At 42.7% G+C, this 144,179-nt stretch overlaps 6 protein-coding genes across 6 annotated transcripts; 4 read left to right on the top strand and 2 right to left on the bottom strand.

Moving 5' to 3' along the window:
* The first annotated feature begins 2,267 nt into the window (after positions 1-2,267).
* irx1b (iroquois homeobox 1b) lies at positions 2,268-8,093 on the top strand. Its single transcript, XM_062989593.1, has 4 exons — positions 2,268-2,495; positions 5,650-6,505; positions 7,533-7,605; positions 7,729-8,093. Exons 1-4 carry the CDS (start codon positions 2,289-2,291, stop codon positions 7,772-7,774), a joined length of 1,182 nt encoding a protein of 393 aa, XP_062845663.1. The 5' UTR covers positions 2,268-2,288; the 3' UTR covers positions 7,775-8,093.
* A 47,686-nt stretch (positions 8,094-55,779) lies between these two features.
* On the bottom strand, positions 55,780-58,722 carry med10 (mediator complex subunit 10). Its single transcript, XM_062989580.1, has 4 exons — positions 58,488-58,722; positions 56,480-56,563; positions 56,239-56,341; positions 55,780-56,143 (listed from the first exon to the last, which is right to left on the bottom strand). Exons 1-4 carry the CDS (start codon positions 58,607-58,609, stop codon positions 56,048-56,050), a joined length of 405 nt encoding a protein of 134 aa, XP_062845650.1. The 5' UTR covers positions 58,610-58,722; the 3' UTR covers positions 55,780-56,047.
* Positions 58,723-64,106: 5,384 nt separating this feature from the next.
* On the top strand, positions 64,107-80,466 carry ube2ql1 (ubiquitin-conjugating enzyme E2Q family-like 1). Its single transcript, XM_062989569.1, has 3 exons — positions 64,107-64,376; positions 66,708-67,509; positions 79,951-80,466. The coding sequence occupies exons 2-3, from the start codon at positions 66,835-66,837 to the stop codon at positions 80,080-80,082; spliced, it is 807 nt and encodes a 268-aa protein (XP_062845639.1). The 5' UTR covers positions 64,107-64,376; positions 66,708-66,834; the 3' UTR covers positions 80,083-80,466.
* A 14,673-nt stretch (positions 80,467-95,139) lies between these two features.
* On the bottom strand, positions 95,140-114,454 carry nsun2 (NOP2/Sun RNA methyltransferase 2). Its single transcript, XM_062989555.1, has 19 exons — positions 114,281-114,454; positions 112,893-113,050; positions 111,655-111,759; positions 111,472-111,577; positions 111,239-111,310; positions 111,053-111,137; positions 109,821-110,013; positions 108,868-108,942; positions 108,643-108,773; positions 107,918-107,991; positions 107,701-107,831; positions 107,024-107,120; positions 104,047-104,285; positions 103,508-103,600; positions 100,815-100,950; positions 98,602-98,682; positions 97,372-97,510; positions 96,673-96,712; positions 95,140-95,923 (listed from the first exon to the last, which is right to left on the bottom strand). The coding sequence occupies exons 1-19, from the start codon at positions 114,350-114,352 to the stop codon at positions 95,638-95,640; spliced, it is 2,313 nt and encodes a 770-aa protein (XP_062845625.1). The 5' UTR covers positions 114,353-114,454; the 3' UTR covers positions 95,140-95,637.
* A 2,519-nt stretch (positions 114,455-116,973) lies between these two features.
* On the top strand, positions 116,974-119,922 carry srd5a1 (steroid-5-alpha-reductase, alpha polypeptide 1 (3-oxo-5 alpha-steroid delta 4-dehydrogenase alpha 1)). The gene is made up of 5 exons (XM_062989544.1): positions 116,974-117,284; positions 118,106-118,272; positions 118,419-118,520; positions 119,037-119,187; positions 119,509-119,922. The coding sequence occupies exons 1-5, from the start codon at positions 116,974-116,976 to the stop codon at positions 119,573-119,575; spliced, it is 798 nt and encodes a 265-aa protein (XP_062845614.1). The 3' UTR covers positions 119,576-119,922.
* Positions 119,923-121,710: 1,788 nt separating this feature from the next.
* Positions 121,711-137,260, top strand: tent4a (terminal nucleotidyltransferase 4A). The gene is made up of 13 exons (XM_063009984.1): positions 121,711-122,561; positions 125,446-125,569; positions 126,039-126,085; positions 126,922-127,042; positions 127,156-127,263; positions 127,751-127,879; positions 129,456-129,669; positions 130,673-130,799; positions 130,898-130,995; positions 133,052-133,212; positions 133,300-133,452; positions 134,014-134,067; positions 134,858-137,260. Exons 1-13 carry the CDS (start codon positions 121,921-121,923, stop codon positions 134,981-134,983), a joined length of 2,103 nt encoding a protein of 700 aa, XP_062866054.1. The 5' UTR covers positions 121,711-121,920; the 3' UTR covers positions 134,984-137,260.
* The last annotated feature ends 6,919 nt before the right edge of the window (positions 137,261-144,179 follow it).

The raw sequence follows: 144,179 nt of genomic DNA, 5'->3' as shown, positions 1-144,179 counted from the left end.
CATAAAACTATGATCTCTCATCAAGGTTGGAAAAAAAAAAAAAACTCTCAGCTTACGCTTAGAGGAAACAGGACAAAGAAGCGTCACGTTCAATAATCGATAATTATAAATGAGAAGTGAGCAAAATTAAAGTGAAAAATCATTTAAAGTTTAATAGAAAATAATGCAGCATTAGAATTAATGTCATAGAGGAAAATACAAGCCAAATGAATTCATGGTTCTTTTAGTTCTATAAAGAATCTGTCATGTTTGGTGTTTCCCCCCCAAGAACCTGTTTTTATTCTTGATGATATTGGTGTGTTATGGGACAGTAGGTATTCCATGACATTCTACAGTTAGTAATAATTAGTTGCATAAAATACTGGTCATGAAGAGTAAATAATAATGTAGCCGAGTTGGAATCTCCCTCACACAGTGTGACACGGGGTCTCGGTAACCTCCAGCTCGGACCCTGCCTATGGTAATTGGTGCATTAGCATCACACAGGTTGGCCCTGTGATAAGGTGACAGGTTAATGAAATGCTCCATTCAGTTCGGCCATTTGATCCCTCTGAGAGGTTGCGATAAGAAGGAGCTGCAATTAAAAGCCCACAGGCTCAATCTCTCCCGGCCGGGGTGGGTTTTTTTTTCCTTCCTGCTCTCATAGAGCCGTAATGAGGGCTGAACACACCTCCATGCTGCACTGATCCTCCTCCGGTCTGATCCCGGATATCACATGTTAGCTTTGGAATTAATCATCCGCAACAGGAATTTAAGACACTTGTACTTGTCTGAATGAGTTAGGATGGATGGGAACTGTAGTCAGGTGCTAATGTTTTACTTCAGTTCTCATTACAGTGGGTCTATAATCAGATATTTGGTCTGAATGGAATAATTAGGGTTCTGAAGATGATCTCTATGTACAGGATTTGAGGAACTCATTTAGAATATAAAACCACAGTATAAAATATTATATATGATTTTCTATTGAATGTCTTACACTAACAAACTGATGAATATTAAGAAGTGGGTTCGATTTTCACCTCTGGTCACAGAATGGTTCCTAAAATTTCCAAGGCAGCTTGTTGATACATAAACTCATGTAATTCTTAACCAAAAATAGTTCTTCTTGTGTTATATAAATAATTAACCTCTATAAATAGAACTATTCATACCTGAGGAGCCTTTTCTTGTGTACAAAACGTATTTGCTGGTCCAGTGTTTTTCCACCCATCATAAAATATTAGCATCCCATGTCATTTCAATCAAGGGGCTCCATTTTTAAAGAAGTAGTTCTAGTATGTTAGAAAATCCAACAAAAAGCTTTAAGGGTTCTCCAGGGGGAAAAATAAAATCCCTCTAGGGTGTGACCTCGGACCTTTTCTCTTAACGTATACAATTAAGAATGTCTACACTCCTGAAATGGTTCCACTGGGGATCTGATGGATGGTTAATTGTTCTACTTCCATCTGAGATTAAATCTGAAAGGTTTAAACTGGTTCTGAAATGGTTCTCACAATGGTATGTCTATGCTGTGGGGTTCTCTATAAAAGCTTTAAGGAATCACCCAACTGCTAGCTAGAACTTTTTATGTGATTTATATGATTGTAGATGATTATGATTAAGAATTGACCTCTGATTGTGGTTCCTTTAGGATGTTTCGGATGGGTAGATTCTATATATATATCAGAGTTGTCTGCATAATGATTTTCTAAAAAGGTTTTACTTAGAACCATTTTGTTGTACTGTATGGTCCTATATACTGTTTTACGGGTTCTGCTGAAGGGACAAACTAGAGCACCACATTCTGTGCAATCTAGAATGATTTGTAGTTTCTTTGTAATTATATTTAGAAGAAAATAATCAGACGTTCTGATAATATATCGAAATATTTATGTGCTCAAGTTTTCTACCCAAAAGGGGCAAATAAAAAAACTTTCGAGGGTTCCCCAGACAGACAAGCTGAAGAACCTAAACGGTGTTTAATGGAACTTTTATTCCACAAGTGCTCGGCTTGGATGTTTGATCCGTATAATGTTTGTAGATAATTATATTTTGTACACGTGTTTGAGCAAGCAAACACACACACACGCACACTCGAACACACACACACACACACACACACACACACGTGAAGGAGGGGCCTCGCGCTTTAAGTATCGTGCCAATCAAACCCATCAACTTCAACCAGTAGAGACGCGTTTGCGCGCAGTATAGCGGTACTGAACCGGACACGCTCCCGGATTGTTTTGTTGGATTCGGACTTTTTCTCCCTGTTTGCTCCGCTTGTTTTATACCGGGGACCGGACATGTCTTTCCCTCAGCTGGGTTTCCCGCAGGTGTACGGGATGGAGAGAGCTTCTCCGCCGCGGGACGGAGGCTCGGAAAGCGGCGGCGCTGTCACGGCCGCTGCCCTCGCTCCGCTGCTCGGTGTGTACGCGCATCCGTGGAGCGCGCATCGCTACGGAGCGTTTCTGCCCTACAGCAGCGCGGAGGCGGCACTGCTGAACCACATGGTAAATCATCATTATTACTCTTATAATAATATAGAAATCATAACACTCATGAGGATATATCAGTCAAGGTTTAATAACTAAACTAAAAACTAAAAACAACCATTTTACTTTTGAATGTACAACTAAACCAATGAAACAGGCCTAGAAATTATAAATACAAGATTTATTTAAGTATTATAACAAATATCTATTTGTATTTATTTATATGCTATATAGTTTTACTGAAATAATAATAAAAGAAAGAACATATTTAGTTTTTTTTAATTAAAATAGAAGTTGCTCGTTTTCTTTCCTGCAGTACATTCAGAGCTCACTGCTGCGATCTGATTCACATTTTTATTTGCAGCATGTTCGCCACCAGCATAAACTAAAATTAACAAGAACTTTAAACTTGAAATATACAATTTTATGTTAAATAATGTATGTTTAATGTAAAAAAATTTAAATTAAATAGAACAGGCCTAATTTTAGTAAATAAAATAAAGTAAATAAAATTATCAATGATGATGACTAACTTTTTTATTGTACAATGTTAAACAGACGAGAATGTGCTCTGATATTCACTGCACAACAAAACAACAATTTATAATAAATATTCTGCATGTTGATTTAATTAACTGTTATTATTACATTTAGATCAATGTAGTTTTTCCCTTTTACACCTACTTCAAATTTCCGCCCTGTGCATTTCTATTTGACGCATTCTAAAGTTGCGCATTGGAATGAAATCTAAAATTTTATCTGAGACACTTGGGTTAGAACTATTTATATAATCATGAAAAATCTTTTATAAAAGACATTTTAGTAAAGTCAGTCAAGTTTAGGCCATTTAAGGCCTACAGTTAAATCAAACAGTTTCACACAACAGTTTATGTAATAATATTCTGTTTTAGGGTTTTAGCTATGAGGTTTTTATTGAGATTACCTTTACTTATTTTATTTAATAATTTATTATCTTTATTTAAAAAATAAAAGTACAAAATAAAACCTATTTAATTTATTCATCCTTGCCGGTTTATTATAAATGCGCTTTAAAGTTTACAATCTACATGCCATTTACTATTTATTTAACACACTATATCATTATTTATATATACTTACATGTATTTAAATAAATTATGAACAATTACAATAATCATATATTATTGATTTTTTATTCTATCCATCTATTGCACACTGATGTTGATCTGTTTTCTGTATCATCTCATGCACCGGCATTTGTGGGAACCAATCAAACCGCGACCTAGAAATAAAACTAGTAAAACCTACTTAATAACTAATGAACTCTAATTATTTACTACTACTTTACTAAATTATCTCGGATTACCTCAAATGATTAGACTCTATAGTGGTTTTAGCATTGTTCATTATTTACACTAGTTACTCTATAATGATGATAATTAACTTTGTAAGTGTTAAATATAAGCTTTACGCTCCACAGGCCAGACCTAAAACCAGTGTCGGTTTCCCCTGACATTGAAACCAGTACAGAAAGTCTCTTTAGTCTAGCATTAGGACTAATCTCAGCCCAGGAAACAGTCTTACTAAGTTAATAATTAACTCTGAAAGCATAAATAAGCCCAGCAAACAAAATACCATCACAAATGTCCCACCACCATCAGGCTCATGAGGGGAGCAGGCCTGTCCAAAACTGCAAAGCCTCTCTCCTCCTGTAGTCCCATGAGACCTCATTTTGCTCCTTTGGGAACTGTGGGAACGTTACTCGTTTTCGTTTCCAAACATAATCAGGTAATCAGGCAAGTTTATATTAAAGTTTCTAATATATTTATTTGAAAAAGTTTTCGTATGAGGAAAGTGGTGTTTTGTGATAAGAATGTAACTGGGAAATGCGACATTTGATTTACGCATCATGATCTGGTAAATTTGATGCCTTGAGAAAAGCAGAAAGTAACAAGGGTGCATTAAGTAAACACAAATACATTTAAAAAACAAAATGACATCTTTATATGAGGAGCATCAAAAGAAAATAAACATGATATGATATTATTACTGAATTAATTTGATTTTCAAAACTACCTGTATTTTTAAAAGTATCAGTGGTCCTTAATTTTTTTTTGTATTTTCAGCTAAGCCACATCAGTGTCATATGCATGCAGCACTGTGGCCCTATATGTCCTATAGGCCGAGAATACAATTCAATGCATTTTTATACCAGCAGATCCTAATAATGCAGAATTAATTCATATGCATGAATCCTGGTTCATGGATTGTGGTGATGCATGGTCCATTAGGGGTACTCGGTCTTTGGCGCATTATTTGGACGACACCTGTTGCAGTGCATTGTGGGATTTTATGGATGATACGAAAGAGCAGGGTTCTAAATTTAACATGCATACAACATATTAGGAAAAATAAGTTGCGCACAGCACAAGTTAAAATACCTCATCCCTGTGTTTTAATCTAAATTATCATAAATAACAATGAGGTGGAGATCGAAATTCCTCCCAATTCATTGATTGTTAACAAAAAGTTACGCATTGCAGCTTTAACGAAATACCCGTTCTTGTTTTTATTCAGATGTAGATTTTAAATAAGCTAAGAACCACAGCTGTATGATATAAACTAATATTACTATTCTATAGGTAAGTATAGTATAACATACAATTCAATGCCTTCTACTAATAGATTGAAAAAGTTATCTAATAATGCAGAATTGATTCATATGCATGCACCCGAATCCATGAACCAGGCTTATTAGGGTACTCGGTCTTTGGTGCATTATTTGGACCACACCTGTTGCAGTGCATTGTGGGATTTTATGGATGATACGAAATAGTGCATAACTTGAGAAAAAAAAAACAATGTTTGAGTTGCACAATGCAAAAGAAGTCACAAAATGGTGTTGAAAATGACACCAATTCAGTAAAGCTGCTGTGTGTGACTTCTGGGGATTTGGAGACCGCTTTAAAGGGCCTACAAATATTCTAATTCAATAAATGCTAATTAATTTTGTGACACCCCACGCCTGTATTTTAATCTAAATTACCCTAGACAATAGAGGTGGAGATCGAGGTTCCACTTCATTGATTATTAACAAAATAAAAGTTACGTATTGCAGCTTTAACGAAATACCCGCACTTGTTTTCATTTAGATTTTAAAATGTATTAAAACCTTATTATGTTCCCCCCTCAGGGTTCCCAGTACGAGTTGAAGGATAACCCAGGTGCCCACCCGGCCGGATTGGCGGTGCATGCAGCGCCCGGTTTCTATCCATACGGCCAGTACCAGTACGCTGACCCGTCTAGAGCCAAAAGCGCCACACGGGAGACCACGAGCACCCTGAAAGCCTGGCTTAACGAGCACAAGAAGAACCCGTACCCCACCAAGGGGGAGAAGATCATGCTCGCCATCGTCACCAAAATGACCCTCACCCAGGTGAGCACTTGGTTCGCCAATGCGCGCCGCCGGCTCAAGAAGGAGAACAAAGTGACGTGGGGACGCAGCGCCGAGGACGAAGACAGCGAGCACGACGAGGACGACGAGGGCGCGCACAAGCACGAGCGGGAGGAGGAAATCGATCTGGAGACCGTGGACACCGACGAGGAGCGGGGCGACCCGGTGCCAAAACCGGAGGATTCCAGGGCGCGCGTGCACGAGCAGAGTGACTCGGACAGCGAGAGCGCGCACGCACACGCACAAGTCGGCTCGGTGAGCAAGGACCCGAGCGCGGCGGACGTTTCTCCGGGCGCACCGGGATGCCAGAGACCCGTGAACTCCAAACCCAAAATCTGGTCGCTGGCAGAAACAGCGACGAGTCCCGATACCTGCCAGAGAGCGAGCAGCGCGCACCCGGCCTTCCTGTCCACCAGCGGGATTTACACCTGTCAGATCGGGAAGCTGAACGGATGGACGAGCGGCGCTTTCCTCGGTACCGGTTCGCTCATCGGGGTCCGGTCACTCCTGGGTGTGAATCCCAGCGGTCATTACATTACAGGAACCGGGCAGTGCGAGAGTCCCACCGGCAGCATCAGTCCACAACATAACAACGGTAAATTAAACAACAACAACAACAACAATAATATTAATAGTGATTCTTCTTCACTATTCACTTCATTCTAGTCAGGATCACTTAAGGTCCAGCGTTACCCCTGTATACCCAAGGTTTACCCAGGCCACAATCAGGTTCTATCCTATGTGCCCACATTTTTTTCTGGGTAGTCAGGATTCCTTCAAACACGCCAATCTGATGTTTGACTATACCCAAAACTGTACTGAGCATGACACCTTGCAAGACTGACATCATAATTTGTGCCCACTGATTCTAGGATAGACTCACCCTCTTTCCCCTAAAACAGAAACGTCAGTTTAGGGGTCCGGTTAATTTACATGACATTGAGGACACATTTCCTACTGGGGTCCCTGCATGTGTATGGGAAAGTAGTATTGACAAATAAATTGTAATTACAATTAAACCATATTATTATTATTATTATTCTCTATTACTATTTTATATTATTATTTATTATTATACTGTATGAAAGTTTTGTGAGAATTAAAAAGGTTACTTGTTGCATCCACTTTTTATTTTCTGTAATAAAATCTTTATTATTATTTTTTTTTTATTATTATTATTATTATTATTATTATTATTATTATCAATATTATTATTCTTTTTTATAATTTTTATTATTATTATCATTATAATAATTATTATTATCAATATCATTTTTATTATTATCATCAATATTATTATTATCATCATCATCATCATCATCATCATCATTATTATTATTATTATTAATGAAACATATAGGCTACAACCCAAAAAATGTATAAAACCAGAACGAAAAAACTGAAGAAATAATGTTCACATAAAAACCCAAACTTAATAATGTACATTTTGTGCTTACTGATCTTCCATTTGTTCCTTTTTCAGTTGTTAAAACACTGCATATTAATTTCTGAAACCTAATAATCCTGCTATTGCTGTTTAATAAGCATAAGAACGTTATAATGTGGCAAAAACTTAAATAAAAATTAAATTAAATGCATTAATTTTTCCTTATTTCTAACAGATGGAGAAACTGTACAGAGCCCCGATTCTCCAGCACTTCCACTGAGGCCACAATTCCCAGTCATCCACGACAGGTACGTCCACACTTTTAAATGTAAATTAAAGGTAAACCGTAATGAATCCTCATTAATCTGACTGACGTAAACACCTCGTATTAATTAATGCTCATCATTTTGTCTTGGGTTGATCTGTTTCAGGTCTCACCATGAAACGGCACAGCGAGCTCTGAAAACGGTTTCCTGAGGACGCACAAGAACCTCCAGATTTTACCTAAATTATTACATGTACATGAACTCTACACATGTATCAGAGATGAAATATCCCACGTCATCAGATGCACCAAAAAGTATTTTATAGGTTGATGTTTTATGAAGCTGTCGACATTTTTATTTGACATTGAGCCTGAATGCAGCATGTGTGTGTGTGTGTGTGTGTGTGTGTGTGTGTGTGTTTACCATGTAGCTCATTGCCATCACTTTTTACAATCCAGAAGATTTATTTGTTCAAAGGCCAATGTGTGTAAATGATATATTTTTGTGTAATAAACTAAATATAATGAAAAGCCTTGAATCTTATTCTTACTCATTAAAAAGTAATCTTTGTTATTTAAACATTTATCTTGAAATAATAAAAGTGGGTAGCGCTGTCACTTCACAGCAAGAAGGGCCTGGGTTTAATGGCTTGACTGTGTGGAGTTTGCATGTTCTCCCTGCCTTTGTGTGGGTTTTCTCCGGGTGCTCCTGTTTCATCCCATAGTCATGCAGTTAAGCCAAACTGAGCTAGAAGAATTGCAAGTGTAAATGTGTGTGTGTGTGTGTGTGTGTGTGTTGTGACCTGTCCAGTGTGTGTCCTGCCCTTCATCCAATGACTAAGACCCACCACAACTTTGACCAGGATAAATCAGTGGTAAAACAGACAGTAATTGAATAAATAAATAAATGATAAGATTAAGGTCAGTTGGGAATTTTACAGTTTCTAATCACTTGCTGGGCGGGACACGGTGGCTCGGTAGGTAGCACTGTCACCTCACAGCAAGAAGGTCCTGGGTTCGATCCCCAGGCTGGGTGGTTTGCATGTTCTCCCCGTGTCTGTGTGGGTTTCCTCCGGGAGCTCCGGTTTCCTCCCACAGTCCAAAAACATGCAGTCAGGTTAATTGGAGACACTAAATTGCCCTATAGGTGAATGGGTATGTGTGTGTGTGTGTGTGTGTGTGTGTGTGTGTGTGTGTGTGTGTGTGTGTGTGTGTGTGTGTGTGTGTGTGTCTGCTCTGCGATGGACTAGCGCCCCGTCCAGGGTGTTACTGTGTGCCTTGCACCCATTGAAAAGCTGGGATAGGCTCCAGCACCCTCTCGCAACCCTGACTGGATAAGCGCTTAAGAAAGTGAGTGAGTGAGTAATCACCTGCTCAGTTTTTCAAGAGAAATTGGTAAAATTAGATTATTAAATGTAATCTAATTATTGAAACTGTAATATTTTACATGTTTTACCCAAAATTACCCCTAAAATGGGTTAAAATGATTATTTTCTTTACTATGAATTCCTCATCATTCTCTTTGATAATATACATGAGGCTGATTTGACTGAACCAGTTAGAAAATACATGGAACAGTGGTTCCATACCAAGGTGCTCACTTCATGGAGAACATGGTGCCACATGTCACATAGCTAACATGACCCACCAGGCCCAAAACACAAATCCTCGTCATATTTAACAATAGAAATAAGGAATCCTGCTTTTTTCGATCTGGCCTTGGGAGGGGTACTGAGAGTGCACTGACAAGTAAAATAGCACAGCTGAGATTCGAACCCTTGATCCCCAGATGTCAGTGCAGCCACTCGAGTGCCTAATGAATAAATGTATATAGTGTTTTGATATATCATATTATATTGAATTAATAAAATGACTGGTGGTGCATCAGTGGCTGTATTTCACAGCCCCAGGCTCTAGGTTTGATCTCCTAGTCACTGTGTGTGGGGAGATTCTGTGTGTCCATCTGCTCCAGGTACTTTACCTTTCTCCTACACAAGCAGAAGGAGAATGTTTGTTTATTAGGATTTTTAACATCATGTTTCACATTTTGGCCACATTCATGACAGGAACGGTAGCCACTCACTACACAAGGTTCATCAGTCCACAAGTTTATATCGATATAGTGTCTCCAATTCACCTCACTTGCATGTCTTTGGACTGTGGAAGGAAACCGGAGCGCCCGGAGGAAACCCACGCGGACACAGGGAGAACATGCAAACTCCACACAGAAAGGACCCGGACCGCCCCACCTGGGGATCAAACCCAGGACCTTCTTGCTGTGAGGCGACAGTGCTACCCACTGAGCCACCGTGCCGCCCCAGAAAGAGAATGTTAGTTTGTACTGAACTGGAACCATGTGTCTGGAGTTCCATCACCGTCTGTAAGGAGCATGATCCTTCTGAATCTGATTGTGTATCATCCAGGTCTAAAATCTTGCAGAAGATGGATTTTTGGTTTGAAACTGTCTGTAGTCATGAGGGAGGGAGGAAACAAGTAAAGAGAAAAGTGAATAGTGATTTAGGTGGTGCTGGAGAACAAGGAGCTGTACAGTAAATGAATCATTAAATTAATTTACATGACACCGAGCAGCTTGATAAAATAGCTCAGAGAGTGGGTGCTATAAGGTTGCATGGGTGCTGCATGGGGACCTGGGTTCAAATCTCATCTCGGGTCACCTCCAACCTCCCAAAAACAAGCAGAATGTGGGTTGTCTGCGTTAAATCGTCCCCAGGTAAGATATTAGTGCACAAGTGAGTGTGTGACGTGCTGTGAAACCCCGACCAGGTCGAAGCAGAAAATGAATAAAACAATCAATACGTTCTCTATCAAACATTTGGGTTCCGTTGCTCAGAACAGACCAGAACATCTGCTGGAAACGTCCCAGTTCATGTCACATATTAGAAATGAGTCAGTCACGTGACCTGAAGCAGCCGCATAAACACTGAGCCGCGGCCTCGCGCAGAACTGAGCCGATGACCTTCCGCAACCCTACAAAGCAAATAAACCGCGGCGCAGCCAAAGAGGTGATCTGAAAACAAAAGCCGAAAGGTTTACACGAACATAATCTAAACAGCAGTTAATTAATTTTCATTGTTTGGAAGTGTGTTTATACTGGATTTTTCTCCTGTGGCAGATGCCGCTGCAGTCGGACGAGCTTCAGGCCGGGGGAACGTTCGGGAGCGACGCTCAGATCCGCACATCTGGATCGCACAACGGTGCACGTTCTTACGACCACACAGAGCCGCTGATTAATGACCGACTTAACCAAACGCATGAGCCTAAAATCATTAACCAGACGATTTTTGAAAGCCGTTTAGGATGAAAAGCATCAGCAAAACCAGATTCAGACATGAAAAGTGGCACTAAATGAAGGGCGCTGTAGATCTGATGTCATGCTTGACCACAACGCAAACCCGAAAGGTCAGACCCGGGACAAGTCAATGCAGCGATGCTATAGAGCTAACTTAACGTGTGCTTCAAACATCTGTAGGGGACGGGTGTGTCATATCAGTCTGCATTAGTTTATTGTGGGTTTTCTGAAATACTGAGGGTCCAAAATATACATACAGTTTTAAAACAGGACTTTGACTCCGGTTCTATATTGTTAATAAACTTTGCAGCATCCTGACGGCTCGTTTGATTAACTACAGCAACAAACTTGCTGCCGCCCCCATAACACCAAATTCCCAAACACAGCCAATAATATCTGTGAGTAGATGCCCAACCAGTTGATAACACTGCTGGGGATTCAAACCCTAGATCCTAGCAGTAGTAGGCTATCATGATTAGTATAATTTACTACTGCACCACCAAAGCAACAATTAATTTTAAACACGTCAGCAGTAGGTGAGGCTAAAACATTCAAACTCAATAATCAAAAGGGGTGTCCACATACTTAAGGCAATATAGTGTAGCTAAATAGACGATTATGACTAAAATGTTAGGGTTAAAAACACAAAATGAATGTTTGGCAGGTTTTATCTATTTCATTTCCTAAAAATAATTGAATCAAAATCACCTCCAAATTCCTCATTTCCTCCCGGACGTGATGCAGACGTTGGATGTCTGTAGCTTTGTTATCAGAAGGTGCACCTGCTCAGGTGAGGTGTCAATCAAAGCAGCGGTTCCAGACACGGTGTCGGTCACGTTAAGGCATATCTGGGCCCCGCTAATGCTAATAGTGGTAGCCCGGGCGCTGCCTTTGTGGCCTGGCTGTGATAAGACATAAAACCGGCTCGCTGTTTGAAGGACCAGGTTCAGGTCCGGTGAAAAGAATATTATTAAACCCGGAAAGTTTGATGGCCGGTGAAACGGAGGACAGAAAAATATATCTGGAATGAAACTGAATAAAAAAAAATGAACTGAACTGAGCAGAAACGAGTGTCAGATCTTAAAACAGAAATGATTCCTTCTCATGGGTTTAAACCTGCTACTGAAGGTAAAAATTCATTTCCAGCCTGAAACATCTTGGCTTAAAGTTCAAGGTCACACTCGGTATCAGAACTGAAGGCCTAACCCGGGGCGAACGTGCCCACGGGGCGGCTGGTTGGGGAAAGAGTCTCCCCGCGGCAAAACAGGGATTCATATCCAAGTGAAGGAGGAGTTAGTGTGGTAACATCATGTCTGCTCATCGAGGAAAACTTGCGGTTCAGAGAATAAAGATCTCAACCGTGACAACACTAAGTTGTAGCCTAGTGGTTAAGGTACTGGACTAATAACCAAAAGGTCACTGGTTCAAGCCCCACTTCTGCCAGGTTGCCACTGTTGGGTCCTTAAGCAAGGCCCTTAACCCTCAATTGCTTAAACAATATACTGTCACTGTATTGTAAGTACCTTTGGATAAAAATGTCTGCTAAATGCTGAAAATGTAAATTTCATCTCTTTTTATTCATTCATTTTTTTATTAACCTCACCTCATCTGGGTCCAGCATTTTCTGTCAGTGTATTCATTTAAAAGTGTTTTTCAAACACAACCTTTATAATAGTGTTACAAAACCGAGACGTCCTCAGACATGCAAGAAAGAAGAATAAAGAAATCCTAAAGATAATATACGAAGTATGAAAATTAATAAAAGTTTTTTTTAATGCCACTTTTATGGGTTTTGGATTCACAAAGCACACGTTAGTCAGTTCATGAGCCTTGTTACCTTTTTTATTGAAGACCAGGGTCTGTTCTCACCCAATAGACTTTGGAGTTGTTTTCTTTTACCAAAAATTAACAACAACAAGTCTTTACCTTAGTGGTAATTTGCTGTTACACACAACCGTAGTGCGACCCAAACTTTCTATAGGCCTTTTAGTTCTATACAGTAAAGCATGTTTGGCCCTTGTTGAGCACCACTGATCAAAAGATGGGACCTGATAGAAGATGCAGCAGTAATCTCAAAACCAGTGCTGTGCTGCCCTCTGCTGTGTCCTACACAGTCACAACAAGATTTCTAAGTCTAAAGGTCTAAAACCATTCGAGAACGTTTTACTAAATTAATTTTAGGGCACTTCGAAGTGTGATCCTGAGGCGCTCAGTTGGCGCACTGATAAATTACACTAGCCCGCTATTGCTGAGGTCAGGGGTTCAAACAGCCCAGCTTGGAAGGTGCACTTGTCAGTGCGCTCTCAGCGCCGGTCCCAACCCCAGATATAGAATGCCTTTGTTTGTCATATATATACATACAGGTGTACAGTACAATGAAACTCTTTATTTTTCGCATATCCCTGCTTGTTTTGGAAGCTGGGGTCAGAGCACAGGGTCAACCATTGTACGGCGCCCCTGGAGCCAAGAGGGTTAAGGGCCGTGCTCAAGGGCCCAACAGTGGCAGCATGGCAGAGCTGGGATTCGAACTCTCAACCTTTCGACTGATAGGCTAAGGAAAAAGAAAAAGCATACAGCATAAAAACTGCAATTTTTTGTACACCTGTTGTAGAAAGGACTGTGAAGGACTCACTCTAAGGGAAAAATATCCATTCAGGAGAAGCTCTAAACCCTAAAAATATAATATTATTAATGTAATATTTTTAACTAGACATTTACCCACCACAAGTAGCAAAAATGTGATATATATATATATATATATATATATATATATAGCAGCCATTGTTGACTTCAAACACCCAAGATTCTTTGCAGTAATTTACTCTGAATGAAAAACAGTTGAAGCAACCACAGTGTTGTAAGCAACCACCAGTTGTACAAGTAATTCAAGTACCAAACGTTGCATTTGTAAGATTTAAGCATTATTAGACTACCAGCAACCAGCAACCAGCAACCAGCAACCAGCAAATCTAGCACACGACTGCCACATGACCCCACTGCTTCTAGTTCGTGGACCAAAACCCAACCAACCCTGAAGTGCGTATCAAAACCTTGTTCTGTACCTCGTACCCTTCAAACGAGCAGTCTGGATCATCTTGATCAACCCTCAGGACTCAATACAGTGGTCCCAAAACAGGCTGATTCGATTACACAGCGCCCCCTGTTGGCCAACCTGTTACAGCACTCAAGACTTTGTGAGAATTTATTTTATTTAAATAGTTAACTGGTGTGACCAATAAATTCGTACCACTGTGACATTCTATGCAAAAACTTTACTTTATAAAAGTTATAGTTGCTTTTTATACACAATTCATATTATCAATAGAAACAAACAACAAATATAAATCCATATGACCACAGGGCTCCAGGATGGAAGATAAAGAATCAGATGGAGGCAGATGATCCTCAAATGTGAAGATATTTCAGTGGGCAAAACACTTTCTTTAGGTGGCATATCTATGAAAGTACAAGCAAACATGATACTTACTGTATGAGTAGCACAACTAGTAGAGTTGTCAACGTCTTGGGTTCGATTCTTGCGTCCTCATGAGTTCCCTCCTGGTGCTCACGTTTCCTACATCTAACAACATCTACATCATGCAGAAGGTGGACTGGCTACCACACATTATCTCTAAGTATGTAAATGTTTGAGTATGAGTTAGCCTGTGATGGATGAACACAGGGTGTGTTCCTGCCCTGCACCAAGTCAATTAACGAGTGTATGCTGTGATACTTTGCACATTGACTTCATAACACGTTGTATGAAGTATAGCTCTACATACACACTGATTGTGAGTGTTTTGTTTCTGCATGGTATTATAATTCTGAACCTGTGTTTTGATAGACATTTTAAATAAACTCTTATTTTGGAATATTTCGGGCTTTGGTGTTCTCGGAGCTTGTAAGGTTCACCACTGGTTTGCTTAACCTTGTGCTGAACAGTGGGCTTCATGTAGCTCTCACATGCACTAGAGGGAGACAAGAGCATTTGGAATAAAGAAGTCATCACAATAAACGACCCTACACGATCAAACCGTGTGTTTTTCTTCTTCATATATGAAACAAATCCTATCTCAGCAGTTTCAACCACCAGCAGCATCTTTTATCTGCTAAATCTGCACCTTTATAGCTTATTTGACATCATTTTACTGTAATAAGCATAAAGCACCAGTGTTTATCTGAAAGAGACTGTTCAGAGAGTCCAGTTTACTATGTAGGTCCACTGCAGGTTCCTAATCAACATTTTTATCAGCTAAAACCCTTTAACCTTTTAAAATATCTGCCTTAAGTACCACTTGAGATGATAAAAAGGTCAAACGTTTGCAACAAATAGGATATATTATTAACATTTCTGTCATTGTAATTGTAAAGAGGGTAGCACGGTGGCTCAGTGGGTAGCACTGTCGCCTCACCGCAAGAAGGTCCTGGGTTCGATCCCCAGACGGGGCGGTCTGAGTCCTTTCTGTGCGGAGTTTGCATGTTCTCCCCGTGTCTGCGTGGGTTTCCTCCCACAGTCCAAAAACATGCAGTCAGGTTAATTGGAGACACTGAATTGCCCTATAGGTGAATGGGTGTGTGTGTATGTGTGTCTGCCCTGCGATGGACTGGCACCCTGTCCAGGGTGTTATTGTGTGCCCTGCGCCCATTGAAAAGCTGGGATAGGCTCCAGCGGTTAAGAAAGTGAGTGAGTGTAACTGTAAGGTGTTCTCATAATGGATATGTGGTCAAATCTTGTTTATTTGGGTTAGCTGTCTCTAACTTGCCCAGTGATGGACTGGCAACCTGTCCAGGGTGTTTCCTACCTTTCACCCAGTGAATTGTACCCACCGCAACCCTGAGTAGGATAAAGTGGTGGTCAACAGTTGTAGCCTAGTGGTTAAGGTACTGGTACCAGTAATCAAAAGGTCGCTGGTTCAAGCCCAACCACTGCCAGGTTGCCACTGTTGGGCCCTTAAGCAAGGCCTTCAATTGCATAGACTGGATACAAGCATCTGCTAAATGCCGAAAATGTAAATGTCTCATGACCAATTAATTACTCCAAATATTAAGCTGTGGACATTTAAAAATCATACAACATATTTTGTCTTGAGTGGTCATGGTACAGTGGCACAACTGGGAGTGCGGGTGCCAGACTGCCCCATGGTTCCTTTTTGTTCTTTGTTTACACCTGTTTGCTTGCTTTACATTTAGTAAAGCTTCTACTGCCAACCTGGTTCCTTCCTGATTGCACATTTTACATTACTGTAAAGGAACTTTAAGCATAGTGTTCCTGTTAAAACTTTAGGGTGACTGCTTGACTTTAATGGTAAGGTAAAATATGAATGAGCAAAGGAGCAGTTTATTTTTTCCAAGAATATTGTGTTCACTCAGTTCCCTCATATTATTGTGCCTCATGGTATTGTGTTTACACACATTGTCAGTTTTTGGGTGCCCTGGTGTAGTTTCCAGTCCCAAAACCCATCGTATTCCAGCCCTGCTGCTGTGGTGTGGAGAACATAATGCTCGCGGGGATCGGTAGAATGGACAACATTAAACAGACGTGTTTTAGTGCTTTGAACTTCACAGGTTGAGTAGACAGGCGATAAATTATTCAGCTGGTGAGGAAAGATCTATGGCTGCAGTGATGGATGGCTGGTAAACCGTGGCGCTTGCTCGACATGGCCCTGAGAGGATTGTGGTGGTGGTGGACATTGAGACTTTCAGATCTCTTGTTACATGAGCTATAAACAATTGGAAACCTGGTTGCACAATAGCTTCACTGGCTGAGGAGTAAAACAAGCTACTGTGCACCTCTGACATGCTGGAAAGCTGTGAACTGGTGAACTTTTCAGCATGAGAGATTTTGTAAATATTGTTTTGTTTTATTGATCATGCCAGCAGCTAGACCAGACAGTAGATGTCGCTGTTGCAGGGACAATCGCATCTGACCAATTTTAACATTTCAGCACATCTTAAATGATCTAAAATATGCTTTTCCTTTCAGTTTAGATCATCACACAAAGCCAAAAAAGCAGAACTGCTTAGCACATCTTTAATCTGTAGGCAGGGAATCGATAGGCATTGTCTCACTGCCAGTGAACTGACATCTTCCCACTGTTGGTGTTGACCGAGAATGCGGCATGACCTTGATAGACGTCATCAGCGCCTGTCAAGAGGGTTTATTCTACGTGGATGTCATCCTGTTTTTGTGTCCAGCTGTGCTCCCTGCTTCTGACCTTTATCTGAAGTGGTCTGAGCAGACAAAGACCTTGTGTGGTGATGAGGTGTGTGAAGCAGAGTACAACACACTGAAATGAATATGTCCCCACGTCTTACTGCCATCGAACACATCGTTGAGAGGTACGTTTTGTCTCAGAGGTTCTGTTCATAAGGACTGAAAAAAACAACAACAAATTAGATCGCAGAGACTGAGGTGACTCAGCCTCGTGACGACAAACTGATAAAATAAGGTGAATCAACATCTCCTGGTGACAAAAACATGACCGAACTGCCTCCACGACTAGCCTACGCATCAGATCGTACCTACGGTACCTACAGTCCTTTCTTTTTCACCTCTCTTTTCAAAAACGACACCATCAGCAGGACGTCTTGACATTGACGGCATCGAGACCGAGATGACGTCTTTGAGTGCACTCGGAGAAGGATGTGGAAGTTAATGTGCTGAATACACATCAATTTTTTTCTCTACACCAGGTTTTAAGACAGCAGGGACAAAGAGAGGTAAACAATACGACAGAAAGACAAAAAGGAGGAAGGCCCAGACAGACAAATAGATAAAAAGCTTAGCACAGAGATAAGCAGAGTGAAGGGGAGAGTAATAGGTGAGAGATAACGTCCAACAACGTGTCCCAGTATAAAACAATAACAGACAAGGCAGCAGCATGAAGCTAAGTGTGTTGTTTTCTGGAATGGAAACACTTTGTTAGATGTTATCTCACACCATGCATAAGGAGGCTTTGGACAGTCATGCAGGGAAAGCTTTCCACAAGATTGTGGAGTGTGTCTGTAGTACCATGTGATGACAACTAATGTTGGATTGAAGGCCTGGCTCATAATCAATGTTCAAAATCGCATTAAAGTGTTTAATAAGGTTTTAGTCAGGGCTTTGAGCAGGCAACTGGAGTTCTTCCTTAGCAAAAATTGCTGCTGTTTTATTTTTAATACTATTAATCATATAAATGTTCTTTATGTTTTTGTAAACACAATTCCTTAACTTTGTGGCTGAAACTACTGGAACAGCTTGTTTGTTTGGAATTGTGGTCTGGTACTGTCTTAGTCTGTGTTGGCATGGGTCTTGGTCTTGACTTGTTCGTGCCCTATCTTGGTCATTGTGGGAATGGGTCTTGATTTTGTCTTGTCTTGCTCTTGGTTAGAATGTGTCTTGATCTTGTCCTGGTTAGTGCTGGTATGGGTCTTGCTTGTGTCTCAGTCTGTGCTGGTATGGATCTTGATCTTGTCCTGATCTTGCTTAATATTTGTCTTGATCTTGTCCTGGTCTGTGTTGGTATAGATCTTGCTCTTGTCTTGGTTGGTATGGATCTTGATCTTGTCCTGGTCTTTGCTGGTATGGGCCTTGATTTTGTCTTGGTCTTGGTTAATATGTGTCTGGCTCTTGTCCTGGTCTGTGTTGGTATTGGTCTTGATGTTGTCCTGGTCTGTGCTGGTATGGGTCTTGATTTTGTCCTGGTCTGTGCTGGTATGGGTCTTGCTTGTGTCTCAGTCTTGGTTGGTATGGATCTTGATCTTGTCTTGGTCTGTACTGGTATGGATATTGTTCTTGTCCTGATCTTGCTTAATATTTGTCTTGATCTTGTTCTGGTCTGTGCTGGTATGGATCTTTATTTTGTCCTGGTCTGTGCTGGTATGGATCTTGGTCTTTACTTGTTTATATTCTGTCTTGGCCGATGTTGGTATGGGTCTTGATCTTGTCCTAGTGTGTGCTGGTATGGATCTTTTCCTGGTCTGTGTTGGAATGGGTCTTGATCTCGTCCTGGTCTGTGCTGGTATGGGTCTTTATCTTTCCTGGTCTGTGCTGGTATGGGTCTTGCCTGTGTCTCAGTCTTGGTTGGTATAGATATTGATCTTGTCCTGGTCTTGGATAATATGTGCCTTGATCTTCTCCTGGTCTGTGCTGGCATGGGTCTTTATCTTGTACTGGTCTGTGCTGGTATGGATCTTCTCCTGGTCTGTGTTGGTATGGGTCTTGACCTTATCCTGGTCTGTGCTGGTATGGGTCTTGATCTTGTCCTGGTCTGTGCTGGTATGGGTCTTGATCTTGTCCTGGTCTGTGCTGGTATGGATCTTGAACTTGTCCTGGTCTGTGCTGGTATGGATCTTGATCTTGTCCTGGTCTGTGCTGGTATGGGTCTTGATCTTGTCCTGGTCTGTGCTGGTATGGGTCTTGATCTTGTCCTGGTCTGTGCTGGTATGGATCTTGCTGTTGTCCTGGTCAGTGCTGGTATGGATCTTACTTGTGTCTCAGTTTTGGTTGGTATGGATCTTGATCTTGTCCTGGTCTACAAAAATATTAGGACCAGGATCTGTGCTGTAAATATTTGGATGCACTTCTTATGATGGACTGGATTGTAAAACATCTTCTCATTTTAATACTAAATGTTCTTATTTTCTGCAGTAATGAAGCACTTCATTAGTCTGGAATATCTTGTTTCTTTTGAACATTCTGAGCACTTTTTTACGGCTCCCTCGTGCGTTACTAAACTACTCTGTGCTTCATCTGTGGATTCTTATATAAAGCAAAATCAAATGGAACAGAAGATCAGACACCAGTCGAGCAGGACATACGGGATAAATATAGAGCGTTATTTAACCCAACATCAGACAAAGTGATTTTTTTGTAATTTTCTACCACGATTTTACATCAATTTTACTGCTCCTTCACCATTGTCATGGCAACGGCAGCTCTGTCCCTTGCAGAAATCATTAAAAGCCGTTTTTGAAGATATGGCTCGGTTAATGGATTAAATGTGCAGAGTGCAGGCGTATGAATGTTAGATGAGCTCGGATTATCTGCTCATTAAATAAAATGCAATTATGCTCTTGATAAATGGTTGATTCATCTTTAAAGCTGGGTTTGGTCCTGGTCTTGCTATGGTTCTGAATCATGGTCCTGGTTTCTGCTGGTTTGGCATTTGGCCTCGTCTTGACCTCTGGTATTGATCTCGGCATGTTTTGATTAAGAACATTTAGGGATCTGGGGCGGCACGGTGGCTCGGTGGGTAGCACTGTCACCTCACAGCAATAGGATCCTGATTTACATTAAGTGTTATTTACATTATGTGTTATTTACATTAAGTGTTATTTACATAGTATCAGATCGGATTACATGTTTTTTTTCCTTCCAATATACGATCCTAGTTTTTATGGCTCTTGTATTTATTACTAGCGTACACTGCAGTTCATCTCTGGATTCAACGTAACAAAAGCGAAGATACCAACGTTTTCTGTACATTTTCCACCATTATTTTCCTCACCATTATTTACTGCTCCTTCGCCATCGTCATGGCAACAGCAGCGCTAGCCGTGGCGTTAACCATTTTAAATCATTTTAAATATGTGGCATAGACGTCGAACCTACAGAGTGCAGGCGTCTGAATGTTACATGAGCTCAGATTATCTGCTTGCAACATAAAATGCAATTACATTCTGATTGAGGCTCCGTTTATTCCCTTGAAATTTCCTGGAATCTGACGGGTCCTGATTAATCTCTGTGACAGGAATCAGGTAATTAATGGATGGGTGGAGTAATAGGTGAGTAAAATAGATTAAAGCAGGGAATCATGTTTGTTCCTAAACGCTGCACTGAATACAACATCAGAGCATCAGATTTGAGAGATTAGGTGTTTAGGCGTAACCCCAATCAATCATTAATGCTCTAACGTCTCGTGTCAAATCAGATCTCTGGGGTGGAACAGTTTTGGGAAGGGGGGCGGATGTCGCTCAACAGATCGTCTGTCATCATGTCTTCATCTTTCTATATACAGTAGATCATTTAATCACTTTGTTCTGATCAGAAGGTGTGAAGCGTTTTAAGCCGTGCACTGTTTTACCGCTGCTTTATTAGTCCATCCCAGCACTCACACCCATTTACTCACATATAGACACACCTAGAAGTAGTTTGGAGCAGCCAGTCCACCCACTGGCATGTTTCCCACACAGACATTGACAGAACCAAGGTCTATTAATGTTTGAACCCAGATCCCTAGGACCTACGTGCTGAGCAGCACGCACACACAATAAAACCTGCTGGACGGTTTCTGTATGACGTATGACTTTTTAGGCCGTGCACTTCTAATATCAAACTGGTTGTTTGACCACTGCTTTATCCTGGTCAGGATCACAGTGGGTCTGATTCACTGGGCGAAAGGTAGGACACACCCTGGACAGGTCACCAGTCCATCACAGTTCACACACACACAGTTTTTAGCAGCTCCAGTTAGCCTGACTGCATGACTTTTGACTTGTTGGAGGAAACCGGAGCACCCGGAGGAAACCCATGCAAACACAGGGAGAACATGCAAACTCCACCCAGAAAGGACCCTGGTCTCTCAGCCAGAGAACGGAACTCAGGTCACCAAACCAAACTCCTTCAAAGCAATGGCTGAAAAGGAGAATCGAATCCAGGTCTCGAATCCGGGACTGATGTTGTTGTGCAGCACCCACCTTGTCAGCTGTGCCAGCCTGCCTTAACATTATTATTTGGGTTCAACATGCAAAACTCATCACAGACTGTAACCTAAACTTAGGATCGAAACCAGGTCCCTGGGACCCTCAGTGCTGTGAGTTAAACAGTCTTCGATTGAAATGCAGCACCGAGCAAAGGGAACTTTGTGCCCAAAGCTTTAAATGAGTTTGTAAAGGTCATTGTAAGACATGATGACCCATCGGTGTAATTATTTACGGAGCTCCAGGCAGTTTGAAACATTGAGAGGAACCAAATAACCCCTCGTTTAGACTTAAACACCGCGGACGAACGATCGGCAATCAAGAGAAGTGTGTTTTTATTACAGCGCACAACAGGAGGATGGAATGATGAATTCTGAACCGAGCGAAAGCTAATAAATAACAAGCAGCACAAACATAAAAAATTAATTCATCATAATTATTCATCTTTACTACCTGCTTCATCTGGATCAGGGCTGTGATAGGTCTATCCCAGCACTCACCCGTTTACTCACATTTAGACACACATAGAAGTAGTTCGGAGCAGCCAGTCCACCCACTGGCATGTTTCACTGTCCTTCACATACGATCACTCAGGGTTGACAGGGTAGTTGCCCTCATGGCAGTAGTACCGTCTGGCTCTTCCTTTTAGTTATGTTGTAATAATTCTGTACCCTGCATGGGCGGCACGGTGGCTCGGTGGGTAGCACTGTCGCCTCACAGCAAAAAAAGTCCTGGGTACGATCCCCAGGTGGGCGGTCCGGGTCCTTTCTGTGTGGAGTTTGCATGTTCTCCCCGTGTCTGCGTGGGTTTCCTCCGGGTGCTCTGGTTTCCTCCCACAGTCCAAAAACATGCAGACAGGTTAATTGGAGACACTTACATCTTGTAAACCACAGTGGGACCGGCTTGCCACTATTCTTTTTAGTTTACATTTACATTTTCAGCATTTAGCGGACGCTTTTTTATCCAAAGCGACTTACAGTACTGTGATAGTATACTGTCTAAGCAATTGAGGGTTAAGGGCCTTGCTCAAGGGCCCAACAGTGGTAACCTAGCAGTGGTGGGGCTTGAACCAGTGACCTTTTGATTACTAACTGCCCCAAAATTTTCAGCAGTGAGCAGACGCTTTTATTTAAAGTGACTTACAGTCGCCAGTCTAAGCAATTCATGGTTAAGGGCCTTGCTCAAGGGCCCAACAGTGGCCATCCACCTTCAGCATGGGGGTTGAACCAGCAACCTTCTGCTTACTAGTGCAGTACCTTAACCTTAACTGCTTTAATTGAGGCTGATCTTTGGCTGCTGAACTTTACAAAACCCTGAAATATTCTCATTAAAATAGGAGTGGTGCGGTGTGGTGTTTTGAGTTGAGGAATATTTGAGGTGAAGTTGTGCCACCCTGTTCTAATATACTACTGTTTTTATTTGCCACCACTGCAGCCCAGTCTTGATTTAAAGTGTACTTATAAAGCTCAGTGGTTTAAATGCGTTTGTAAAGGTCAGCGTGGGACACAGTGATCCATCGGTCTCATTATTACTGAGGCCCGGAGTAAAGTGTGGCAAAAATGAGAGACACTGCGGGCATTTATTTAACCCTAACACCACGGAAGGATCAACCACCGATCAAGGAAACTAATCATTCTTAGTAGGGCATCACAGCAGCGTAGGGTGATAAATCATCAGTCGAGTGGAGCTTTGGAAACTGTTTACCGTGTACAGTGATGATTGCCATGGCAACACCATCACGCAGTCTGCAAAAACGCACCGTTTCGCACCGTCAGAAATGATGCCATTTGGGCTTCAGGCCTGTTCATGAACATTAGAGAGGAAAACGTGTGAAAGGAAAACGTGTGGAGGTAAAGATCATTTAAGCAACACGTGCAGCGTAAAATACGCTATTGTGAGTTCATCTACATCTTAATAAAACCTGCTGAACCTTGATAGTGGAAGAGATCACATCAAACAGCTCTGAGAGAAAAATAAATAAATACAATTCTTTATTGTGAGTTTTCTGGTTCATCTACATGTTAATAAAACCTGCTGGATGATTTTCTATGCTGAGTTTTGACCATTTATGACCCGGAACCCTGTGCCTTTGTCTACCCCTTCATTAGACAAAGGCACAGAGCTTGATGCTTCATGGTTATAGAACTTCATGGTGAGTATGGTGTCGTTTTGTCTTTCACATTCGATCACTCAGGATTGTTGATGGTGGAAGAGATCACATCAGACAGCTTTAAGATAAATAAATAAGCAGAATTGTTTATTGTTTATGAATCTGGCTTAAATAAGTCGCCAAACAACAACTTTCTATGAGTATTAAAATATTATAATGTTTTCATCAACCGCTTCATTCTCGTCAGAGCCGCAGGAATGACCTCTGGACAGAACCCTAATCCATTGCAGGGAAAGACTTACTTGCAAGTTCCTAGGGGTTTTTTTTGGGGTGCTGAATTTTAGGAACCTGAATTTGGCTTCTTAAAATAATATAGCAAGCACACACTGTAAAAAAAAAAAACCTGTTTATATTTGCATTTCTTTTGAAGCATTATGTTGTAATGTGACTGCGATCGATGCAACAGACCAATCTCGTTATCTGACAGCGCTGACCTACCACAAAGTCAATTCCAGGGCTAATCTTTTTATATCTTTAGCTACATAACCTGTAGCGCTCTTCCAAATCTAAGAAAAACTGTTTCTGAGTCTCTACTCACGCCTGCAACCTGCCACCCTGCTCAAGACGAGAATATATCAGCATGCTTTCTAGTCTTCTACTGTCAGTGGTGGATTTTTATGGAGAGCCGCAACACGTATAGAGGACACAATACGCTCTCTTCATTCCTCAAAGCCTCGACCAAACAGTAGGTGCCGCTTTTGCACCAGTACAGGGGTGTCAGACCAGGTAACTCCACTAGATATATAGTTTCCAGGGTTGGTGTGCTTTCGCATTAGACCGATGCTAAACCCAAATGCCCAGCTAGGCCTTTTTTGCTATGTTATTTAAGCATTTTCTCCCTTTTCTTCCAATTTAGCATAGCCAGTTTGTCCAAAGAGGTTACACGCTCCCTCTGAAGCGTCCGTGGTCCACCAACCCCCTTTTTATTTCACTCATACTTTGGTGGATTTGTGTTTGAGGTCAGTCTGGCGCATGGAGAGTCACACGCCGATCTCCACTTTGGTGTTCCTCAGAATACTAATCAGTGTCCTTAGACAGCATAAAGACGCCGGCCTTTTTTTAGTCCGGTCTTTTCCCACCCAGCAGACTTTAGTAGCCAATTTTGCCTGCTGCAGGCATGTCGATTGTGCCCGCTAGGGGGCGCCCAGTCGACCGGTAGCAGAGCTGAGATTCGAACTTGTGCCAGCTGGGCCGTTTTTATCTTGTAGAAACAAAATAGGGCAGGTTTACATCATCAGTCATGATTTCTGATACTGTACATGCTTCAGTCAGACAAACAACTTCCAACTGAGGCAGGATACGAGCTAAGCTAAGCTATGAGCTAAGCGATTGATTGTTGAGATGAGGGCTTTGCTTGGAAGCCAAACAGTGGCACCTTGGTGAGTTTGCATGAGCATCGACCTATCACAACATCTCGAGAACATCTCGAGAAGCTCACCCGAAACAAGCCCAGACTCAGCAGGTTATAAAATCCGGTGTAATTAATTCACCATCTTGACTGCTCGAGTGCTTCCCGCTGTTTTGAGTTTAAGTCGCCTCTTGAGACGTTAGGAAGCGCTTTTACTACGCCGTTAAGCTCCAGCGTCTGTGCTAATCCTTTTGTTTGCTGTTAGAGCACCGTCATCCTGCAGAACAAGCATGCGTCAATAACCGGATATTTACGCATAATCGGGTTAGACGTGTGATTCTAATATTGTACGGACACAATCAGTTACGAGGCATTAATATTAGCTAGATAGTAAACATCACATGTCTAATGTTTTTACAATCAGCATCATCACGGTAATAAGGCTGATTGTGGGTAATGGTAGCACAGTACTGGACGAACTATTAATCCAAGGGTCACTGGTTCAAGCCGAGTTGCCACTGTTGGACCCCTGAGCAAGACCCTTAACTTAATTGCTTGCTTTGTATCTGACCACCAGTAGCTCTGGTTAAAAGCTTCTGCTAAATGTTTTACATGTAATTTCACCCAAAACAAAACAACAATGTACACTATATGGCTATAAGTAAGTGGATGCCGGACCATGAGCTTGTCGGACACCCAGACTTTCCAGATTGTCTAATGGGTGCAGCCAAACTAGCACCCAAACAGTCCAACACCATTGGCAATAAAAAGATTTTATGGCTTGCAATCAACGTCCAGTTCTTTCCAGAAGTGCTCAGTAAAGTTGTGGTCAGAGCTCTGTCCTGACCCCTGGAGTCCCTCCACACCCAACCATGTTTAATGGTTCCTTGCTTTGAGCACAGTCATGCTGGAACAGAAAATTTGGGAGCATCTCATCGATTTATCGACCCCTTTTAGTTCTCTGAGTTAACAATGGATGTCATTAAACTTCTGAACTCAACAATTAGGAGAGACGTCCACATACTTTTGGCCAGGGGCTTTTTAACAAGCCGGTTTGTCCGATTTCTGACCTGCTATTATGGTATCATGGTAAGGTGAGCTGCTTGTATAAATGATTTGCTTGGTTTGGTGTTAAAGCACTTTACAAGCCATCTTGACCTTATCCATCATCTTTGGGATAAATTGGAATGCTGACTGTTGTAGCCAAAGCTGTTGCTGAATGGAAGTAAATTCCCATAGTAATGTTTCAAAATCCTAATACTAAAAAGCCTCCCTAAAAGAGTGGATCTGTTATAATGAAGATGTGTGTGTGTGTGTGTGTGTGTGTGTGTATCCATCCTTCCATCAGTCTGTCTCACACCGGCATGGCTTGATGTGGCATGGTGAATGATGACTGGCACCAGGACACGGTTCAGGTCCTTGGTACGACTCCAGTTTGGATTTGGCACAGAGCTCACAGTGTGTGTGCGGGACCAGAAGAAGGTTGAAAGGTGAGACGTCCTGAGAGACCCGGCCGGTCTCCGGCTCATAAGGCGTGGCTGATAATGAGCCTGACAGAATCAGCGCAGACAGATGGTCCTTCTGCCAGCTTCACTAACGTCAAGATGCCAGTCAACCGTGGCACCCAGAGATGCCAGTAACAAAGCAATAATCTAAATAAGCAATAATCTTCTACTCAAAGTGAGTAGCGATGTTGCCTCACAGCAAGAAGGGCCTGGGTTTGATTCCCCTGTTGGACGGCCAGGGTCCTCTCTGTGTGGAGTTTGCATGTTCTCCCTGTGTCTGAACATTCCCAGGTCCTCAGTGTCGTACTGCAACTTACTCAAGTATTTTTCTACTTTATCCTGGTTCGGGTCGCAGTGGCCAGTTTAGAGCAGCTAATCCACTGTCTGCATGATTTGGACCTTATTGTCTAGGTAGCACAAGCCAGGAGCTGGTAGCCTGGGTGCCTCACAGCAACACGGGTCTTAAGGACGTACGCTCAGGTAGCTCAGCCCACCAATGGGATCTCAAGCACTTTTCATCCAACAGGCACAACTGGCTGTGTCTGAGAGAAGGAGGTCGAATGGGATCCTAATTGCTTCTGGTTGAGGCACGTTTGTGAGTCTCTGGCAGGTGAAAAAAAGCGGTCAATGACCTGGTGTGTTGGAGATGGTGTGTGATAGTCTGCGACCCTCCTCGGTCAAAGCGAGGTTGTCCAACTGGACGTGATTAGATAGTCCCTAAATGGACGTCGCTTAGATTGTATACTGTCACAGCTGAAAGTCACTTTGGATAAGAGCATCTGATAAATGCTGAAAATATATAAATTTATAAGAATAATATTTAATAATATAATCATTATTTTGTCAATTAGATCCAAAATTATCCCTGTAAAACCTTTTAAGTCTTGAGGACGCACCACTGAGGTCTCGAACACAGAGTACAACTGACTGTGCCTGAGGGATGGAGGTCAAACACACGTCCGTGTGTGTTTCCATGTCGAACCCAGTGTTTCCGTGAGGCGCTGGACCCAGTATGACTGACCAGCTGACCAGCACGACGAGTTTAATAAAAAGGAATAAATTAATGCACACAGCTCAGCGTAGCTGTTTGAGGCTAATGCAAAACAATAAAGCAACCTGTGCGTCAGTTCAATCTGTCCTTATTAAAATGGCACTTTTACTAAACGCTCCAGTTTTACGACGTATCAGACTTTATTATATTCGTGTGCAATAATCTCGCAGTTCCAGTCCGTCTGATTACGTGCAGGTTAAGGTTCGGTTCGTGTGAACCGTAGAAGCGTGACAGCACGCCAAGTCAGCGAGGCTGAAGAGCTATTAATCAGCGCCGCGGCTTTTAAGGACCCGCTCGCCGCCGAGTACTCCGCGCTGCTTCTAAAAGGTCAAATAATCACGGCGGCTTAATGAAAACACTCACCTGAAAGTCCTTGATGCACCTCTAACCGCGTGCCGTCATCATCGGGATTCGGCGCTGTGGATCGTGGAAACTGAAATGTCTTCAATGTGTAAGAAGCAGTGACTTTTACCGCTGCTTTATCATGGTCAGGGTCACAGTGGGTCATCCTGGTTTGAGTCTAGTTTAGAAGAGCTAACCCACCATCTGCATGATCAGGACATTATTGTCCAGGTAGCACAAGCCAGGAGCTGGTAGATTGGATGCCACACAGCAACACGGGTCTTATGGGCTCCTCACTGCTTCTGCAACTGCGGCCTCTGCTGTTTACCACTGCTTTATCCTGGTCAGGGTCACAGTGGGTCATCCTGGTTCGGGTCACAGTGGCCAGTTTAGAGGAGCTAATCCACCATCTGCATGATCAGGACATTATTGTCCAGGTAGCACAAGCCAGGAGCTGGTAGATTGGATGCCACACAGCAACACGGGTCTTAAGGTGGGTAACTCTGTCCACCAATGGGATCTGGCTGTGCCTGAGGGATGGAGGTCGAATGGGCTCCTCATTGCTTTTGCGACCGCGGCCTCTGCTGTTTACCACTGCTTTATACTGGTCAGGGTCACAGTGGGTCCAGTTCACTGGGCAAAAGGTAGGAAACACCCCAGGATAGGTTGCCAGATTGTTACAGCGCCCACACACACACATTTTCACACACTGAGCAGTTTTTATCAGCTCTAGTTGGCCTGTCTGCAGGTCTTTGGACTTGTGGAAGGAAACTGGAGCACCCGGAGGAAACATACAGACTGGTTCAAGGCGGTAATACGTCCTGGACAGGGCAGCAGTCCATCACTCATTCATTCACATCAATCATCAGTGAATACCTCAATAACGGTGAGATTTGAACCCAGGTCCTTAGAGCACTGCTCTGTGTTGCACCCACATTGAAATATACGTAAAACACGGCTGAATATTTTATCTTCTGCTGATGAGAGGACAGATGGTCTGATCATCCTAGCAGCACACACACACACACACCACACACACACATGAACGCTCCCCAGTGTGTGATGCTCAGCATGGGTGTAGTGTGCAGGTGGAGTCACACCACAGTCCAGGGTTAACCTCGACTTCCGCAGTGCCACCCCCAGACTGACCGGGCTTTCCTCTGTACGCCCCAAGCTGTCATCAGAATAAAGATAAGTGTGTGTGTGTGTGTGTGTGTCTGTGTGTGTGTCCACTATTTTATGTATGTTGAACCACATTGTGCACCAGGCTACACGATGTGTGGTCATTAAACTGTGAGCTTGCTGGACGTCATAATTCACAACCACAAACGTTCCTCTTTGCAGCCTTAACAGCCTTCACTCATCTAGAAGGGCATTCTTGGTAAATTAAAGGGTTCCTATGTGCCAAGCCTTGTCTTAATGGCTCAGTGGGTAGCACTATCGTCTCACAGCAAGAAGGTCCTGGATTCGATTCTCAGGTGGATCGGTCAGAGTTCTGTCTGTGTGAAGTTTGCATGTTCTTCCTCTGTCTGTGTGGGTTTCCTCCAGGTGTTCCGGTTTCCATCCACAGTACAAAAACGTGCAAGTGAGGTGAATTGGAGATACCAAATGGCCAATGGAGTGTGTGTTTGCCCTGTGATGGACTGGTGACCTGTACTTTCGCCCAGTGAATCGTACCCATCATGATTTTGAATACCTGTTGGCAATTAGATCAAAGCAACATCAAAGCAAAGGCCGGCTTGCTTACATTTCTCCTACCAGCCATAATAAAGACAGTCCCTTAAAAGCCTTTTTGTTAAATGCTTTCGTTGCAGCTCACAAATGCAAACATGGCAGACTCCCATGTAAAAGCTATAAATGTGGACAAAAATGTCCTGCTATGCTTCAAGCCTTATATAAAGACATATATAAGGCATTTTAGTCAAATGCTATTATTACAACTCACAAATGCAAACATGGCAAACTCCCATGCTCGATGGCTAGCATTTATAGAGACTCTTAATGTATATTATCTCGTCTTCTTGTTGTTCCTCAGCCTTTGTCCCCTTTTTTCGGTTACGGGGTCGGCATTTCCGGCTTCTTCCCGTTAGGGGTCGCCGGCAGGATTTGGCACAGTTTTTTTACGCCGGATGCCCTTCCTGACACGACCCTCCCTATTTATCCGGGCTTGGGACCGGCACTACAATGCACTGGTCTGTGCATCCCGGCGGCTAGGTATCTGTGGGACAATTCAGTGTCTCCAATTAGCCTAGCGGCATGTCTTTGGACTGTGGGAGAAAACCGGAGCACCTGGAGGAAACCCACGCAGACACGGGGAGAACATGCAAACTCCGCACAGAAAGGACCCAGGACCTTCTCGCTGTGAGGCGACAGTGCTACCCACTTAGCCACCGTGCTGCCCTCTTAATGTATATTAACTCTTAATATATATACTGTATATATATATATATATATACAGGTCCTTCTCAAAAAATTAGCATATTGTGATAAAGTTCATTATTTTCCATAATGTAATGATAAAAATTAAACTTTCATATATTTTAGATTCATTGCACACCAACTGAAATATTTCAGGTCTTTTATTGTTTTAATACTGATGATTTTGGCATACAGCTCATGAAAACCCAAAATTCCTATCTCAAAAAATTAGCATATCATGAAAAGGTTCTCTAAACGAGCTATTAACCTAATCATCTGAATCAACGAATTAACTCTAAACACCTGCAAAAGATTCCTGAGGCTTTTAAAAACTCCCAGCCTGGTTCATTACTCAAATCTGCAATCATGGGTAAGACTGCCGACCTGACTGCTGTCCAGAAGGCCATCATTGACACCCTCAAGCAAGAGGGTAAGACACAGAAAGAAATTTCTGAACGAATAGGCTGTTCCCAGAGTGCTGTATCAAGGCACCTCAGTGGGAAGTCTGTGGGAAGGAAAAAGTGTGGCAGAAAACGCTGCACAACGAGAAGAGGTGACCGGACCCTGAGGAAGATTGTGGAGAAGGGCCGATTCCAGACCTTGGGGGACCTGCGGAAGCAGTGGACTGAGTCTGGAGTAGAAACCTCCAGAGCCACCGTGCACAGGCGTGTGCAGGAAATGGGCTACAGGTGCCGCATTCCCCAGGTCAAGCCACTTTTGAACCAGAAACAGCGGCAGAAGCGCCTGACCTGGGCTACAGAGAAGCAGCACTGGACTGTTGCTCAGTGATCCAAAGTACTGTTTTCGGAAATCAAGGTGCCAGAGTCTGGAGGAAGACTGGGGAGAAGGAAATGCCAAAATGCCTGAAGTCCAGTGTCAAGTACCCACAGTCAGTGATGGTCTGGGGTGCCATGTCAGCTGCTGGTGTTGGTCCACTGTGTTTTATCAAGGGCAGGGTCAATGCAGCTAGCTATCAGGAGATTTTGGAGCACTTCATGCTTCCATCTGCTGAAAAGCTTTATGGAGATGAAGATTTCATTTTTCAGCACGACCTGGCACCTGCTCACAGTGCCAAAACCACTGGTGAATGGTTTACTGACCATGGTATTACTGTGCTCAATTGGCCTGCCAACTCTCCTGACCTGAACCCCATAGAGAATCTGTGGGATATTGTGAAGAGAAAGTTGAGAGACACAAGACCCAACACTCTGGATGAGCTTAAGGCCGCTATCGAAGCATCCTGGGCCTCCATAACACCTCAGCAGTGCCACAGGCTGATTGCCTCCATGCCACGCCGCATTGAAGCAGTCATTTCTGCAAAAGGATTCCCGACCAAGTATTGAGTGCATAACTGAACATAATTATTTGAAGGTTGACTTTTTTTGTATTAAAAACACTTTTCTTTTATTGGTCGGATGAAATATGCTAATTTTTTGAGATAGGAATTTTGGGTTTTCATGAGCTGTATGCCAAAATCATCAGTATTAAAACAATAAAAGACCTGAAATATTTCAGTTGGTGTGCAATGAATCTAAAATATATGAAAGTTTAATTTTTATCATTACATTATGGAAAATAATGAACTTTATCACAATATGCTAATTTTTTGAGAAGGACCTGTATAGGTACACTATAAGGACAAAAGTACTGGGACGCTCCTTCTAATTATTGACTTCATGTGTTTCAGCCACAACAGTTGCTAACAGGTGTGATTAATCAATTATATAAAGGAGATTATATGCTTTCAACTTTGCAGCAGCAGTTTAGGGAAGGTCCTTTCCTGTTCCAGCATGACTGTGCTCTATAAAGACATGGCGAAAAGCTCGGTTTAAAGAAACTCCAGCATGTTGACCTCAGCCATAATAAAGACATTCCCTCAAAGGCCTTTTCGTCAAATGCTTTCGTTGCAGCTCACAAACGCAAACATGGCTCCCATGTAAAAGCTACAGTATAAATGTGGACAAAAGTGTCCTGCTATGCAGCAATCAAAGTCTAACGACAGCAAATGAAATACAGCAAGGGTAAACCTGCTACTCCAGGCTACTTTTCCAAGATTAAAAACATTAAGGCTGCTTTTATATGATACGTGGCCGACATGAGGATTGCTGTTGCAGCAGCCATGAGGACAAAACCTTTTCAACCTTCCCTCCCTAAAATACGACCAATTATGTCTGTAGAGAACACGGCTAGGCAGGAACCACCGCCGAGACTCAAACTCAAGAGCTGAATGCTTAATCATAGACGTATGTGACACCCAAGCGCCCGAATTCATCCTGTTTTTAACAGAGCGCTGCCTGATCAGGAATCACGTAGCGTAGCGGATATACTCTTGTATTGAGTCATGTGACCTTGTAACGACTCGGCTAACATTTCCATCGACCTTTTTTAATATTACAGTCTCTCACGATTCACCGTTTCATAGATCACACGCGCAGTCCATATTAGAGCTGATAGATGTGTGGACGGAAGGATAACGACAGGCTTCCTGGGTGACACCGAAGGCCCGAAGCGCCATCCTTTATTAAAGCTCGAACCCATTTCCCTTAATGAGAGGCCAAACACTGCAGAATTTCCAGCCCTCTGGGTGCACTAACCCATCATCTCCACTCGTCAATAGCGGCGGAGGGAGAAGATCGGCGCACATCGAGGCTGAAAAATGCATGATGGATCGGCCGTGGAAGGAAAATTGAGAATTGATTTTCGGCCGGAGGAAAGAGTGCGAGCGGCCGCGGCGTCTCTCGGTACAGCTTAGTCAGAGCCGATCTCAGTAATGGTGTTATCTAACGCACACCAAGGACGAGCCACTGCAGATGATTCCAGCTCCTCGTTTCCTCCGATATCACCCTGTCAGGCTGGGTTCGTACCTGCCGCCGAGTCCTTCTGTTTCAGACACGTCAGCTTTTCTTAGCACAATGTCACACGTTTCCACAGCAGCTGGAGTCAGAATAAAAATGACCGGGGTTTCAGATCCACTGTTACACAAACTGTATAAACATGATGCTACACTGTCGGCCCAAAAGTATTTTCTTCATCCTGATCAGGGTCGCCCACATTACATTTTATAACATACATCACCTCCTTGTTTCAACACTCACTGTCCATTTTATTAGCTCTACTTACCATATAGAAGCACGTTGTAGTTCTACAATTACTGATTGTAGTCCATCTGTTTCTCTACATGCTTTGTTAGCCCCCTTTCACCTTGTTCTTTAATGGTCAGGACCCCCACAGGACCACCACAGAGCAGGTATTATTTGGGTGTTGGATCATTCTCAGCACTGCAGTGACACTGACATGGTGGTGGTGTGTTAGTGTCTGTTGTGCTGGTATGAGTGGATCAGACACAGCAGCGCTGCTGGAGTTTTTAAACACCTCACTGTCACTGCTGGACTGAGAATAGTCCACCAACCAAATATATCCAGCCAACAGCGCCCCGTGGGCAGCGTCCTGTGACCACTGATGAAGGTCTAGAAGATGACCAACTCAAACAGCAGCAATAGATGAGCGATCGTCTCTGACTTTACATCTACAAGGTGGACCGACTAGGTAGGAGAGTCTAATAGAGTGGACAGTGAGTGGACACGGTATTTGGAAACTCCAGCAGCGTTGCTGTGTCTGATCCACTCATACCAGCACAACACACACTAACACACCACCATCATGTCAGTGTCACTGCAGTGCTGAGAATGATCCACCACCTAAATAATACCTGCTCTGTGGTGGTCCTGTGGGGGTCCTGACCATTGAAGAACAGCATGAAAGGGGGCTAACAAAGCATGTAGAGAAACAGATGGACTACAGTCAGTAATTGTAGAACTACAAAGTGCTTCTATATGGTAAGTGGAGCTGATAAAATGGACAGTGACACATGCGCATATTACATATATATATATATACTGTATATAGGTACACTTTATGGACAAGAGTATTGGGACACCCCTTCTAATTATTGACTTCATGTGTTTCAGCCACAACAGTTGCTAACAGGTGTATTGAATCAATAATATAAAGGAGATTATATGCTTTCAACTTTGCAGCAACAGTTTAGGGAAGGCCATGAAGAAAAGCTCGGTTTGAGTCCTGACCCCAGCCCCACTGAACTGCTCTGGAATGAACTGGAACATCAACTGTGGCTTTCTTGACCATCATCAGTGCCCAGCCATACAAATACTGTCATCTTTTGTTGACAAGAAAAGTGTCTGTTGTCATAGCTGTTCACGTAGAGGTCAGTCTATTTTAATAGTATTTGTTTTTGAATTGGGATGTTCAACAAGCTCATGGTCAGGCGTCCAAATACTTTTGGCCATATCGTGTCTATATATGTAGTTTTCAGCACAGCTCTGTGTAATGAATCTGGATAGAGACTGAGCTCCATGGTGTGTCGTTCTGATGCTTCACGTGCTGAAGGAACTGATGATGACGAATGAGGCCGATGACTTGTGTTTGATTAATATCCTGTCAGGTTCCTCTCAGCAGATCTCAGCCCATTAATCTTTATAGCCTCATAAAACTCGTCCAGCGCTCGCTCACGTTCTGCAGGCATCTCGTTCTTCTCTATTATCTAATATTCTACTGTTTATTAGTATTTTACTTTATTCGTTGTCTGATTAAAAAGCCTCAACGTTTGTTCATACAGTTTAAAATATAAACGATTAAAATGCAGGATAAACAAAGATTATACATGCACCGCTTTGCTTTCCTTCCTCGCTTCTTTTCTTGCTGCGATTTCTGTTCCGTTTGGCTTTTCTTCCACTTTCCTGGTTGCCCAGCATAATAATCGTCCCTCCATCTATTGTCGCTTCTGAATAATTGACTTAAACTGTCGCTCGGCTCTGGGCTTTTCTCCTCCTCCTCCCACTCGCCGTCACGTCTGTCTTCCTTTCTTCCTTTTTTTTCCATCTGTTGGACTCTTTATCTGTCAGGCGGCTCTTTTTGTTCTGCTCTAGCCGCTGATGGGACGCGTTTGCTTTTCTCTCTTGCTTTTTGTTAACAGGATCTAAAAGCAGTAGGCTGAAGAAAAACTCCCACAATCCCCTGGGCTCCCACTTCTATTCAGCCACTTCACTAGTGTGTGTGTGTATGTACATGTGGTGGACAAAATAGTAGAAACACGTGAAAATAAGCTTTACTTTGAAGTGACATAATCAAAAGAAAATTTTACATGGAGATTTTGAAGCAACACGAGGCAACTAACAGAGTAACAGGTTAGAAGTGACTGAATTGCAGGTGCAAGTGCAAATAAATGGCAGCAAAACCTTTTTTTTTTTTCATTACACAAACAGAAACTGAGTAAAAAGCAAACCCTTGTTTTGGAATAAGGCACAAAGTTATCCAACACCTACTGTATATCACCATCAACAATAATTGTAACTGGACACAATCAGGTTTGCTTTTAATGTATGATACAAATCTAACCATATATATATATATATATATATACACACACTGACCCTACATAACATTATGACCACTGACAGGTGAAGTGAATGCTTTTACATCACGTGGATGGCTGGATGCATGTGTTCATCGCTTACCTGGGGAACACATGGCACCAGGATGCATTATGGGAAAAAGGCAAGCCAGCAGAGGCAGTGTGATGCTTTGGGCAACATTCTGCTGGGAAACCTTGTGTCCTGCAATCCATGTTGATGTTACTTTGACACGTACCACCTACCTAAGCAATGTTACAGACCATGTTCACCCTTACATGGAAACAGTATTCCCTGATGGCTGTGGCCTCTTTCAGCAGGATGATGTGCCCTGCCACAAAGCTAAAATGCTTCAGGAACGGTTTGAGGAGCACAACAACCAGTTTGAGGTGTTGATTTGGCCTCCAAATTCCCCAGATCTCAATCCAATCGAGCATCTGTGGGATGTGCTGGACAAACAAATCCGATCCATGGAGGCCCCACCTCACAACTTACAGGAGTTAAAGAATCTGCTGCTAACATCTTGGTGCCAGACACCACAGCACACCTTCAGGGGTGTAGTGGAGTCCATGCATCGACGGGTCAGGGCTGTTTTGGCAGCCAAAGGGGGACCAACACAATATTAGGTAGGTGGTTATAATGTTATGCCTAATCGGTATATAGATTCTAAAATGAATGACCCCCAAACTTTTTGGGATACAGTTTAATAAACAGACTAGTCAAAGTACAGCTTTGATACTGTGAGACGTTGCATAACCCGGTTGCCAAAAATGCCTTTTTCCTTTTTTAAACTCAGTCGTAACTTGTGTTTGTCTCTGGACGGGAGTAGAACGACGTGACGTACATGACAGGTGAGAGAAATGTTGAGAAACACTTCTTTACAGCATCTCTAGTAGATTCAGTCTCTGATACAGTCGTGTTCCATCACACATTCTCAGCTTTCACGCCGTGTGACACGAGTGTCTGAAACTCAGCGACGTGCTGTCACATCCTGCCGACGCTCTGCTAGAAGTTTGAGAGTGTAGAAGCTCACGCAGAACGTTATCATTCACGTCCGACTCTCTCTCCGTCAAACGTGACATTTATTTTCACTTTGTACTGAATGTACAGGACCAGCATGAGCTCATCCTTCTCATTCATATTTAGGTGCTTCAGAGAGGATCCAGGTTTTTAAGCACTAGGGGATTTGGGGATCCAGGGTTTGAATCTCAGGGGTGCTATCAGTCATTTGGGCATCTACAGGGACATGATTGGCTAATGTCAGAGGGGAAGGGGTGGTGGCCGGGACAGCCTAGTTATTGGGAGGTGGACTGGTCAGTGCGCTCTCAGTGCTGGTCCCAAGCCCGGATGGAATGGTATGGGGTAAGTATTGATACGCCCCATCTAATTATTGACTTAATGTATTTCAGCCACAACATTTATTAATAAGTGTAATAAATCAATTATAAAAAGGAAATTACATGCTTCCAGTTTGGCAGCAACAGTTTAGGGAAGGTCCTTTCCTGTTTCAACATGACTGTGCCTCTATAAAGACATGAAGAGAAGTTCAGTTTAAAGAAACTCCACTGTACAGCTTTGGAATGAACCGGAACGTTGACTGAGGCTTTCTTGAGCAACATCAGTTCGTACACTCGTAGTACATTACTCTGTTTACTTTACTGTAATGGAACACATTACTGAGAAGTACTTTTTATTTTGTTTATGCATTTTCTCCCTTTTTCTCCTGACTTTAGCGCGTCATGCTTCCTCTCCACGAATGCCGATCCCCGCTCTGATTGAGGAGAACGAAGCTAACCCACGCCCCCTCCGACACGTGGGCAGCAGCCATATGCATCTTGTCACCTACACTTGACGAGTGCAATGCGGATCAGCACTGTGTACGGAGAGACACACTCTTTTCCTGTCTCTGTGCAGGCCCTATCCAGCTTAATATCCCACCCCTATATAAACAACAGGACAATCGTTGTTCATGTGGTAGCTCAGCCCAGCCGGCAGGCCGAGCCGAGACTCGATATAATGTATTAGAGATCCACCCACATAGTCTGGTCATCCCGCCCTATCAGAAACGTGTCTGCTGCAGGCGCTGCCAATTATGCCCGCTAGATGGCGGCCAGCCGACCGGTGGCAACACCGAGGAGTTCAGAATCTCGGCGCTGGTGTGCTAGTGGAATATCCCGCTGTGCCACCTGGGCGGCAGGTGTCCGAATACTTTCGACCACATGATTGATTTTGAAATGTTTGTCTGGAAAGAAGAAGCTACACTCATATTAGTCGAGGTAATTTTTACTTCAGTGTTCACGTTTATTCAGAAATAAATCTGTTTTATTGAGCGCGAGATCATCCATCACCTTCTGAGATCGATAAGCCGGTGTGATGTGAGTGACGTTTATCATTAATCGTTTTATTTTATCTTCATCACTCAGTTTGATCTGAATTGTTGTCCATAAAATCGTCTGCTTGATCGATACTGTATTAATTCAGTGCTTAACACTCTAGTTTTTAATGATGCTGTAAAAAAGGCTTTCCTCAGATTGCAAAGCAGCAGCATTTTATCAAAACTGGATTTAAGGTTGGTGTAATAAAAAAAGCGAAATAAATCTCAGTGCTGCGTCCCACCTACAATATTCTGTAGTGGGTTGGCGTAATTTAACATTTTCTCCCTTTTAGCACATCCAGTTGCCCGATTGCGTCATACTTCATCTCCATTAATGCCGATCCCCCCCTCCGACACGTGGGCAGCAGCCGTATGCATCTTGTCATCTACACTTGACGAGTGCAGTGCGGATCAGCACTGTGTACGGAGAGACACACCCTGACAGCACTCGTTTCCCATCTCGGTGCAGGCGCCATCAATCAGCCAGCAGAGGTCGTAACTGCATCAGGTATGAGAGAGAGACCCTATCCGGCTTAATCCCGCCCATATCTGAACAACAGGCCAATCGTTGCTCATGTGGCTGCTCAGCCCATCCGGCAGGCAGAGCTGAGACTCGATACGATGTATTTAACACCCCAGCTCTGGTGTTCAGCGTGTGTTTTTACCGCGGTGCCACCTGAGCGGCCCTTCATCTTTACTGATGAAATGATTTTATGAGTTTACAAACTCCAGAACAAGGTAACGTTTTACCCTCTGAGGACGTAAAGGATTCAGACCAGACGTCATTAATAATACATCGTCCGTGACTCATCCTGGTTATTGTTTTATTTTCTCCCCAGAGCACGGAGAAGCGAGGACGCGGATATTTCGGTTAATGATCACCTTCTGCTCTCTCCATCAGTCTGGGGGGGAAAAAATAAGTGTGATGTGTGTGTGTGTGTGTGTGTGTGTGTGTGTGTGTGTGTGTTTTACGGCACTTTTATGGCAAGTACAAAACCAATCAGGCTTGATTCGAAGCTTTTATAGACACACTCCTACTGAGAAAATGAGACGTGATAAATGATATAAAAAATGATATTTCAGCAGCACACTGTGCTAACTTCCTCAAGGGAGGCGGACACGTCTTCATTCAATACACTGTTCTCTCTGTATTCCTCCACCGGACGATTGGAGTCACTGCACCCATCCAGCCAAGACATAGCCAACTTTGTCTGAGAAGTTCGGACTCAGTTACTGGGGTCCTGGGCCATTTTTAGATTCTTCGTAAGGTTTATATACACATGGTGGACAGAGTAATGGAAACATTAAGATGCTCAAGTGATTCCAAACACAGTCAGATGAAACGCTTCATGGTTCTATAAACGCCACATATCTTTTATAAAAGAAAAACATTGGCACTGTAATATACTGTATGTAATATTAAAGCAGCATGAGACAACTAACAGAGTTCAGCAAGAAGATCAAACACAAAACTTCGGTAACGGCCCCGTCCAGGGTGTTACTGTGTGCCTTGCGCCCATTGAAAAGCTGGGATAGGCTCCAGCACATCCCCCGTGACCCTGATTGGATAAGCGGGTTAAGCAAGTGAGTGAGTAAGAAAGTGTGTGTGTGTCCTGTGATGGACTTGCAACCTGTCTGTGGTGCTTTCTGTGTTCAACCCTATTAATCAAACTCACTGAGACCCTGACCAGGAGATCATACAGTGAAGTATGGCTTCAACTGCACAAAACAACACAAAACAATCACGATTTAAATGGCAAAATTCAGAGAAGACAAATCTGTTGAAGCTGCTCTGTAGGCAAAGAGCAAAACTGGGTTTCTGAGGAAAAAAAGCTCTCAGGGACTCACAGCTGTGGTTGAATATGAAGCATCCTGAACCACCTCGCCAGGCGGAGGTATTAATCTTCAGAGCTCTGAATTGTGCATGTAAGCATTTACTGAGGTGCTTTTATTAGATCAGTCGTGGTGCTGTGCTGTGCATTAGAGAGCAGGTGGCAACAAAAAGTCTCCAGAAACTGAAACCACGACAGAAAAGCTGATGAAGCTCTCAGACCTAAGAAGTCCTAAGATTTGTCCCAGATCTTGTGATTCTTTCTGCTTTAAATCACAGCTGGAAGAACCTGGGTTCAATTCCCCGGCTAGACAGCCAGGGTCCTTGCCGTGTGGAGTTTGCATGTTCTCCCTGTGCCCTTGTGGGTTTCCTCCGGGTGCTCTGGTTTCCTCCCACAGTCTGAAGACTGTCAGTCAGGTCAATTGGAGCTACTAAAAATTGTTGTGTGTGTGTGAAGTGGCAACCCACCGTGACCCTGACCAGGATACAGCAGAAGATTGGTGATAAAAAGACACGCTGTTTCTAGGACGGCGCAGTGGGTAGCACTGGGTTTGATTCCCAGGTAGAGCGGTCCGGGTTCTTTCTGTGTAAAGTTTGCATGTTCTCCCCTTGTCTGTATGGGTTTCCTCTGGGAGCTCCGGTCCAAAGACAGTCCAAAGTCTGCAAGTGAGGTGCCCTGTCATGAATGGAATCAAAATCCTAATAAATAAATAAATAGCTGTTTTTAACTTCAAGTTTGAGACGTCCCCACACACACACACATACACACACACACACACACACACACGTTTGCTATAACAGTCAAAAAAGCATTTGTGAGGTCAATTCCAAACACAGATGCACTGGTCAGATGAAAAGCTTCATGGTTATCTAAACGCCACGAATCATTTCTAAAAGAAAAACACTGGCACTCTAATATGTGAAAAGCAACATGAGACAACTAACAGAGTTCCACACGAAGACCAAACACAAAACTTGGATTCAGGTTAATTAAAGCTACTAGAAAATGTGTGTGTGTGTGTGTGTGTGCCCTGTGATGGACTTGCAACCTGTCTGTGGTGCTTCCTGTCTTTAACCCAATTAATCAAACCAATCAGTCAATGAAGCATTTGTGAGGTCAGGCACGAAGCTGGACGAGAAGGTCTGAATCACAATCACTGCTCCAAATTCTTTCCAAAGGTGCTCGACCTGGACTTTAGATAAACACAGTGGACACTTACTGAAAACAGTAGATGGAACATCTGATTCTAAACCCTGTTTTTAATGATTAATTTCAGGGGTTTCAGCCACACCCGTTGCTTGCAGGTATACAGATTTGAATGCTGTCACATCTTATATTCAGAGAGTTTTCCTTGCCACCCTCGGCTTGTTCAGCAGGAGGTTTTCCGGCCTGGAATCAGTAAAGTTGCTTTGTTACAGCGTCTGTAGTAAAAAGCAAAATACAAACAAATTGGACTTGACCTGACGACAGGCATCATTATGAAAATCACTTTATGCTCAGAGCAACAACAGATCTGGATCAGTATAAACAAAGAGGAAACAGAATATTAAATACGGCTCAGGTACACACAGGGACGCCTGATTGTCGACTGATTGTCTCATCATGGGTGGCGCGGTGACTCGGTGGGTAGCACTGTCGCCTCACAGCAAGAAGATCCTGGGTTCGATCCCCAGGCGGGCGGTCCGGGTCCTTTCTGTGCGGAGTTTGCATGTTCTCCATATGTCTGCGTGGGTTTCCCCTGGGAGCTCAGGTTTGCTCCCACAGTCCAAAAACATGCAGTCAAGTTAGGGGTTAAGACACGTCAAGTCAAGACACTGAATTGCCCTATAGGTGAATGTGTGTGTGTGTGTGTGTGTGTGTATGTCTGCCCTGCGATGGACTGGTGCCAGGGTGTTACTGTGTGCCTTGCGCCCATTGAAAAGCTGGGATAGGCTCCAGCACCCCCTCGCGATCCTGATTGGATAAGCGGTTAAGAAAGTGAGTGAGTGAGTGAGTGAGAGTGATTGTCTCAGCGTCTGAAACACAGCTGGATTCCACTGACGAGTTTGAATTAAAAATAATGATGTGAAAATGAAGCAAACTGGGTTAAACTGGAGCGTCTGGCTCAGAGTGAAAACTCTCTGGGTTTGATCATGTTGATTTCTTCACAGTTTAATTCTTTGGTTTTTTTTTTTCTTATTTCTTCTGACCGAGTGACACTGGAGGCCAATCAGCCGATTCGGGCAGCAGCAGGGAGCTTTAATGTGATCTGTGTTACGTACACTTTATCATAATCATGATCCAAGTGGCTCCAGGAGCTACACGTAATCATGACCGATTCACTCTTTTAGAAAACGATACTGGTAGTGGATGCCTGAAGCTATCGGTAGCTTCACGATAGATTGATAGATCAATGCGAGAACTATTTTAACATCTAGGTCAGGCTGTAGCTTCTCGGCTCACTGTGTCTTTTCTCTGAGCGGTTCTCGTGATGGTTTTATGACTTTTTAAGATACCGCAGAGCATCCACACGCAGCATTATGATTACGGCCTGACTAAATTCACGGGAAAACGACAGTCATTAAATTACACTCATAACTTCAATGATAGAATAAATAGAATCTACGACACACAGCACAGCTACCTCTCAAAAACAAAAATGCTCGTCCGTGTTTTGACCCCTCTCCGTCCACAGAACTGGTTGTTAGTTTTACCCGAGTCGTGTTTTAGCTGCTTTACACCTCGTCAGTACAGGTTGTTTCTGAAGACTTCCTGCCTTTTTGGTCAGTTGAATGTGTCCCTACGGTCCTTGAATTGCACTGAATCCTTCCTTATACTGTAGTTTTGCTAAGGTTTGTTAATAATTAAAACGTATTCTAGCTAAACATGGAAAAGCGAGCGATAGAGAGACGGTGTGGTGCTTTATTCTGGTTTCCCAGCGGCCAAGCTGGCAGGAGGAGTTAGGATCTAGACACAAATGCATCCATCATGAAATAAGTATGCGTATGCTAATTACCCAGAATACACTGTGTGGCCAGAAGTATGTAGACACACGACCTTGGGCTTCTTTGACATGATATTCCAAAATCATGGACACAGAAAACATGTCAACTCAACACAGACTGTCACTGGAGTTGAGGATTGAACCCACGTCCTCCGGTCCCTGCCTACCGTGCCACTGTGCTACCCGCTGTAATGTTAATGCAGGGCAGAAAGCATCCTAACTGGTCCTCACAGAAATATCTGGATATAAAGCAGTCCCGAGTACTGAACCGATTTCCTCCTCCTGTGAACTGCTCGAGCGGGGCTGGATCTCATAAAGCCGCCGGGTAAAGACTGAACTCGCTGGCAGGAATTGATAGGTGAGGTGTATTGATTTTACCTCCTACCCGCTCCATCTCCCCCGCCGCTTGGTTCTTCACATGGTGTCCAGATTGAGCTAAAACCACCCGCTGATTCACACCGTCTTCACCAGCCTCTGCCAATCTGTGTCCCTTCTGCTCTACACACTCCACAAACAATGGATCAGTTTCTATTCATGGAAATGTTTCTTTGTTTTTAGGTAAAACTTGGCAAAGGAAAGTAGCTGCTGGTACTGGAGCCACAGAACCCTTAATGCACTGATCATTAAAACCGCCTCCTTGTTTCTACACTCGCTGTAAATTTCATCTGCACTTATAGAAGCTCTTTGTAGTTCTACAATTACTGACTGTAGTCCATCTGTTTCTCTACATGCTTTTGTTAGCCCCCTTTCATGCTGTTCTTCAATGGTCAGGACCCCCACAGGACCACCACATTATTTAGGTGGTGGATCATTCTCAGCACTGCAGTGACACTGACATGGTGGTGGTGTGTTAGTGTGTGTTGTGCTGGTATGAGTGGATCAGACACAGCAGCGCTGCTGGAGTTTTTAAACGCCGTGTCCACTCACTGTCCACTCTATTAGACACTCCTACCTAGTTGGTCCACCTTGTAGATAAAGTCAGAGACGATTGCTCATCTATTGCTGCTGTTTGAGTCGGTCATCTTCTAGACCTTCATCAGTGGTCACAGGACGCTGCCCACGGGGCGCTGTTGGCTGGATATTTTTGGTTGGTGGACGATTCTCAGTCCAGCAGGGACAGTGAGGTGTTTAAAAACTCCAGCAGCGCTGCTGTGTCTGACCCACTCATACCAGCACAACACACGCTAACACACCACCACCATGTCAGTGTCACTGCAGTGCTGAGAATGATCCACCACCCAAATAATACCTGCTCTGTGGTGGTCCTGTGGGGGTCCTGACCATTGAAGAACAGCGTGAAAGGGGGCTAACAAAGCATGTAGAAACAGATGGACTACAGTCAGTAATTGTAGAATTACAAAGTGCTCCTATATGGTAAGTGGAGCTGATAAAATGGACAGTGAGTGTAGAAACAAGGAGGTGGTCTTAATGTTTTGCCACTGCCACCACCACCACAACCAACTCTACATGCACCCCAGTACAACCAGCAGTCTAGAGACACCCTGAGTAAAGGTGAGATGGTTCATCTGTGTATGTAAATGTCAGATTTGCCATCTGATAAGGTCAACTCGTCCCAGTTCAGAGCCGTCTCAGAGGGCACATTTAGAAAGGAACACTTCACCGACTTGCCCGCGGTCATTCCTGTTCCCGTCTGGCTACCTGTCGAGGAGTAAGAAAGGTCATTGCTTTAGTCTATAATTTAATATCCCGCATGAGGCGCGGCTATTTTTAGCTCACGTTTAATCGTATGCGCTTTACCTTGGTCCGCGTGTCAAGGGGACGTGAGTGTCTCGCCTGCTAATGAGTCGATTTGTTGTCACAATGCTGCCGGCAGCACGTACATGTAACTGATTAACTGTAAACCCCCCCCCCCCCCCCCCACCCCCCAACCAGCCTGATCTTTCCACCTATTAAACATTCACGGAGCTGGAACACACACACTCGCGAGTGCTGACGGGATTATCTGCACTGCACATATCAGTAAAAGCAGTACTAATAGTCAGTGATGTCTGTAATACATCCGGAAAAGTTGGGACAGAGAGAAGTTACCAAGAAAGGATGGATAAAAAATGCAAAAAACTGAGTGAGCCAAACAGTTTAAAACATTATTTGCAAGGAATTCATGGATTTTACCATCTACAGTTCATAATATTATTAAAAGATTCAAAGAATCTATAGAAATCTCTGTGCATTAAGTCTGAAAACCAATCCTGAATGCTTTTGACCTTCAAACCCTCAGATGGCACTGCAAAACCCATGTCAGTAAACCCAGTCTGTCGCTGCATCTAGATAGATAGATTCTTTATTGATCCTTTGCAGGAGATTTCTTTGTTACAGCAGCTCACATCAGACAACAACAACTTCTTGTATACATACAACATTCACTTACAGTATAAAAACAAGCTATGAGAATAAAAATGTACAGTATGGTACTATATACATGTAAACACTTTTTATGGTGTATGCATAGCATACAAAAATTTTTATTTATTGAGGTATGAAAACATTGGTTTAATGATGCATGCATAGCATACAAAAGTAGGTATTTATTATAAATGATTAGGAATTATTTGGATTATTAGTCTGATAGCAGTTATAAGAAAAGATTTTCTGTAGCGTTCAGTCCTGCATTTAGGAGGAATCAGTCTGTGACTGAAGGTGCTCTGTCGAAACACCTCCAGGGTATGAAGTGGGTGTGAATGGTAATCTACAAATGCTGACGAGATTATTTGCACTGCACGTATTATTAAAAGCAAGAGTAATAGTGATGTATGTGATCCCTTCCAAAATGTTGGGACAGATAGAAGTTAAGACCAGGTAAAAAATGCTGTAAAAAATTTGTATACAAAAAAACCGTTCATAAAATTATTAAAAGATTCAGGGAATCTACAGAAATATGTGCATAAAGTCCATGTGCATAAACCAATCCTGAGATGGCACTGCATTAAAAAATCCACACACTTCAAAAAAAACCCAGTCAGTCGCTGCATCTGTTGTAACATTACAACATCATCTGAGATAAACAGACACAAAATGGAAACGTGTGCTGTGGTGTGACCAGTCCACCTTCTAAACAGTTTTTGGAAGTAATGGACGTTGTGTTATCTGGACCAAAGAGGAAATGGGGGTGCCACATGTGTTTACATGTGTAGCATGTGTTTACGTGGACTAGTAATCAAACTGTTGCCAGGTTGCCGCTGTTGGGCCCTTGAGCAAGGCCCTTAACCCTCAATTGCTCAGACTAGATATTGTCACACTGGATTAAGGCTTCTGCAAAATGCCGAAAATGTGTTACAAGAGCATAGCTTCATAGTAAGAGAGCGCAGGTACTAGAAAGGCTGGCCTGCAGTCCAAATCCGTCTCTTATTAAAAATATGTGGGGGTTTTCAGATTTTTCCTGCTGTCCTAATTTTTTTATTGTTCTGTGTGTATGTTTGCAGGTCCGTATGAACTCTCCCGCTCTTTCCTGGCCTTTATCAGCCCATCAGTGCAAAGTGGATGAGAAGAGGCTTCCTGCGGCATCGTTAACTCTCTCATTTTGTACGCTCTGTTCTGTAAAATACAATCTGCTGAGTTGGGATTTGCGCGGGCGCTAAATTTGGCCGGTCGCACTAAGCCAGCGTTACGCTCTCCTGAGACGATCGGGGAGAGAGAGGACGAGGTTTATTAATTCTGCGTATTGTTCGGTCGAACAAGGTAATAAAACGGCCTTAATGATATACAGTGCGTGCGAACGCTTTTTAATGTTTACAACTTGCTTTAAATGATTATGCTAATGTTTTTAAAGCAGAATGCTAATTTAGGAAACGTATTATCCACACTGACGTGGAGTGCATCGCTGAGGAAGTGCTGCACACCTCGTTACCTTCGACAGGTGTAGTTTTATTCTTGTTTACTCCATAATTCATAGTCATAGGTTCTTGCGATGCTCCTGGATGATTCTCTTTATCCTGGTCAGGAATGCACTCTGGAAAGGGGAGCCGATCACAGTGCATCATAGTCACACTTTCACACACACACACACACACACACACACCTAGAGACGAATCAGGAAAGAAAATGCATCCGGGCACAGGCCGGACAAGTGCTATCGACCTGGCCTGATGTCCGGCAGGCGCAGTTGGCTGTGTCTGAGGAAAGAAGGTCGACCGAGTTCTTCGTGACTGCTGCACATGCGACCTCTGCTGGCCGGTCGAGGCGTGTGCATGAGGTGAGAGCAGAAATAACAAAGCAGCTTACCATGTTGACTGCACTGCTGGCAGGTGAAAAGAAGTGGCTGTGACTTCATGCGTGTCGGAGAAGGTGCGAGATTGGTCGAGCAGATGCGTGCAGGCCTAAGGTCAACTCACTCAATGCCAAGTTTCAGCTGTAGAGCTGGAGAGTCCACCATTGGACCCCTGAGCAGTAAACATCCACACTTATTAACTCTATTTATTAAGAATTTCCAAAACAAATCATATCTACATAGTCACCTTCCGATGCATTTTTTTTGCTGTCAGCAAAACATGAGCACGTTTTTGAACATGAAAATCTTCTTCCCCTGAAAGCTTCTTTGAGTGTCCAAAAGGGTGTAAATCAGATCCAGACTATAAGCGTCTCTCAGTCTCTCAGTCTCTCAGACATGACCGATTACTCCTCCTACTGCACCCTCACCGCTTATAACCAAGCTTTTTGAAGATCCGTGGTACATGCTGAGCAAAAATGCACCACAAGCTGCACTTTTACACACAAAAAGATGATTAGGAAGACGTGATTCATTATCAACACCTCCGATAAGACGTGTGGGCTGGACGTGTGGATGAAAGACCTTGAGGTGAAGATCTGAATCATGGATGTGGGTGTAGGTGGGTGTTCTCGCTGTAGAACTGTGATGTTGTAGGTTACGCTCTGTGTTCTGTGCACAGATCTTTCTGTGCAACGTTTTCCTTTATAATAATAATAATAATAATCAGATGGTTGGAAACACAGCACACACAGCAGATGGCTTCTTAAGTACCGAACGATACCCTCCTCTTTTCAACCAGACAAAGAGCAGATGACTTAATGCCCCCTTAAATGTGTTCGGGATGACTGTTTATACACCCTACGTTTTTACCCCCGGCGTCCGGGACACGTGCTGTAATAGTCCGTAACTCAGCATCTGCTACCATGGAGAATCCTAAAGTCAGAAACAATGTCTTCCTTTACTCATTATTAAGTAGGGGGTGTGTTTTCCTTCCCCCAGGCTTTATTCAGATCTAAATCCTCCACCATTTAAACCCCCAAACCCACGGGATGTTCCTACACTTATGTCCATTCGGATCCTTATATAGAAAAAGAGCATCTTACCAAGAGGTAAGAATGTAGAAGGTAGAAGAATGTAAGGTCATCTGTCCGTAAGTGGAAGCTGAGGTGTACTTGGGTAACTGGTGTTTTTTAAAGGATTAATGTGGGTAACGTGTTGTTTATTTTTTACCAACAATTTCTGTGTGAATGCTTATACCAATTTTTTTTTTAAGGGCTGATGAGCGGAGATGGGGACTCGAGCCCGAGTCGCACGTAAGTCGCACACTCAGCAACTTCAGACTCGACTTGGACTCGTTTCAAATGACTTGTGGACAACAAACGTCAGCAACATTAGTTACGTGTGACAATGATATATACAGCGGGGAAAATAAGTATTGAACGCATCAACATTTTTCTCAGTAAATATATTTCTGATGGGACTATTGACATGAAATTTTCACCAGATGTTGGTAACAACCCAAGTAATCCACACATATAAAGCAGTCAAAACAAATAAGTCCAAAAATTAAGTTATGTGTAATAAAGTCACAGGGAAAAAGTATTGAACACGCTTACCGAAATGTATTTAATATTTAGTAGAAAAGCCTTTGTTGGTAATGACAGCTTCAAGACGCCTTCTGTATGGAGAGACTAGTCGCATGCATTGTTCAGGTATGATTTTGGCCCATTCTTCCACACAAACTGTCTTCAGATCATGAAGGTTCCGGGGGCCTCTTCTATGAACTCTGATTTTCAGTTCTTTTCATAGATTTTCAATTGGATTCAAGTTGGGTGATTGACTGGGCCATTCTAGCAGCTTTATTTTTTTTCTCTGAAACCACTTGAGAGTTTCCTTGGCTGTGTGTTTGGGATCATTGTCTTGCTGAAATGTCCACCCTCGTTTCATCTTTAGCATCCTGGTAGATGGCAGCAGATTCTTATCAAGAATGTCTCGGTACATTTCTCCATTCATCCTTTCTTCAATTACATGAAGTCTACCAGCACCATATGCTGAGAAACAGCCCCACACCATGATGTTCCCACCTCCAAACTTCACTGTTGGTATGGTGTTTTTGGGGTGATGTGCAGTGCCTTTTCTCCTCCAAACATGGTGTGTGCTATGACATCCAAAGAGTTCAATTTTGGTCTCATCTGACCAGACTATATTCTCCCAGTATTTTATAGGCTTGTCCAAATGTTGTGCAGAAAACTTTAAACAAGCTTTAACATGCTTTTTCTTGAGAAATGGAGTCTTGCACGGTGAGTGTGCATAAAGGCCATGGCGGTTGAGTGCATTACTTATACTTTTCTTTGAAACACCTGTACCTGCTAATTCCAGGTCTTTCTGAAGCTCTCCGCGAGTGGTCCTTGGCTCTTGGACAACTCTTCTGATTATTCTTTTGACTCCTCTGTCAGAAATCTTGCGAGGAGCACCTGGCCGTGGCCGGTTTATGGTGAAATGATGTTCTTTCCACTTCTAAATAATGGCCTTTTTGTAGGCCATCAATTAGGACTAAACCAGCTGATATTAATTTGCACTGATAGGGGCAGGATTGCTTTCTAAATACTGACAGATTTCAGCTGGTGTTTTGGCTTTCCATGCCTTTTTGCACCTCCTTTTCTTCATGTGTTCAATACTTTTTCCCTGTGTCATTTCACTTTATTACACATAACTTAATTTTTGGACTTATTTGTTTTGACTGCTTTATATGTGTGGATTACTTGGGTTGTTACCAACATCTGGTGAAAATTTCACGTCAATAGTCCCATTAGAAATACATTTACTGAGAAAAATGTTGATGTGTTCAATACTTATTTCCCCCGCTGTACATATATATGATCCAACATCATTCTGATCATGTCATTTCTGCTCTCTAATAATAATAACGCTCCGGCCATCCTAACCAGCAATGCACGCAAATATAATAAATAACAGATAATGGGAATGGAACGCTCCTACAGAATTGGCGCTAATCATGGAAAAAACACTTTCTGAACCAATTAGAGCTTCTGATTGTAATTGTTAGTAAGAAATGCTGTTATTTGCATTTATTCAGTTTGCGTCACACAGATGACGTGGTGATGAAACGCTCGATCGGCTTTCTAACGAGTTCGTGTTTTACTTCACGACCGGGAAAAGTTTGGAGGTTTTTAATTATAAGCACATTTACAAAATAACGGATTCTATTCCTAATGGGACGCACGCTTATAAATGTAATAGCATCTGGAAGAACAGAAGCTCAGGTAAGCAGCGGTTATAGATATTTTGCTGTGTTTGGGATTTTGGCTGCTGTGCTGTAATTTGCAATGAAAACAAAACGTCAGTTTAAGATTTTAACTGGTACCTAGGAAAGTAAAGACACGAAGTAAAACGGCTAAATACACTCGCTAATCTGTTGTTGTTGTTGTTTATCTGAATTTACAGATTATTTGTTTATTTCTACGCTACATTTCCAATATATGTTTTGTGTTTATTATATTGACTCGTGACTCGACTCGGACTCTAGCCTAAAGACTCGGACTCGTTTGTTGTGACTTGTGAACATCTCTGCTGATGGGTGGAGCAGAGCCCCTCATCGAGCTGAAGCCCCAGACGTCCGTCCACACCTCCACAAAAAAGAACAGACGCTCCAAGCAAATGGGAACACAAAGCCCGGCCTTTTTATGGCGATTGACGTATGCCATGTATTGTTCTCCAAGGTTCAAGAGGGCACCTTGATCACAAAAGAGCGCCCGTCTCCCGTATGACAGTGTGGATCACGGTCGGCGCTTATTACCATTTTAATCGCTCGGGTTGATTGGGATGGTGATGTTAAACCGTAGATAAAAATTGTTTCTGACGTTCGGGAGAGATGAGAGCGAACAAAATGCTTGATTCGTGACTCTCAGATGTTTAGTTTCTTACTGTTTCATATGAGGTCTGTCTGAAAACCTCGTGAGCTGTAGTTCTACAATTACTGACTGTAGTCCATTTGTTTCTCTACATGCTTTGTTAGCTCTATTAGACACTCCTACCTAGTCGGTCCACCTTGTAGATGTAAAGTCAGAGACGATCGCTCATCTATTGCTGCTGTTTGAGTCGGTCATCTTCTAGACCTTCCTCAGTGGTCACAGGACGCTGCCCACGGGGCGCTGTTGGCTGGATATATTTGGTTGGTGGACTATTGTCAGTCCAGCAGTGATAGTGAGTGCACACACTAACACACCACCACCATGTCACTGCAGTGCTAAGAATCATCCACCACCTAAATAATACCTGCTCTGTGGTGGTCCTGTGGGGGTCCTGACCATTGAAGAACAGCATGAAAGGGGGATAACAAAGCATGCAGAGAAACAGATGGACTACAGTCAGTAATTGTAGAACTACAAAGTGCTTCTATATGGTAAATGGAGCTGAGTGAACTACCTGTTCCACATGCTCAGTTAATAATTTGATTAAACATGAGGGCAGACCACAAACGTGGTCCGTCGGTCGTCAGTATGACAATGTCCGTTTTTTGTGGCAACCCGAATATTTGATAGTGTCCTGTACTTGTTAGCATAATTAGCCACGTAGCTCCTGGACGCCCTCTACTACTTCTGCTGATGGACTACATTTCCTTCCTGAAAGAAGAAACGTGCATTAGCATAATCTTCAACAACAACAACGATGCTAAGTGTCTAATAAAGCAACAGGCTACTCTAAAAAACAGCAGCTCTGGACTTTATTAGATCATTAGAGCCAAAATATACCGCCAATATTCTAGCGGTGTGTCAGCAAATTATCCAGAAAATAATCACCCCCCAGGCAAGGGCAGATAAACAGAGAGATAAAGAATAGGGTCATATTTTATTGTTCTTACTGTTTTTATCCATTATTACTGTTTTTATCACCAGCCCGTAATAACGCCCTACTGTTCTGAAGAGAGACTTTTAAGGAAGCATGTATACATTCCACCTTAAGACTTCATACGATGCTTATGAGACGTCACAGGCAACAAAAGCAAAACCAGTCAACCAGTCAACCTTTCAGTGGTGTGAGGTTCGTCTCCCAGTATCACCAGTCTCACCCACCTTCAGAGAGAACGCTGGGTACCCAGTTATCAGTCATAATGAAGAAAGGATGGAGGAGGAGAGTCATCCGTCTCTATGGAGACCAGTAAGATCCCTTCAGCAGCATAATTCATAATCTCAGAGCGTTACGTTTGTTCGGTTCTGCACGATGCTACGCTACGATACACCCACACACCCGACCTGACTAAAACACACACACACACACATACACACACACAACCTGAAACACACCCACAAAATCTTACACAGAGCCTGAAACACACACAAAACCTGACTAACACACACACAACCTTACACACACCCACAAAACCTTACACACCCAACTTTACAAACACACAAAACCTGAAACACATTCATAAGACCTTACACACCCAACCTGACTAAACACACACACACACATAAGACACACACAACCTAAAACACACTCACACCTACACACAATCGTGAAGAAACACACAACCTAAACTACACACACCCCTCCCCCTCAGCTAATCTGTGGGACACCCGGTTGGCCGGTAGCACCACCAAAATTCAAACCCACTCACACCCACACACATCCTTGAGGAAACACACATCCTAAAATACACAAACACACACACACACACACACACACAGAACCTAAACGACACACAAAACCTAAAATACACAAACACACACACACACACACAGAACCTAAAATACACAAACATAGGCCTAAAAAAACACACACACAGAACCTAAAACACACACACACAATCACACCAACACACAACCCTGGAGAAACACACAACACACACAATACACAAAACACACAATACACACTTGCCTGAAAACACACACACACAACCTGAAATACACACACAAACACTGGCCTGAAAAAAGAACGTACACAGAGAACCTAAAACACACACTCACACCCAAGGACGGATTAAGGATAGTCTGGGCCCCTGGGCAACTCTTTGAAACCAAAAACATAAATAAATTAATGCATTAAACAACCTGTCAATAACTAACCCTAACACAAGAATCTATTTTATATAAGTTTCTTTCTACTCTTCTTTCTTGCAGTCATCCACTAATTCATCAAAATTAAGCTGTCTGACCAAATCTGATTCAATGGCCAGAAGTGACAGTGAGTTCAGGCGGTTTTGGCGCATCCTAATCCTGAATGAAATATGAAATATGGTAGCTTGCCTGGCAATTTGTAGGTCCCTAGAAAGTCAAGGAGCCATGGTAAACGACTTCTATGGAAGTCAAGGGCCCCATAGCAGGGGCCCTCGTGATCAAGGGCCCTCTAATGGTATGCCCTGCTCTTCTCTAGGGCCCCCTGGTAGGGGCTCTCATAACCAGGGCCCTCTAAAAATATGCCCCCCTCTTTCCTAGGACCCCTAATAGCCAGAAGTCGAAGTCAGAGCAGTGCCACAACGCCTCATCCATTTTCATAAGGGGCCCAAAAGCATGGCTAGGGCCCAAAAGCATGGCTAGGGCCCCCAAAAGCATGGCTAGGAGCCCCAAAAGCATGGCTAGGGGCCCCAAGAGGCCCTGGGGTCAAAGTCCCGAAGTCAGAGGATCCTTAAAATGGAGGGCCCTCGGAAATAAAAATATATTGTATCATAAATGTTGATAGGCATCGCAAAATGTTTTGGGCCAGGGCCAGGGCCAGGGCCAGGGCCAGGGCCAGGGCCAGGGCCAGGGCCCCCCCCCCCCCCCCCCGGGGCCCCCTGACCACAAGGGCCCCTGGGCGCTGGCCCCACTGGCCCGGTCAGTAATCCAGCCATGCTCACACCCACACACAACCTCTCACACACAACGTGAACTGATCACATGAACAATAGGATGAAGCATCAACTGAGGAAAAATCTTCTAGAGAGATGAAGCTTCATTCTTCTAGTACAGTTCAGTGGTTTCATCTTTACCTGTAACTTCAAACTGGTTCATTTAATCATTCATTTATTTTTACTATCCACTTTGTTTTGGTCAGGGTTGTGGTGGAGCCGGTGCCACCCAGCAGGAATACACCCTGGATATGTGCCAGTCAATCACATGGCATCATTCATAAAAGCAGTCTCAAAGCTGGGATGAGATCCTGGTACCTATAGGAACACCACACAGACGTGGGAAAACATGCAAAACTCCTCACAGACAGTGACTGGAGGTACCAGTTTCTGTGCAGCACCCAGCCTGTGCCTTAAAGTCTACCAGCCTTAAATTCGTTATCCGTTATTTAAACCTCATTTCTCAGACTCAGTGCTGGCCAGACTGCACGTGTGTAGACATGCCAGTGTGTGCGTTGTAAATTTGCATCTCACACTCACACACACACACACACCCTCCCCCCTCGACACAAAGCTCTGTCCCTCTCAGGGGAGGTGGTGTCGCTGTAGCAGTACATGGCTGTAGGGTTTCGCCGCCTCGTGACCTTCACACAGACGACCACGATGGCCTGACCCACACAGACCGTCCCGAGTGTTAAATTACCAACAATCACAAATATAAATGCCTCCTGTATTGTGTGTGTGTGCCCAAGCATGGTCAGCTTCAAACAGCCACATTAGCATTACAATTCCATTATGCAAATGAGAGCGTTATGCAGTCGAGCTCACACGTCACTGGAAACCCAGAGAAACCTGCCGTGTCTCACCAACAATAAAAAATAACAACAAAACGTAGGACAAGCCAGTCATCGTCTGGGCTTTTTTTTTTCCCCAATCAGGCATATTGATCATGAAACACATAGACGTCTGTCATGTAAACTGACCGCTCTATCCATCCATCCATCCATCTATCTATCCATCCATCTATCTATCTATCCATCCAACCGTCCATCTATCTATCCATCCATCCATCCATCCAACCGTCTATCTATCTATCTATCCATCCATCTATCCATCCATCCAACCATCCATACATCTATCCATCCAACCATCCATCCATCTATCTATCTATCTATCCATCCAACCATCCATCTATCCATCCAACCATCCATCTATCCATCCAACCATCCATCTATCTATCCAACCATCCATCCATCTAACCATCCATCCATCTATCTATCCATCCATCCATCCATCCATTCATCTATCTATCCATCTATCTATCCATCCATCTATCCATCCAATTAACAGTCTCTCAGACATGACCAATTACTACTCCTCCCACCCCACTGTTTCCAACCAAAATATAAGTGTGGAAACTTTTTGAAGATCCCTCGTATCTGTCTGTCTAACTATCCATTCATCCATCCATCCATCTATCTATAGGGGGCTACGGTATTAGTATTTATATAAATAATAAAAAATAGAAGCACTAGGATGGATTGGCCCCGGCATACCATACGCCCAGTGTTTCTTGGTGAAGTCCGACCCGCAAAATGAATATATGTGCACCATTTATTAACAAAACATTCAGGACTTTCTTTATATTTGCACACGTGCTGGTTGTGATTTCCTTGCTTTAATGCTACACCACAATAAGGTCACGTTTTACAGATTTATTTATTCAATAAAACACAGACAAAAAGAAATACTAATAAATTACACACAAATCAATCCCATTTTGTAACTGATAGAAAACCTGGACCTTTAGAAGCGCCGCAAATATTCATAAGATATAAAAATGCAAAAAAACAAACAAACAGAAAGAGTGAAAATCTGTAGAAAGCTGAAAATCTTGAATCTTGAGTTTTATAAAAGACGTGAATATTGAATATGGACATATGTACAGTCTGTTAACGGCACGCGTCACTACAAGGGAGGATCGTCTCCGTGGATGGCTTTATATTTGGCCATTTCTTCAGGAAAGACTTTCCCCAGCTCAGTGATGAGGAGACTTTTAAACTTCTGCAAAAAAAGAGAAACAAAAGCAATAGAATTCAGTCCCACTGGGTTTAACTCACTGCACGTGTTCTAAAGATCATGTTCTAATGTTAACTTACCGTCATGGTGTCAATCTTGCCCTTCACCTGTTCATTTTTAGCCAAAGCTCGCTCCAGGCATTCTTTTGTGTAAAGCTGAGGGTTGTGACCCTGATCGATGTATCTGTAATGTGATAATAATAATAATAATAATGCGAATCATCGATGCTATTGTACCACTAGAACCTTCATGTGTTCCTCATGCAAGCATGAATATCATAAATATTAGTAAAACATATTTAGCTCGTGTCAGACCACTCACTCAAACGCGTCCAAAGGAACGTGGATGTCATTGAGCTGCTGCCGACATTTTTCTATATCCTGCAGTCCTGTGATCATCAGATTCCTGTAAAAAAAAAAAAGCACCAGGTTATTTTTAGACAGTGAACCTTCAATGCAGCCCATCACACTGACGAGAACTGATTTGTGAATGTTTAATGCTCATGACCTTATGGTATATTAGATCACTGGGTCTTAAGCTGAGTCATGGGTCAGTAGCAGTAGTCTTGGTACTAAAAGTAGCAACTGGTATAAGTAAGACTAATAGTAATAGAAGTACAGTATAATTAGTGGTACCATTGGCGGAGGTAGAGGTATTAGTAAAAGAACTTGCTATTTTTGTAGCAGTAATCATAGTAAATGAAGCACTAATAGTAGCAGAACTAGAACTGTAATTAGTATTACTAGCACCAGCATTAATTTCAGTATTAGGGGTAGCAATATTAGCCGAAGCCAGTACTAGTAGCAGTACTAGTAATGATAGCAGCAGTATTAGTAGTAATAGAAGAAGCATCATTATTATAAATAGTGATGATATTAGTGGAAATATCAGAGGTAGCAGTAGGTACAGCTGTGTTAGTAGCCGTACATGAAGTAACAGTACTGGTAGGAACATTATTAACAGATCTAAATGACTCCATGCTTGTTAATTAATGTAATAATGATTTAGAATATTAATGCACAAAACTGAATATAATCAGTTTTTACAGTTTATAATCGTTTCATTCGGAATGTAATCAGTATTGACGCACAATATTAATGTTTTATATAAAATGTATTCAGTAATGATGCAGATTAATAATGTTTTATACTAAATGTAATCAGTAATGATGCAAATTAAAGTTTTATACTAACTGCAATCAATAATTACACATTATTAATGTTTTATACTGAATGTTTTCAGTATTGACGCAGATCAATAATGTTTTATACTGAATGTAATCAGTAATTATGTCGATTAATAATGTTTTATCCTAAATGTAATCAGTAATTACATATTATTAATGTTTTATACTGACTGGAATCAGTATTGATGCACTTTATTAATGTTTTATATTAAGTTTAGTCAGTACTGATGTAGATTAATGATGTTTTATACTGAATGAAATCAGTAATGATGCACATTATAGTTTTATATTAAATGCAATCAGTAATTACAGATTATTCTTTTATACTGAACGTTATCCATAATAATGCAGATTATTCATGCTTAATACTGCATATCAGTAATCAGTATTTACACATTATTTATTATTTACACAAGTTTCAAACAGAATGTAATCACAATTGATGCACATTATTAATGTTTTGTACTGATTGTAGTCAGTAATGATGTAAATTAATGTTTTATACTGAATGTACTCAGCAACAATGCAAATTATAGTTTTATACTAAATGTATTCAGTAATGTTGCAGATTATTAAAGCTTAATACTGAATATAATCAATTTTTACAGATTATAATCGTTTCATTCTGAATGTAATCAGTATTGATGTACTTTATTAATGTTCTATAGAAAATGTAGTCTGTAATGATGTAGATTAATAATGTTTTATACTGAATGTAATCCGTAATGACGCAAATTATAGTTTTACATTAAAAATATATCATTACTAATTGCATTCAATGTTTTATACTGAAAGTGATCAGTAATAATGTAAATTAATAATGTTTTATACTACAGCCTGTCAATAATGATGCAAATGATTGTTTTATACTGAATATTATCAGTAATTATGCACGAAAGTATTATATTAAAAGTAACCAGTAATTACAGATTAATATTGCTTTACACTTTATAATGTAATTAGTTATGATGTAGATTAATAATGTTTTATACTACAGGCTATCAGTAATGATGCAAATTATTGTTTTCTATCGCATGCAATCAGTAATTATGCATATTAATAATGTTTTATATTGATTATAACAGGTAATTGCAGATTAATGTTTTATATTTAATGTAATTTAGCTTTATGATTGATTCTTACAGTTTCTGGTTGAGTCCAGTCTGGCTGCTCGGTTGGAAATCGCTGACGATGATTCCCAGCTGGCGAATATTTTCGACAAATTTCTCCAGATGTTCTTCCAGATTATCAAACTTCTCAGCCATGATGATAAAACACAGAACTACATCTGAACCATAAACTCAATTTAATCTTAATACGACCCAACTTCATACACACAGCCTGGCTTGAGGTAGCATTCGGCTAACCAGAACACGCATACACACTTTCCGGCAGTGCCTCATGCTCACTAAATAGTGCACTAGTTAGGGGTACTTAGGACTTACAAGCAAATATTGGAATATATAGGATAACCAGTAAACTTTTAAAACCTGTGAGTGTTTCACAGTAGGGCTGTATCCGAATAGCAGAACGTAGGCTGTATTTATAGCCGATAACAATCAATAAAATGTTTAGTGTATAGGGAGCTAGATAGCATTTCGGACACAGCCTTTATGTGTTGCCCTGGCGACAGTGGATAATTACCGTAAAGTGTTTTTAAGTGCTGCAAAATGTGTCTTTTTGCTTTCTCACACACAACACTGGACTCATTGCACTGAAGTAAATTTCTTATTGTAATTTATTTTATTTATTTACCTTTAATTATTATTAGCTATTTTTAATTACCAAAATGTGCTTTTACAATTTATATTTCACCTAGAGCTCAATAAAAAATAAATAAAATGGCAAAGTAAAAACAAACAAGAACAATAGGGCAGTTGTAGCCTAGCTGGTAAGGTACTGGACTAGTAATCAAAAGGTTGCTGCTGTTGGGCCCTTGAGCAAGGCCCTTAACCCTCAACTGCTCAGACTGGATACTGTCATAGCACAATAAGTTGCTTTGGATAAAGGGTCACTATTGCAAAACACCAATGTGACGATCCACAACACAAACGTGCACATTTCCAATTTCGTGGCAACAATTCGGTGAAGTCATGGTGTGTACCAGTATGGCTGTGTCCATGCGCACAAAGCCAAGTCCATAAAGACATAGTGTGACCGTTTTGGTTGTTCTTATTGTTGTGGAACTCCAGCATTTTCTGCACAAAGTCCTCAACCCTAGTGAACACCTCTGAGAGTGATTTGAACTTTGATAGTGTAGCATTAGTGTCCACTCTTACAAATAGTCTTTCGATTAAATGAGCACATTTTCCCACAGGCACGCTCTAAAACCTTGTGGAAAGACAGACAGATAGATACTTTATTTATCCCGAGGGAAAGTAGTAGTAGCAGTAGTGTATTAATTCTTATAAACATTCATTCATTTTCTTATCTGCCTATCCCAGCTTTTCAATGGGCGCAAGGCACACAGTAACACCCTGGACAGGACACCAGTCCATCATAGCACAGACACACATACACACACACACACACATAGGGCAATTCAGTGTCTCCAATTAACTTGACTGCATGTTTTTGGACTGTGGGAAAAAAACGGAGCTCCCTGAGAAAACCCACGCAGACACGGGGAGAACATGCCCCCCCTGGGGATCGAACCCAGGACCTTCTTGCTGTAAGGCGACAGTGCTACCCACTTAGCCACTGTGCCGCCCTTCTTATAAACAATATACAGATATATAAGTCCAAATATAGAAATCAAGATATTGTTGCAGTTAGAAATATATATATACAGTATTTCTAACTGCAACAATATCTTGATTGAATGGGTATATTTATAGACAATATGACCAACAATATACATTGTATAATGTACATTGTTATATATATATATATATACAGTGTATCACAAAAGTGAGTACACCCCTCACATTTCTGCAAATATTTTATTATATCTTTTCATGGGACAACACTATAGAAATAAAACTTGGATATAACTTAGAGTAGTCAGTGTACAGCTTGTATAGCAGTGTAGATTTACTGTCTTCTGAAAATAACTCAACACACAGCCATTAATGTCTAAATGGCTGGCAACATAAGTGAGTACACCCCACAGTGAACATGTCCAAATTGTGCCCAAAGTGTCATTATTTTGTGTGACCACCATTATTATCCAGCACTGCCTTAACCCTCCTGGGCATGGAATTCACCAGAGCTGCACAGGTTGCTACTGGAATCCTCTTCCACTCCTCCATGATGACATCACGGAGCTGGTGGATGTTAGACACCTTGAACTCCTCCACCTTCCACTTGAGGATGCGCCACAGGTGCTCAATTGGGTTTAGTCCATCACCTTTACCTTCAGCTTCCTCAGCAAGGCAGTTGTCATCTTGGAGGTTGTGTTTGGGGTCGTTATCCTGTTGGAAAACTGCCATGAGGCCCAGTTTTCGAAGGGAGGGGATCATGCTCTGTTTCAGAATGTCACAGTACATGTTGGAATTCATGTTTCCCTCAATGAACTGCAGCTCCCCAGTGCCAGCAACACTCATGCAGCCCAAGACCATGATGCTACCACCACCATGCTTGACTGTAGGCAAGATACAGTTGTCTTGGTACTTCTCACCAGGGCGCCGCCACACATGCTGGACACCATCTGAGCCAAACAAGTTTATCTTGGTCTCGTCAGACCACAGGGCATTCCAGTAATCCATGTTCTTGGACTGCTTGTCTTCAGCAAACTGTTTGCGGGCTTTCTTGTGCGTCAGCTTCCTTCTGGGATGACGACCATGCAGACCGAGTTGATGCAGTGTGCGGCGTATGGTCTGAGCACTGACAGGCTGACCTCCCACGTCTTCAACCTCTGCAGCAATGCTTGCAGCACTCATGTGTCTATTTTTTAAAGCCAACCTCTGGATATGACGCCGAACACGTGGACTCAACTTCTTTGGTCGACCCTGGCGAAGCCTGTTCCGAGTGGAACCTGTCCTGGAAAACCGCTGTATGACCTTGGCCACCATGCTGTAGCTCAGTTTCAGGGTGTTAGCAATCTTCTTATAGCCCAGGCCATCTTTGTGGAGAGCAACAATTCTATTTCTCACATCCTCAGAGAGTTCTTTGCCATGAGGTGCCATGGTGAATATCCAGTGGCCAGTATGAGAGAATTGTACCCAAAACACCAAATTTAACAGCCCTGCTCCCCATTTACACCTGGGACCTTGACACATGACACCAGGGAGGGACAACGACACATTTGGGCACAATTTGGACATGTTCACTGTGGGGTGTACTTACTTATGTTGCCAGCTATTTAGACATTAATGGCTGTGTGTTGAGTTATTTTCAGAAGACAGTAAATCTACACTGCAATACAAGCTGTACACTGACTACTCTAAGTTATATTCAAGTTTCATGTCTATAGTGTTGTCCCATGAAAAGATATAATGAAATATTTGCAGAAATGTGAGGGGTGTACTCACTTTTGTGATACACTGTATATACATATATATATATATATATATATATATATATATATATACATATATATATATATATATATATATATATATATATATATACAGTTGTGTTCAAAATAATAGCAGTCCAACATCACTAACCAGATCAATCACTGTTTTTGGTAGAAATTATATTTATACATGGCAAAAAACTTACTAGTAGGTGTAGTAGAGTAATAAAAAACCAACAGACCCAACCATCATGACATGCATGCTGCTGATTCTGTGTAATTGAATAAGTAACTAAAAGGGGCGTGTTCAAAATAATAGCAGTGTAAAGTTCAATTAGTGAGGTCATTCATTCTGTGAAAAAATGGGTGTCAAACAGGTGGCCCTTATTAAAGTATAAAAGCAGCAGATGTTGTACATGCTGGTTATGGTGCATTTCTCTCTAAAAAACAGAGTGAAATGGGTCGTTCCAGACATTGTTCAGAAGAACAGCGTACTTTGATTAAAAAGTCGATTGGAGAGGGAAAAACATAAAAAAGTGCAGAAAATTATAGGCTGCTCAGCTAAAATGATTTTAAATGCTTTAAAATGGCAACCAAAACCAGAAAGATGTGGAAGAAAATGGAAAACTACCATTCAGATGGATTGAAGAATAGCCAAAATGGCAAAGACTCAGCCAATGATCAGCTCCAGGGAGATCAAAGAAGGTCTAAAGTTACCTAAGAGTACTGTGACGGTTAGAAGATGCCTGTGTGAAGCCAAGCTATCGGCAAGAAGCCCCCGCAAAGTCCCATTGTTGCAAAAATGACATGTGCTGAAGAGGTTACAATTTGCCAAAGAACACATTCACTGGCCTAAAGAGAAATGGCGCAACATTTTGTGGACTGATGAAAGCAAGATTGTTCTTTTTGGGTCTAGTGGCCGCAGACAGTTTGTCAGACGACCCCCGAACACTGAATTCAAGCCACAGTACACTGTGAAGACAGTGAAGCATGGTGGCTCAAGCATCGTGATATGGGGATGTTTCTCATACTATGGTGTCAGGCCTATTTATCGCATACCAGGGATCATGGATCAGTTTGAATACATCCAAATACTAGAAGAGGTCATGTTGCCTCATGCCAAAGAGGAAATGCCCTTGAAATGGATGTTTCAACAAGACAATGACCCCAAACACACCAGTAAGCGTGCCACATCTTGGTTTCAGACCAACAAGATTAATGTTATGGACTGGCCAGCCCAATCTCCGGACCTTAAACCAATAGAAAACTTGTGGGGTGACAACAAAAATGCTGTGTCTGAGGCAAAACCAAGAAATGCAGAGGAATTGTGGAATGTGGTCCAATCGTCCTGGGCTGGAATACCTGTTCACAGGTGCCAGAAGTTGGTTGACTCCATGAAACAGATGTGAAGCAATTCTCAGAAACAGTGGTTATACAACTGATTATTAGTTTAGTGGTTTACAGGAAAGCTAAATATTGAAGCATTTTTCAGTTTAAACAGTAAATGTTTGAGTTTGTAAAGAAAAATGCAGACACTGCTATTCTTTTGAACAGCCTAATATTCCCTTTTCTTCACTTTCTGTAAAGTAATAACACATTTGATCAATTTTAATTCATGTTTTGATTTGGAAAAGAATTTGCAGTGTTGTCAATGCATTTGTGTGTATGAAAATAAAAGCTATTATAAGAATTCTGAGCTTTATTCACTTTTTTAAACACACTGCTATTATTTTGAACACAACTGTATATATATAATATCAGATATAGGTATGAATGAGAATAATGAGTGATAATATACAGAAAGTGATAAGTTATAACTGATATATACATGTAGGTAATACAAGAACTAAAATATCAAGGGGGAATATGTAGGTTTGGAAATGGTGGCACAAATGACATTTAAATGACATGACAGCTCTGCTCGGAAGAGTGGAGCCTGTTATAGCCTTATAGAGGAGGCCAACATCTTTTGGAAAGGGGCGTTTGAACAAGCTTATAATCATGCGTCCACATACTTTTGGCTATATAGTCGACTCGATATAGAATAGGGGGCTGAGTGAACAGGGTTGAATCCTAGATGTCACAATGAGACTTACATAATGGCACTACATGAAAGCCTTGTGCACCCTATGTAGTGGACTATAGTAGTGCACTAGGGAGTGGATTTAGATGCAGCCAGATCCAGCTGATGCATCGAAAGGAAGGTCAGTCCTCCTCCTCCTCCTCCTCCTCCTCCTTCTCCTCCTCCCCATCCTCGTCCTCCTCTGTATTCCAGTGTTTTGTGCTGCACACTTGATTATTCATTCCGTCCAGGTAGAAGAAACCGCTCGGGCACTGCTCGTGTGCGCGCGCGCGTGTGTGTATGTGTGTGTGTGTGTGTGTGTGTGCGCGCGCGCGTGTGTGCAGCTGGCATCGGATCGTCGGACTGGTTCACTGCGCGAGACCTGCAGTCCATGCACGAGGAATTGCTGCATTGAAGCTTTTGCAACGGACCGGATAATTCGGACCGGGATTAATCACGATATATCGGGTTCGGTTTTACCGGGAGAGGGAATCGAGCTAGTGTTAAAGAGGTGAGTGATCGAAGGCGTGCAGACATCAGACGTGGAACACAATAGACTATAAAATGTCAAGTGCCTTATTGCGTGCCTGAATAGGGGGGACGAATTGACGCACTGGATGGCTGGTGTATATTTCCAGATCTGCATCAATTCTGATCTCATGAGAATAATCGGTATCGTCGTGTATTCACAGCTTCTTTTTCTTTATATCAAATCGAAGTGAATAGTTCTGAAGCAAAGCAGAAGATGTTAATTGATCTTAATTGTCGCATTGGATGTAAATCTCCAGATCTGTGTCGGATTACAAAATAATAACATGATCAGGGGCCTATTAATGTGTTTTAGGTTCGAATAAATAAATAAACGCGTGATTAATATAGTTATTAGATCAGGAAGAACAATAGACTTGCATTGACGTTTTGGATATAGGCTGCATGATCATGCTGTTAGTATTGAAGGTTTAAATAATACTAAATAAATAATACTTAGCAATGAGGAATGGGCTTGTGCATCTATAAAATCATTTCCCCTACATATATAAGATATTGGATGTACTAAATCATTTCTTCTTTCTCTATATAATAAAGGTTTGTATTAGTATGATGTATATTGAGTAATGTGTAGCTTTGAATAGACTGGTGCATCCATAAAACGATTCACCATAGACATTTTCTATACACCAGATCCATCCATTTCAAAATAATGATTATTACTATCGCCATGGACTGAAGGTTTGTGTTTATAATTTATGTACGGTATTTTGAATAATATAAAGGAATTGTTTGCTAGACACTCTGCTCTATCTGTACCTGATCTAGATCATGTTATTTATATCTCTATGTAATGAAGGTGCTTGTGCATCCATAAAATTATTTCTATAGATATATTGGATGTACTGAATCATTTTTTCTTCTCTTTTTCACTATATAATAAAGGTTCGTATTATTATGATGTATATTGAGTAATGTGTAGCTTTGAAAAGACTGGTGCATCCATAAAGACCATTCGCACATCAAATAGACATTTTCTATACACCAGATCCATCTATTCTAAAATGATGATATTATTACTGTCACCATGGACTGAGGGTTTGTGTTTATAATCTATGTACGGTATTTTTAATATTACATAGGAATTACGTCCTAGACACTCTGCTCTATCTGTACCTGATCTAGTTTGTGTTATTTATATCTCTATGTATTGAAGGTTTGTACTAAACAAATGTACAATAAATAATACCTAGCAGTTAGATGGTAGGCACGAATTTTATAGATGGTGCATCCATAAAATCATTTTCTATAGATATATTAGATATATTGGACACACTGAATCATTTCTTCTTTCCTTTTTCACTATATAATAAAGGTTTGTGTTAGTATAATGTATACTGAGTAGCCATGAATATACTGGTGCATCCATAAAATCATTTGCCATAGACATTTCCAATACAACAGATCCATCCATTCCAAAATGATGATTATTACTATCGCCATGGACTGTATTTTGAATAATATAATATAAAGGAATTACGTGTCTGTAGCCTAGAATGGACAGGAACATCATAATAACATTTGCTAAACACTGCTGTATCTGTACCAGATCTATCATCCTGAAATCATAGCGTTACAGTTGCTATAATAAACACTTTATATGCTGTGGATGGATCTCCAGGTCTGAAGAACAGGCTGCAGCATTCAGTATATTAGACCAGGATCCATCTACAGACCAAATTCACTGATTATCATTGCTATCATGATTAAGTAGATCTGGTGATGACAAAATAATGGGCCGATGTGATGTGTGTTCACTCTGGTAGCCAAAAATGAGCCTGTCCAGCTATAATAATGTTCTGTGTGTAGAAACTCTGGCTCTATCTGGTCTGACGTAATAATATTTGAATAATTGCTTTGGAAATTTCACGTTGGAAACTTTATTTCAGTATTTTTGGTATTTCCCTTTCAGCTATTGTGTAATGATCAGTTCTAAACTAAATATCTATTTCAACATGATACAGACTCCATGTTTTATAGCCTATTTAATGCTGTAGCCAAGAATTGAACGTAGGGAGGGGGGAACCAAATCTACCGGGAAGGAGTGGTGGGGGTTCCTGACATCCTGCCATTCTTGTTATCAACAACTGATGGGAACACTGACCGATCCTGAGTGGAATATGTTTATTAATTGTTTTTATATCCATAAATTAGGGGGGCATATCTGATTATGCTTGTTAGTGAAGGTCTGCAATATCATGTGACTAAGGGGGAAATTACTTTTTCACATGACAGTAAATATCCACCAAATCTTTATCATTTTATATAAATCATTCTGTGTTTTTATCTTCAGCTCTGTAGGATGAGGCATTGAACGTGGGCTGCTCACAGGCGCCCATCATCACCCTCTTCAGTGCCTGCAGTGAGAAAATCCTGCTGCCTTCTGGTCAGCGGCACAAAAGCATCAGATTTTCCTCGTGATGGCCACCCTGCTGCGAAAGATCGGCCTGATCCGCCTGCACGACCGAGACACGGAGGACCCCAAGCACCATCCGAAAGGCACCAAGCAGGGCAACCAGAAGAACAGCACCAAGCACTGTAACCAAAACGAGACGAACATCCTGAGCACGCCCGAAATCAAGGCCAAGCGCTCGGACGTCTCGGCCAAAGACAAAACCCCCGCCAAGGACAAGCCGAGCAAGGACGCCAAGGAGAAGCAGCAACAGACCGGCACCTCCAAATCCATGCCGCCCCTGGCGCCCAACAGGCAGCACTGCGCTCAGGTGAGGACGCGGCGCCTCATGAAGGAGCTGCAGGAGATTCGACGCCTGGGGGACGACTTCATCACGGTGGAGCTGGCCGACGACAACCTGTACGACTGGAACGTCAAGCTGCACCAAGTGGATAAGGACTCGGCGCTTTGGCAGGACATGAAGGAAACCAACACCGAGTACATCCTGCTCAACGTGTCCTTCCCGGACAACTTCCCGTTCTCGCCGCCGTTCGTCCGCGTGCTCACCCCCAGGCTGGAGAACGGCTACGTGCTGGACGGAGGAGCTATCTGCATGGAGCTCCTCACGCCGAGAGGCTGGTCTAGCGCCTACACCGTGGAGGCAGTGATGAGGCAGTTTGCAGCCAGTCTTGTTAAAGGACAGGTAAGACGTTCATGATGTATCTGGGTTGGTTGTGTTGTGATCGGTGCCCTGCAGTGAGAACGCTGAGGATGATTGCTAGGATATGAAGTGGATAGACACCCAATGGAGCCAAAAATGGCCAAAAGAATGAAAATAGTCCAGGACAGGGGTCCAAAATGGGTTCTGGTGTCCCTGATTGTGTCTAAATAAGATGATGCTGGCATTCATAGATATACAGAATCGTAGGGTTTAATTCAACTCATTTCATGGCATCTGTGTTATTCTGTTAATGACGAGTGATATTAATGCCCGTGATGTTGCAGTGGCTTGTCCAGCAACTTTATGGTCAGTAAGAAACTAATGGCGCCAGTGGGAATGGACTTTTGATTCAAGAATAAAGACGAGGTATTGTTCCACCATCTGGCTTCTTTTTATGTCCAGCTGAGCCTGTGGTTCATGTTTGAGTCTCTAGGGTGTACAATGGAGTCAACGTACATGCCAAAAGTATGTGGACACCCCTAGCTCCTAGTAATTTCCTAGTAATTTTCCTTTTCCGGCATGACTGGACCCAAGTGTTTTTAAAAAGGTCTATATCTATAAAGTCATAGTTTGATGAGGTGTAGAGTAACTCCAGTGGCCTGCACAAAGTCCTGACCTCAACCCAATTGAAAATCTTTAGATGGGCATGAAAGTAAGACTTTGTTAAGTGGTAAAAGCCCATAAATGCCCCATGTGACATAGTAAGTGCTTATTTTTGCTTTGAATTGTACCAGAAAACCAAAAAATTAACTTGCAGGTTGAATGTTTTAGGTATAATAGTATATTTCTGGTATCTATGGTATTTATAGTAGTTTATTGATTGGTGTTTATTGGTATTTATGGTGTATGCAAGTCATACAATTTTGGATATTCATATTGGCAGATGGATGGATGAATGGATGAATGGATGGATGGATGGATGGATGGATGGATGGATGGATGGATGGATGGATAGATAGATAGATAGATAGATAGATAGATAGATAGATAGATAGATAGATAGATGGATAGATAGATGAATAGATATGGATGGATAGATAGATAGACAGATAGATAGATAGATAGATAGATAGATAGATAGATAGATAGATAGATAGATAGATAGATAGATAGATAGATAGATAGACAGATAGACAGACGGATGGATAGACAGATAGACAGATAGACAGATGGATAGATGGATGGATGGATAGATAGATAGATAGATAGATAGATAGATAGATAGATAGATAGATAGATAGATAGATAGATAGATAGATAGATGGATAGATAGATGAATAGATATGGATGGATAGATAGATAGACAGATAGATAGATAGATAGATAGATAGATAGATAGATAGATAGACAGATAGACAGACGGATGGATAGACAGATAGACAGATAGACAGATGGATAGATGGATGGATGGATAGATAGATAGATAGATAGATAGATAGATAGATAGATAGATAGATAGATAGATAGATAGATAGATAGATAGACAGATGGATAGATGGATAGATAGATGAATAGATATGGATGGATGGATAGATAGACAGATAGATAGATAGATAGATAGATAGATAGATAGATAGATAGATAGATAGATAGATAGATAGATAGATAGATAGATAGATAGATAGACAGATAGACGGACGGATGGATAGATAGATAGATAGATAGATAGATAGATAGATAGATAGATAGATAGATAGATAGATAGATAGATAGATAGATAGATAGATAGATTTTCCAAAGGGAAATTAAAGAAGGTATTAACAGATGACCATGAGAAATACACAATATTTGCGTCAGCCTAGAATTCCCATATTGCTGCATCATGTCCTGTGTATAGAGTATAATTGTTTAAATCAGATCAAGTTGACTTTTGACTTTGGACCCTACAATGCTCTTTTGTGGACAAGTACGATTGGGGGTCGTATTTAAGGTCTGTTGTTTAAACACAAGGGCACAGGTGAGCATTGGCTTTGAATACGAGTTGCATTGTTTATGCCATCTGTCTGTTTAATCCCATCAGTGTGCTTCAACTTCGTGGATTGAATTGAATAGGTGTAACGTCTAGGCTTGGTGGGCTCATGAGTCAGGACCAGAGCTTCTCATCCCAAATCCTGTAGGACCAAGTTCTCCCTGCTCTATGGTCCTAAAGTAATCATGGCACCATCTGTAGCTTGAATGCGCTGTATTCCGGAGGGTTCTATACACACTGCGGTTTATTTTGAGGGATTAAGGAGGACCGGTTGATCTTGACGTCGCATTGTTTAGTCATAGACAGGTGAGAGTACGGTTTTTAGTTGCTCTGGAGTAATCGTGTATTGAGTCTATTGTTTGTAGCAGAACAAATAGGCTTTGGATTCACCTGTGGGGACCACATGAACAGGTGAAAACGTCCTTCAGGTCTGTGCACGCAGAATCTACAGGTGTAATGTAAACATACAAGGATTGGGGTTTGGGTTTGGCAATGTCTATGACTTTTGTTCTTTTGTTGACAGGTAAGAGCTTATTTATATGATATTTAATGCTTATTGTGCCAGATTCTGAGAACACATCCTTTCATCTATACATATTTAATCTGTTTTTATTGTCTGCAGCATTTAAAGACCGTTTCTGATCTACACACTGCTGACGCAACAGATTCACAAGCCTTTATTTTAGTGCTACTACCCTACCATCACTGCCCAATTACAGTTAAACAATTGATCTTATAAAATATCATGTGAGCCTACTTCAGAAAGGTCTCCATGTCTCTTTAGACATGTCCTATACCCCCTGTATTGCACTGTCAACCTTACGAGGCTAATTTTTCCACCTCTCTGTGATTTATTCTTACAAAGAACCATAAGTCACCCAGAGGAACACACTGTACCCCAAATATTCTTCCACCATGTCTGCGCGTCAACCAGACATTAAGGTGATACATTTTTGACAAACTTAAAGCTGGAACAGTACTCAAACGCTTCACGAATTTAAAACTGAGGACACAGACAACATGACACAGACACGGACAAATAAAATACTGTATTTGTGCTTATCTTTTATTTTTCTAAATAATGAATTTCTTTTTATTTCTGAGGTAGGTACAAACTATGCCAAATAATGCTTATTGTGTAAAAAAACTGATATGAAATTTTAAAACAAATCCAACATTATATATATACGTATATATATATATATATAAACAAATAATACAAATAAAGAAAGTATCCTGACATAATTAAATTTGGCTGGAAAATTCAGAACCTGGCAACCCTGTAGTGACGTCAACCAGATGAGGTGAATAGCGCCAGCGCCCTCTGCTGTTTAAAGTGAATATCGATTCATCTTAAATGAATAACCGATTCGAATCGTGGCACATGTGCACCGATTTATAACTGTTTTGTGGTGCATCGTTACATCCCTATAAATATGAGAAACGTTTATCTTATCTTTAAATAAAATGCTTTAGTCGTTCAGATGTATAGAACACAACCTCCTTTTTATCATGCAGAGAATTCAAGGTCGACAGAACAGACTCCCCATGGTGCTAAAACAGAGATTCGGTGCTGCATTTAATCATGAAGGTTGTAAGATGATTTCTAAAATATTAATAATCATTTAATCATTTTACACACGACTCTTATTAAACTATTAAGCTCTAATTCTCTTAAAATCACCAATGGTTGGATCTAAATGCAGCTTTAAAATGATAACATGGTGCGTTTTGGTGCTTTGCATTGTACTGACAGATAGAAAATATGTCACTAATGGTCTTATTTAATATGATAATAATAATAACAATGCAAATAGAGTTTTGGTGTCGTAGTTTAAGAAAATAGAGCAAGAACGAGGAGCTGACGACCCCGGTTAATTTACGATTCTAATTCTGTACGCTGTAGTGTGCCAGATTCATTGCCTATGTGTTTTTTCCCTTCTTTTCACTGCCTGCAGCATTAAAGGCCGATTACTGATCTACACACTGCTGACACGACACACTCACAGTGATTCTAGATGAGCTTTTTTTCTAGTGATACTTCTTTCACAGAAGTTATTCAATTACATTTACACATTTGATGTCAGAACGTTCCGCGAGTCTCCCGCAGTACCGGCGTTCTACCAGAGAGGTCGCCAAATCCCCCAATGAATGAATAAATTAATAAATAAATGCCTTTATTGTCATTGTTTATAAAAATACCACGAAATACACCGATCAGCCATAACATTAAAACCACCTCCTTGTTTCTACACACATCCGTTTTATCGGCTTCACTTTGTACTTCTACAGTTACTGACTGTAGTCCATCTGTTTCTCTGCATGCTTTGTTAGCCCTCTTTCACCCTGTTCTTCAATGGTCAGGACCCTCACAGGACCACCACAGAGCAGGTATTATTTAGGTGGTGGATCATTCTCAGCACTGCAGTGACACTGACATGGTGGTGGTGTGTTAGTGTGTGTTGTGCTGGTATGAGCGGATCAGACACAGCAGTGCTGCTGGAGTTTATAAACACCTCACTGTCGCTGCTGGACTGAGAATAGTCCACCAACCAAAAATATCCAGCCAACAGCGCCCCGTGGGCAGCGTCCTGTGACCACTGATGAAGGTCTAGAAGATGACCGACTCAAACAGCAGCAGTAGATGAGCGATCGTCTCTGACTTTATCTATCTATCTACAAGGTGGACCAACTAGGTAGGAGTGTCTAATAGAGTGGACAGTGAGTGGACACGGTGTTTAAACTCATACTCATACCAGCACAACACACACTAACACACCACCACCATGTCAGTGTCACTGCAGTGCTGAGAATGATCCACCACATAAATAATACCTGCTCTGTGGGGGTCCTGTGGGGGTCCTGACCATTGAAAAACAGCATGAAAGGAGCTAACAAAGCATGTAGAGAAACAGATGGGCTACAGTCAGTAATTGTATAACTACAAAGTGCTTCTATATGGAAAGTGGAGCTGATAAAATGGACAGTGAGTGTAGAAACAAGGAGGTGGTTTTAATGTTATGGTGCCTTTGTGTTTCTTATTTCACCAACATCAGTACAAGTTGAAAATTGAAATTATCCAAATAAGGCAAAATCTAGTCGGGCCGCTACTATGGCACTGTTGCTAAGATTGTAAACATAAAATATATTGTCATATCTTTGTAGAAATGCCTTCGAGTGCCAGATTCAAAGAACACAGTCTCGTTTTCATTGGCTGTACGATTTAAGGACAATTACTGATCTGTACTTTGATAAAACAGCCTTTCAGAGGAGCTAGAACTGGCATATGGAGCTGCATTCTGTCATGAAGGTCTTGAGATTAAGAAGTGATATTAATCTTTAGGAATTATTTAATGATCTTTACTGGTGGTATGAATCACTTTACAGTCTGTTGCAGTACTGTAGTGCTACCAGAGTTGCTTGTTTTGAAACTGGGGTGGGAGTGCAGGGTCAGAAATTGTATGGTGCCCCTGAGATGGCAGAGATGGGATTCAAACCCACAACTTTTTAATTGATAGCGCAAAGCTGGGCCTGCTAGGCTACCACTGTCCCACAGTAATATAGTGATTTTAGTGATTTGGATTGCACTGACATTGGTTTAAATAAAAATTTGAAGGAAGGGTACTGAGGGAATGGAAATTATACAGTTGCAACTTATATTCCTACCAGTGGGGTCTTTAAATCTCAACATAAGGCATGTTTTTAAAAAAAATGCATTTTCTCCCCATTATTCTCCCAATTTCGCGACTCAATTTTGTCTTCCGCTGCTGAGAGATACCAGATCGCATTCGAGGAGAGCACGTCGCTGTACACGCTTCTTCCGACACGTGTACAGCCCTCCTCTTCTCGCCCCTGCATTCTGCACAAGCGTCTCTTCCGCCAATCAGGGTCCTTACACAGCATATAAAGACCCACCCACACATAGATATGGTGGCCAATTAGTGTGGGGTGCCAATGGGTGTGTATGAGTGTGTGTGGGCTGGGATAGGCTCCAGCACCCTTCCCCCTGCGACCCTGATTAGATAAGCGGTTAAGAAAGTGAGTGACTGACGCTTACTGTTCTTTAAATTCTGATTCTGTAATGTGCCTCCTTTCCTAAAATGCTACAGTGCGTCAGATTCACCGGTCGTGTCCTTTTCACTGCCCGCCACATTCAAGGGCGATTAGTGATCTGGACAGTGCTGACACGACTCTCAGAGGTGCTTAAACAAAGAAACGATGCTGTTTTCTATCAGGAAGCTCCTGAGATAATAAAAAAGCCTTTAGTAATATTATTTAAGTGGATTTATAAATGATTCCTACAGCAGTGTAATTTTGTTTGATTTCTGGCCGTATTCTTGTTGAATCGTTAAACGCAGCGACGGCCGACCTCTCGAGCGTGTGGATGTGATTTTTTATAGCTGCTGTGCACTGTAGCTCGGAGGCGTTGTGTAGTTTTAATTATTCTGATGGGCTGTGGTAGCTAGTCAGCTCGACGGCGCGTCTCGTAACGCGGTGCATCTCGGTGGCGCACGAATGATTTCCTTTCATGTCGGGAGAAAGAAGTGGAGATAATAGCATGCCGGAACAGAAAAGTCATTATGCGAAGCCTTGATCTTTTGTTCGCTGGGAACACAGAGATGCTGCTTTTATTGCCTTTGTTTAGATACCGTGTAATGATGGAGCCGGGTGAAAAATTGCCAAGATTTCAGTTATTCAACAACGATTCAAACGGGAGTGCAAACAGATCCCGAATCCTGAATCACTGTGTTCAGTCTGTGTCTCTGTGTTCAGTGTGTGTGTCTCTGTGTTCAGTCTGTGTGTCGCTGTGTTCAGTCTGTGTCTGTGTTCAGTGTGTGTGTTGCTGTGTTTAGTGTGTCGCTGTGTTCAGTCTGTGTGTCTCTGTGTTCAGTCTGTGTGTCTCTGTGTTCAGTGTGTGTGTCTCTGTGTTCAGTCTGTGTGTCACTGTGTTCAGTCTGTGTGTCTCTGTGTTCAGTCTGTGTCTCTGTGTTCAGTGTGTGTGTCTCTGTGTTCAGTCTGTGTGTCGCTGTGTTCAGTCTGTGTGTCTCTGTGTTCAGTGTGTGTGTCTCTGTGTTCAGTCTGTGTGTCTCTGTGTTCAGTGTGTGTGTCTCTGTGTTCAGTCTGTGTCTCTGTGTTCAGTGTGTGTGTCTCTGTGTTCAGTCTGTGTGTTGCTGTGTTCAGTCTGTGTGTCTCTGTGTTCAGTCTGTGTGTCTCTGTGTTCAGTCTGTGTCTGTGTTCAGTCTGTGTGTCTCTGTGTTCAGTCTGTGTCTCTGTGTTCAGTCTGTGTGTCTCTGTGTTCAGTCTATGTGTCTCTGTGTTCAGTGTGTGTTGCTGTGTTCAGTGTGTTTGTTGCTGTGTTCAGTCTGTGTGTCGCTGTGTTCAGTGTGTGTGTCGCTGTGTTCAGTCTGTGTCTGTGTTCAGTGTGTGTGTCTCTGTGTTCAGTCTGTGTCGCTGTGTTCAGTCTGTGTATCTCTGTGTTCAGTCTGTGTGTTGCTGTGTTCAGTGTGTGTGTCGCTGTGTTCAGTGTGTGTGTCTCTGTGTTTAGTCTGTGTCTCTGTGTTCAGTCTGTGTCTCTGTGTTCAGTCTGTGTTTTGCTGTGTCCAGTGTGTGTGTCTCTGTGTCCAGTCTGTGTGTCTCTGTGTTCAGTCTGTCTCTGTGTTCAGTCTGTGTCTCTGTGTTCAGTGTGTGTGTCGCTGTGTTCAGTGTGTGTGTCTCTGTGTCCAGTCTGTGTGTCTCTGTGTTCAGTCTGTGTCTCTGTGTTCAGTGTGTGTGTCTCTGTGTTCAGTCTGTGTCTCTGTGTTCAGTCTGTGTCTGTCTTTGTCTCTGTGTTCAGTCTGTGTGTCGCTGTGTTCAGTCTGTGTGTTGCTGTGTCCAGTGTGTGTTTCTCTGTGTCCAGTCTGTGTGTCTCTGTGTTCAGTCTGTGTCTCTGTGTTCAGTCTGTGGGTCTCTGTGTTCAGTGTGTGTGTCGCTGTGTTCAGTCTGTGTCTCTGTGTTCGGTCTGTGTGTCTCTGTGTTCAGTCTGTGTGTCTCTGTGTTCAGTCTGTGTGTCACTGTGTTCAGTCTGTGTGTCTCTGTGTTCAGTGTGTGTGTCGCTGTGTTCAGTCTGTGTATCTCTGTGTTCAGTCTGTGTCTCTGTGTTCAGTCTGTGTCTCTGTTCAGTCTGTGTGTCTGTGTTCAGTCTGTGTGTCTCTTTGTTCAGTGTGTGTGTCTCTGTGTTCAGTGTGTGTGTTTTCCACTCATTTGTATCCCAGTTTTGTCTCGGTGCACGAACAGGTCGCTGCTGTTCGGATTCACATTTAGTTTTGATGTTTTGATGACGCATCCAGCAGCACTGTTTAAATCCCTTCGTGCCCTCTGCGGATTATATAATAACTGCAGATCGGGTTCTCCCACAATGCAACAGTGTGCATCGACTGATCTTCATTCAGCGGATTACCCGTCTGGCATTTCAGCCCAGCGCTCGATACACGATGTGCTGCAGGACACAGGATGAATCCTAAAGTGGTTCTGCACCTAAAATCCCTTGAAAACCCCTTGGTGCACCAACAGTTTGTAATCCACCTGTTTTCAGACCTCCAGATTTCAGTATTTAATCTACAGATGAACACAGGTTGCTGGTTTTAATAAAGCATGATCAGCCGAGTGTTTTTTATTAAATTAATACATTTTGGCCTGAAGTCGGACCATAGCAAAACAATCTGAGAGTATAATTCTAGTGTCACAATACCTAACAACAAGTCCAGTGTTCTCTCAAAATCGACACCTTGAAGCTTGTTGCCTCCTGGAGGAGAAATTTGTGGTCAGATAAAACAAACACTGAGGTTATGATTGGAGAACATAACAACACTGTAAAGCTACTGTAAAGCATGTTAGCAATAGTATTTTGCTTCAGGGCTGTATGCAATTTGTGTTCCAGCAGAACAATGAAACCACACATCAAAATAGGTTTTTATTGTGGCTACATTACACTATAATGTAATAAATAGTAATTTTTGTTTAAAAAAAACACAATAACACAATAAAATAACTTAAATTCACAGAGGATGATACATTAGATCTATCTATAACTTTTCTATTATTCTATCTCTGCATTTTTCCCATTTACTTCAAATCTAGTCGTATCCAATTACCCAGTAGTATCTTTCCTCCAGTGCTGCGGACCTTGACCCTGACCAAGGAGGGCCGTACCTAACACACACCCCCTCCGACACGTGTGCAGCTCCCAACCGCTATTCTTTACCTGCCCGAGACTGATTCCCACAGGGATCAGTATCGCGTACGGAGAGTCACGCACTGCTCCTCATTATTCATCATCTCAGTGCAGTCAGCAAAGAATCCACAATCCTGAAACCCTGACCAGGGTAAAGCTGTGGTAAAACATGAAAATGAATTGAAATTAAATGTCCTTTGACCCTTGCGGTGTGTGGTGCATCTGTCCGGGGACGATTTGTGGTTCCATGAACTTTCCACTGGTGGATTATGGAACCTATCGTGCTGATTTAAGGTGTCCATTTAAGGTAACTCTTTTTCTTATTGAAGTCTTTAATAATTTGGTTCCCCATGACTCCAGAGACTTTACCTGCCCGAGACTGGTTCCCACAGGGATCAGTATTGTGCATGGAGAGTCACGCACTGCTCTCCATTATTCATCATCTCAGCCACAACCCTGACCAGGATAAAGCTGTGGTAAAACATGAAAATGCGTCTGTGGTTCCATGAACTTCCTACAGGTAAATTATGGAACCTATTGTGTCCATTGTGATTCTTTTTTCCATCCAAGTCTTTAATAATTTGGTTCCTCATGACTCTGGAGATTCTTTATATTTACTATGACTGCTACTCATTGCATTAAATCCTCCCACCAATGGCAGCATCTTTTAATATAAAGCATATACATTAATATGCTGTACATTTGAAATACAGTGACTACATATGCTTGTTTATTCTCATGAATGCATATTTTGTGTTTATATTTATAAGTACAAAGTCAAAGAACATTAAGTGTGTGAGTTTCAAGTGGATATTTGCACCGGACGAATATTAAATGGTAAAAACAGCACATTTTGAATATCCGTCCCTCTCACCTGCTGTATACTCTGGTATATTTTACCAGGGTTTAAATGTGCACACGTTCTTAGAGCATTTTCATAGTTTAGATTTATTTCCTGACCATGGTGTGGCAGATTAAGGTTCGCTTCGCCCCTTTAATGCTGAAATCACAGGTTTTGTGAGCTGAATCACGGCGCTCTCTCGACTGAGTGCACTGTGTTACTTCTGGATCATTACATGTAGAGGGCCTGCGGCGAGACCGAGCTATTTCTGTCTCCGCTATCAGTGCTGGCATGGGTACGACCCCGGCCCGAGGCATGGCATCGCTGCCACATCGCTGCCGTAGACTCTGAGAGGATTGAGTTTATAGAGTCGGTCTGTTACCTGGAGGCTCAGATGAACACACGCCGCTGAGTTTCTTAATGGTTCATGTGGTGGAATTTAATCTCTGGTGATTGAGGGAAATTCCAGCAGCAGATCAACTTTTCCTCGGTGACAATAATTCAATAAGATGCTAGCCGTTTAGCAAGTCTTGGGCTTGCCTTGATTTGACCGAAAACGAAATGTAAACAAGCCAGCGTGGATCAGTTTTTAGAAACCTTGGAGCTAAATTGTAGGTAATTAATGTATTAATCAAGTATTGTTGAGTATAAATGAGTAATAATTAATATTAATAGAAATTACCAGTATAGAGACACTTAAATGTGTTGGGTAAAATGATCAGACCAGTAATTGAAAGGTCGCTGGTTCAAGCCCCATCACTGCCAGGTTGTCGCTGTTGGGCCCCTGAACAAGGCCCTTAAGCCTCAAATGCTTAGACAATACACTGCCACAGTACTGTAAATCACTTTGGATAATAAATAAGCTTTAATGCTTAATTTACTAATAAAAATGATTAATTAAGAGCGGATCTGTGGCATGTAGAGAAAGCCAGTGTTGTGCTATTTAATACATCACCTCTCTTCTATACCAAACAGACACATTATAATATTCTGATCATGAATTATTAAAATTACACATCGGTACAGAGCCGCTGGCGAGGGGAAACATGTAGTTTGTGCACTGTTGACCTTATTGCACAACTGAAAGCTTATTATTTAATGAAAATGATATATTACATAATGAGTGTGGCTGAAACAGCTAGAAAGGGTGTCCACATACTTTTAAGTAGCCTCATATAGTGAGTGTAATGAAATATTATTACAAGACAAAATGTACACAAGTTTGATCTTCACCGAATCGAACCGTTCGTTCCCTTAGCGCTGGAGATCAGATCAGAATTTCCACGGCTGTTCTTGGACACTGTTTTACATCTTGAGTTACACACGAGGATCAGATGAACCTGATACGTCTGAGCTTGTTACGCCACCGCCGTCTCCAGAAACCCACAACCTCTCCAGGGCAATGTGAGAGAAAAATGTTCATTTACACTAGAAGTATTAATACGTAATCAATTACTACTTAGAACATGGAGATCCAGTAGTCATATTCCAATATTCCAAGAATACTGCTACAGTAGAATGTTACTGGATGTGTACATGGTGTACGTGACCATAAACACGTCAGTGACATTGTATGACGTCCAGAACCCAGTTTTCCTGTGTTCTAGCTGCGAGATCTCTGTTAACTGTGCTAAAAAGACACAACAGGAGGATATAAGGATGTTTATTTTTTCCTGTGTTATCACATTCACAGTCTCTGTGTGAGATCTGTCGTTGTGATCTCTATACACTCTCTGAGGTATTTCATTAAGGGTTTGTCCACCACAGCACAAAGGGTGGCGATGGCTCAGTGGTTAGGTTACTGGACTAATAATCAGAAGGTTGCCTGTTCAAGCCACATGACCACCCAAGTTGCCACCGTTGTTGCTTGAGTTGAATTCTGTCATAATTGTAAGTCGTTTTGGATAAAATGTAGACAACACTCATGCATTCGTTCTATCGTTTACACCTTGGAACTGTCAGGTGTAGCCAGTCCACATATTGCATGTGGGATCAGTTGGCACAAAACCCAGCAGAAATGTGGAAAACATACCAGAAGAAAAAATAGGACCTTTTTTAATTGCATTTTCATGTTTTATCACTGCTTTATACTGGTTAGGGTCGTGATGCGTCCAGCTTTCATGGAGTAACTGGGTGCGAGTAACAGTAACACACCCCAAAAAGGACGCCAATCCATCACAGGGCGCCAATCCATCACAGGGACTCAGCCAGGTCTGGATGATGGCACCAGCACTTGTGGGCTATTGTTAAAAATAAAAACAGACTTTCTTTTATGAGTTTATTTTTACCCCCATCAGCCACTTGTTAAGACTTTTTGGAAAGCGAATGGCTGTTGTGTCACTGCCATGTTTCTTTTATAAATAAAGCTTATAAATCCAGACTCTATCTTTCTCTTTTGTGCAGGGCCGGATCTGCAGGAAAGCCGGGAAATCCAAGAAAGCCTTCAGTCGCAAGGAAGCCGAAGCCACCTTCAAGAGCCTGGTGAAGACCCACGAGAAGTACGGCTGGGTCTCTCCCCCGGTTTCCGACGGCTGATTAGCTGGCCGCGTCCGGATCGACCCCTCTCCCCCTCCACACGGCTTTCTCCAGTTGGGTTTCTGTTTGTTTCGTCATCACCGAACATCGCAAAGGTATCGTCTCATGCTGTACGTCGACGACTCTCCACAAGGTCCGCCCGGGCGCCCGTCATTCGTCTCAGAAGTGCCATGGAACGCTCGCTCGCCGTGACATCACATTTCTAACGATGGATGCTACTACGCTTGGGCTGAGGGAAGTAAACATGGTGCTGAAACAAAAAAAAAAAAGGAATCGGACAGGCCCGACCTTCACGCCGAATCTGTACCTCTTTGTTTCATGTCTTTTTCTTCTCTCTGTTTTACGGTTTCTCTCGTTTAGAGCTGACCACGCATTGCACTGGACGCCATCAGACTTTCCTTCATTTCCATGCAAATGACTCGGTTAATATTTAATGCACAGGCAGACATTTGAGTTTTTTTTCCGTTCGACTGTGCCAACGTTCACAGTTCAATGCAACCTGAAAGATTGTATCTTGTGTGGAGCTGAGCTCTCTCTCTCGCTCTCTTTCTCTTTCTCTATGTCTCTCGCTCTTTCTTACTATCTGTCTTTGCGCGTGGCTAATCTTAGACATCACTGTGTTGCGTAGCTGGTGAGTAAATCCTCATGGAGATGCTGAAAAAACACTCATTGCGTATGCAGAGGTACTGTAAAAAAAGAGAGTGGTAGTGAGTGATACCATTCTTGCTGATCATTATTATTATTATTATTTGGTTTTTTTTATAACTGGAGAAGACCAACAGCTGAGCGTTGTGATGATCATTCCGGTACCAGATGGCAGAACTGAATGTCAGGTCAGGAGCGCGAGGGCGGGTGTATGAATCAGGTAATACGTGGTGCCCACCGGGGGCACACGTGGTACACGTGGAGCTTAAGAAATGTGCATAACCTTGTATTAACATAAGTGAGCACTCCCCTTTTTCTCCCTTTTAGCGCGTCCAATTGCCCAATTGCCCATGCTTCCTCTCCACCAATGCGATCCCTGCTCTGATTGAGGAGAACGAAGCTAACCCACGCCCCCTCCGACACGTGGGCAGCAGCCGTATGCATCTTGTCACCTACACTTTGATGAGTGCAGTGCGGATCAGCACTGTGTACGGAGAGACACACCCTGAGAGCACTCTTTTCCCGTCTCTGTGCAGGCGGCATCAGTCAGCCAGCAGAGGTCATAGTTGCATTAGTTATGAGAGAGACCCTATCAGGGTTAATCCCACCCCTATCTGAACAACAGGCCAATCGTTGTTCATGTGGCCGCTCAGCCTTAGACGGCAGGCAGAGCTGAGACTCGATACGATGTATTCGAGATCCCAGCTCTGGTTCCAGCATGTGTTTTTACCGCTGCGCCACCTGAGCGGCCACCTACAGGAGCTTTTAATGGCAAGAGAGAAGTGACGCTTCACGTCATGAGACATATAGATGTCTCAGAGGTTTGTGGCTAATCTCCTTAGAATTCAAACAATCCATCTGTTTAAAACGTGAGCCAATCAGATTGCAGTTTATGACGTTTCACATCATCGTCACATGAAAATCTTCCTCCCCTTAAAGCTTCTTTGAGCATCTAATAAGGTGGAAATTAGATGGAGCTAAATCTGGACTATAAGCGTCTCTCAGACACGATCAATTTTGGTCAGATTTTGGACTGTTTTGGTCAGCCATCATCAGACGCTAGCCTGACTGGCTAATAGCATCATTAAACTCTGTATCTCCCGGTCCTAACAGTAGTGTGCTTGCGTATTTTACCTCTGTGCCACCTGAGTGCCCTTGTAAACCACTTTTATTGCTTGGCCCAAATTAATTGACATTTTGGGTAGAGACCCTGCATTGCTCCGAATCCTCCCAGCCCTAATTGGCTCTTTAATAGCTCTGGATTGCTGCTGCAGCACGAAACTGTTGATTAAAAGCACATGAACGGGACAAGCTGTATTCAGACTGGTATGAGACGCGGCGTGTCCCAGCAAGCACCCGGACCTGAGCGTGTGTTCCGAATGCGCCGTCGCGGACACACGGATTCGACGCAGAGAGATAGTGCTATAGATTATAGATCGAGCTGTCTTCTACATCTACAGCAGGCCCGATTTTCCGCCGCCTCTCTGGGACTTTAAATGTCATTAGTGAAGCTGCTAATTAAGATGGCATTTGACACAAAAAAGGAAAAAGAGCAGAATAAATGCTACCGTGCCCTTTCGGATGGATGGAAGGCGCCGAATGACTCAGAAGGGTTCGCACGGGTTCTAGAACGTGTGATTAAATTCTCGAATTGTTCTCAATCGTGTCTTCGCAAGATCCGAACTCGGGCGTGTTCCGTCTTGTCCTGGTAACGTGTGAGGATGTTTTAAACTAGACAGTTTGTGCAAGTCAGGCACGTGTCGTGCAGTCCACAGTTCCTAAGCCAAAACAGAGCATTTCAAATCTCTTGTTTACACCAGGAGGGAAAAAACTGTGATGTACATCACTGACATCTAACCACGAGGACTAGTGATCATATAATAGCATTTAGAACTGATATCAGGTGCAGTCAGCAGACACAGTCTTAACCCACTCCACTATTACTCTTCTGATGTTTGCGTAAGACGTCTGTATTAGGATGCAGGTAGAAATTATCCACATAAACCTCGTCCATTAATGTGGTTAAATAGAGGAGAGTTTAAATGCCATGCTAATATGTCACCTTCATGCATAAAAGTGGTAAAATGTGGTAAAACAAGGAACAATTAGATAGAAAATGTAATGTATAATATGTAGTGCAGCAGTTGGATTGTAGAATACAGTCCACACACAAGCTGCTTGGTGCTGGACAAACTGGGCCGTCGGTACTGGTATTGGTTCAGTATTAGGTTTAAAAGTTTAGAGGTTGGTGCGCACAGCTGGCGCAGCAGGATATTCCGCTAGCACACCAGCGCCAAGATTCTGAACTCCTCGGTTTGAAACTCGGCGTTGCCACTGGTTGTCTGGGCGCCATCTAGCGGGCATAATTGGCAGTGCCTGCAGGGCGGGGTGACCGGACTATGTGGGTGGGGTATTCAAACGCTGTGTAAGGACCCTGATTAGCAGATAGAGATGCGCCTGTGCAGAATGCATGGGTGAAAAAGGGTTCCACTAAGGGCTGCGTGCGGGTCGGAGGAGGCGTGAGCAGCAATATACCCACCTCAACCCCAATCAGGGATCCACCAGCGGCGGAAGACAAATTGACTACGATAAATTGGGAGAAAATTCATAAATAAATGAATAAAAATAAGCAACAAGCTACACCTGAGAGCTCACCGACACCTGTAAGACGCTGATTTGCATTTCACGTGCAGTGCAGCAGGTGGATTTTAGTTCATGTGCCTGGTGAGTCTAAATCCACCTGGTTCACCTGGTTAGAATGTTATTAGGGTGCAGTCCAGGCACAAGACACATGAAATGATTCAAGGGAGTCGTTTAATGCTTGATAGACTCACTACTCAAGGTTAGGTATTTTAATTTCAAATATAGTCAAGTCAAATGTATTTATATTGCGCTTTTTACAATGGACATTGTCTCAAAGCAACTTTACAGAATCCAGGACCAACAGACCAAAAACCCTTATTGAGCAAGCCGAGGGCGACAGTGGCAAGGAAAAACTCCCTTAAAATCACAGGAAGAAACCTTGAGAGGAACCAGACTCAGCAGGGACCCCCGTCCTTCTTGGGTGGCCTGAAGAATAATTTAAATTAATAGGATTTACGCTGGTTGGTTAATAAAGTCGAGCTTAATGCCAAGTTCACACTACACGACTTTCCAAGTCTTCAGATCGCTGTGCCGGTCACACTACACGACTGGATCTCCTGCAATTGGGAGTCTTTTAAGTCGTTGTGTATTTCACACTACACGACTGATTGGCGATAGGGGATTACACACTACAACATCTATCACCAAGAGGAATCACAGCGAGTCTGTCTGGTCTGTCAAACTACGTTTTGTCACGAAACACACACGAGAAGTGACGAGGGGTTAAATGATACCACGTCCAAAAATGCACGTCAACAAGTAGCGAGCGATCAAAGTTTGTGCGCTGATGTGCAGCAAAAAAGCAAGTAGGAAAAATAAATGAATCGGAGTGGATTGGGCTACGTGACCAGCAGGGATCATCTGTTCTGTAGTGAGTTGGAGGTTAATAAATATTTTGGTATTATGGCCTGTAGAACTGATACACACTTGATGTTTTTTTGCTTTTGTAGCATTCGTAGCACTCTCAGTTTCTCTTACCTTGCAGTGATTTGTCGCTGGCTGCTATTTAGCAAAATAACGATTCACATAAACTCGACCGATGTGACGGGTTTTGTCTGCACTTAGGATTCAGGGGGTTTATAACAGGGGGGACAAGGTTAGAATGATTCCAGGAGCCCTGAACCAAACTGGGACAGTTTATTTCTACTATTTATTTATTTATATCTGTCACGTTTACAGCCAGTAAGTGTATACACAAATGTACAGTATATTACTGTAAGCTCACAGTAATTTTACTGTAAAATTATGGTAATTAACTGTTAACACATTACAGTTATTTATTGTGAAGTTACAATAATTTTTTTACAGTGTACGTACATTTATAAGTAATTAAAATTAAAAAAAGGCTTTTCTGCCTGTGGAATTGACACACACTGGATGTTTTTTGCTTTTCGTAGCATTCTGTGTACGATCTAGAGACTGTGGTGCGTCCTAATCCCAGTGTAGTGACCAGAGAGTGTAAATCCAAGCACTTATACCAGAGTCTGGTCTTCAGAAAGCCAGTAATCCATTTATAACGTAAGTTTCTATATTGTCAGAGTACACGGCGTTTGGGTGATGCATGAGTTAGGTTCAAAATTCACCGGTTTGGTGTCTACGTGGACATGATTGGCTGAATCAGTGCGCTCTCAGTGCTGATCCCAGGCCCGGATAGTAATAGGAAGGTTGCTTCAGCTGTCTGGTATGTGGACCTGATCCACTCATTCCAGTTTTTTCACTGGCGGTGAACGGAATCTCATCCAGCTCTTGGTCTTCTCCAGTGTCTGTTTGGACAGTCCTTTGAAAAAAGTGCTCGTGTGTGCGTGCGTGTGTGTGTGCGTGCGTGTGTGTGTGTGTGTATTTGCTACGGACTTAGCCAGAGCAGGTCCCATAACGAAGACTAATGAATTATTCGATATCTCAGACGTGGATGTTTGCCAGCTTTAAGAGCATACATTTGTGATATAGCCTAGACTGGTAGATTTCTGACACTAACCAAGTTTAATTGTCCAAACCAGTGAGATGATTCTATTGTATTATATCTGCATGTGGTCTGTGATTGTTAGGTAGCCATTAGTTCTTTTTTTGTTTTTTTTTGGAAGAAAAGCAAGAAAACTCTGGAGAAAAAGATAAAAAAACTCTTTCTGTTCTCGTCCGTCTTTTCCATTAATGTCTTAAATGTTGGATTGTGTTCTCTGAATGTTTTTTTGTGTTTTAATTTATTTGTGGTTTGCCAAACTGATGATTTGGACGCATGTTGCAGGTATTGTCACAGACTCAAACCAACACACAAAAATAGAGAGGAAAAAAAAGCAGAATTTGATGTACCTGTATCCTGAGTGGGACGGTCTGATGGGCATAACGATCTCAGGCTTCGTCGTGGAAGGGATTAATGGTTCGGTTGTGTATTTTCAAGACTGCACACGCAACATCGCAGGACATGATGGGAGCAAAACCAAACAGGAATGTGCAATAAACCTTGTAGGCTTATTCAAACCTGCACTACAGCTTGTGCTTGTGTTCTTTCACTTTCTCTTTACTGTTGTTAAGCAAAATAACGATTTACATAAAGTCGACTGATGTGATGTGGTTTTGTCTGCACTTAGGATGCAGGGGGGAAAAGGTTAAAATGATTTTAAGAGCCCTGATCCAAACTGGGACCGGTTATTTCTATTATTGATTTATTTATATCTGTCACATGTACAGCCAGTAAGTGTACATAGATTTATAATTAGGGCCCTACCTTTATACACTGATCAGCCATAACATTAAAACCACCTCCTTGTTTCTACACTCACTGTTCATGTTATCAGCTCCACTTACTATATAGAAGCACTTTGTAGCTCTACAATTACTGACTGTAGTCCATCTGTTTCTCTACATGCTTTGTTACCCCCCTTTCGTGCTGTTCTTCAGTGGTCAGGACACCCACAGGACCACCACAGAGCAGGTATTATTTAGTGGTGTGTTAGTGTGTGTTGTGCTGGTATGAGTGGATCAGACACAGCAGCTCTGCTGGAGTTTTTAAACACTGTGTCCACTCACTGTCCACTCTATTAGACACGCCTACCTAGTTGGTCCACCTTGTAGATGTAAAGTCAGAGACGATCGCTCATCTATTGCTGCTGTTTGAGTCGGTCATCTTCTAGACCTTCATCAGTGGTCACAGGACGCTGCCCACGGGGCGCTGTTGGCTGGATATTTTTGGTTGGTGTACTATTCTTAGTCCAGCAGTGACAGTAAGGTGTTTAAAAACTCCAGCAGCGCTGCTGTGTCTGATCCACTCATACCAGCACAACACACACTAACACACCACCACCATGTCAGTGTTACTGCAGTGCTGAGAATGATCCACCACCTAAATAATACCTGCTCTGTAGTGGTCCTGTGGGGGTCCTGACCATTGAAGAACAGGGTGAAAGGGGGCTAACAAAGCACACAGAGAAACAGATGGACTACAGTCAGTAATTGTAGAACTACAAAGTGCTTCTATATGGTAAGTGGAGCTGATAAAATGGACAGTGAGTGTAGAAACAAGGAGGCGGTTTTAATGTTATGGCTGATTAGTGTAATTTCACGGACTGCTGGACACCTCTTATCAATGGGTTGCTGAAACATCTGAGCTAATGTACAGTGCGCGTGTAATTAAATGGGGTGTCCACATACTTTTGATCATACGGTGTAGTTTACTCTCCAAACAAATTACAGATTCTAGTTTATTCATCCGTTTTCTAAATTGGAATAGATTTTCTGTTCAGCTCTGATGGACGTTCCTTCTGCACAGTCGGCGTCCGGAGCCGCTCACGATTAGCGCGCTCGTACTTCTGTCCACTTCACAAGCGCTCGCTTTTCGAGAGCTCATCGCGCTCGTTAAGGACGAGGAAGAGGTTGTGAGGTTCGCGATGATGCACGGGAACAGTCGGGGAAAGAGAAGTAACGTTGTGTACCAGAAATGTCCTTGACTAATCCAGCAACGTGCTGCTGACAGGTAGAACAAACTGTCCTTTGGTTTTTTGTATAATTTGGCATGAATTCAACTTATTTTAACACAGAATTGTGATACGTGTGCATTTTATGCAACACACCTCGTGCTCACCAGGTTGCCCGGTTTTTCCTGGGTGAAGCTCAGTAGTTTCTTTAAAACAAGCACGCTACTTTAAGATCAAAAAAGGTAAATTATGGTGCTCGGGTGGAACCGCAGTAAAACCGTGGCTACTATCAGCCAGTCGGGCGCCTACACAGACACACAGCCAATCGCTTAAACCAGATAGAGAAGGGTTCCAACTGCACAGAGACGATGAGACTCGTTCAACTTTCCTAACCGATAGTGCCTCCTTCATTGTCTGGGCCAGTGATAGCTCACTGGTTAAGGTACAAAACTAGTAAACAGAAGGTTGCCGGTTCAAGCCCCGCCACCACCAAGTTGCCACTGTTGGGTCCATGAGCAAGACCCTTAACCCTCAATTGCTCATTGTGTAAGTCGCTTTGGATAAAAGCGTCTGCTGAAAATGTAAATGTTTTACCACCACTTTATCCTATTCTGGGTCATGTGGGTCTTTGGCTTGTGGAAGGAAACCCGAGCAGCCAGAGGAAACAGGGAGAACATGCACAACTCTACACAGAAATAACCCAGACCGCTCCACCTGGGAATCAAACCCAGGAACCTTCTTGCTGTGAGGCGACAGTGCTACCCACCATTGCGTCCAAGGTTCAAAATGTGAGCGATTCGAACTGTTCAGGGCTGCTAAAAGTTCCATTAGCCATACTGACCCGCAGTTATATTTGAGTAACGAGGGGTGATATGCATTTTGGAGAACTTTGTTCCAGCAGTGAATAAAGTACAGCATGTGTGTTTTTACTCACGGAACGTGTGTGTAATGTCATGTTTCGTTTCATGTCCTGAAATCGCTCAGTGTGACGCGTATGCAGTAACGCAGGCAAATGGGAACGGGGGGGGGCATTTACTTTTTCATACCACTGTAAAACTCCCCTCCCCGGTCTCTCTGTCACATTGCAGATGTATTCGTAACATGAATATTTCAGAGCTGTTGCATCAACAGTACACTACAGCCGAGCGTGGCCGGCTATAAATATTTAATGGCACAGCACACGCGGGGATGAAATATATATTTAGACACTGTTTTTAAAGCCTGGTTGAAGCAGAAGAACACCCTGCACCCTTCTTACCCCCCTTACTGGCACATCTCTAGCTGAAGGTGATTCCTCTCGCTCCTCTACTGCAGAACGGTGGGGGGGGTGAAGTATGTAACTGTACGTTTCAGAGGGTAAAGGACAGAGAACAGCGAGTCAGACAGGAAATTACCACCGGGCTGCTGGGTAATACAGACCGCGTTATGATATAATGGTGTGAAAAAGTAAGTGCACCCATTCTGATAATGTCGGATCTTTAAACAAAACAGAGGAGCTCGTGTGAAATGCTGCATATCTTAATCTCTAAATATTTTATTTCTGTAAGGAACAAAGCTATTCAACAACCATATCACCCTTGCAAATAATAATAATAATAATAATAATAAATGCCGTTTATATCCAGTAAATCAAACGTAATTACATTTATTATACATCAATCGCTTCATCAGGGCTAGGGTCATAGTGGGTCTAGATTCACTGGGAAACACCCTACACGGGGTGCAATCCATCTCAGGGCCTCGGCCATTCCCTAGTCAATGCCAATCATGTCTGTCTAGATGCCCGGCCGGCCAGTAGCGCCACTGACATTCAAACTCCATGGCTGGCGTAATAAAAACCACCTACTGTGAGCTCACTTATGCTTTACCGTACAATAAAAAAAAACAGTTAAAGTTTATACGGAAACACTGCCACAATCGAGCTGTTTATTAGTCTAAAAAGGGTTGCATAGCTATTTCTAAAGGTATTAGGACTAGACCGAACCACAGTGAGAGTGAAATGAATTAAACATGTGTCATTCAGTGTTTTTTTGGGGTGGGGGAGATGGTGCCTGCTTTCTGAGCTCTGATTAATTAATAATTACATTTTAATTATACAATAACAACTACCCCACCTTGAGGTGCTATCAACCTAGTTGGGTGCCCTACATACTTGACAGGTACTCACCTCCTGGCTGCTGCAACAGTGACTCCTATTCTCTGGTTAAAAGTAATAAAGGAATATCTGAGTGTAGCGTGTTCCTCCCTGTATTGTACAGCTCTAACAGCTCAGGCATGTGCTAATCTGTGCTACTCCTGACAATGCTGTGTAAAGAATAGAACATTAAATGATTTAAAATAATTATACAAGTCAAACAAGCCGCCGTCTGTAGGCTGCTGTTTGGATTTGCAGCTCCCATCAGCTGCAATCAAGACCGTCCAATCAGCCGATTTGATTTTTGGAGAGTCGGACGCCGCAGGCTGCCGGGTGGAGTGCCATTTGAGACGAGTGGCCTGAATAGGCCATGTAATGCGATTCAAGTGGTCATGACATCGATGCAAATGACGCAATGCGACTGCGAGTCTCGGTGAGAGGTCATGCCGCTGTCACTGAGAGTTCATTACCATAACGGCGCCAATCAAGCCGTCAAGTACCAGCAAGGGTAAAAAGACGAAAGTCATTCGTTAATTTATTTATTTATCGTTTGTTTTACTACCCCATTATCCTGGTCAGGGTCGGGGTGGGTCCGATTCATTGGGCAAATGAAATGACTGTTTCAAGTAGTAGGATAAGGTGCAGATGTGTGCAGAGGAATTATTCCATGATATATACAGATGCAAGTGTGTTAAAGTACATGTGCAAACAGAAGGATGTGAGAACGATCCCCGTTTGGGAGGGTGACACCCTGGGGAAAGAAGCTGTAGAGTGTAGGTGGCGGTCGGTCTTCGGTCTCCGCTGAGATGGAAACCGCTGGAAAAGGGAGTGACCGTACGTTCTTCACACTCATACATTCTGCTTTTTGTCATTTCCTCCACGTGACCCCACTGTATCCTGTAGCTGCCTGCATTCAGTTTGGAATAATGATGCCGAAAATGGACCAGCACCAACCTACCTTCAGCACTGATCTGTACCTGTTGCTCTTGGATCTGCAAGTCTGGATTTTCTAGACCTATTTCTCAGAATTTAAGGAAGACGCGCATTAGGGATGTTTCCTATACTAACACCCAAGAGGTGGAATGAACATCAAAAGGCGTTTAAAAGCCCGCCACTAGATGATGTTGAGGAATATCTACAAATAATCCCAAAATGTACAAGATGGGAACGTGAAAACAAGTTTGTGCTTTAGGAAGAGAAACCGGTGCGTCTCTTATGTTATGAGGCCGTGTCTGTGGTAAAGGAGGACAATATAAATGTAGATATACGTTATAAATATACAGAATAAATTTGGCATTTTGACACCAAACACAGAATTTAACCTCCAGGAAAAACAACAAATTGTCCAAGACTTAAAAAGCGACTGTAATCACAGCAGGATACGTTACAATCGACCGAATTTAGATCAGGGGTGTCAAACTCATTTTCGCCGAGGGCCACATCTGCATTGTTGTGGCCCTCGGCGAAAATGAGTTTGACACCCCTGATCTAAATTCGTAAATCCAGACGCACTGCTATGCGGACGGATGAGGGAGAGGAGCTGGTGGACGGATCTGTAGATGGGAAGTCGACATCATAAAGAGTAAAGAGAAGAAACCCAGAGCTCCGCACCTCCTCCCCTCCGCGAACTGCTTCGTTTCTGTTACTAGGCAACACCTACAGGCATGTGCTAAATAAAGATTAGCGCACGGCTCCGAGCGCGTCACCACACCTCATTCCTTCCCATAATTCCCCTCGCGCGAACGCCGAGCAGCGCTACAGCAGAACAGATTAACCTTCAAACCCGATCCGAACCGAACGATCAATCCGAACATCGCACCCACGTTCTAAAACTTCACACCAGCAAACCCAACCGAATTAGCGCTGGACGCCGCGGCCTGGCGTTCAAGAGCAAACCCTGAACCCTGTATGCGTGCGCACCCGGCATCCGCAGTCACCTGGAGGACCAATGAGCTGCCACTGACCCAGAAGCACTCGCCGGAGTGGCTCTCCAGAGACGGTGACGCACAGGCAGAAGGGGGGAGGAGGATGAGGGTACAAGAGGTACAGAAAGTAAATGAGGCGCTACGTCACTGAAACGCTTCTGAACTCATGAACTCGGAGAGCGTCATCGGTTCCAGTTCGGTCTGAAAATGTGAAGCTCACGACGGTGCACCTAGAATCAGGTGGATCATTCTCAACACCGCAGTGACACTGACATGGTGGTGGTGTGTTAGTGTGTGTTGTGCTGGTATAAGTGGATCAGACACAGCAGCGCTGCTGGAGTTTTTAAACACCTCAGTGTCACTGCTGGACTGAGAATAGTCCACCAACCAAAAATATCTAGCCAACAGCGCCCCGTGGGCAGCGTCCTGTGACCACTGATGAAGGTCTAGAAGATGACCGACTCAAACAGCAGCAATAGATGAGCGATCGTCTCTGACTTTACATCTACAAGGTGGACCGACTAGGTAGGAGTGTCTAATAGAGTGGACAGTGAGTGGACACAGTGTTTAAAAACTCCAGCAGCGCTGCTGTGTCTGATCCACTCATACCAGCACAACACACACTAACACACCACCACGTCAGTGTCACTGCAGTGCTGAGAATGACCCACCACCTAAATAATACCTGCTCTGTGGGGGTCCTGACCATTGAAGAACAGCATGAAAGGGGGTAACAAAGCATGCAGAGAAACAGATGGACTACAGTCAGTAATTGTAAAACTACAAAGTGCTTCTATATGGTAAGTGGAGCTGATAAAATGGACAGTGAGTGTAAAAACAATAAGGTGGTTTTAATGTTATGGCTGATTAGTGTATGTATTAATGATTAATGTATTAATTCAGTAAAATAGCTGCATGGTTATTGATCCTCAACCCCATACACATTGCCATGGTGCCACCAATTACATGAAATTACCCCAAAAAACAAAATATGATTACCCCAGCAAAGTGTAAGACGTTCTTCTAATGACCCCTGAACTCAAATCATAACGTAGGATGGTAACAAGGTCAGGTAGGTCCATACACAGTCTTTGAAAGACGTTCACTAACGTTCAGATAATCTTTTTGTTAGCTGTGTTGGCTACATAAAACCTTTATTACACCCCTGCACCCCAACAGCACCCCCCCCAATCAACCACACCCCAACATTAATTGGCCACCTGAGATCCCCAGTGCTGCACCAGAATGGCTAAAGCCAACAACAACATTATATCAGCCAAGAAAGCAAGAAAACCACGTCCCCTCATAATGGTTCAGGGACAAACCAAGAGCAGCGAACACAAAACACCCCACCCACCACCTCAAAAACACACCTGCCGCAGCAGAAGATGAATGCTAACACAACCAAGTGGACAGAGAAGAGGGAGAAAATAATAAAGTATAAACTGTATAGACAAAAGTATGTGGAAACCTCTAATAATTATTCAAGTGCTTTAGCCAAACACATTGCTAACAGGCATATAAAATCAGAACACTTTGTAGTGTAGTTCTACAATTACTGACTGTAGTCCATCTGTTTCTCTTACATGCTTTGTTAGCCCCCTTTCATGCTGTTCTTCAATGGTCACACAGAGCAGGTATTATTTAGGTGGTGGATCATTCTCAGCACTGCAGTGACACTGACATGGTGGTGGTGTGTTAGTGTGTGTTGTGCTGGTATGAGTGGATCAGACACAGCAGCGCTGCTGGAGTTTTTAAACGCCGTGTCCACTCACTGCCCACTCTGTCAGACACTCCTACCTAGTTGCTCCACCTTGTAGATGTAAAGTCAGAGACGATCGCTCATCTATTGCTGCTGTTTGAGTCGGTCATCTTCTAGACCTTCATCAGTGGTCACAGGACGCTGCCCACGGGGCGCTGTTGGCTGGATATTTTTGGCTGGTGGACTATTCTCAGTCCAGCAGTGACAGTGAGGCGTTCGAAAACTCCAGCAGCGCTGCTGTGTCTGATCCACTCATACCAGCACAACACACACTAACACACCACCACCATGTCAGTGTCACTGCAGTGCTGAGAATGATCCACCACCCAAACTGTCCTGGGAGAGTCCTGACCATTGAAGAACAGCATGAAAGGGGGCTAACAAAGCATATAGAGAAACAGATAGACTACAGTCAGTAATTGTATATATATATATATAACTCGAGTGCGACCCAGAGTACTGACGTCAAACCTACTGAACACCTTAGAATTGAAATGCTGATTTCAAGCAACACTTTCTCACACAGCATCAGCACCTAACCTGACACAAGTTCCCACAGATAAATAATAAAATAATTTGAGCCCAAACATCCACATCTGTTGTTTAATGAAGGTCAGACGCCCTTTAATGAAGACACGAGGATAAACCTGCACTCCTGATCACACACGGCAGATTATCCAGTTTCACATTTCATTAAGGTTAAACACAATAATCAGCCTGTAGCTTCAGGATATTTTTGCTAAGCGACTCGGTACAGACGCAACAGCGCCCTAATCCTGGGATAAAACCCTCGCTCATCCCTCCGAGTGAGTCTGATTCTACATGCAGTCATTGCATAACCTCGTGTTACATAATCTCAGATGGGTATTCACATCACGCAGGCTTTGACTAGCCTAGCCCAGCCCGGCCACATCCTGTCCACAAAGGGTACGAGAAAAAAAATCAGTTCATTTATTGCCTGTTTCAGCATGGCCTTATACTGGTCAGGGTTGTGGTGGGTCCACAATGCAGAAAACATTTCGGAAAGGTCACCTGTCCATCATGGGACACACAAACACACAAATTCACACATCTTTGGAAACCGGAGCACCAGGAGGAAACCCACAGAAAGGACCCTGGCCGTGGAATCAAACCCCATGGACTATGTGTGGGTGGGATCTTCATATGCTGTGTAAGGACCCCGATTGGCAGAAGAGACGCCTGTGCACAATGCATGGGCGATAAGAGGAGGGCTGTGCACGTGTCGAAAGAGGCGTGTACAGCGACATGCTCTCCTTGGATGTAATCTGGTAACTCTCGGCAGCGGAAGAGAAAAATTTAGTGCACTAAATTGGGAGAAAAATGCATAAAAAAATAAATAAAATTCCCCCGGGAAGCGAACCAACACCAGTAGTTCAGTAATTGTCGGCTAGCCGGCGCTCGTCCTCGTTTACAGGAGTAAGAAGCTTTATTTTGTTGGGAGGCTCGCTTTGTTCTTGCCTTTTTTTCTGTGTTTTATGCTTAATTTTTGCAAGTTTTAGTGCTGTTATGTTGTTTGTTTGTTTATTAAGATTGTAACGTCATGTTTTACACTTTGGTTAAATTCATGACAGGAACGGTAGTTACTCATTACACAAGATTATATCGAACACAGTCGTGGATAATTTAGTATCTCCAATTCACTTTACTTGCACGTCTTTGGACTGTGTGAGGAAACCGAAGCACCCAGAGAAAACCTACACAGACACGGGGAGAACATGCAAACTCCACACAGAAAGGACCCGAACCCAGGACCTTCTTTATTGAGCTTTATTGAGCTTTGTGCTGTGTTTTCGTTTATTTTCACACCCCCTGGTGTAAAAACCTCACTCTTACAGATCAGTTCTCCCCCCTTTTTAGTCCGTTAAATCAAGGGTCCACTGTATTGAGAACATTGTTAGTATATGTTTGATAGAAATGGGTATTTAGCAAATATCAGGGTGGAGGAGCTTCACCTCTTACAAGATAAGTGTGTGTTAACTGCGTGTCCATTATGTGTACAAACAAACAGCACAAACAGGCTGAGACTTCAATAAGGTTTAATAAAATATGAAGTATTTACATTACACATAACGTAACAGGTGATAAACGAAATGCATTCTGGGTATTTATTTAAAAAAAGGACACTTTCAAAGATTAGATTATGAAACATGACGGTGTACATTTGATTGAAATGAAGTTACAAACTGTTCAATCACAAATAAAAACAATCCAAAAATAAAAGCAAACTATTCCAAAACAGTCATAATTCCAAACTGGCTCTTTACCTACGGAACTGGGACCAGGACCATTTTTAATATATAAAAGACAGGTTACGGGGGGGAGCAGCTTGTTCATCCCCGTTAGTTCAGCCTGGTTCAAACTAAATTCAACTGCTCGGTCTTAACATCTACATTTACGTTCACGCTGTTTAAAGCGACTTCCAATCCAGGCAATTGAGAACTAAGGGCCTTACTCAAGGGCCCAAAAGGGCAGCCTGGCAGTTCGGTACCTCAACTGTATGAGCCACCGCTGCCCTATCTATGTGCTGCTCACTTCCTCCCCTCCGTTCGTTTTGGTCTCCGCCGGTCCGTTCTGCTCCGTATCCGAGTTCTCCTTCTGGACTGCGTCCGCCTCCTGGGTCACGCCCTCCTCCACCCGGGACGGTTCTGCCCCGCCTTCCTTTTTGCCCTGCTTGTCGCGGAAGACCTCGACGCCCACCATGCGAAGGTAGTGCTGGCACTCGTTACGCGATACGAAAGCCCTGATGGACGTCTTTCCCCTCCAGCCGCACAGATCGATCTGACACTGAGGGGCGTCTGGATCTCTGTGAGGCGAGGAAACGGACGTCAGCGGAAAAGAAAAGAGAGCTACTGATGATGATTGCCTCAATTCTGTGTCCATATAAATAGGGCCAGTTCGACACACTTTGGTTACATGAATGACAGGACAGATAGTTACTGCTCACAAGATTCATCTCCAGTTCACCTCACTTGAACGTCTTTGGACTGTGGGAGGAAACCGGAGCGCCCAGAGGAAACCCTTATGTAAGTTAGTTTTGCTCGAGTTCAAATCTCAGCTGTGCTATCGACATGACCGGGCATCCGACAGGCACAACTGACTGTGTCTGAGGGAGGAAGGTTGACCAAGTTCCACCTTGCTGAGGCATGTGCATGATGGGGAGGGGAATCACGACGCAGCATAGCATGTCTCTCTGTACGCTATACAGCTCTCTGGGACAGAAATGGGGGATTATACGGATCATTATAAGGATCTTCGTATGAACCCCCCTGGTGCAGGTGAAAAGAAGCGGTCAGCTACTGCACACGTGCGACACGGAGGGGGTGTATGATAGTCACGGCTCTCATCGGGAGTGGACGGACGGAGGAGGCGAAATGCAACCAGGTAATTGGATACGACTAGATTGGGAGAAATATTTCGGGAATGCCACCTAAGAGTGAAGACTGTTAAAGCAGCAAAAAATGTTCATATTAACTTGGTCAAATCGTGCGTTTTCCAGCACAATCAGGAGTCTGGTATCTAACAGAAAGAGATCAGATGGATTTAAGCACTTACTTTGGATCAGGCAGGTATCTCAGAACAATGCTGCCCATTTCTAAAGAAACAAAAATACAAGAAAGCAGAACGAAATCATGAGCGTGTTTTATTTAAATCAATATTAAATAAAGATTTAAATTAAATTCAAATCGGTCTTCCGCTGCTGGGGGATCCCTGATTGCAGTCGAGGTGGGTATATTGCTGCTCACGCCTCCTCCGACCTGCTTGCAGCCCTCAGCTGATCCCTTTTTCCTCTCTATCTGCTAATCAGGGTCCTTACACAGCGTTTGAAGACCACAGCCACATAGTCCGGTCATCCCACCCTAGCGGACACGTGTCTGCTGCAGGCACTGCCCATTATGCCCGCTAGATGGCACCCAGCCGACCGGTGGCAACGCCGAGGAGTTCAGAATCTCGGTGCTGGTGTGCTCGCCGAATATCACGCTGCGCCACCTGGGCGCCTTTGTGATTCTTTCTTTCTTCTTCTACAAAGTCATTTTTTAGCATTTAATGTAAAAAGTTCTTTATTGTTAATAAAATTTTCATCCGTGCCCAGATAAACAGGGCTAATCCGACTGCACCCAGCACAAAAGTCGTGCTGTGTTTTCCAAAAGCCTGCGAGAGCAAAACCGAGCTGATCATCACGCAGCAACTATTGGCTATTGGTACAGACAGGAAGCGTCCACATAATTACTGAGACGTAATAACAGTTCTGACCGAGTTTCTTGGCCTGGTCGTGAGCATCGTCACCCAGCCTGCTGAGGAAAGGATTCTCTTCAGTTAGAAGAACCTTCACATCGTCCACACTGATGGTGATCACACGGGCTCTGATGTAGGGGCACAGCGTGTAGATACCCTACAGAGAGAGAGAGAGAGAGAGAGAGAGAGAGAGTCAAGAAAATGTCAAATTTAAAAGCACCTCAGTCCACAACAAACCAAGGTCCTCAGAGCCCATGTTGCAGAGTGCTATACACTGATCAGCCATAACATTAAAACCACCTCCTTGTTTCTACACTCACTGTCCATTTTATCAGCTCCACTTACCATATAGGAGCACTTTGTAGTTCTACAATTACTGACTGTAGTCCATCTGTTTCTCTGCATGATTTATTAGCCCCCTTTCATGCTGTTCTTCAATGGTCAGGACCCCCACAGGACCACCACAGAGCAGGTATTATTTAGGTGGTGGATCATTCTCAGCACTGCAGTGACACTGACATGGTGGTGGTGTGTTAGTGTGTGTTGTGCTGGTATGAGTGGATCAGACACAGCAGCGCTGCTGGAGTTTTTAAACGCCGTGTCCACTCACTGTCCACTCTATTAGACACTCCTACCTAGTTGGTGCACCTTTAGATGTAAAGTCAGAGACGATCGCTCATCTATTGCTGCTGTTTGAGTCGGTCATCTTCTAGACCTTCATCAGTGGTCACAGGACGCTGCCCACGGGGCGCTGTTGGCTGGATATTTTTGGTTGGTGGACTATTCTCAGTCCAGCAGTGACAGTGAGGTGTCTAAAAACTCTAGCAGCGCTGCTGTGTCTGATCCACTCATACCAGCACAACACACACTAACACACCACCACCATGTCAGTGTCACTGCAGTGCTGAGAATGATCCACCACCTAAATAATACCTGCTCTGTGGTGGTCCAGTGGGGGTCCTGACCATTGAAGAACAGCATGAAAGGGGGCTAACAAAGCATGTAGAGAAACAGATGGACTACAGTCAGTAATTGTAGAACTACGAAGTGCTTCTATATGGTAAATGGAGCTGATAAAATGGACAGTGAGTGTAGAAACAAGGAGGTGGTTTTAATGTTATGGCTGATTAGTTTAGGTCTTTATTGGTAAACTAAAAAAAGTGACATTTCAGGTTTTATTTCTTGTCTTGGTCTGTAAGTCTCAGACTGGACATGTTAAATATGTTTCATTTTGATAATGGCCGGTACCTCCTGGGCGAGTCTGAAGGCGCAGCCGAACTGCTCTCCGTCGTTATTCCTCGACCAGACCTTCACGCCGGTGTTGATCACCTGAGGAGAACACGACCAAATAAATCACAAAAAGCTCTCGGAGTGAAGCCGTGACATTTAGAAACGTGCATCCGTCTCAGTCTCAGAAATGCCACCGCGTCGCACTCGCGCCGGATTCGTTCACGCGGTGCCTGGAACACGGGTCCTAATGAGCGTCTCCATCCTGAACCGTGTTCCTGAATCACTGGTGTTTGTGTTTCCTCATTTGTATTTTATTTATTAGGATTTTAACGTCACGTTTTACACTTTGGTTACATTCATGACATGAACGGTAGTTACTGCTTACACAAGATTCATCAGTTCACAAGTTTAATATCAAACACGGTCATGGACAATTTTGTGTCTCCAGTTCACCTGACTGCATGTCTTTGGACTGTGGGAGGAAACCCACACAGAAAGGACCCTGGGGATCGAACCCAGGACATTCTTGCTGTGAGGTGTCAGTGCTGCCCACCGCCTATTGTGCCGCCCTATTAAACGCCTTAACGTACATAATGAAGTGCTGAGTGCATCCAGGAATGTTTAAGGGGAAAGACATGCCTTTTTATAGTAGTAATAAATCTGGTTTCTAAAGAGTAAACTAGTACTAATAATAACATTACATACAGACTAAAACGCCAAAAGTATGTGGACACTCGACCGTTAGCTTGCTGGACATCCCACTTCAAAAACAAATCTTATTAAAGTAGTGACTTTATGCATTCTCTCCCCTTTCCTCCTTATTTTTTAGTGCATCCAATTTTTACCCATGCTTCCTCTCTACTGATGATGATCTCCACCCTGATTGAGGAGAGAGCACTGACACATGCCCCCTCCATCACATGTGCAGTCCCGACTGCATCTTTTCACCTGCAAGAGGCGAGTTCATATGCGGATCAGCTTTGTGTACGGAGAGTCACACCCTGATTGATGCATTATTCCTCGACTCTGTGCAGACACCATCAACCAGCCAGCAGAGGTCGTAATTCGCTCAGATATGAGGTTCCTTATCCAGCTCCTGCCCTGTATGAACAACAGCCAAACGTTGATTATATAGCCGTGTGCTAGAGTGTTTAACCATTGTGCCACCTGAGTGGCAAAATAGCTCCCCTGAGAAGGCTTCTCACAACAATTTGAGGTATGTCTGTCTGTGGGAATTTGTGCCTATTTGTGTTCTTCGAGAAAGCCTCAGTTGATGTTCCGGTTCATTCCAAAGCTGTTGGGTCAGGACTTTGTGCAGGACGCTGGAGTCCCTTTAAACTAAACTTAACCCGTCTTTATAGATTTTGCTTTTGTGCACAGGGGTGCAGTCGTGCTGAAACAGGAAAGGCCTTCCCTAAACTGCTGCTGCAAAGTTGAAAGCATATAATTTTCTTTATATATAATTGATTCATTACTCCTTTTAGCAATTGTTGTAGCTGAAACACATGAATTCAAAAATTAGAAGGGGCGTCCCAGTACTTTTGACCATACAGTGTAGATTTAATGTTTGATTTTTTTTGCTTATGCTTGTAATCAGGGCTGAATGTGCATTGACATCTTTTGCTCTGCATAATCAGATTTCGCCTCGCCTCAGTGTAGTCGGATTTCGTTCAGTTTCGTCTTTTGCGTTATTGAATTCCGTCCTCAAGCGCCGCTTCGTTTCGCCCTCTCGGATTTCATTTTTTCTCTACGTCGGCAGATTTCGCCTCACGCCGTCAGAGCTTTATTTACATTTGTATTTTTTTATAATTTAATTTGTGCATTTCCTCCCTTTCCCCTGCTGATCTAGTCATATCCAATTCCACGACTAACTTCCCACGCTGCTGCGGACCCTTAACTTGCCTGAGGAGAGCTGCAGACCCCTCAGACATGAGCAGATCCAGAGATGGAGTCAGACAGGGAGCAGTATAGCGCACGGAGAGTCTGATCTACCTATCTGTTTTGGGAAAGAGGCTGCACCTGCAGCAGTGATGTATTTTATATTTGTGCCTCCACTCCATCAGCTTTGGTTTTTTGAGTAAACGTCTAAGGGATTTGACCTCGTGTTCCCAGGGCTTTTTGCTCTTCTGCGCTGAACTGTAGAGTCTCATCACGTCGCCTGTGTTTTTTCACGCGCTGTTAATTTTTTCCGTCTTTTTAAAGGTCCGGTGCTCGGGCACACGCTCGCTCACCTTCATTTTCTCGCTGTTGTTGAGCAGGACGTTGCGGAGCTCCTCGGACACCATGTACAAATGTCTCTTCTTCCCCTCCTGGGTCCTGGTCAGCACGTTGAGCTTGGGGAAGTCCGGAGAGAGGTTGTAAAAAGCTCTGCGAGACACAAAGCCACAGTTACTCAGACGGCAGCAGACATCAGGAAAAAAAAACACACACATATGCAGTCTGGGTATTAAGGGGGGCGGGACATATGGCGTGGGGAAGGAAGTCGATCTGGTTGGCACGCTGTGCTCTCTCAGGGTCGAAATCAAGACGGGTAACATGCCAGGAATGAAGTGGCACACATCTGTCTATATGCAGAGCTCGTCAAACACAAAGCGACTGTCTCACTGTGCTGCAATTAGACTGTTTGTCATAACGGCTGGGTATTAATTAAAGGAAAATTCATTCATTCATCCCGAGTACCCCACCGGCTCCTGATGAGGACCAACAGAATACACGCCACTGCACGCTTAATCACTCATTATTTAGCTTAGCTAATATACCAGGGTGGCACGGTGGCTCAGTTTGATGGAGCGGTCCGGGTGCTTTCTGTGCGGCGCAATCTGTAACTGCCTGCCTGGTCATGAATGGGACCAAACTATAAAACAGTCTAATAAATAAATAAATAAGCTAATCAACCTACTGGTATGCATAGTTCCTATCCTCTAAAAGTAGAAATGGACCCAAACGATGTTGGTAAACTGAACACACTATGATTTCTTCTGATTTATTGGGAATTTTAAGCTTAAATTTGTATCAATTCGCATCACAGAGGTTTCGTACGTTCGCGTGAGCTCGTTAGCTAGTCTGCCGAGTAGGGCTGAAACGATTCCTCGAGAAACTCGAGTAATTCGATTACTAAAAATCATCGATTCAAATTTTTCGCATCGAGGCATCGTTTAATCCATACAACTATATAGAGCTCACGACTTTTACTTTTGCACAACGCGTTCACGCTGTGGCCAGGTGACGTAAAGAAGCCGAGGGCCGCGTCCGAAATCACATACTTAAACAGTACTTAACAGGACTTAAACCAGGTACTTTTAGCGTACAGTTTAATGAATACTACGTATTTTGACACGCTTGCCGCTCCTGCGTACTGTTCAGTATGGAAGTGCGATTTGAGACACAGCCGAGATTTGATAGCGGCGGACTGCAAAATGGAGAGAGAGAGAAAATACAGAGGGACGAACAGAGAACCGGACAGAGAAAACCACAGAAAGTTTGGGATCATTTTAAGCTGGAAAAAACCAAAAACTCAAGAACAACATCCACACCATCAGAGCGTCTTGTGTGCGTTTGCCCAAGTCTTCAAAAAAGCATGTGGTGGCTGCAATAAAGAAAAGTCTCAACAAGTACACGCACACAAATGCCAAATCTACCTCATCTAGGAGATACAATCCTGACAGAACCTCCTACAAACACCACAAAGCCTCCCAACAAAACATTAAAGCTTTATGGTATGTGTGATCTGTAGCTGAAACCTTTAGTTCTAAAAGTTGCACAAATTAGAGGCAATGTTTATATATTATTGTTTATTATTATTTATGCCTTAGATTTAGGTTGTCTGTATACATTTTAAAAGTAATTAGATTTATTTTTGCATTTCACAAATATTCTCTTTAAACTGTCCTGTATGCAAGGAATAAAAATAAGCAGTTTGATTTAAGAGCCATCTTATTTAATCTTATATGTATTTATTTTTGCTCTTTATTAAAGCAAAAGTATTTCTTAACCCATTACTCGATTAATCGGTGGAATAATCGATAGAATACTCGATTACAAAAATAATCGATAGTTGCAGCCCAACTGCCGAGTATTTGCAAAAGCCCAAAAGCACACGGTGCGTGTCTGCTCCCCCCTTCACCCACGCGGGATCCGAACGTCTGAGGTTTTGCAAATATTTGTGTGACAAACATGCAAAAGCGCGCAGTCAATTCATCAGTGAGCACGCATGCCTGCACTGGTCCGACACACACGAGCGGAGCCTCAGATGTGAGCTGCTTAATGCACGAGCCGACACACACACACACACACACACACACACACACACACACACACACACAGTGGAAGCCAAAACGTTCCAGATCAAGTCTGCTTCTTATAACTAAAGCAGATGCTTGGACTCATCAGTAGTTTCAATATTATTACATTCTTTAATATTTTATTTGTATTTTATATTATACTATATTAGAGTTTTCTTATATACTCCTTTTCTATTTATTTTCTATGTATTGATTCATTTTCTCCCATTTTTCTCCTGATCTCGGCGCTGGTGTGCTAGCAGAGCATCCCGCTACACCACCTGGGCGCTGAGTATTTTTCTAGGCTAGTCGTATCCGCTTTTAACCAGGAGAGCCGTGACTATCACACGTCACCTCCGACATGTGTGCAGTAGCCAACCGCTTTGAGGCAGGTTCATATGGAGATCCATATTACGCATGGAGTATGCATTATCTGATCAGTTATTACTGATCTTTATTCCCCCCCCCCCCTCGGCCATTCCAACCCGGCGGACAAGCTCCTGCCGATAGAGGAGCCGAGATTCGAACTCATGAGCTCCATTATTATTAATATCATTACATATTTTACTCTTATATCTTCTTTTATAACGTTGTATTAAATGACTCTCACTCTATATTACACACAATGTGCACTGAACACTCACTGGATGGGGGGAAAGACGGGGTCGTCCTCTGTGAGGAACACGAAGGGATCCTCTTTGAAGCCGAACAACTTCATCTTCTTCGAAGGAGGGGGTCTGGAACCAAGAGAAACAACAACATTATTCACCAAGACACAACTGGGACATTTTATAACACCCAGAACTACACAGGCTACAGAACCAATAAAGTCCTGCTTTATAGTGGACAGAGTTTCCGCTAGTGTATGCTGTATATTCAGTAATATATTCTATATAAATATCCGGTAACTATTTTGTAAACGTTGTGCGTGTCATGAACATGGGTCTATTAAATGTTGGGCATCAAAACTGGACATCTGAGCAACACAAGACTAAATAATATAAAATAAAAATCACTGAACTGTCTCTAAACTGTTATTGATCTTGTGCTCGGCTTGTCAGTATGATACAATATTCCCGCTACATTGGCTGACGCTCAGGAAGCCGTGAAGTTACTCAAAAGATTCCAGAATCTTCACAGAAATGATCTGAACTTGACGTGCTGGATGCTTGTTCGCACTCACCCACACACTTGCTCTTTCTTGGGCTCCGTCTCTGGAGTGTTTTCAGTCACGGCGTCTCCCTCGCTCGGCTTCTCCGCCGCTCCGTCTCCAGCGTTTGGCTTCTCCGCCGCTCCGTCTCCCGCGCTTGGCTTCTCCGCCACTCCGTCTCCTGGGCATGGCTTCTCCGCCGCTCCGCCTCCTGCTTCCACCTCGGGCTGGACCGGCTCGGCGCTGGTGGAGGAGGCCTCCTTATTCCTGGGCTGAAATAAAGGTGTGAGAGGAGGGTTTATAGTGAGAAGCTCTGCTGGAGGATTTTAAAACTTCTAACTGGGCTGCAGGAACTCGGGAACTGTGTGTGAAGGACACAGTCAAGCACACTATATGGCCAAAAGTATTTGGACACATGACCATGAACCTACTTTAAAAACAAACGCTATTAAAATAGAGTGACCTGTGTGTGATCTTTCAAGCTAGAACATCAGCCACTCTTCCAAGAAGGCGTTTTACAAGACTTTGACATACGTCTGTGGGAATTTGAGCCTATTTAGTCAAAAGAAGACAGGATTTGACTTTTGGCTGGGCAGTGGTGTCGGTCAAGAAAGCCTCAGTCAGTGTTCCAGTTCATTCCAGAGCTGTTGAGTGGACTGAGGTCAGGGCTCTGTGCAGGACACTGGAGTTTTCAAAACTAATCACGTCTGTGTAGACGCTCAGCCGGCCAATTGCGTCGCTGAGATTCGAACCCCGGTCTCAGCAGTGGTGGGCTCACGAAACAGACAGCCGCACCACCTGAGCACCATCTCCTGATTCCTCATTGTTAATTATAATTAATGTCAACTGGTGACTTGGCAAAATGGCAAGAGGGTTTATAAGATAAGATAAGATAAGATATCCTTTATTAATCCCACAATGGGGAAATTTGCATCGTTAGAAATGGAGAGTGCTCCCTGAGGAGCACACTGTGGTAACATGAAAAAAAGCCCCTAACAGCACACAAGCACATGTAAACATAAGAACATAACCTAGTCACACAACGAGCCACGGGTTTGGGGGTGAGGGGATAGGGAAGGTACCAGCTACGACAAGCAGCCTCAGCGATTTGCAGCCATATGCAGGCGCACACTGCAGACCCGTCCTGCCGTATTGGTGGGATCAAGCTAAGAGAGTGGAGACGTTGTTTTTGTTGTCATTCGTGCAGCAAGAAAAAGTCTGTACAAAGTACACGATGACATGGTTGTTGACAGCTCTTACTGCCCCGAATGAACCAGCCAGTGGAGGGAGGGTAGGGTACGTCGCAGCAGATCCTCTGGAGGAATTTTCTTATCACCAAGGTCGTTGATGATAACAGTGGGAGCCAAGAGCAGAAATGACATGTTGTTTAGTCTGAGCCCTAATACAAATACAAATACAATACAGAACTCACGGAATTAATGCGTCTCTGATCGGTCTCATTTCGCAAAGCCGTTAGTTTCTCCAAAATGGAATCCATGTTGCGATTAATAACCACAGTCTGAGTTCCAACAGCTCTACCCACCATATCAATCAAATTGGGCAGTTCCTTGGGACCGTTGACAACTGACCCAACTTTTTTAATCTCCCGATACAGCAGGGCTAAGCCTAAACCAATCAGCAGAAACCCCACAATTAAAGTTCCGAATAGGTAAACATCCTCTACGTCCTCCAACGAAAGAGGTGCCAGGCACACGACTCTCCACTTCCCCCACGAGTCCGTCGCGTATCCTGCCATCTGCGTTCCATCGGGGCATGTGGGTTCCCCCGAACCCGAACTTCTCGATGAGAAGATGGTGTCAATAGCATTCAGAGACCATTTAACCAATTCCATAATTTGTCCTTTGAGGAGCTGTGCTGAGAAAATCTCTGTAGAGTAGAGTAGACGAGACAGTACGATACAGGAGAAGCAAAGCAGGAGAGATAAGGGAGGAGGGAAAATGCAACCGCCTTCCACGAGAGCAAGAACAGAAGAGTAGTATTTATTTATAGTTAGTAGCTAGTCACAGTCAAATACTATATGGCCAAAAGTATTAGGACACCTGACCATGAGCTTCTCAGACGTCCCATTTCAAAAACAAACAACAGTCGCTCTTCTTAGAAGGCTTGAAACAAGGCTTTGAAGTATCTCTGTGGGAATTTGAGCCTATTTAGTCAAAAAAGACAGTATTTCACGTAAGGCTGGGCACTGGTGTCTGTCAAGAAAGCCTCAGTCGCCGCTCAGGTGGCGCAGCGGTAAAACACACGCTGTTCACCAGAGCTGAGATCTCGAATACATCGTATTGAATTTCGGCTCTGCCTGCCGGCTGAGGCTGAGCGGCTACATGGACAACGATTGGTCTGTTGTTCAGATAGAGGCAGGATTAAGCCGGATGGGCACTCTCTCTCGGACTAGTACGATTACGACCTCTGCTGGCTGGTTGGTGGCGCCTGCACGGAGATGGGGAGGGAGTGCGGTAGAGGGTGTGGCTCTCCGTACACAGCGCTGTACCGCACTGCGCTCGTCAAGTGTAGGTGATAAGATGTTCGATTGCTGTGCACGTGTCGGAGGGGGCGTGGAGCGGCCTCGTCCTCCCCAAATCAGGAACCGGGTTCCAGCATTAGTGAGAGTATGATTGACGGGTAGAAATTGGATGCGCTAAAGTGGGAGAAAAAGGAAAAAAAAAAACGCCTCAGTCGATGTTCCAGTTCATTCCAGTGATGTTGGACACTGGCTGAGGTGAGGGCTCGGCACAGGACACTGGACTTACTTAGTAAATCACCTTCCCTAAACTGTTGCTGCCACTGGCCTGAGACATAACTAATCTACATAGACATAACTAGTCTGTGTAGATGCTCAGCCAGCCAATAGCGTCACTGAGATTCAAACCTCGGTCTCAGCAGCACCATCGTCTGATGATAATAATAATAATTATAACTGATGTCAACTGATCAGTTTATTAAAATGGCAAGATTTTGTGAAAGATAAATAAATGCAGTTCAGGACGCTTACATTCGGGTAGCGGCGGTTCCACGGCATGGGCGCCTTTTTCACCAGCACTGCCACGAAGAACCCGCCAGTGTTCTGGTGATGCGGCAGTATCCTCATACTAAAACACACACACAAAACACTACAGGTTGACCAACAGCAGCAGATTTCTTGGTGTACAGTATGGTACGGTTTAAATGTCCGATTCCACTCCTACAGGTGGTCGAGAGGAACGTTAGAAACAAACAGGATACGACTTTAATAAATAATATAACCAACGTGTCCCCTTGTACATGGTTTCACTTGTTTACTCTCTTTGCATCGTCTCAATGTGGATAATGAAGTTCTTTGTGCACTCTGGAGACCCACACTGGCCAAGGAGGAGTACAGGCCAGTACCTGTCGCCTCGTCTGTATTCCTGTACTGCTTGTGCCCCACATATCAGCTGTTGGCACCAACAACACTAACATTAGACTACTGTGCCATCTAGACAGCATGATTTCAAAAACGTAATCATGACAGCGTAATATTTGGCTGTTTTTAATCATTTTACCAGCAGTTATTAGGATTACAAGTTTGTCCTACTGCAAATCCCCAGCACTGGGTAAACATCACAGCTTGTGCTGCAGCGCCTCCTGCTGGACTGCTGAGGTACTACAGAAGAGAAGTAGATGTTTTGCACTTCGAGAGTAATGGCTCACCATCTCTCCAGCTTCATGTTCTGCAGCTTTTCTACATCAGTAGGAGGAAACATGGAGGGTCTGATCTGAGTTTGACGACTGGAGGGAACTTCAGACCAGTCCGAGTACCACTGACCCTCCTTGGTCATCACCTACAGCACGAGGATACAGAGTGTTAAATTCTTTACTGACTATATTCATAACAACAAACACTGCTGTTATTCAAAGAGTTCCAGACCTTCCAAGATGGGATCCCCGACATGTACTTCAGACCTGGCAGGTCAGCAGACGCATCAACCAGCTCGAGTGTACCTTAAACACATCCGGAACGAATACGTTTGTTTGTTTTTTTGGATTTTAACGTCATGTTTTACACTTTTGGTTACATTAATGACAGAACACGGTAGCCACTCATTACACAAGATTCATCAGTTCACAAGTCACAGTCCTGGACGATTTTGTATCTCCAGTTCACCTCACTTGCACATCTTTGGACTGTACGAGGAAACCCACACAAACACGGGGAGAACATGCAAACTCCACACAGAAAGGACCTTCTTGCTGTGAGGCGACAGAGCTACCCACTTAGCCACCGTGCCGCCCTGTACTTAAAAACTGGAAAGAACGTCTATATTTATTTGGCCATAAAGTAAAAATGCATTAAGGTTCATATACAATTAAATTTTTTTACATTTTTGGCATTTAACCAACACTTTTATCCAAAGTGACACAGTACTGTGACAGTATACAGTCTTAACACCTTGCTCGAAGGTCCAACAGTGGCAACCTGGCAGAACTGGGGCTTAAACTGTCAGCCTTCAGATTACTAGTCCAATAACTTAACCACTAAGCTAGACCTGCCCTTCATCTGCTTTGACAGTAATGATTGATAACGTCTGATTAGGCAAAACCAGCTATTTTAATCTAATCTTTTTGTAGAAGGTCCCAGAAGACCAGATGTACCTTCACTCTTCTCCAGCAGGGTGGCGATGACTGCTTCATCCTCGACTGGGTTCAGAGAGCAGGTGGAATAAACCATCCGACCACCTACAGCCAGCTGCTCCACTCCACGTACCGCGATCCTCAACTGCAGCCTGGCAGCAACAGGAGACGTTATAGTAGTACACACCAACACACGACTGGAATGTTTTTCTTTTCTTAGTCTGGTGTGGACCAGGCTGATCTTACCCGTGCAGGTGGAGGCTGTTGCTGGTGGTCCACTTCTTCCACACGTCTATGTTCTTCCTCATTGTTCCATCTCCACTGGAAACACAAAGGTGAGGTTGTTATTAACATCTTCCCTTCTCAAGGGCGCAACAGTGGCAACCTGGCAGTGGTCGGGCTCCATGCACAGTCCTTTTACTTACTAGTCCAGTACTTTAACTGCTAGGCTACAGCTTGTTATTACATGCTCCTTGACCAGAGTATCGGTTCCTTATTTCTGCTGCAATTACGACCTCTGCTGGCCGATCGAGACTCCCGCAGGAGGGTCCGGATTTCTTATTGTCCGGCTTTCATATCCATAAAGGATCTGCAGGCGATCTGCAGGCGCGGGATGCAGGAAGCATCATGGTTCATCACCATAATACATGGACTCTTTAGTCTCTTGGCCAGGGTTCCTTATTTCTGCTGCAATTACGACCTCTGCTGGCCAGTCAAGGCAACTTCAGGATGGTCCTAATTTGTTAATGTCCAGCTTTCATATCCTATCATTGTCTCTTCAAATTAAAACCAGAATATATACTGTATATATCCGACACTACTCATTTTTTCTTTTATTGTGATGTCGTATGCCAGTCTGTGCAATGAAGATGTTCATTCAGATGCTTTTGTGGTCAGTCAACACAGAATTTTAGAAAAATCCAGCATTGAGCTGCTGGATACCAGTGCTAATGAACTGGATAGTGGGGTTTTCAACAGTGAACTAGTCATTTTTGGGTCAGTGTACCCCCCATAAGCATATTTCTGACTTCTTGGGCCCGAGGTCAGCCGTGGACAGCACAGGGAAATTAAACATTTTCAAACCCCACTTTACCAAACCTGATTCTCATCATGAATCAGAACATGGTAGTAAAAACAATGTGGATCCATATGTAGCCACCAAAGCTTCAAACACCTCCAGAATTAAACCCATTTCTCACCTGCAGGGAACGTCACAGAGCACTCGGTCGTAGAAGAGGACGTCCTTCTTGCCGTTGTTGACGATCTGCAGGCGTGGGATGCAGGAAGCGTCGTGGTTTATCACCATAATGCACGGACTGTTCAGTCTCTTGGCCTGATGCACCAAAAGGTAACAGCGCTTATTGTCCACGTCGTTGGCAATCACGAAACCCTCTGAGGAAACATCAATATATATACACACACTATTTAAATGCAAGTTTCTATAATTTTCCTTCTAATCTAGTCATATCCTTTTCCCCCATTACATTTCACATGTAGGCACCTGCCGGTAGCAGAGCTGAGATTCGAACCTGCGAGCTCAAGATGCCACCCAAGAGTTTGTTTGTTTGTTTATTAGGATAATGTCATGTTTTACACTTTGGTTACATTCATGACAGGAACGGTAGTTACTCATTACACAAGATTCATCAGTCCACAGGTTTATATCGAACACAGTCATGGACAATCTTATTGTCTCCAATTCACCTCACTTGCACGTCTGTGGGAGGAAACCGAAGCACCCGGAGATTCGAACCTGCGAGCTTAAGATGCCACCCAAGAGCCTAAACTACTTCAAGACCAAAACTTCAGACCTAAGTTTTGATATAGGCGCCTAGGTGGCACAGTGGTAAACACACTACCTCACTACCGCTGGGATCAAGGGTTTGAATCACCAACTGGGAACAAGTAAGGCCCTACAGTAGGACCAACCACAACCCCGGCCAGGATAAAGCGGTGGTCAGACATAAAAATGAAATGAATCATCAAATGTCCACATACTTTTGTCTCTCTATTTCCTCGGCTGCTCCCGTTAGGGGTCACCGGCGGATCGTGATCCGCATTATTGATTTGGCACAGTTTTTACGCCGGATGCCCTTCCTGACACGACCCTCCTTATTTATCCGGGCTTGGGACCGGCACTACGATGCACCGGTTTATACATCCAAGCGGCCTGGTACCTACAGGGCAATTCAGTGTCTCCAATTAACCTGGCTGCATGTTTTTGGACTGTGGGAGGAAACCGGAGAACCCAAGCAGACACGGGGAGAACATGCAAACCCAGGACCTTGTTGCTGTGAGCCACCGTGCCACCTATACAAGCTACTCTATGTAATTTTGTGTAATAATAGTATAATTATGTATAATAAAGTATCAGATATGATATGATATGATGATTCAATATCAAATTTAGGTCAAATGCCATTTTCTTCACCAGGAAAGGGAACGTTCATGTCAGCATGAAGCATCTCTATGAGCTGGGCGGTCTTGGACCCGGGAGCAGCGCACATGTCCAGAATCTGTAAAACAACACGAGCATTACAGGACCCGACACACACAGGAGAATCAAATAACACGTCGTGTTTACGATGGAAGAAAGCACTCTGCGGCCGGACTGTACCTTATGGTGAGGCTCGATCTTCATCAGGAGAGGAGGAATCATGCTGACCGCCTCCTGTCTACTAATGTTTCCCTGAGAAACGAAGAACAGATCAGAGTTTTATAAAACCTTCAGATTTAATGCACACAGAGAGGGAAGTGACGATGACTCACAGTGACTGACCGGGACAGAGAACGCCCCCTGCAACCCCCTCTTTACAGGACTGACTGGGACTAATGAAAGGCTGAACTTACAGATTCGGTCTCACTGACGAGAAACTGGTGGAATTTCTCCAGCAGCGGAGACTTGCGCAAGATCTTCCTGCTCATGTTGGTGTGCCACGCCAGCTCATCTGGGTACCTGTGACACATTTTATTAAGATTTTGTTGTGGTATCATCATGTATTAAAAAAAAAACAGGTGTGTTAGAACACTCACCAGCTCAGAGCCTGGGGGGCCTCGATCTTCTGCCCATCTATCTCCAGGTCTTGGATCTCTTTGAAGTATTTTTCCTTTAGAGTGTGAAGGATCTCCCTCGCGTGGCTGTTTTGAAATATCGAGACAGGAGGTGAATGTGAAAAACTGAATCAGATGAGCAAAATTCTCAGCAACGCTCGGGTGGCGCAGTGATAAAACACGCTAGCCCACCAGTGCTGAGATCTCGAGCTGCTATTAGACGGCTGGGTGCTTACACGAACACACAACTGGCTGTGTCTGTGGGGAAGGGACAACAAACACGTACGGCAGTGTGTGGCTCTCTACATGAAATAATTCACGCCCCTGGTAGGTATGACAGCCTCAGCCTCATTGATCACCCCACAGGTGGAGCAGCTCGCCCACCACCCCACCACAGAGAGTTTAAGGTTTAGAGTGTAGATCTCAGTGGTGTTACTGGACTACTAGTTATGTCTGCATTTTACTGTTATTAATGGGTGTTGCGGTTTTAAATAAACACCAGTTGCTGGAACATTCTGTGTGACTCGTTTTTCCTTAGAAAGCTCAGGCTTAATTAAACTGGCTAATACCAGAGCAGTAGCTGAGTCAGACTCGTTCTGCCCGTGGAGCTAAAAGTTTCCCGTCAGTCAGAGCAGATGATCCTGAACTAACCAACATTTTGATGTACTTTTGTCTCTGCTTGGCTCTGTGAAGTAACGTTTTCTGCTCTCATCTACATCAAGAGCAAGAACCACTTACGATTTACGAAAGTGAACCACGAAATTATATAACGTGCTGATAGAATCGGCTCAGATGGGGTCGGACTGTATTATCTTTTTGTAATATTTTCATTCAGCAAATTCGCATCGTATGTATGATGTGCACAACGTTAATTATGTTATTTTAGCTTGTCAAGAGCTTTCACAATGGTTTCTGTGCGATGGTTGGGGGGGTGTATGGGGGGGGGGGGGGGGGGGTCGGTTATTCGAGGTTGGTAGACGGAGGGGGGCGCATGTCCAAAAAGGTTGAAAACCCCTGTACTAAAGCACTGCCTTCAGACTCACTCATACCTACAGCTGAAGTCTAAAGTTGACTGAATAAAAATTCCAAATCAAATGTATCATGGGTTTGCTAAAGTATGCAGCATCAAAAAATCCACTTAAAGCAATTAAAATGTTCTCCACCACCAGTTTAATGACTTGTAATGTAACTTCTTGCCAGATAAGGTGAACAAACATCACCTTTTATATCCGGTGATCCGAATAGTGGCAGGCAGCGGCTCCCTCATAGCTTCCATAAACTCCTCAAACTCTCCGTCAGGAACGATCTTCAGCTCACGGTAGTACTGCTCAAACAGTTTGTTCTCCTTGACGATCTCGGCATAGCCAGCACCCCAACCCTGAGGATCACAGAGCAAAACGTTCAACCTATCTGTCAAGAATTTTGGTTTTTGGGGTTGCTGTATAATTGCTGACCCTGTGGTCTGACCTCAGCTTTCCAACAGGCTTTAATATGTGAAGAAAACTTTACTTTACCCTACACATGTACACCGATCAGCCACAACATTAAAACCACCTCCTTGTTTCTACACTCACTGTCCATTTTATCAGCTCCACTTACCATATAGAAGCACTTTGTAGTTCTACAATTACTGACTGTAGTCCATCTGTTTCTCTACATACCTTTTTAGCCTGCTTTCACCCTGTTCTTCAATGGTCAGGACCCGCACAGGACCACCACAGGGCAATGACATGGTGGTGGTGTGTTAGTGTGTGTTGTGCTGGTATGAATGGATCAGACACAGCAGCGCTGCTGGAGTTTCCACTCACTGTCCACTCACTGTCCACTCTATTAGACACTCCTACCTAGTTAGTCCACCTTGTAGATGTAAAGTCAGAGACGATCGCTCATCTATTGCTGCTGTTTGAGTCGGTCATCTTCTAGACTTTCATCAGGGGTCACAGGACGCTGCCCACGGGGCGCTGTTGGCTGGATATTTTTGGTTGGTGGACGATTCTCAGTCCAGCAGTGACAGTGAGTGCAGCGCTGCTGTGTCTGATCCACTCATACCAGCACAACACACACTAACACACCACCACCACCACCACCACCACCATGTCAGTGTCACTGCAGTGTTGAGAATCATCCACCACCTAAATAATACCTGCTCTGTGGTGGTCCTGTGGGGGTCCTGACCATTGAAGAACAGCATGAAGGGGGTAACAAAGCATGCAGAGAAACAGATGGACTACAGTCAGTAATTGTAGAACTACAAAGTGCTTCTATATGGTAAGTGGAGCTGATAAAATGGACAGTGAGTGTAGGTGTATGTATATATAAGCATAAATTATTTGGTCTTCTTATTGGAGTACAGACTAATTAAACAAAACAAAACAATTAAACAACATAAATAAACCTTCCATAAGCCACGTGTGTGGTCAAAAATATACATACAGCCCAGTAATTCTCACAGTGCAATTATGATTATGTTCTTAATTACACGTATGTGCAGAATTTATCTTAAAATCACTATAAATAGTGAAATTTACCTTTAAACAATGTTTTAAATAACATTATGCGCCATGCAGCAGACCAATGCTGATACAGCAGGCTAAGCTAACACACTTACAGCATCATCTCTGCTCCTCTTCCCCTCCGTTCGTCCATCCTTGTTCTGTCTGTTTCTGTTTCTTTTACCCATGTTAACGAAACAAACAACCCGAGAAATGTGACGCCGTAAAATCCTGCTGAACGTTTTTAATACTGAACCAAACTCTTCAGTCCCTGAAGTTCAGACTCCAGCACAGCTAACAGACTGAGCAGCTGAACTCGTGGGCTTGTTTATGACGTGTGGGTTTCGTATCAAACAGAGCGTGTAGCATTACTAAGGGCACTAGGTAGGGTACATTATTAACTCATTCTAAGCGCTTAAAAGTGCACTAGTGTAGGCTGAAAGTATGTTAGTGGGACAAAAAGTAGTAAAGACCGTTTGGTGTCTGCAGCGTTGCCTGGATGATCATTTTTTCTTTAAATACTTGTTACAGAACTCACTTTAACAGTGAGTTGGATAATGTTTCTGTCTGTAAGAAACGTAATATGTGTTTTCTTCGTGTTCTTGTGTGTTTCTTTTTAATTAAGCGTTTCCTCTTAAAAAAAAACATGCAGAAGGTAGATTGGCTTCTCAAAATCAGCCTCAGGTGTTTGTAAAAGAGTATTTCTTTACAACTTTGTTGACCAACACTTATATTACATAAGATTACATCAAATCACAGCCAAAATATAAAGTACACAATAAAAATTAGACAATAATTAATATAAAAAAGTAATAGAAATAAAATATAACTAAAAATAAAAACAGCTAAGTCAGGAATTTATAAATAATACAGTGTAATGATTTGTATAAACATTAAGGTAGAAAGTTTTTAAGCAGTGTTAAGGTACTTTTTGCTTTGTAAGATATAAAGGATTTCCTAAAAGTGTAAAAATTTGGTCTATCATTCATAAATTTACAACAACGAATGTGATATTTGGATAATATTAAGAGAAGGTTGACAACATAAATCCCGTCTGAATTCAATATATCACTTTTAACTATCCCAAATAGAATAAATTCAATTTTTAATTTTAAATTATGGTTAATTTTCCTATTAATAAAAAGTCAATCCAAAATATTGAACAAAATGTGCAGTCCTAAAATAAGTGAATGAGGGATTCTTCATATTTGTGACAAAATAAACATTCAGTGTAAGCAGTAGTTTTATTGATAGGGTAACATTTATGCAGAATCCTTAGAGTTACTTCTCTTACCTTATTTGTGATAAAAAAAATTGTCTTTGGTAAAAGCCATGTTGTTTTCCTATGTTTATTATAATATAAATTATTCCGAAATAATACTGCAGCTGGTTTAGATATTATATATAATATTATTTTTATATTTATTATTTATTGTATTATTATTATTATTATATGTATTATTATTATTATTATTATTATTAATTTAACAGCACACACAACATACCTGGTCACACTTACAGATTGTCTAAACTCATTTAGTTATTAAAAGTTAATACCTACATCATGCTGCTACTTTTTTATTCTGTGCAATAACTTCAGTATCTAATACCAGGCATTTTATTTTATTTTATTTATTACTTGCATGTTTACAGTAACACTGTGCAATAACAATTTCCTCACCACTGCTAATTATGTGCAATATTTTTTACTTTATGTATATTTATATATATATGTCTGTCTACAATGTCTGTGCAGTATTTTTTACTTAACGTATTTTTTTTTTTAACTTAATGTATATTTTGTCTTTTATATGCTCTTTTTTCATATTTTGCACATTGGAGCTTGAGAAACGCAATTTCGTTCAGCTGTACACTCCTAGTTGTAAAGTCTGAATGACAATAAAGTTCACTTTGACTTTTGACTTTTGTATTATTATTATTATTATTATTATTATTATTATTATTAGGACATATACGGTAGCTAATTTACAAAAACAGACAAAAACAAAGAAAATAGTTTTCAAATCTATTAAATGCAGCAAATATTCAGATATTTTACTCTTAAATTACAAGAAAATTACCATTTTTTTATCAAGTTTATCTGTACATGATGTGTTCTTAACTTATTTGTACCATGTTTTTTTTTTCTTTTTTAAATGCAGTTTTAACAGAGATGTTCACACTTTTGTATTAGACCAGGATTTGTATTATTTGTTGTTATTATTTAAGTGATCCTCATGAATACACTTATTTTAAAGGCGCCTTTTGGCTTTTAAATACAAAACCTGCACACAGAGCTCCTCCTATTGGCTAATTTCTGTCCGAAATCCCGCCCATCTTGTGTGTGATTGGTGGAATGAGCATTACAAAGTGCACTACTTAAATAAAGCACAGAAAGGCTAGAGATGAGTGAACTTACAGTGCACTAACATGCATTTCATACCTTAAGGTGCTAGGGGCTAATAAGCTATATTAAACCATGGTATAGATAATGCAGAGCACCACTTGAATATTACTGCATAATGCATTACTTTGGTAATTATGTACACTAGGGGACGTTGCGTACCTGTAATTTGCTTCGAAGGGTGTAGGGAATAAGGGTGCGCGATGCTATTTGGAACACAACACACGTGCTTGTATAATGTACATAATGACATGCATGGCTGGTTGAGTCTATTGGTTGAATGTCAGTACCGGTCCAGTGTGTATGATAGGTGGCCAGTGCAGGAAGACAGTGTGATGGTTGCATAATGTTGTCATAACAGCATCATTACCATCGTTGTTTACTATTTATAATCAACTGTGCATCATGGACACAATTTTAAAGCTCCTGTTTTCTTCTGAGAAAGAAGAGCTGTATCTTTTGGATTGTCTGGCATATCTGATGATGTTCATGGCTCTGTGCACGTTTTTTACTCTGCTCTTTGAGAATGTACCCTATGGCAGGTATGCATCTTGTAAATATGGATTCCCTGTTCATGTCAAAATGGCATGGTTTATTCAAGAGCTTCCTGCATTTCTTGTGCCTCTGAGTTTGGTACTTTGGACGTCAGCCTCGAAGACAGGGCATCTGCCCAACCAGCTCCTTATTGGCATGTATTTTTGTCATTATGTACAAAGGTAGGATATGTTTTCATCCATCACTGCATACAGTTAAGGTCACACAAGTGTACAAATACTTGTGAGGGACATGACAGTTTTGGGAGGGCAATGAGTGATGGAACTGTTCTCTTTTACTAAATACAGTAATTGGAATAATTGAATAAAGTATTTTAAGCTTACATTACGTTTATTGTTGGTTTTCTGAAAATGCAACCAGTATAAAATTATACATAGAGGAACTATTAATTTAAAGCTGTAATATTGTCATTAGATTGGAGGCCACCACGGCAGTGTAAAGCTTACTTGACTGTGGACAGTCGACAGCTTTTCACTGTAAGAAGACCTGTTTTTTCAATTACATTGAACCATCCAGATGAATATCTATGTGTATAAAAGTGTTTATTTTTTGTTTGTCCCAATGATTTACTAAAATAAATGAATTTTTGAAATGGAAATAGAAGAAAACAGATGCAAAAACCAATTACATTCATAAACTGACCCAACTTGCATCTATATTTAAACTTCAACTGTATAATACACGTAATAATATATGTAAGTATTATTTTATAATTTGGTGGTTGTATCACCTTTCAAATTCTTTAAAAATGATATACAGTAATTAAAAATTGCACAACAAGTATAAATGCACTGAAAAGTCTAGTGTAGATACAAACAGTACACACAAACAGCAATTTACTTTAGTCATAGTGCAGTTTTTATGATTAATGCTTTGAGTTTGAGCTTGTTAGTGATAGACAAATTGAGGTGTGTTTGAAGAAAAGCTCTGTATTACATCAATACATGATAATCCACCGTATTCAATTATGTTTCTTCTTTAGGTCACTTATATATCCCTTTTTAATTCGGGGAGGAAAGCCCACACCGTTCGCATCATTTGCTCTGGCTTTTGTTTTCTGCATCTATAATGGATACATGCAGGTTAGATATCTGAGCCACTACGCTGAGTTCCCCCCGGATTGGGTTACGCACCCCTGCTTCATCACAGGTGGGTAATAAATGACAGGCTCCTTTTTCATTTGAATGAAATACAGGTTAAAAAAGACAATGTAGTCATGTTAAAGCATGCTAGGGTTATACATGTAGTGACATGCACATGCTGTTATTAGATGATTTGTAATTCTTTCCCTGTAGGTTCATTACTGTGGTTCTTTGGATGGATAATAAATGTTCATTCTGATCACATCTTGAGGAACCTCCGTGCTCCTGGAGAAACGGGGTACAAGATACCAAGAGGTATTTTGCATTATAATGATATTTGGTCAAATTCTGTAAGGTTTGTGTAAATATACATGAAGTTCTCAACGTTTGTGGACATACACTAGGAACTTGGTCTTTTGAGCTGAGTTCTAAGCATAATAAGCTTTTTTACTGCTGTAGTTAACAGAGCTTCTTCTTCTGTTGGCTGTTCTCATTACGGGTCGCCACAGCAGATCATTTGTCTCCTTCTTACCCTGTCCTGAATATCCTCCTCTGTCACCCCAACCATCTGCATGTCCTCCTTCACTGCATCCATAAACCTCCTCTCTGGCCTTTCTCACCTTCGCAGGACACACTGAACAGGGTGCAAATTCATAGCAGGACATCACATACTCCCAAATTCACTCAATCACACCCCAATTGGAATTCAGAGCAGCCAGTTACCCTTCTATATATTTTTGAAAAGCAGGATGAGTACCTGCAGAAAGCCATTAATCCTAAAATATCAAAACCAACCGCTAAACTGTGTATTTCTGACACTGTGTTCTGTAGGTGGGATATTTGAGTACGTGTCCGGAGCGAATTTTTTCGGTGAGATTGTGGAATGGGCCGGATTTGCTTTGGCTGCTCAGTCAATCCACAGTTTGGCCTTCGCTGTCTTCACGTTCATCGTTCTGTCCAGCAGAGCCGGAGCTCACCACAAGTAAAAACTTTTCAAATTCAAACACTGTTTTTTAGAAGTAATAATGCTAATACAGTTTTGCCATTTTCTATTATGCACTACCATATAGTACCCATGATTTTGTTTGGCCAATTGATTGTTTTTTATTAATAATTTTGTCTTTGAGATCTTTGGATTTTTGGATGTTAATAAATGAATACTGTAGAATCTATATTTTTCATTAAAATTTAAAGTACAAAACTTGACTTTGTTTATGCTACATTAAACAATGCAGCTCATCAATCCTTCAGTTTGTACTCCTACACCGTGTTTATACCTTGTGTTCATGTACTTTTTCTTTAGGTGGTATCTCGGGAAGTTTGAGGATTACCCCAAATCAAGAAAAGTTCTTATTCCGTTTTTGTTTTGATAATGATCAAACAACCAAATGACATATTTAAGAGGCACTTGGGTGGCACGGCGGTCTAAAATGCTATACTGGCCGTGCGGTCAACAGACACAACTGGCCGATTGGCCATGTCCGAAAGAGTGGAGGATGGATGAAGTATCACCTACATGGTGCTGCAACTAGCGACAAGTGACAAGAGAAACGTGGTCCTCTGTACATGCTGAGGCTCTCTGCTGGTTTTAAAAGGAACTAATGCTTTCACCCTCTTTTATCATTATTTTGTATTCTTATATTTGTAATGAAAATACAAATTAACATTTGCTGGAAACATTTTGCTATGGTAGCTTTGTTAATTTTTTAAATAAAAAGTGTCCTTTGAACAGTGGTGCCCAATTTATTGCCTAACAAGAACGTTGAGGGCAGCACGGTGGCTAAGTGGGTAGCACTGTTGCCTCACAGCAAGAAGGTCCTGGGTTCGATCCCCAGGTGGGGCGGTCTGGGTGGGGTTTGCATGTTCTCCCCGTGTCTGCGTGGGTTTCCTCCAGGCGCTCCGGTTTCCTCCCACAGTCCAAAGACGTGCAATTGGAGATAAAAGAATTGTCCATGACTGTGTTTGATATAACCTTGTGACCTGATGAATCTTGTGTAACGAGTTACTACCGTGTCTGTCATGAATGTAACCAAAGTGTAAAACATGACGTTAAATCCTAATAAACAAACAAACAAGAACGTTGATTTTAAATCTTGACATCTACAGAGAGGAGACCAAATAAATCTATTGAAGCCCTACTATGGATTGGTGCCCTGCTCTGGGTATTCCTGCCTTGTGGTTTAATGTTTCCCAGTGGAACTAGACCTGTCATTAAGTTTTGTGAACTGCAATGTTCTACCATTTGTCAGTCTAGTTGAAGGTTACTGAAAACAAAATGTCCAGTATGTTCGAGGCAAGTCGATGCAGCACCATGTAGACATTGTAAGATTGTAACATTTACATTTTTGGCATTTAGCAGACGCCTTTATCCAAAGCAACTTGCAGTACAGTATACTGTCTAAGCAAAGCAATTGAGGGTTAGGGGCCCTGCTCAAGGGCCCAACAGTGGCAATCTGGCAGTGGAGGGGCTTGAACCAGCGACTTCTGATTACTAGTCCAGTACCTTAACCACTAGGCTCCAACATTCTTAGCATTTAGCAGACGCCTTTATCCAAAGTGTGTAAGTATGTTGTCTAAGCAATTGAGGATTAAGGGCCTTGCTCAAGGGTCCAACAGTGGCAACCTGGCAGTGGTCTGGCTTGAACCAGTGACTTCTGATTACTAGTCCAGTACCTTAACCACTAGGCTCCAACATTCTTAGCATTTAGCAGACGCCTTTATCCAAAGTGACTTATAGTACTGTGACAGTATGTTGTCTAAGCAATTGAGGGTTGAGGGGGTTGGTCAAGGGCTCAACAGCAGCAACCTGGCAGTGGTTGGGCTTGAACCAGCGACCTTCTGATTACTAGTCCAGTATGTTAACCACTAGGCTCCAACAGCCTATTACATTTACATTTAAAGCATTTAGCAGACGCCTTTATCCAAAGCGACTTACAGTACATACTGTCTAAGCAATTGAGGGTTAAGAGCCTTGCTCAAGGGTCCAACAGCAGAAACCTGGCAGTGGTCGGGCTTGAACCAGCGACCTTCTGATTAGTAGTCTAGCATCTTAACCACTAGGCTACAACTAACCCACAAGGTGAGGACTTACACCTTTCCTCCACTAGTTTATATAAAGTAAACTTAATTTTGTGTTGTGACCAGCCTGAATATAATTAAATCCTCACATTTGTGAGGTTGTAAAGAAGTAATTAAGATGTTATGTGATGTCTGTGCAAATCTAGTCACGACTGGATGTTGTTCTGAAATAGATTCGTGTTATGTGTTGGGTGGACTTCTTACTTGGGAGCAGTATTTTGTGTGGCCCCGGAGCCCCAGCGACCTTGACCAGAATGAAAAAAAACTACGCAAATTTAGAAAACGAACAAAAAACGATGAATTTCGCGTGGACGCGCTTCGGCTCGTGGACGCGCGCGTGTGTCCGTTAGAAATGCTCCTCGGTGGGAGTGATGGGTGAGGGAGGAGGCGCCATATTGGATTCGCTCTATCGCAGGCCGAAGGGGGGGAAGACGGACCGCTGACCGGTCCTCACATTTCTTTGCACTTTGTTATTTAATGAAATGTACTTTTGTTATTAATGTAAGCGTGTTTTTCGAGCAAGCGGCCTGAAGGAGGAGTGCTTCGGCGAAACCGTTGGGCGCGTCAGTGTGCTCGTTTCAACCGGCTCTCTACAGTTGGCTAAGCTAACGGCTAAAGCCAACGGTTGCAGATCTGAATGGATCCGAGGGTTGCGTGGATTCAGCCGGAACAGAAGGGACCTGCCAACGCGCTGTGGATGCATGTGTGGGAAACGGCTCAGGGAATCCGGACCAACCCGGGACACCACCATCACCACCACCATGCCAACAGCAGTAGTGTCAGAAACCTGTCTGCATTCGCTACGTTATCCATCAATAATAATAACGTTTTGAAGGAATCCAGCGGGTCCGGCGAGGTCGATCCCACCGGGAAAAGCGAGCCCTCTTCGGCGGAATCAGGGACCGACAGCTCGGACAGTTCAGGCTCGGATTCCCCTCCCACATCTTCCTCCATAAGGACTAACGACGCGAACAAAAATGCTTGTTTGTGCTTTAAATTCACTGACAGCTCTTTAAATAACGCGAATCAAACGCACCACCACCATCAGCACAATCAACGCTATTCAAATCACGATCAGCAAACGAGCTGCATAAAACGAAACCCTTTTATTTATAACATGCATATTAATAATCACTACCATCACCCCGGCCGCAGGAAAAACGACAATAAAGCGAGCACATATGGAATAAATTATCTGCTTTCGAACTGGACTAATGGGAATCATGTCAGTCCTGTTACACCTTGGAAGACCAGGACATATAGTCCAGGAGTTATTGGGTAAGATTGGTTTATTTTAATAACTGCATTTACTCTATTAGGTTTGCACTGTAAATCTGTTCATCTGACTGGTATTACTATGGGAAATCCAGTCCTCCTACACCTTGGAAGACCAGGGCACACCTAAAGGATTGCCTGTCTTCCTGTCAGTCCTGTTACATCGTGAAAAGAAGAACAGGGCATACAGTCCAGGCAGTTACAGTACCAGCCATCTTAATCTATAGAATACCAGCACATACAGACCTGAATGTAATAGATAAGACTGTTTTATTTTAATAACTGCATTTACCCAGTTCATCTGACTGGTATTACCATGGAAAGTCCACCTTGGAAGACCAGTGCACACAATACAGGAGTTAATGGACAAGATTGGCTTATTCCAATAATTAAGGATTAACCTAAGAGATGGCCTGTCTTTTTAGGGTCGTTTTATATATCTGCTATGGAAACGTCAGTCTTGTTACACCGTGAAAAGAAGAACAGGCCATACAGCTTAGACAGTTTGCTTTTGCAATGCAATACTGCTAACACGATTGAAATAGTACCAGCCATCTTACTCTATAGAATACCAGCACATACAGACCTGAATATAATAGGTAAGATTGGTTTATTTTAATAACTGCATTTACCTTATTAGATTTGCACTATACATTTCTTCATCTGACTGGTATTGCTATGGTAAATCCAGTCCTCTTTCACCTTGGAAGACCAGGGCAGTAAGAGAAAGATAGAAAGATATCCTTTATTTGTCATATATACATATACAGATGTACAGTACAATGAAATTCTTTCTTCGCATATCCCAGCTGGTGTTGGAAGCTGGGGTCAGAGCTCAGGGTCAGCCAACTTACGGCGCCCCTGGAGCAGACAGGGTTAAGGGCCTTGCTCAAGGACCCAACAGTGGCTACATAGCAGAGCCTGGATTTGAACCGCCAATCTTCCGGTTGATAGCCCAAAGCCCTACCCACTAGGCTACCACAGGCCCATACGTTACAGACACAGTACAGGAGTTAATTGACAAGATTGACTCTAATAATTTAACCTTCCCTTTTAGGGTCCCACTATATATCTGGTAATTATATGGAAATGTCAGTGATGTTACATCGTGAAAAGAAAAAATCTCTGTAGCACATACAGACCTGAATATAATAGGTAAGATTGTAGTAATTTCACCTATCTAACCTACTATCGGTCATACTGACAACCCAACAAGGATGTTAGTCTTGTCCCATAATGAAAGACCAGAATATAGAGTCCATATGTTAATGTATACAGTCCAGTCCAGGGTTGATTTTTTTTTTCCAGCGTGTTATCTTGCATTGGTTTGAAAGAAACAAAATGAGGCTTTTAGATCCATCAATTTAAAGAGCTCACCTGAACCCTTTTGAGATGCTGTGGCAGGACCGTTAATACAAACCCTGCTGGTTGATCTACGCCTTCCATAATCTTGATTCTTTAAAAGACTTATGTTTTACAGCATGTTGACACAAGATATGGATTTTCGGCTTTATCGGCAATTTGTTTCTGGCTCAGTTATTTAATTACATTTGTAAACATTTTCCCCTTTTAAAAAAAATGGAAGCATTTTACAGCATAACCAAACAGAGGGAATTATATGTCCAATAGCAAGTCCAAACTTGAGCTGATCTTCTGTAACCATGTCAAGATTGATGAATTATGTAGGTTTTTATTCAAGACATGAACAGATGTTTACATTTACATTCAGACAGTCAGTCTTGTGTTGTTTAAAGCCTACAAAGGCTTTGAGTTGCCAAATACAACTAAAGAAACGTTAGTTAATCTTAAATGTGCAGTTACAGGCTGCCTTACTTATTAATTTAGGTATTTATTTAACATTCGCGATCTTCTAACTAAAAGCTCATGATGCGAATGTAAGCCCTAACAAATCACCAAATCTCAAATCAAGGTAATTTTGGTTTGCAACCTTCCCAACCTACCGTCTGTCATACTGATAATAACCCCACGAGGATGTCGGTCTTGTAACATAATTAAATACCAGGACATACCTGTACAGTCAGTGTGTTATCTTCTAACTAAAAGCTCATGATGCAAAAGTAAGGCCTAAGAAATCACAAGGTAATTTTGGTCAAAACAGTGCTGACCAGTCGTACCTAGGTCACACCTGAGGGTGTTTCTTTATGGTTTAATGGCTAGAGCAGGGGGGAAACCCACACAGATACAGGGAGAACCTGCAGGGAGTTGTACATTTATCGTAGATTGTCTACAGTGTGGTACACTGAGTAATGAGGTTCAAACACTAAGGTGTTTCTTTAAGAAGCAGTTTGTACACATTTAATAAGTTTAACGGAGTTTATTAAACAATGTCTGCCCAAGAGCTTCATTAACAGCTAATTCTGACTTTCCTCACTGAAGTTCCTGATCGATTCAATGCCAGATGACTGTGCATTGCCCACACCAGTGGGAGTATTCTCTCTCCCTCAACTTTGTCCAATACAAACTATTTGTGTAATAATTTCAGCTTTTGTGTTTACTGTACTGTATATTTGTCATGTGTTAGGGGAATCTAGTGTGTGTATAGATATATTGATAGATGGAGTCACTGATTATTGTGACATGACTGCTTGTTGTCTCAGAATGGGACGTAGGAAGAAATAAACATACTTGGATACTGGTGAATATTGTGCATTTAAAGCAAGCTTGTGTGCTAAAAAAGTGCATTCTTGTCCTGTTCACCTCTCTTCTTTCTTTATGGTGATGGTTTCCCAAATGGTTTGGGGCTTTAATCACCTTTCAGCATTTTGTCTAGCTAACAAAGGTCCTTGTGGGGTCGTAGAATCTGTATTGTTATTATAACGACACCCAGTAGATGTTTAATACATGTTCTGTTGACTTTTTCCCGAAGGTTGCACCAGGAAATTATAGACTTTTATAATTTTATGTCTCCTCAACCTGAAGAGGCCACCATGAGGCAAGAAGTGGTCCGGCGAATCGAGTCTGTCATCAAGGAGCTGTGGCCAAGTGCTGATGTGAGTAAAAATGACTGCTGCCAATAAACTCCGTCTCTCTCTTTCTCTTACACACACTCGCACACACACACACACACACACACACACACACACACACACACTAACTATTCAGCGATTTCATTTACAAATAGTACTGCCTAGTAATGGCTAAGATTAAATAGATCAAAATATAATTGACTTTACAACTATCGAGTCAGTTTGGGAGTGTGTGTATGGCTAAAGTGTATTTAATTATTTAATAATACAAAGGATTGGGACAGTGGTAGCCTAGTGCGCAGAGCTCTCATTATACAGCATTATTAAGGTGTAGTAAAACAAGTCTGAATATGTATTTTCTTAAATATGTAACACATCTTCATACGTTTTCAAGACACTTTTAATCAGATTTCAGAGGTCAGTGAAGTAAACAACCAGCACAATACAAATATCATAAAGTGCTTTTTCTGATTTTGCTTCACTCTCTGTCCAGGTTCAGATATTCGGCAGCTTTAGCACTGGACTCTACCTCCCAACAAGGTGAGTATATTTTTGCCGAATTAGTTCCTTAACATTGACATACTAATAATAAAATCTACAGCTCCTCACTTTCCTAAAGTATTACAGAACGTTAACATGAGACTACATGGGTACATGTGTATGTGGACCATGAACTTGTTGGACATTAATATGATTGCTGTTGCAGCTGTGACAGCCTCCACTCTTCTGGGCAGACTTTCCATAGGACTTTAAAGTCCATCTGTGTATATTGTGCCTATTTAGTCACAAGGTTGTTTGTTCGCACCGGTGTTGGATGATTTGCATAAACAGGTTTGATAGGGTGTAGGGCAGGGCTCTGTGCACACCATTGGAGTTCTTCCTCACCAAACTTATCAAACCAGGTGGCGCAGCGGGATATTCCGCTAGCACACCAGCGTCGAGATTCTGAACTCCTCGGTTCGAAACTCGGCGTTGCCACCGGTCGGCGGGGCGCCATCTAGCTGGGATGATTGGCAGTGCCTGCAGCAGACACGTTTCTGTTGGGGCGGGGTGACCGGACAGATAGAGAGGCGTCTGTGCAGAATGCATGGGTGAAAAAGGGTTCCGCTAAGGGCTGCACGTGGGTCGGAGGAGGCGTGAGCAGCAATATACCCACCTCGACCCCAATCAGGGATCCACCAGCAGCGGAAGACAAATTGACTATGCCAATAGAAGAAAAAAAACGTATCAAACCGTATCTTTATAGACCTTGCTTTGTGCTTTTCATGCTGGAAAAAGGAAGGGCTTTCCTTAAAGTTAAAAGCATATAATATGTCTTGTTACCCTATTTCAGTGTGTAAGAGTTTAATTAAGCTTTTTTACTGTGCGATCTGTAGTGACATTGACTTGGTGGTGTTTGGAAAATGGGACAGACCCCCACTGCAGCAGTTGGAGCAGGCCCTCCGGAAAAACAACGTCGCTGAGCCATATTCTATCAAAGTGCTTGACAAAGCTACGGTGAGAAAAGCTCAAGCTCATGTCATTTCCTCATCTGTATTTCATAGTAGTAATTATATTATGTAATGCCATCAAGTACAGCTCATTAACAGCTATTCATTTTCATTTTTAAGGTACCAATTATTAAACTGACTGACCAGGAAACGGACGTGAAAGTGGACATCAGTTTTAACGTGGAGACTGGAGTCAAAGCTGCCCAGTTCATCAAGGACTATATAAAGGTAAATCTGGTTTAAATGTGTGTTCAGTTTTACACCATTATGTTCGGGTTCGATTCGGACGTGATTGGCCGTTAATTCGGCTGAATCTGCATCTGTGGTTGTAAACGTAGCATTTGTGTTCGGATTGAGACTGGAGCCGTATAGCCTAAACATTTACATGCTGTTTTATTCCTGTATTATATATTTCACTTCACAGTGCTTGATCTTGAGTAGGTGGCAGCAGGTATGAACTTGTTCAGACTGAACTGGTTCTAAAGCATCCAGCAGGGTTAAAAGGATTGTACAGTGGAAACGTTTGTACCTCTAGCCAGCTAAATATGGAACACATGATTGGATGTTTTAAAGCTGAGGTCGTATGTTGTAGCTTTTGATCTGGAATTGAATGAAAACGGTTTTCTGCTGTTCTGAGCAGATGGTTGCATTTCAGATAACATGAGTCACTGGTGCCGTGTGTGGGTTGTCTGATGCCTCGTTTTTTGCCCGGCAGAAGTATACCGTGCTGCCTTACTTGATCTTCGTGCTGAAGCAGTTTCTCCTGCAGAGGGATCTGAATGAGGTTTTCACCGGAGGCATCAGCTCTTACAGTCTCATCCTGATGGTCATCAGCTTCTTACAGGTGAGCAAACCAGAGTGTATTAAAATAACATTTAGATTATTTAACCTGTGTCTAGATATTTACTAGGGCTGTCGAAGTTAACGCGATAATAACGCATTAACGCGACCTCAATTTAACGCGATTAAAAAAATTAGTGCCATTAACGCAAATTCTAGTTCATGTTGACACTTGACTGGTAGAACAAACGTTTTAATGTCGGACTTGCCACCGTTTTTCATTTGCGGTTTGTTAACATAATGTAAGTATTATGTGGTAGTGATGCACTTGCATAATAAAGAAATAAATACACGCTATATTCACAAGTTGTCGGGAGCAGAACACTTTATTACACTTAATTAACTTCTTATTCTGTACCGAATACCGGAAAGCTGAGTCGAGCACGTTAGTTCATGAACTATGGAAGCCCCAAAGGGTCAAAACACACTCACTTCGTGTAGAAACGTCCATCAAACCATCATCACGATACAACCACAGACAAGTCTGATACAATAACTACGCCTTATCCCACCTAAAGCACCGCTGATCTACAATGTTTGCTGATGGAGAAATTCTAACCTACAATCTGACATTTACTGCCTAGTATGTGAGTGAATAAAACTCCCTTACAGTTTTCTCTTGTCCCAGCAGTTTTTAACATCAGTACATTTAGCATAAAATGTTCACCATTTTAATTGTAACATTTCACTTAAAAATCCTTGTTTTCTATAACATTTACACAGATTTTTTTTAATGCGATTAATCGCGATTAACTATATGAAATTCTGAGATTAATCGCGATTAAAAAATTTAATCGTTTGACAGCCCTAATATTTACACTTGTGCAGGTGCTGCTGTTGTATATAAATGCTTACAATAATTAAAACGGCCAAAGCAGCTTAATAATTTACTTTCAAAATATAAATATTAACATTATTGTGATTTATTGTGGAGTAAGAGATTATATTAAAGACACTGTGTATTTTTAAATCCCTGTACAGCTTAAGCTCCCTCCGACATAAATTCATTTACTTTTACTAACCACTTCATCCTGGTCAGCTCTGCCGTGGCAGCCTCTCACGCCAACTGGAAACACTGGGCACTAGGCAGGAAAACACTTTGGGGGGGGGTGATTGGAGCACCCTGAGGAAACCCACACAGACACAGGGATGCCAAACTCCTTACAATGTCCAAAGTCGAGCGCCAAGCCCTGGTCCACAGGACTCTGCTCTTCCAGCTGTGGCATCATTCAGCACAGCGTTCTATTAAAATATTAAAATACATGTAATAATATTTCTAAATAATAAGCATCAGCTTAGTTTGATTTTTGATTCTGATTAATGTGCAAATAAGTGAACATGTAAGTTTGTGGTCTTCTACAATGGATCAGTGCCCTGTTCAGGCTTCATTTCTAGTTTCTGCCCAGTGTTTCCAGGCGAAGCAGGACCCAACACAGTTATCAAGGATCAAGTGGTTATTACTGATGAATAAATAAATAATAATAAGTCAGAGTAGTGGATCCTGCTGTAGCTTTTCGGTGTGTCCTGGATGCTGTAGGACAAATTCTCCTTTATTTTTCACACTTGTTCTTGTTTTGCAGCTACACCCTCGAATTGACGCCAGGTCTCCCAACGCAAATCTGGGTGTGCTGCTAATAGAGTTCTTCGAGCTGTACGGCCGACATTTTAACTACCTGAAAACGGGTATTAGGATAAAGAACGGCGGTGCCTATATGGCCAAGGAGGACATCATGAAAGCCATGAGTAACGGTTACCGGCCGTCCATGCTCTGCATTGAGGATCCTCTTCTTCCAGGTGCTTATCTGTTACAGAATTTATTTTTACGTTTATGTACCCAAGAAAGTACAGAAATAATCCTCAAGTTCCTGAATATTATAAGACTGAAAACACATATATAATGTAGCAATATATACCAATAAAACTAGCATAAAAGATCTGTTCCTATCGTGAATATAATAAATGTGATAACATGGCGATAACATTAATTTATCCTGGTGAGTTTCACAACAGGGGTATGTTGGACGCAAGGCAGGAAGACCCAGGACAGGGGGGGCAAGCTACCTTGGATCTGTGGCCGTCCCCCACCCCAGACATAGCCAGTCGTGTGTGTGTGTGTGTGTGTGTGTAGACACCTGTATGACTAATAGTGCTGCTGAGATTCAAACCTACATCTCAAAGGTGGTGGGCTAGCATAACAGCCCACTTTCACTTTACCTACCCATATTAGTGTCTCTAGTAAAATCTTCAGTCGGGGCGGTACAGTGGGTAGCACTGTCGCCTCATAGCGAGAAGGTCCTGGGTATGATTACCAGGTGGAGTTTGCATGTTCTCCCCATGTCTGCAAGGGATTCCTCCCACAGTCCAAAGACGTGCAAGTGAGGTGAACTGGAGATACAAAGTTGTCCATGACTGTTTGACATTAAACTTGAACGGATGAATCTTGTGTAAGCAGTAACTTCCTGTCCTGTCATGAATGTAACCAAAGTGTGTAAAATATGATGTTAAATCCTAATTAATAAATAAATAAATAACACCTGCATGGCTAATAGTGCTGCTGAGATTCAAACCTAGATCTACGAGGTGGTGAGTTAGAGTAATATCAGTGTTGCATAACATTAGGGATGAGCCGAAACAAATAATTGTGGATCTTAAGGGCAGTGGGGCTTAAACTCTCATCTCTGCTCAATAGCCCAACAATATATAAACAAATATATGCATGATTTATTGCACATTATAGATGCCATTAGACTCCTGGACTTCCTCTGATTTAGTCATTTTTTTATGTTTGCTGATTTAGGTAATGACGTTGGACGGAGCTCGTATGGAGCCATGCAGGTGAAACAGGTGTTTGATTACGCCTACATTGTTCTGGGTCATGCGGTGTCGCCTCTCGCAAACTCTTACCCCAACAAAGATACTGATAGGTATCTCACACACACACATATACACACACACACAAACACATTTATGAAGTTGCTTTAATGTTTTATAACTGGTCTCTCTTTTTTGCCCGTCTCCTCAGCACATTGGGACGCATCATTAAAGTCACCCGGGAAGTGATTGCCTACAGGGAGTGGATCGTCCAGAAGTGGGGCAGCACGCACACGGAGAGGAACAGCGGTAAGCCGAAGTCTGGTCTCCCTGAAAGAAAACGTATTCAAATCTGCATGTTCCGACTAAACCCCCAAGAGACTCTGGCGTCACCCAGCAGCCTCTCAAAGGTTCATTAAAATGATGATGAGGGCAGCAAATCTAATCCAAGCTCTGCAGAATGTCAGCTGTCTGTGATCAGGGGAAGCGTGTACAGCTCGGCCGGCAGCATGTCGTTCGTCCACTACCGTAACGTTATTTTAACCGGCTTAAATATGATAAATGGGTTTCAGGAAGGTAAAATATGAGCTCTGTAAGACTGACAAGCATGAGAGATTTTGATAGAACTGCTAACGTTTGTACTTCGTTGGCTTTTAGTTATAGAGGAAGTGTTCGTGTACTTTCAATAGATGGATGGATGGATGGATGGATGGATGGATGGATGGATGGATAGATAGATAAATAAATACAGTGGGGGAAATAAGTATTTGATCCCCTGCTGATTTTGTAAGTTTTACCCCCTTACAAAGACTTGAACAGTCTATCATTTTTATGGAAGGTTTATTTTAACAGAGAGAGACAGAATATCAACAACAAATCCAGAAAAAAAACATTAAATAAAAGTTTAATAAGTATTTGATGCCCTACCAACCAGCAAGAATTCTGACCCCCACAGACCGGTTATGTGCCCATGAGGCACACAAATTATTCCTGTCCCTGTATAAAAGACTCCTGTCACAGAATCAGTTTCTTCCGTTCAAATCTCTCGACCACCATGGGCAAGACCAAAGAGCTATCAAAGGACGTCAGGGACAAGATTGTAGACCTGCACAAGGCTGGAATGGGCTACAAGACCATCAGCAAGAAGCTTGGTGAGAAAGAGACCACTGTTGGTGCGATCATTCGAAAATGGAAGAAATACAAGATCACAGTCAATCACCCTCGCTCTGGAGCTCCATGCAAGATCTCACCTGGTGGGGTAAGAATGATTCTGAGAAAGGTGAGGTCAGTCCAGAATTACACGGGAGGAGCTTGTCAATGATCTCAAGGGAGCTGGGAGCAGAGAAATGCTGGATATGACCCCAAGAACACCATCCCCACCGGGCATTTCTCTGTCTCCAAACACGGCGAGTGGAGTTGATGCCAAAGAGCTCAATTTTGGTCTCATCTGACCATATCACATTCTCCCAAGCTTTCTCTGAATCATTCAGGTGTTCATTGGCAAACTTCAGACGGGCCTGTACATGAGCCTTCTTCAGCAAAGGGACTTTGCGGGCACTGCAGGATCTCAATCCATTACGGCGAAGTGTGTTACTAATGGTTTTCTTGGTGACTGTGCTCCCAGCTCCCTTGAGATCATTGAAAAGCTCCTCCCGTGTAATTCTGGACTGACCTCACCTTTCTCAGAATCATTCTTACCCCACCAGGTGAGATCTTGCATGGAGCTCCAGAGTGAGGGTGATTGACTGTGATCTTGTATTTCTTCCATTTTCGAATGATCGCACCAACAGTGGTCTCTTTCTCACCAAGCTTCTTTCTGATGGTCTTGTAGCCCATTCCAGCCTTGTGCAGGTCTACAATCTTGTCCCTGACGTCCTTTGATAGCTCTTTGGTCTTGCCCATGGTGGTCGAGAGATTTGAACGGCACATAACCGGTCTGTGGGGGTCAGAATTCTTGCTGGTTGGTAGGGGATCAAATACTTACTTCCTTTAATTAAATACAAATTAATATATAACTTTTATTTAATGTTTTTTTTCTGGATTTTTTGTTGATATTCTGTCTCTCTCTGTTAAAATAAACCTTCCATAAAAATAATAGACTGTTCAAGTCTTTGTAAGGGGGGATCAGCAGGGGATCAAATACTTATTTCCTCTACTGTAGTAGTTCCTGTTCCTTTTCCCCTTCCTCAGCCTTCAAATGCTAAAATACAGAAATCATTTTCCCTAGCGTCTTGAAGTAAAATGCAATCACAGCTCCATCTCCTTCAAAATGTCACTTCTACAGTCGTACTACACTGTGTTAATAAAACGTCAAAGCAACCTTTGTGTTTGTGGTTGAAATTGCCGTGTGTGTTTGTATCTCCAGCTCACAAAGACTCAGTGAATCAGACGGACTCCAGCGCCGGTGTGGAGGAACAGCAGCAACTTCAGAGAGATTCGTCGTCTCCCAACAGTGCAGATTCTCCCATGTCCGTGTCCAGCCCTCAGCAGCACTCGTCTGCCTCCTCTCCGTCGGGCAGCGATATTGTAAGCGTTACGCCGCCCTCCTGCGAACCTTTGTCACACCCGAAAACCTCTACCTGCTTCTCACACCCTCTGTGTGCTTTCTTAAAGGACTCGGACTGCACGCCCTGCACAGCTCCAGTAGTGCCCTCCCACCCTTTGCAGTCGCTGGCACTAGGCACACGGCCTGCCGAGCTGCAGATGGGCATGGGCATGGGCAAGGCCAATCTTTCAATGCCACTCACGATGCCCGTTGCCAACCAGGTGAGTAAGCAGTGTGGACGTTTGCTCTGGCCGTGAGTCAGCAAGTGCACTTATGCGTCTGGAAAATGCTTCTGTTCACCAGTGCTTCTCACAGTTAGGACAGGAGACACTGGTCAAAGCCTTGTCACTTGCGTCCAGTGTTTCTTAATGGATCCTGGCCCACCACAACCTTGACCAGGATAAAGCAGTTAATAGAAATGAAATGAAAGTCATATAGTCACAGTCATACATGCTAGTGCATTGCCAGCTTGTATAGAGGATATGAGACCAATATAATGAATTATAAACACATTTATAATGTTTTACTACCACTTTATCCTGGTCAAGGTCTTGGTTCCCCCAGAATCACTGGGTGCAATGCAGTAACAACCCAACCCAACCCAATAGTCAGTAAAATTTTAGTGAGTCTATTCTGTTTTTTATTTATATTTTAGATTTCAGAGCCAGGATTTAGTTGTTAACACTCGAGAAACAATTATTACCAAATAAATTAATTAGACTTGCTCTTTATCTGCCTTGTTTATCTTTCTGACAAACTATTGCTCTGTTTTCCCTGCTTAGGTGAGACTATCCATGCCTGGAAATCTTCCTCTTCACGTTTTACATGGCAGACAGGTGTGTATGTTTACATAGCCAAACTTTCATGGCACCCCATTTATTGCCTTTGAAGTTTTGTCCAGTCTCATCTGTTCAGAAGAGAGGCATAAAACCAATCATACCGCCAGACATTCTTCATAGTCAAGGCCCTGAAAATCACACCACAGATCATGAAATGAGCCGTTTCCTGTGTAATATTTGCTGTGACACTCAAAATGCGTCGTATTTGATGGTTAATTTGCACTCTAAGGCAGTCCTAGCAATCCTACGGCAGTTCAGTTAGCAATCACAGTCAAAATCTTCAAGATGTTGAAGTCTAAAGACAAACATGAAGAACAGTACGGTTCCTACAAGCCAATCTAGGTGCAAAATGTCTCTGGGCAACATCTTAGCTGTTTTAAAAGGTCTCTATTAAAAACCATATTAGAACCGCTCATCTGGAGCTTCAAGGATTCTGTTTCTTGACCAAGCAACTGCTTTTAAGCTACAGACCAAGGAGTAGAAGTATGAGTATTAGATTTATAATGCTGTAGTTTAACATTAATCTGCCTTTGGTGGATGACAGGAGAACATGTTAAGGGAAGATGAGATTAGTACCAATTGTTTGGTGTGGACTGCAAAGAGCTCTGGCCTTCAGCCCACCCAAAACCTCTTGTGGAAATCCCAAAATAGTGGAGGCTACGTGTCCATAGTTTGGGATGTTTGAGAAGCACACATTGATGTCATTCTTGGATTTTCACTACTCCTGACCACTCTGTGTACCTTAAAAAAAGTTAACATTGTATTCCTGTGATTGTATGATCGACAGACCGGTCCCAAGTTCCCAGTGAAGGGCTTTCACAACCCAGTTATCCAGCACGGTCACGTCCAGTACAATCGCAACACGTGGCGGCGCAGGAAGAGGGACAGTCTACCGGCCAGCGTCAGCAGATGAACGCCGACCTCCCGCCTGCCTCCTCCGTACCTCCTCCATACTCCTCACGTCCCCCCCTCGTTCCTTCAGCTCCAGTCGTATAACGATGAGGACTCGATCGGGCCTCCTGCTGGTGGGCCGCGAGCCAAAAGACCAGCAGTTCCTGCCACAGCTCCTGGCACAGTAGCTGTGCTAACGGTGGTGCTAGCTTTGTTCTCCCACTACACTTCTGCATGTGTGTGTGTGTGTGTGTGTGTGTGTTAGAACCTGAACCATGTAACTTTGTAAACACAGACTGTTCATGAGGAAAACCTTTTTGTTTTTGTTTACCGTCTGACGTTTTTCACTTGTTTTGATATATTTTTGTCTTAAGGGGACGTCCACTGAGGTGGAACAGTAGTGGGTGATTGTTATCAGGGGTGAGGATTTTGTTCAGGTGTGTGAGCAAGCACAAGCGTTGGAGCAGGTGATTCTGGGTGGGTTTTTTGTGCAATAACTTCTTAATTTCTGTTTTCCTCCACGTTGGATGAGTATTATATATTTAGTATTATTATATTTATGTTTTTTTAATCGGTTTTATTTTTCTATGTTTTATTTTCTACAGACGTGCCCCCATTTCCCCGTTTACAATCTGTATGTATAGATTTATCCGAGTAATTTAGGACAGGATGAATCTGTCCACCTTCCCCCCGATCGCACCGAGTGGGGTGCTTAAACGCCTAAGTATTAGTGGGTGCGTGGGTGGTCTGCAGGAGGTGGCACTACTTCCCTGTTTGTCTCCAGCCTGTTTATCAAAAGTGTTGGACTTGAGTAGACACACAAAGCATTAAAGGAGTACTCCAGCATTTTTAATCTGTATCATGTGTACAAACACCACCATCGTTCGTCTGACGTGTTTCCCCGTATGGTGGGAAACGTATAAACGATATAGAATTACTGTCACTGGTATAAACGTTCGTATAATCGATGTCTGCATGGATTTTCTCCTGGTATTTTACGTTCTTCTTGCCTTCTGTAAACATTCAGTAGGTGGACTGGCTGCTCAGATTCCCCTTAGGTGCCCTTGTTGACCTGAGGGAAGGAGGGAGGTCAGCTGGACTTCATGGTCGTCATACAATTGCATGCTCTTTTGCGCTTGTCGGACTTAGTGATAGTCTGAGCTCTCCTCTGCCAGCACAGGGTGATTCATGTGGCACCCCGATTAGGATGCATTCCCATCCTTTACCCGAAGCTTTCAGGTCGTACCAGACCTACTGCAATTCTGGTCAAAGCAAAGCGAATCATAAGCATTTGGTGGGACAGTGTGCGCTATGGGTGGCACCGTAATCCATTCTGATCAGGAAACGGCACTAAACAGCTTCTGTTCTGTTCAGGATGACGGTGTTGCACAGCTCCAGGGTTTCATCAGCGATTAGAGAGAACACTCTGGTCCTGTGTTGTTTTTTTTTGTCTTGAAGCTGTTTGTGAGGTCCTCTACAGCCCCGATTATTCTAAACCTTCATATACTGTAAAGCTTTTATTTCATATTAGACTGTTATCTCTTTAGCATCTTGGTTTCTGTGTTTGTCCAGTAGGTGATTGATTGGGGGTGGTGTGCAACGTTAGTTTTTCTTGTTTGTTTTGTTCCGCATCATGGTGCCATCGTCCAACTAGTATTTGTAATGTGGTCAGTCACTTGGTGTTCAGAAATCACACTGGCAGAGCAGAGAACTCATAACTCACGGACACAATAGGAATCACTCTGCGCAAACCCTGTTTCTCTCCAGTACTCATCATACATCCATAAACTGGATGAATTTGACTTCAAGTTGATTAAACCTAGTCTTTTACTTTTTCTCATACAGGTAGTTGATTGGGTAGTACATAATAACACACGTATAGATGCACTAGATAGAATTTAGATTTAAAATGCTGGTGTATTCCTATAAGATGGGTTTCTCTAAGCCAATAGTGTCCAGCCAAGCTACAGCCATGCTGCGCGGCAGCCGAAGAAGCCCGTTTTCCAGCATTCAGACGTCTGTTCGTGTGTGTGTTTCCCTTTTGGATTGCTCAAAGTGCAACGTTTACGCAAGGCTGACGTCCAAGGACACCTGAATCAAACAAACAGGACAAGAAAGGGAATTTACTCTGATTCCTTTCTGGAATCTTAATTTGTATTTCCAGGTACATATTGTATTGATTTGTTTGTTGTTTGATTTCTGTACTGTATTGTGTAGTTTCTGTCTGTATATGGCACACAGAACTGTATTGCTGTTTCCCTGAGCATTACAGGCGTACAGATTATCGTTACTATGCAAATCTTTGTTAGTCCCTAATTGACAGCCACCGCTCGAAGCCAGGAAGGGAGACGTGGAAGAAACGCCGGGAGCTTCCGTTTAGCCAGTCGAGGTGTATGTGAACATTTCCTGTATGTGAAATTAATATTTATATCCAGCTGCTGATGAGCTACAGCTGGGCCATTCAGGTCAGAGCCTAACCTGGCATTTCGATTGGCTTAACAGCAAATTAAATAGAATCAGTTTTAGGGTTGTTCCAATTAGTCCTGTCCTCTAGAAACATTAAATGTACACTGATCAGCCATAACTTTGTAGTTCTACAATTACTGACTGTAGTCCATCTGTTTCTCTGCATGCTTTGTTACCCCCTTTCACCCTGTTCTTCAGTGGTCAGGACCACCACAGAGCAGGTATTATTTAGGTGCTGGATCATTCTCAGCACTGCAGTGACACTGACATGGTGGTGGTGTGTTAGTGTGTGTTGTGCTGGTATGAGTGGATAAGACACAGCAGCGCTGCTGGAGTTTTTAAATGCCGTGTCCACTCTATTAGACACTCCTACCTAGTCGGTCCACCTTGTAGATGTAAAGTCAGAGACGATCGCTCATCTATCGCTGCTGTTTGAGTCGGTCATCTTCTAGACCTTCATCAGTGGTCACAGGACGCTGCCGACGGGGCGCTGTTGGCTGGATATTTTTGGTTGGTGGACTATTCTCAGTCCAGCAGTGACAGTGAGGTGTTTAAAAACCCCATCAGCATTGCTGTGTCTGATCCGCTCATACCAGCACAACACACACTAACACACCACCACCATGTCAGTGTTACTGCAGTGCTGAGACTCATCCACCACCTAAATAATATCTACTCTGTGGGGGTCCTGACCATTGAAGAACAGCATGAAAGGGGGCTAACAAAGCATGCAGAGAAACATATGGACTACAGTCAGTAATTGTAGAACTACAAAGTGCTTCTATATGGTAAGTGGAGCTGATAAAATGGACAGTGAGTGTAGAAACAAGGAGGTGGTTTTAATGTTATAGCTGATCGGTGTAAGTACAATGCAAGTCTACGTCTTGAAGCCGTTTCCACTTGTCATGTATATGTAGGTAGAGCTGACAAAGTGTCGTGCATATGTTTGAACTGCTGTTCTTTGGCACTGCGAGGTTTCATTAAACTGTTTTTAAGTGACAGACTGAAGATAAACACACAATGCAGCATGCCTTGTGCAACATTACATTTACTTTAAGAGTTACGTCCTGATACATTCTGAAATGCAATGTGTAGAACAGATGCAAGTTTTTACATCCTTAAGTTGTAAAAAAAAAAAACTGATTTTACTCCAAACAGACCGAAGTGTACTTGTTTCTTCTGTTTACTCTGCAGTAAAAGCTTATTGGTGGGTGATAAAGCGGACAACCCGGTCTTAACTTCAACACAGACTATCTGGACTCTGATGCACACTGTTAGAATATTCAGACGACGGCCTCATGCTTGTTGCTCCCATCTCTGAACTAAGTGAATAGCTCTGAGCAAAAGTCAACTATTCTATCAGCGGTTAGAATCTCTGCCCGTTTCCCCCTTCTGAACATTAAACCTTATATATGTGCTGTTACGAGGATGAAAGCTTAATAATGCAGACCTTGACCTTTGTGTGGACTTTGCTGTCACAAACTTGTCTGTTGCAGATGTAAAACAGTTAGTCCGAGCTTCGCCGTTCTCATCTATCTACTCAGAATGGCTCACATAAACGTACCAGCAGCACCTGCTTGTAGTTAGAACTGCTATCCGCAGAGGTTACGCTGCTTATATAAAGAGCTCGCACTGTCACACGTCTGCATCAGGCAGAGAGAGACGGAACAAACGTGGCTGTTGTGTTTTATAATCTCTTTGCCTTTTCTTAAAGCCCGTTGATTTGTGTATTCGGTGAGAAACTCCTTGATCGATGTGACTGAGTGATTTTAATGTCTTTTCCTGAGGGCCAAAAGCACTCTTGCCCTCACAGTGGCCGCCAGCATAAAGAATTTATTTGATTTTCAATATTTTTATGTACTTTGTTTTCTATTTTATTTTTTAAATAAAAGTCCCAAAACCTCCAGTCTTTGTTGCACTTTTGTCTTTGTGAGTTTGCATCTACATGGTTAAAGTATCGCCAGTTTGATGAATGGGTTTTATAACTAGGTCCCCATGCGTCACCTTGCCAGCATTTAGCAGACGCCTTAATCCAAAGCGACTTACAGTACTGTTACAGTATGTTGTCTAAGCAATTGAGGGTTAACAGTGGCAACCTGGCAGTGGTCGGGCTTGAACCAGCGACCTTCTGATTACTAGTCTAGTAACCACTAGGCTCCAACTGCCTGTTACATTTACATTTTCAGCATTTAGCAGATGCCTTTATCCAAAGCAACTTACAGTACTGAGCAGCTGAGGGTTATAAGGGCTTTGCTCAAGGGTCCAACAGCAGCAACCTGGCAGTGGCGGGGCTTGAGCCAGTGACCTTCTGATTACAGGTCCAGTACCTTACCCACTAGGCTACAGCTTGCCCTCTAAACTTAACGTTCACATTTTCAGCATTTAGCAGATGCCTTTATCCAAAGCAACTTACAGTACTGAGCAGCTGAGGGTTATAAGGGCTTTGCTCAAGGGTCCAACAGCAGCAACATGGCAGTGGTGGGGCTTGAACCAGTGACCTTCTGATAACAAATCCAGTACTTTAACCACTAGGCTACAACTGCCTGTTACATTTACATTCTCAGCATTTAGCTGATGCCTTTATCCAAAGTGACTTACAGTACTGTGAGAGTATACTGTCTAAGCAATTGAGACTTGAGGGCCTTGCTCAAGGGCCCAACAGTGGCAACCTGGCAGTGGTGGGGCTTGAACCAGCAACCTTATTTTGTGTGATGATGATATATTGGCTGTTTATGTTTATATCACTGATGTAATCCAGCGTGCTATAACTAAAGTATTCATTTTAAAGCTCATCATACTCCACCAGCCCAGTACAAGATAAAGAATGATGTGAACATGTGCTTATGCCTTATGCAGGGTTTTCTCCCAACACTCCCAGCACACCTCATCCAGCTCATTAAGCCTCATAATCTGAATCAGGTGTGTCGAGCCTGCATGGCTCATCCTTAATTCGTTTTAAACCATGCCAAAGAATCCTCCAACATTCAGAGATCATCGGCAAGAACACAAAACCATTAATACTAATCTACCTGCTCAGAATCTCTCTATATAAACACATATCGAAGTAATGCATATACATTATTTACGATTGCATGGTAGAGGCATGGTGGATGAGCTGAACTAGGTATGTATAAGTATTTTAAATCCTATTTTATAATAAAAAGTCATCATTTTTGAGTTCATCATTGTCAATGGTCAGTCCATGTTCATCCACTAGACGGCACACTGACTCTAGTGTTCCATATCGAGATTCCTGGATCTACAGGACCACTTCTGTTCCTTTACGGTTTCTCTAAACCCCTCTAACAGGATTTTCAGGATCTATTTTCTCATAAATGCTGGATAGATCTGATTACATTCCATCTGACATGCACTGCTGTGAAAGTCAATCATCCTAGTATATATTTTATTTAAATGTTTCATGCACATGATAGTCCTCTCACTCACTCACTTTCTTAACCACTTATCCAGTTAGGGTCGCAGGGGGTGCTGGAGCCTATCCCAGCTTCTCAGTGGGCGCAAGGCACACAGTAACACCCTGGATGGGGCACCAGTCCATCGCAGGGCACACACACACACACACACACACAGGGCGGCACGGTGGCTAAGTGGGTAGCACTGTCACCTCACAGCAAGAAGGTCCTGGGTTTGATCCCCAGGTGGGGCAGTTTGATCCTTTCTGTGTGGAGTTTGCATGTTCTCCCCGTGTGGGTTTCCTCCGGGTGCTCCGGTTTCCTCCCACAGTCCAAAGACATGCAAGTGAGGTGAATTGGAGACACTAAATTGTCCATGACTGTGTTTGATATAACCTTGTGAACTGATGGATCTTGTGTAATGAGTAACTACCGTTCCTGTCATGAATGTAACCAAAAGTGTAAAACATGACGTTAAAATCCTAATAAATAAACAAACAAACAAACACACACACCCATTCACCTATAGGGCAATTCAGCGTCTCCAATTAAAATTGACTGCATGTTTTTGGACCGTGGGAGGAAACCGGAGGTTCCGGACAAGGCAAACTCCCATGACATATGGACTCTATGAAATAACTTAAACCGAAGTTTAGATCATGTGGGTGTTAAGCCACCTTGATTAAAGGGATTTAGGATCTGAATTAGCTCTTCATTTAATTTCTTATTATGTTAATAGACCCGTAAATTCTCGTTCATTTCTTAGGGGCGCTCGGGTGGCAAAGCCGAAATGAAAAGACTCATTTTCTCGAGTTCTTCCAGTTTAATCCATCACCTTTTGTGCTTTCTGAAAGACAAGGGAAACAGAAATGGATTTAGCATCGTTTGCTGAGCACAGTAATTAAAACCTTGATTTATCTGTGGGTGAGCTTGTATCCACACATGAACAGAACTGAGTCGAGCCTTGAATCCAGGCATCAAGTACTTTTAATAACTTGTTGTAAGAGTTGTTCTACTTTTAATTGTAGCCACTTGATAACTGCGTATTATCTGATTTCATTAAACACAATAGGTTGTTGATGTGCACGGCAGAGCTTTTGTTGAATAAGCATGCAAAACATTTCCATTAAATTGCCTCCAGCATTGACATTCGACTGCGCTGAATTGTTCTGGGTTCTCGGCATAAAAACGCATCATTAAAACAATAGTTCAGATCAAAAACTAAATGTAAAGAATTTTACACATTACTAAAATAGAACAGAGCCCAGCTGTTATCGAAGTTTGCTAATTGGATGTAGAGAACGGTGAATGGTGAGAAAGTTTACATCTTTAATTGTGTAGGGGTGCATCAGTGCCCACAGCCTGGGTGACCTGCATTAGTGTGAAGGTTGCATTGACGAGGAGGACTTTAGAGGGCGGCACACTGTCGCCTCACAGCAAGAAGGTCCTGGGTTCGATCCCCAGACGGGGTGGTCCGGGTCTTTTCTGTGTGGAGTTTGCATGTTCTCCCCGTGTCTGCGTGGGTTTACTCCGGGTGCTCCGGTTTCCTCCCACAGTCCAAAGACATGCAAGTGAGGTAAACTGGAGATACTAAATTCTCCATGACTGTGTTTGATATAACCTTGTGTAATGAGTAACTACCATTTCTGTCATGAATGTAACCAAAAGTGTAAAACATGACGTTAAAATCCTAATAAACAAACAAACAATTAAGATTTTAGAGAGACAATTGTTAAGTAAAGCTGGTTCGACTGTCTACAATGACGCGTGTTTTAGCAGCTAGTTCATGAAAGACCTGTTCAGAAGTATTGGGACGCCACTCCATGTCCATATAGTGTTATGTTTGACCCAGCAGGTTTGGTTATATTTTCAGAAACCCAAACTTATATCATTTGGTAGCCTAGTGGGTAGAGCTTTGGGCTATCAGCCGTACACTGGCAGACCCTGTGCTCTGACCCCAGCTTCCAAATGAGCTGGTATATGTATACACCGATCAGCCATAACATTAAAACCACCTCCTTGTTCTACACTCACTGTCCATTTTATCAGCTCCACTTACCATATAAAAGCACTTTGTAGTTCTACAATTACTGACTGTAGTCCATATGTTTCTGTATATGCTTTTTTACCCTGCTTTCACCCTGTTCTTCAATGGTCAGGACCCCCACAGGACCACCACAGAGCAGGTATTATTTAGGTGGTGGATCATTCTCAGCACTGCAGTGACACTGACATGGTGGTGGTGTGTTAGTGTGTGTTGTGCTGGTATGAGTGGATCAGACACAGCAGCGCTGCTGGAGTTTTTAAACACCTCACTGTCACTGCTGGACTGAGAATAGTCCACCAACCAAAAATATCCAGCCAACAGCGCCCCGTGGGCAGCGTCCTGTGACCACTGATGAAGGTCTAGAAGATGACCGACTCAAACAGCAGCAATAGATGAGCGATCGTCTCTGACTTTACATCTACAAGGTGGACCAACTAGGTAGGAGTGTCTAATAGAGTGGACAGCGAGTGGACACGGTATTTAAAAACTCCAGCAGCGCTGCTGTGTCTGATCCACTCATACCAGCACAACACACACTAACACACCACCACCATGTCAGTGTCACTGCAGTGCTGAGAATGATCCACCACCTAAATAATACCTGCTCTGTGGTGGTCCTGTGGGGGTCCTGACCATTGAAGAACAGCATGAAAGGAGGCTAACAAAGCATGCAGAGAAATAGATTAATTACAGTCAGTAACTGTAGAACTATATGGTAAGTGGAGCTGATAAAATAGACAGTGTAGAAACCAGGAGGTAGTTTTAATGTTATGGTTGATGACCTGCGTCCCTCCTACAAAAGCACGAAAGCTTTTCATTTAAACTCAAGCCGGCAGTTTTTACACTCTGTCTAACATCCTCCAACCGCCTCAGACCTCGTGTTGGTGTCAGATGGACATGCTGTTGTGGTTTCTGAGACTGTACGACATAAAACATTTTAGACGGATGTTGCAAGGATAAAAACAGAAGCTGCTACATGCTGAGGGGAACCAGTTTCTTCCTCCTCACAGTAACAGACCAAAAAGGTGACAATGTGCATCGTCATTCAAAAATGACTTGAACATGAGAACGTAATATGGAGTGGATGTAAGAAAGTAACGGTGCCTGTTTTAATTCCTTATGTGACTGCATATGATCCTTGTAAAATATATCATTGCTCCCTGAATAATGGACTGCACTGCTTTATGATTGGAGCTAAAACTTACATATAAACTCTCTCATGAAGTCAACTCAGTAGGACTTCATGACTGTGACCTGGCCTCCCGAATTTTGTATTTTATATCACTGTTTTG

This window comes from Trichomycterus rosablanca, chromosome 2 (genome assembly GCF_030014385.1).
Source record: "Trichomycterus rosablanca isolate fTriRos1 chromosome 2, fTriRos1.hap1, whole genome shotgun sequence".
In the NCBI taxonomy this organism is placed as follows: Eukaryota; Metazoa; Chordata; class Actinopteri; order Siluriformes; family Trichomycteridae; genus Trichomycterus; species Trichomycterus rosablanca.
Note: the sequence above shows the minus strand (reverse complement) of the source record. Positions and strands in the feature narration are given on the sequence as shown.

Excerpts from the sequence above, each read along its gene's own strand:
- irx1b (XM_062989593.1), top strand. The coding sequence starts at position 2,289 with ATGTCTTTCCCTCAGCTGGGTTTCCCGCAGGTGTACGGGATGGAGAGA. Across the intron at positions 2,496-5,649 it reads CGGCACTGCTGAACCACATG|GGTTCCCAGTACGAGTTGAA; the intron begins GTAAATCATCAT and ends TTCCCCCCTCAG. Across the intron at positions 6,506-7,532 it reads CAGTCCACAACATAACAACG|ATGGAGAAACTGTACAGAGC; the intron begins GTAAATTAAACA and ends TATTTCTAACAG.
- med10 (XM_062989580.1), bottom strand. The coding sequence starts at position 58,609 with ATGGCTGAGAAGTTTGATAATCTGGAAGAACATCTGGAGAAATTTGTC. Across the intron at positions 56,564-58,487 it reads ACTGGACTCAACCAGAAACT|GAATCTGATGATCACAGGAC; the intron begins GTAAGAATCAAT and ends TTTTTTTTACAG. Across the intron at positions 56,342-56,479 it reads GTTCCTTTGGACGCGTTTGA|ATACATCGATCAGGGTCACA; the intron begins GTGAGTGGTCTG and ends ATCACATTACAG.
- ube2ql1 (XM_062989569.1), top strand. The coding sequence starts at position 66,835 with ATGGCCACCCTGCTGCGAAAGATCGGCCTGATCCGCCTGCACGACCGA. Across the intron at positions 67,510-79,950 it reads CCAGTCTTGTTAAAGGACAG|GGCCGGATCTGCAGGAAAGC; the intron begins GTAAGACGTTCA and ends TCTTTTGTGCAG.
- nsun2 (XM_062989555.1), bottom strand. The coding sequence starts at position 114,352 with ATGGGTAAAAGAAACAGAAACAGACAGAACAAGGATGGACGAACGGAG. Across the intron at positions 107,992-108,642 it reads CCTGCTGGAGAAGAGTGAAG|GTACACTCGAGCTGGTTGAT; the intron begins GTACATCTGGTC and ends GATGTGTTTAAG. Across the intron at positions 96,713-97,371 it reads CGACCAGGCCAAGAAACTCG|AAATGGGCAGCATTGTTCTG; the intron begins GTCAGAACTGTT and ends TTGTTTCTTTAG.
- srd5a1 (XM_062989544.1), top strand. The coding sequence starts at position 116,974 with ATGGACACAATTTTAAAGCTCCTGTTTTCTTCTGAGAAAGAAGAGCTG. Across the intron at positions 118,273-118,418 it reads GCACCCCTGCTTCATCACAG|GTTCATTACTGTGGTTCTTT; the intron begins GTGGGTAATAAA and ends CTTTCCCTGTAG. Across the intron at positions 118,521-119,036 it reads GGGGTACAAGATACCAAGAG|GTGGGATATTTGAGTACGTG; the intron begins GTATTTTGCATT and ends TGTGTTCTGTAG.
- tent4a (XM_063009984.1), top strand. The coding sequence starts at position 121,921 with ATGGATCCGAGGGTTGCGTGGATTCAGCCGGAACAGAAGGGACCTGCC. Across the intron at positions 130,800-130,897 it reads CCCAACAAAGATACTGATAG|CACATTGGGACGCATCATTA; the intron begins GTATCTCACACA and ends CCGTCTCCTCAG. Across the intron at positions 134,068-134,857 it reads ACGTTTTACATGGCAGACAG|ACCGGTCCCAAGTTCCCAGT; the intron begins GTGTGTATGTTT and ends TATGATCGACAG.